At 32.4% G+C, this 143266-nt stretch overlaps 14 protein-coding genes, 3 non-coding genes and 1 pseudogene across 19 annotated transcripts; 8 read left to right on the forward strand and 10 right to left on the reverse strand.

Moving 5' to 3' along the window:
• The first annotated feature begins 1223 nt into the window (after positions 1 to 1223).
• LOC133316662 (D-amino-acid transaminase, chloroplastic-like) lies at positions 1224 to 3148 on the forward strand (annotated as a pseudogene).
• An 8045-nt stretch (positions 3149 to 11193) lies between these two features.
• LOC133316650 (uncharacterized) lies at positions 11194 to 14560 on the forward strand. Its single transcript, XM_061518432.1, has 4 exons — positions 11194 to 12022; positions 12482 to 12722; positions 13571 to 13688; positions 13929 to 14560. The coding sequence occupies exons 1-4, from the start codon at positions 11391 to 11393 to the stop codon at positions 14018 to 14020; spliced, it is 1083 nt and encodes a 360-aa protein (XP_061374416.1). The 5' UTR covers positions 11194 to 11390; the 3' UTR covers positions 14021 to 14560.
• Positions 14561 to 17642: 3082 nt separating this feature from the next.
• Positions 17643 to 23003, forward strand: LOC133316617 (glucose-6-phosphate 1-dehydrogenase, chloroplastic). 2 transcript variants are annotated; one of them, XM_061518392.1, is made up of 11 exons: positions 17643 to 18004; positions 18414 to 18646; positions 18748 to 18842; positions 19121 to 19235; positions 20819 to 21024; positions 21101 to 21250; positions 21336 to 21456; positions 21547 to 21776; positions 21856 to 22056; positions 22339 to 22555; positions 22836 to 23003. In XM_061518392.1, exons 1-11 carry the CDS (start codon positions 17782 to 17784, stop codon positions 22905 to 22907), a joined length of 1863 nt encoding a protein of 620 aa, XP_061374376.1. In that variant the 5' UTR covers positions 17643 to 17781; the 3' UTR covers positions 22908 to 23003. The 2 variants fall into 2 exon arrangements, with proteins under 2 accessions (XP_061374376.1, XP_061374377.1); XM_061518393.1 differs by lacking the exon at positions 22836 to 23003 and having other exon boundaries at positions 22339 to 22802.
• Positions 23004 to 37586: 14583 nt separating this feature from the next.
• On the forward strand, positions 37587 to 40021 carry LOC133316627 (ACT domain-containing protein ACR4-like). Its single transcript, XM_061518406.1, has 7 exons — positions 37587 to 37660; positions 37790 to 37835; positions 37920 to 38034; positions 38137 to 38204; positions 38419 to 39018; positions 39421 to 39525; positions 39607 to 40021. Exons 1-7 carry the CDS (start codon positions 37587 to 37589, stop codon positions 39943 to 39945), a joined length of 1347 nt encoding a protein of 448 aa, XP_061374390.1. The 3' UTR covers positions 39946 to 40021.
• Positions 40022 to 42126: 2105 nt separating this feature from the next.
• LOC133316629 (uncharacterized) lies at positions 42127 to 47308 on the forward strand. Its single transcript, XM_061518408.1, has 10 exons — positions 42127 to 42334; positions 42713 to 42781; positions 43084 to 43163; positions 44770 to 44869; positions 44948 to 45001; positions 45850 to 45927; positions 46005 to 46102; positions 46170 to 46227; positions 46573 to 46694; positions 46810 to 47308. Exons 1-10 carry the CDS (start codon positions 42158 to 42160, stop codon positions 46964 to 46966), a joined length of 993 nt encoding a protein of 330 aa, XP_061374392.1. The 5' UTR covers positions 42127 to 42157; the 3' UTR covers positions 46967 to 47308.
• Positions 47309 to 47453: 145 nt separating this feature from the next.
• Positions 47454 to 48725, reverse strand: LOC133316628 (uncharacterized). Its single transcript, XM_061518407.1, has one exon. The coding sequence runs from the start codon at positions 48635 to 48637 to the stop codon at positions 47594 to 47596; it is 1044 nt and encodes a 347-aa protein (XP_061374391.1). The 5' UTR covers positions 48638 to 48725; the 3' UTR covers positions 47454 to 47593.
• A 4625-nt stretch (positions 48726 to 53350) lies between these two features.
• Positions 53351 to 53731, forward strand: LOC133316656 (glutaredoxin-C1-like). The gene has a single exon (XM_061518439.1). The coding sequence runs from the start codon at positions 53360 to 53362 to the stop codon at positions 53729 to 53731; it is 372 nt and encodes a 123-aa protein (XP_061374423.1). The 5' UTR covers positions 53351 to 53359.
• A 5284-nt stretch (positions 53732 to 59015) lies between these two features.
• Positions 59016 to 60077, forward strand: LOC133316660 (triphosphate tunnel metalloenzyme 3-like). The gene has a single exon (XM_061518444.1). It carries the CDS (start codon positions 59079 to 59081, stop codon positions 59682 to 59684), a length of 606 nt encoding a protein of 201 aa, XP_061374428.1. The 5' UTR covers positions 59016 to 59078; the 3' UTR covers positions 59685 to 60077.
• Positions 60078 to 61482: 1405 nt separating this feature from the next.
• On the reverse strand, positions 61483 to 63211 carry LOC133316654 (small nuclear ribonucleoprotein SmD1b-like). Its single transcript, XM_061518435.1, has 4 exons — positions 63198 to 63211; positions 62997 to 63073; positions 61940 to 61961; positions 61483 to 61759 (listed from the first exon to the last, which is right to left on the reverse strand). The coding sequence occupies exons 1-4, from the start codon at positions 63209 to 63211 to the stop codon at positions 61546 to 61548; spliced, it is 327 nt and encodes a 108-aa protein (XP_061374419.1). The 3' UTR covers positions 61483 to 61545.
• Positions 63212 to 69157: 5946 nt separating this feature from the next.
• LOC133316657 (uncharacterized) lies at positions 69158 to 75451 on the forward strand. The gene is made up of 4 exons (XM_061518440.1): positions 69158 to 69256; positions 70050 to 71919; positions 74336 to 74492; positions 74629 to 75451. Exons 2-4 carry the CDS (start codon positions 70144 to 70146, stop codon positions 75228 to 75230), a joined length of 2535 nt encoding a protein of 844 aa, XP_061374424.1. The 5' UTR covers positions 69158 to 69256; positions 70050 to 70143; the 3' UTR covers positions 75231 to 75451.
• An 8070-nt stretch (positions 75452 to 83521) lies between these two features.
• On the reverse strand, positions 83522 to 85399 carry LOC133316663 (uncharacterized). The gene is made up of 3 exons (XM_061518445.1): positions 85274 to 85399; positions 85058 to 85163; positions 83522 to 83973 (listed from the first exon to the last, which is right to left on the reverse strand). The coding sequence occupies exons 1-3, from the start codon at positions 85310 to 85312 to the stop codon at positions 83825 to 83827; spliced, it is 294 nt and encodes a 97-aa protein (XP_061374429.1). The 5' UTR covers positions 85313 to 85399; the 3' UTR covers positions 83522 to 83824.
• Positions 85400 to 86738: 1339 nt separating this feature from the next.
• LOC133316668 (U12 minor spliceosomal RNA) lies at positions 86739 to 86892 on the reverse strand. The gene has a single exon (XR_009752236.1). It is a non-coding gene; the product is annotated as a U12 minor spliceosomal RNA (small nuclear RNA).
• A 901-nt stretch (positions 86893 to 87793) lies between these two features.
• On the reverse strand, positions 87794 to 94271 carry LOC133316665 (uncharacterized). The gene is made up of 3 exons (XM_061518448.1): positions 94227 to 94271; positions 94049 to 94157; positions 87794 to 87947 (listed from the first exon to the last, which is right to left on the reverse strand). Exons 1-3 carry the CDS (start codon positions 94269 to 94271, stop codon positions 87799 to 87801), a joined length of 303 nt encoding a protein of 100 aa, XP_061374432.1. The 3' UTR covers positions 87794 to 87798.
• A 2334-nt stretch (positions 94272 to 96605) lies between these two features.
• LOC133316666 (U12 minor spliceosomal RNA) lies at positions 96606 to 96760 on the reverse strand. Its single transcript, XR_009752234.1, has one exon. It is a non-coding gene; the product is annotated as a U12 minor spliceosomal RNA (small nuclear RNA).
• A 2456-nt stretch (positions 96761 to 99216) lies between these two features.
• On the reverse strand, positions 99217 to 101555 carry LOC133316664 (uncharacterized). The gene is made up of 3 exons (XM_061518446.1): positions 101438 to 101555; positions 101225 to 101330; positions 99217 to 99876 (listed from the first exon to the last, which is right to left on the reverse strand). Exons 1-3 carry the CDS (start codon positions 101477 to 101479, stop codon positions 99728 to 99730), a joined length of 297 nt encoding a protein of 98 aa, XP_061374430.1. The 5' UTR covers positions 101480 to 101555; the 3' UTR covers positions 99217 to 99727.
• A 2019-nt stretch (positions 101556 to 103574) lies between these two features.
• On the reverse strand, positions 103575 to 103729 carry LOC133316667 (U12 minor spliceosomal RNA). Its single transcript, XR_009752235.1, has one exon. It is a non-coding gene; the product is annotated as a U12 minor spliceosomal RNA (small nuclear RNA).
• An 858-nt stretch (positions 103730 to 104587) lies between these two features.
• Positions 104588 to 115858, reverse strand: LOC133316631 (sulfate transporter 4.1, chloroplastic-like). Of its 2 annotated transcripts, none has more exons than XM_061518410.1 (17): positions 115482 to 115858; positions 115272 to 115320; positions 114544 to 114745; positions 113991 to 114159; positions 111504 to 111569; positions 111340 to 111420; positions 110211 to 110318; positions 110056 to 110121; positions 109689 to 109749; positions 109375 to 109502; positions 108754 to 108795; positions 107951 to 108067; positions 107532 to 107583; positions 106160 to 106298; positions 105996 to 106084; positions 105154 to 105230; positions 104588 to 105049 (listed from the first exon to the last, which is right to left on the reverse strand). In XM_061518410.1, the coding sequence occupies exons 1-17, from the start codon at positions 115809 to 115811 to the stop codon at positions 104723 to 104725; spliced, it is 2103 nt and encodes a 700-aa protein (XP_061374394.1). In that variant the 5' UTR covers positions 115812 to 115858; the 3' UTR covers positions 104588 to 104722. The 2 variants fall into 2 exon arrangements, with proteins under 2 accessions (XP_061374394.1, XP_061374393.1); XM_061518409.1 differs by having other exon boundaries at positions 111313 to 111420.
• A 5714-nt stretch (positions 115859 to 121572) lies between these two features.
• On the reverse strand, positions 121573 to 125503 carry LOC133316615 (metal tolerance protein 11). Its single transcript, XM_061518388.1, has 6 exons — positions 125200 to 125503; positions 123976 to 124085; positions 123640 to 123885; positions 123288 to 123368; positions 122922 to 123155; positions 121573 to 122365 (listed from the first exon to the last, which is right to left on the reverse strand). The coding sequence occupies exons 1-6, from the start codon at positions 125369 to 125371 to the stop codon at positions 122018 to 122020; spliced, it is 1191 nt and encodes a 396-aa protein (XP_061374372.1). The 5' UTR covers positions 125372 to 125503; the 3' UTR covers positions 121573 to 122017.
• Between the last annotated feature and the right edge of the window lie 17763 nt (positions 125504 to 143266).

Raw genomic sequence — 143266 nt, forward strand, 5'->3', positions numbered from 1 at the left:
TGCATTTTCTTTCAAAACGACGTCGTTTTCGAATTGAAAAATTAGAAAATTATAATTATAAAGACTATAATAACCCTGAAATAAATTAAAATTACAAAAATACCATGATTTCTACCCAAAACGACGTCGTATTGGCCTTACTGCAGATAACTTATCTTATCTGCAGTAACTGTAGAAAAAATGAACCCTTATAAAAATGTGAAATTTTTTAATTAGACAATAGTTGTTCACCTTCTCATTATATAAAAGGCTTTAATATTTCTACAGTGAATGTAGATAAATTATCTACATTCACTTTCAAAACGATATCGTATTGAGTTGAAAGATGAAAAAATTATAATGAGAAAGACTATTATAACCCTAAAATAAATTATAATTATAAAAATACCTTAATTTCTTCTCACAACAACATTTTTTGGACTCAATATAAATAATTTATTTATATTAATCACAGAAAAACGAACCCTAGAAAGAGTTGGGTTTTATTTGGACTCACAAAGGCCGGCAAGCGAAGAAAAATACAACACGAAAACCATAACAGAGGAGGGTTATATTAGTTTTTTTTTTTTTGGACATTACAGGGAATCGAACCGCATACCTAATACATCCTAAACACACCCAACACCACTAGGCTATCCCTAGTGGTGCGGGTTATATTAGTTCTTGAAACACTAAAATTATTATATAAATTTTTTAAATTTACATTATATAAGTTAAATTAATTTTTAATTATGTATAAAAAATTAATTTTTAATTTATTTAATAAAATACATATTTTAAATACTTATATTATACTTTTATTTTGTAAATCATAACATGATTGAATATTGATGTCTTGTAAAAACTAATTTAATTATTTAAACCTGTCAATAAAAAAAATCAATAGAGAAGATGTACGTCGAGTAGAAAAAGATGAGGTAAGTGTCCAATTGGAGAAATTCTTTCCCTGAAAGATTCTTTTTCTCTTTACAGAACATTGCTTCCATCCACTTTACGACGATTTATTGTCTCACAAGCCAGATAATCTTGTCCAATTCAGTGAAAGCAGACACAATAAAGTGTTCATTCCAAAACACAAACAAACAAAGGGGTGCATTTTTTTTTAGAATATGGTATTATTTTTTTGAAATTGTAAAGTTTATATTAAATATTATAAACTTATATATATTGAATAATAATAGATAGGGTTTAAAGATAATTTTATTTCCTGCGTACACGTAAAAGTGTATGTTAGTAATTTTGGAGATCACTTGTTCTCTTCATCATCCGAGGTGAGATTTTTAAGCCCCACTTTTGGTATCATCTTGAATTTTTTAAGTAATTGCAGGAATCAATACATTATTATGAAGTTAAATTGTTCATAAGCTCTGTGTGTGTCTGTGAAACCAAAGCCTATTATTTCACAATTGGTGTTGGTCAGATTAGGGAGAGAGAGAGAGAGAGGAGGAGGAGGAAATATTTTACTCAATTTGCTTTTCAATCCCGATTATTTGCATATTGCTTGAACATGCTTTGGATGGTTGAGACTAGAGATATATGCAAACAAAAAATTAGATAAGACCAATTGTTGGGTGAAGGTCGTGTTTATGGTTTTATATTTCTCTAAGATGATGACTTATTTTAAGTAGTTTTAATTGGACTGCAATCCCATTTACTGCCATCATTAATTCCTTGAGGTTTTATATTATCCATTAAACTTTGCAATTTTCATGTGGTTGCATTGTTCAGTTGCTTGAAAAGCTTCATCATAGATGGAGTTCAGTGGAGAAACAACCATACCCGGCAATGTATTCTAGTATATATGGAGGTATAATACATGATCCAGCAATGATGGTAATCCCCATCGATGATAACATGGTACATAGAGGATATGGTGTGTTTGATACGGCTATTATTTTAGATGGGTAATGCTAATTTTTGGTTTACTCTATACAACTCAATACTATATATTTATGAGACAAAGCATTGATTTTTGCATTTGAAACATATTTTTCTCTGATCTTGGTGTTTATGTCTGATACCTCTATGAGTTGGATGTTCACCTTGATCGTTTCTTAAGGTCAGCCTCCAAAGCAAAGATACCCTCTCCCTTTTCTCGGTCAACACTTCACAGCATTCTGATACAACTAGCTGCAGGTCCTGGTTATTTCTTGTTATCATCATCAGGATGTCCAACATCTGCATTCTATGCAGTAGTAATTGACCAAGATGTTTCCCAGCACAAAGAAGGGGTTAAAGTGATTACTTCCAAAATAACAATGAAGCCACCACTATTTGCAACAATGAAAAATGTGAATTATCTTCCTAATGTCCTTTGAAGGTCCAAATGGGAATTTTGCTTTTATAACTCAAGAAAAGGAACTTGTCATGCCTTTGTTTGATAATATTCTACATGGTTGCACTGCAAAAAGGCTTCTTGAACTGGCACCTAAATTGGTTGATCAAGGGCTTCTCAAAGGTGTATCAACTAAAAATCTGACTGTGGATGAAGCTAAAGCTGTTGCTGAAATGATGTACGTAGGAAGCACACTTCCTGTGTTGCCTATCATCATGTGGGATGATCAACCTATTGGCAATGGTAAGTTAGTAACAGTAATTTTCTGCTATCAATCTGTCCTTGAATGGTATGAAGCCTTAACCTTGGATGCTTTCTTCTCATTATTGATGCACATGACATTTATTATATGTAGTTTTGACAAAATTCCCGATTCATACCCGTATAAGAATAACAAGTCTTACATTTTAAATTTTAACATTTAATCTATTTGCATTTAACTGCTCTAATTTATTAGTAACATCATTAGATGCAAATGGAATCAACAACTAAAATTGAGAGTCTAATTTACACGGGTGTAAAATAATCTTGTACTTACACTTTGTCCTTTGTATTTATTCAGTGATGAATTTTTGACAGGAAGGGTTGGAGAACTAACAATGTTACTTTCGGATTTGCTATGGGATGATATGGTAGCTGGCCCTGACACAGAGAATACCTGTTCCTTACGTTTAGTGAACCTACAAAGTCGTCAAATAAAAGGCCTGCAACAGCTTTCTTCTCATTTGAATACGTTGTGTTCCTAGGAATTCTTCTCGTTGCACAGATTTACCGAGAGGTTTCTCTTTGTATTTGCTTTATGTATTTCAATTGTGAACGAGTCCTGAAGTGAAGCAGCTGAAGTTTCATGCAACACAAAATTTATGTTACATTTTGTTGAAATCAAGACTCTGCACTGCAGAGTACAGACTTGTTAAGTGTACGTGAATTGTAAAGAACCAATTCAACCCAAAAGCTTAAGCTATTAGGTGAGGCTAATTAATGGTTTTATATATCTCAACACGCCCCCTCACACGAGAGATCACTGGGCTTAAAGAGTGGACAATGTACAGGCTCACTTACCTGTGCGAACAAAGAAATTCCACTTGAAAGAAAGTGGAGGGCGAGGATCGAATCCGGGACACGAGACTCTGATACCATGTAAAGAACCTTGGGATATGAGGCTAATTAATGGTTTTATATATCTCAAGATGTATAATATATGCATAATAGTAGTGGTACGTGATCTCTCTTATAGTTAACTAAGTATTAAAGAATGTTTATTTTAATGAACCAGCAAAAAAAGTGTTTATTTTGCTTACCAAATAATAAATAAATAAAAAACTGCGTATCAAAGAGAAATTCTAGTCTCGTTTGACTATTAGGATGACAATAGTTGGATTTTATATGGCTCTTACAATGTGGATTTAAGGGTTTCTCAAATGTTAACTTCTTCACTAGCGAGTAATTAGTTATGTTAACTTTGTAATTAAGTTATATTAATATTTAGTTAAAAAGGAAACAAAGTGAAATGAAAACATATTGGTGAGCCAAACTTTAGGTTCATTTTCACATAATTAACAATGCTTCTTTCTGAAAGCACATTTCTATACAAGCATATGCTGGGTTGATGTGCAAAATAATTGTTGGCGTTGGAGTATATTTCCAGATAGCTCATACAATACAATTGAATTCTAATTAAGCTTCTATAAGATTGATAAATTGAAAGCCATCATAAATCTTTCATCAAAGTTGGACTTTCATAAGACAATATTGTTTCTCATTGACTGTCCAAAGGGAACTAGAATGAGCAATGAGATATTTTCTGTAAACTTATTCACATAGCAGCAGCCTAATTATGCATTAAGAAAATTACAAATAATGCGCAAAAGAGATCATTTATGTATTGGCTTATTCTCCCACATTTAAGAGACAACAATTAGAAAATACTAATCAATGTAGTCTGTCAGTGTCAAAATCTGGATTTAACTGAGAAACACCTCTAGTTATACAGCATTGCTGTCACTAAATAAAACTAAGAGAAATAAATAAATAATAATAGCACTAACAGAAAATAGAAAAAACAATTTCTTACAGTGATATATGTACATTTAATCATTATAAATGCAATTGTGCACAGACTGTTGGGAGTTTTCTGGATCATCAAAAGGAAAAGTATTACTATTTATAGATCATCAAGAGAGGGGGAAAGAGGCAGATTTTAGTAAAGGTGATCTCAGTTTGAAAGTAAACAACAAATAAGTATTGGGATAATGGTAGATTCTATTTCTATACAACAAGTACCACAAAGATATAAATCAGACACAAATGAAATTGAAGAACTTCCTTTCAAAACATGTTAAATCAAGATGCAAGGGTGAATAACAAAGAAAAACCTAGAAAGTAAATTAAATATTGTTAATATTAATTTTTAAAATCTGAGTCATTTAAACTGTCTCCCAAGCGTTGTTCCAGAAAACAAATGGATACGAACAACTTGTGAATGGAGGATCCTGTGAAGAGTGAAAACGAACACGTACGTGTGGAGTTGGTTGGCAGAGACAAGACACAGTTTGATTCGATCTCCTCAGCAACAAAGAGAATGAACAAACATTAGCAAACCAATAAGCTGTTCATTCAGTTCCTCCTTCTTCTCTTTGCTTCGTTCTGTTTTATCGATACTGTTAATTTTTTACTGATTTTATTGATTAATTCGATCGAGTTTGGAGAGAAATGCAAACAGACAGAAGAGAGTAACAGAGAGATTTGAAACAAAGGTAGATATAAAAAGCTGTCTAATTGAACCGCTCTTGATACAAAAAGCTAGATACATCAAACAGCAAAAGAGAGAGTAACAGAGAGATTTCATTTTTTTCTTCAAATTTTGTTCCTCTGAAATTCATCACTCTATATTAATAATCAAATATAGAGTAAAGTAATTATTCAACAAATATTGCAGTATCCAATTTAAAATTTTTTTTTTTAAAATCAACTCATATTTCCTTAGAAATTTAATTCTTTTGAGGGACAAGAGGAGTCATTTTTGAATTTTAAAAAAAATATATAATTTCAATTAAATTGATCTATTTTGAATTTCAGAAAAATTACAAATCAATTTTTTATTTTAAAAAATTAAAATGGATCCGATAATTTTTGTTTACTACTCAAAATATATTTTCCTTTGTAATATACACAACCTAGGTGGACATTCTTTACACAAGAATAAGCACCGGACATGGGTTGGTTGAACTTGAAGGGTTGAATACGAGGAACCTGTCTCTTTCCAACAGTTAACTATTAAATGAGGTAGAAGACACGGTTACGTGCCGCTGCATTTAGTTCAAGTTTAATTATTCTACATGAAAAAAATTATGCCTATCATAGTACTAGTAGTGTTTGAACAAGACATTAAATGCACAACATTATATTGTTATTATAATACGAAGAAATTTTTTTAAATTAAAATTGTCTTTAAAGTAAATAAAGGTAATATGTAATCACATTTAAATTTTAGTAAATTAAATTAAATGAAAAATAAATATGTATTTACTATCTCATTTTAATTACAAATTCATTTTGAAAGAGTCTTTGGCCAATCGTTGTTTTTAGATGTTATTGTGTAAAGATCAATGATTTTCCCAAGCAAAAGTAAACAAATTCCATAATATGTTTTTTAGGGGGTATTTGATAGAGGAAAAAAAAAATTTAGTCAAGAATCTCAATTTTTAAAAATATAATTTTTACATTCAGTTTATAATAATATCAGTAAATTTAAAATTTAAAAAATTCAGTTTATCAAAATTCTTGAAGAATCCTACATACTAAACGTCTCCTAAAAAAAAGTCAGTATGACATAATATTGTACGTTTCATAGTACATGCTATCCATTAAAAAAAATGCCCAGTAAGCCTTAGACATACAAGGAAGCACCTACGGGCTAAGGAAGTTTTAATCTGACGTGTAAAACAAATAAAACAAGCTATGTAATAAGAAGTACAATTCCCAAAAAATAAATAAATAAATAAATAAAAAAAGGCTAAAAAAAGCAAATCACATTTATAAGAAAGTATTCAAGTTTAAGGGAATGAGATATCTTTCCATGGTGCATTGGTGCAGCAGCACCCGGTTCTTCTGTTATATAAAGGGGGTAAAATAGATATTTTAATAACAAACAGGGATAAAATAGTCATTTAGTATGAGAGGGACTATGATTTGTTTAGATAGTCCAGAACCATTTTAAAAATTACGCAAGGGAATTAGAGCATACCATGAGAAGACAGGGAGCTAATGTGAGATTATTTATCGGGCACCAACGTTTTTTTTATGGCCTTTTAGTGTAAATGGAAGAGTAAAAGTGAAAAAAAAAATAACAAGAATAAAAAGAGAAAGCAAAAATTAATGTTATGAGAGGGAGCACCAGATTATTAGGTGATCCTGGACCATAATAAATATTTTCCCAATAAAAGGTCGACCGAATTATACACGGCAAGTTACCTGTTACCTGTATTTGCTACTTCGTCAGAAAAAAAAATTCTAATTTTCTTTGTGCATTTCTTTTTATTTTTTTACCCAAGTGAAAATTTATTTACCGAAATGTCTTGTTTTGATAAAAGGAAATGAATAATTACTTTTATGATTTTATTAACTACTTATCACGTGTAATCTTAAATTTAATATATTAGTGAGTTATGAAAAATTATAAATTATTATGTAGGAGTCATTCATTATGAATAATTTACGTTAATCAATCTTAAAAACATATAAGTTGACACCTGCTTTTTAGAGTTAATAAATATTAAAAAAGTATTTAAAACGTACATATATCTTATTTGACAAAGCAATTAATTAAGCCTTATTAGTAAAAACTCGCAATTATTTGTTATAAAAATTTTCTCAGATGATCTTAACATATTAATTTTAAATAAGATTGTTGCGGTTTAAACCTTTGTAATTAGTTGTTCTCCTTTTTTTGGGTACAGAATTAGTTGTTCTTTTTTTTTTTTTTGGGGGGGGGGGGGGGGGTAAAGAATTAGTTGTTCTTTTAGTTTAGTACGTAAAGCATAATTACACTCAAGTCTTAAAGACTAAGGCCAATAAATTGTTAGTTACATAGCAAATTGTTTGTTTTGAATGTTAGTAACTAGTGGTTAAAAGGCACCGGTTAATATTAGTGGTTAGTGGTGTGACTTGGTGTGACCTTACGTAGTCCATGGATATTGTTCACTACTGATAACGGAGAACTGAACTGATATAATCTATTAATGTTGTCCACTTCTTCATCACTCATTGGAGTGGTTCACCTGCTTTTGGTTTTGGTCTGCAATCATCTATAATCATCAACCATTAATTTGGTTCTTGTCTGTCATCAATTGATCTTATCTTCATAGCACTCTTGAATAGACTCTATAATGGAAGAGTCTATAAAAGGGTGCATCTTCAGCTTTATGAGTGACTGAGCTCACTCTACTAAATGTACACCATCTGTGTTGTAAAGAAGAGTTTAAAAGACTCAAGTAAAGATTTTCGTATCAATTACAGAAACTACTCAAAAAAAAAAAATGGCCATAGATATTTATGATCTATTATATTTTGTATTTCAGTAGAGGTTAGGACTTACATTGAATACTAATTTCTCACGTGCCTACTAGTATGCCCACTTTCAGTTTCAGTCTTATGTGTTGCTTCTTCTGCCTGACTCAATTTTTTGTTGTTGTGCATTGCAGACTTAGTTCTAGAGCTCTGAAAGGCAAAGAAATTGAGCTGATTTTAAGCTGTTATCCTCTATTAATAATGGGGAATATTAATCTTATGTTACATGAGAGTATTATCTATGCTATAGAGAGAGTTTAAGTGGGGTCCACCATTAAAAAGTAAAAAAAAAAAAAAAAAAAAGGCTGCGATTTTCGATGTGAGAGAAAATGAGATAATTACCTCATGTAAAATGAGAATAGTATTTCCCATTAATAATAAGTAATGTTGTATTTGTACTATTGGTTTTATTTATCAGTGCTTGTAATTAATACTAAATATTATATGAAAAACAGCTTGGGTTGAAGAAACGAATAATTGAGGTAGTAGTCATATCCAATGTCTACCTCGTAGAGTCATAGTGGTCAGTGTGAAATGTAAGTTCTGTCTAGAAATCATAAAAAATAATACATATTGAGTTGATGACAATCTAAATTATGTATAATCACATCACAGAATCAATCGCCAAATCATCAAGGTATGCAAGTTGAGCCAAGGAAATTTGAGGAGTCCATGTAGATGTAGATCATGTTGTGCATTGCTATCCACGTTTTTTTTTTTTTTTTGGTAAGCTATTGCTATCCACGTTTTAGTAATAACCAAGTGCATCGTGCAAACAAATAAACTGCTACTAATTATAAAAGTCATGATTACCCAGTTCAAATTTTAGTTCCTCTGTTTATTTTTATTATATATCAATTCTTATATATTCACTCATTTAGATTCTGGTCATTATCATTAAAATGTTAATCCTTGTTTTTTCTGCTCTTATAGTTTGTACTCAATAAGGTACTTGATGCCTATTTATCATGAATAATTAATTGGTCCATTTGATTAATTTAAATTATGAAGGTAGAAAATTCAAATAGATAAAATCATAAGAACCAACATAAAAAACATACATAAGTACTAAATTTCTAGCCGAGTGAAAGTATTAGAACTAATTGTTTATTTTAACAATTTTTAAATCATCATTTAGTATAGTTTTAAGCCAAACTGATAAGCAACATGCAAAGTATATTTATAAATAATTTTAAAAACATGAATTATTTTAGTTATTAATTTAAATTTTTTTCCGTTGAAATGTAAACAATTGAGATTTAAAGTAACCTCACGAGTCCCGACAAAGTTGTTAAAATTGGAGATTGATGATAAATTTAAGAGTAAATATTCTCTTTGGTCCTCGGCAAATTTCACGATATTCGTTTCGTTTTAGTCCCTCACAAATAAAAAGGTCCGTCGTGGTCCTAAAAAATTCAAAATAGACCCATTTTAGTGCTTTTAGGAACTAATATGAGTCTTTTTTAAATTTGTAAGGGACCACGATTTCAATTAAATGAGACTATTTTAAATTTTTTAGAGACCATGACTTTTTTATTTGCTAGGGACTAAAACGGACCTCAAAAAATTTGCTGAGGACTAAAAAATGTATTTACTCTAGATTTAATAGTAATGAAAATAGTAATATATTATTTTAAGCAAATACTAAAATAGTGACTCGTCACTTGCGATTGTCAAAACGTGCGAGATGAGTTGTCCGAATCCAATAGGAAGATTCTAGAAAATTGCAAATAATAAATAATCAATAATCAACCTTATTATGGCTTGGCTGATGCATTTTTTGTTGGACCACCACAGTGATGAGCATATTCCCCCTCCTACTTCCTAATCATATTATTGCTCAACCAACAACCACATTTAGTGGCCAATATTAAATTTATTTTTAAATACATCTTAAATTTTTGTAATGAGAGATTCAATTTCAATTCAATTTGGTTAAAAGCAACAATTGACCATCTCATATTAAACTTTCACGTTACTTTTATACATTTTTTTTTACAAAAATTTAATATCTATCAACAAAGAAATAGAAATTAAATTTTCATGTAACAACGTCATGTAAAAAAAAAAAATCATTTGATGATATCCCCAATTCTGAATAGATAAACAAAATAATGTATTTATCTCTCTATTTATCAAAATTTATAACGAGAGAATTAAGATTACAATAATGCTTTGTCATGTGTGTATCGCTATTTTGATAGACATTAAATAAATAAGGTCCTATATTTTTCTTCACATATTTTCACATGGTTGGAAATTAATCTTCTCATGTCAGTTTTTAAAAAATTTTGTCTATAATCTTCTAAACATGAAATACGAAATACGTGAGACATATATATATATATATATATATATATATATATATATTATTCTTAAAATAGGATATCATAAATTTATAATAATATAGTATTGAACTAGTGTATTACTCATTACGCACGAGAGAAAAAATCAATTTGTTTATTTAGTAAAAATGAACGTAAATTTTAAACAAGTTTTCCTAATATATTTTTTTTGAACATAAACACTTAATTATGCCATGTAAGATACAAATAATAATTTTAACGTGTTTTTTCAGTCTCAAATTAAACGAGGAAACAATACTTTAAAATAATGTATCTATTCTCTTTATAGTCAGATAACAAAACAGATATTATTAATGCGACCATAATAAAATAGAAGAGAGCAATTACTAAAGATTTAATTAAAGAGAAAAATATTTCTGAAACAACTTGAGATAAGTTTATCTTCAGCTATCTCAAAATTACGTCATTTTATTTATTTATTTTCTTACATTAATTGATTCACCTTTGAATGATTATCCCTTTTTCTCTTTATTCTTTTATCACCATTAATTCATCTTTATACGGTTATGATTTAATAGTCGGAGATAAGATTATCTTAAGTAGCTTGAGGAATGATAAGGTCTAATTAAAACATAAAAAAGAAAAAAACTATTCTTATGCAATATAAAAGTAGTTTTATTTTCAATAGACACGTCAAAAATCGTGACACTTTTTTTTTAAATGACAGGCCCCGCCGCATATGTGTCTACAACATAAGAGATCTTCTATGATACAACATCAGATTAGATAAACCAAAAAAAAAAAAAAAAAGTAATTTTTAATTTAATATTAAATGATAGTTATAATAAACTCCATATTAAATGATAGTTATAATAAACTCCAAGCATTGTTACATTAACGACTCTACTTCTTCTCTCTTCATTTTTTTTTTGTTAAACACTTCTCGCTTCATTTTATTAAAGTCATATATAACGTTAACGTTCACATTTATCCACGTGTCTAATTCTCCCGCTCCGTCCATCTATCCGTTAACCTACCCTCTCTCTCTCTCTCTCTCTCTCTCTCTCTCTCTCTCTCTCTTCTGCAACTCCTCCGCCATTGAACTACAAGCACAAATCAAATTTCTTCATTTCGAATAAAGAAAAAAAAAAAACACAGTGAATACGCATTCATTTATCGGAATGGGGAAGCTACTCTGTGATTCAACCACCGTCGCCGAACCATTCCAAGGTTCGCCGCCGGCGGCGCTTCCTTGGAGGGATCCGAAATCGCCGCCGCCGATGGAAGCCATCGGAACCGTAGATCTAGTCGTTCCGGCGAACGTGACGGGTAGCACCTTTGCCGGCGGCTGGGAAGACGTTGTCGGCCTGGAGGAGCAGCAGAGGCGCCACCTGCAGAGGCTCCATGCCAAGGGCGTGCTCTGGAAGCCACCACTGGAAGAGGAAGACTCATCCTCCTCGTCGCCGTCCTCCTCCGGTCTCAGATCCGTCGTCTTCAGCCTCTCCCACGGCGGCGAGGTCTCCGCCGACGGGAACTGCCTCTTCACGGCATCTCGGAAGGCGATGGGAAGCGAGGACGTGGACGCGCGGGAGCTGAGAAGGAGGACGGTGGCGAGGTTCTTGGAGGATCTTGGATCTGCGGGTTTTGAGGAGAGAGACGGGATCGACGATGCGATTCGGCACATGTACTCGCCGGATCTGAAAAACGGGTGGGGGATTCATGTTGTTCAGGAGGTGAAGTTGTTGGCTAAGAAGGAGGATCGATTCGCTCTTGATTCGGCCATCGACGAGCTCGTTCACCTCGGCATGCAAAGGTATTGCTTGCTTCCTTGTGCTCCGTCTTTTCTTTTCTTTTGAATCGACGGATTTTGCATAATCTGGATGTTATTTTCTTGAATTAAAAAGAAGAATTTAAAAAATTAGTTGTTCTTTGTTCAAATTTTTCTCTTACTTTTTTGCATTAATTGATTCTGAGTTTTTTTTTCCTTCTTTTATGGGTTTGAGAAGTGTGGAAAAAAATAGGCATAGAAATGTGCATTGTTAGTTAGATTAGAAAATTCACAGGTAAAATTGTGTAAAGAAGAAAGAGAATGAAGAATAAAAAGTTATTGTTTCTGAACTGCATTTCTTTTTTCCTGCTAAAAATGAGATACTTGTAATAGATACATGTTTTGATTTGAGAAGTGTTGAAATGGGGCATGGAAGTTTCATAATGATGTTTGTTTCGTTTGGTTTTGCTTGTTTTCTTTACTATCTACTTTTTTCTATTGAAGAGAAATGGCGGCGGAGTCTATTTACAAAGAGAGATGTATTCCCGTGAATGATGGTCCAAGTTGGGCCAAATACATGTTGATCTCTGGTTCTCCTGATGATGAATATGATATCATCACTTTGCAATATACTGAGGAGGGTTTGTTATCTGTAGATGAGAATAGAGGAGGTCGTGCCGCAGCTTTCGGAGATGATATTGCAATTGAGTGCCTTGCTACAGAGTTCAAACGAGAGATATATGTGGTAAGAAATCCAGAAGCTTTCAATGGAGACCTGGAATTGCTTTTTAGTGTCTGTGTGTATTCCTGTTGCACAATTTGTTGTATGATCTCTCTGGGATCCCTTACTTTCTTTTAATGGATCAAGTTATTTCGTTGATTTAAGAATATTATTTGACAACAATTCTTAAATTCCTATTTGTGTTAGGTGTGCAGTGTGATGTAGAGAAAAGTTTAATTTCTTTGTTCTGCTGCATGTCAGTTCTCGACTATAAAGCAAATTGAAAATTACGTTAATTTTATTGTAGAGAAATTTTCATAATATATTTTATGTCTAGGGTTTTGTTCTATACTTCTACTGCATCCAGGAATTAAATGAATCACTCCATGATACTCAATTAATTATTAATTGAATTGAATAGTATGAAGCTGGAGTCCTGGCCTGCCATTGCAGATATGTTTGACACTTAATTATTTGTTTGTTTCGGTGCATCAATGAAATATGGTACTGTGTGTTGGAGTGATTACCGACTGTTAGGTGAATGTAAATTATTTGTGGCTTGCTCAATTTCATACTTCTATTTGTAGGCTTTATTATGACCTGAAATCATTGCTTACGAGTCCTTGTAAATGGGAGTTCTTTTGGGGTGATCTGAGTTTCCTGTTTTCCCATTTTTGATATGGGTATTCATCATGAGTTCTGATATAATTACACGTGATATAGTGAAGACTGAATGACATGATCAGGAATCTTAAAAAATGAAAAATACTGCAAATGCAAAATTCATCCCTTTGTGCTGTTTAGTTTGTGCTCACATTCACAAGTAATCATCGGTCATAATGCTTCCAACTGAATTTGTTCGTCATTTTTAGGTTCAAGCTCATGGTTCAGATGCCATGGTTGATGAAGAAAATTGCGTTTTCTTCCTTCCGCATCGTCCAAGGAGCCAAATTACAGAACTTCCCTTCTTCCTCTTTATGAAAGGAACAGGTGAATGGAGATCAAATTTCAATACATATGCTATTTCTGTTCAAGCTTTCAGTAGTTATTTATTTTCGGTTAGGTTATGTTTTCTCTATTTATCGCTCGTTTCATTCTGGACAAAGGTTCAATCAGCAGAAGAGAAAAATTTTATTGTCTTTACCATTTTTTTCATGTTCTATTTTTCTTTTTAAAATTTGAAATATTTGAATATTTCTTCCAATTTTCTAAACAAATTTTAACTTACAGGTTGGTGCGGTGCTGGAGCCGACCACTATGAGCCCCTGATTGCTCATCCATCCTATCTTGTTTCCCAAGAAAAGGTTGCTGTGGTACTGTAAGGCTTCTGGGCCTGCAATTTTGTGGAGTAGAGGTTGAGTAGAATTAGAATTTCTTCACCCTATTTATGGCCCCTCTTAAAATGTTAGGCCTGCAATCTGGTTCTGCTGAGTACTGATTTTGGTCCCCAGGAGAATCTCATTCTGTAGCATTTATTTTGTTACTGACATTTAGAATCAAGCATCTTTGACTCCCTTGACATTTGACAAGCAGGTTAGCCTGCAGTTTGAGCAACCCTAGAGTATTGTAATAGTTTCACCGGCTTCTGTTTTTGTTTTTCCTGTTGTTGAGTTGATTAGAGGGTTACACCGTCTAGGTAGTGATGTGTTGTTGTTCAAATTGGAAGAGTTGTATCTCAGTGGATTTCGTCACATTAATGAAGTGGCTTCTTTTCTGGGCTTCTATAGTCATTGCATTTTCATCGCATTGCATTTTATGGGCTTCTTTTTGCCGTCACATTGAAGTGGATAATGTTGCAATTGTAGTTCTCGAAAAAATTCAAGGTGCATATGTTGTTCAGTGCGACGGTAGTACATTTTTACTATCATATGTAGGCGAATTCTGAGATCTTAGAAATTTGCATAGGATCCGTCTAGGGGTGCACCAAAAATTTGTTCATAGTTCTCTATGTCTGGATGTTGGTAAGCTTTGGAAATGTTATATACGAGCAGCTGATTCATTTTGTATCAATGAAATGTGATTCTGTCATTGTTTTAAAATATGAATAATCATTTCTTGCAATGCAATTTCAGTAAGTTTTTATTCGAAATGGGGAAGGAAATTCGTGAATTCACCTTAGCATTCAAGAAGCACGAATGTAAAGGGTGTAAATTTAGTTAATGATAGATTTTTTTTTTTCAATAAACATTAGGCATGACTTCTTAAATCTACTGGTTTTCAAAAATAATATTACATTCTGTAAATTATATGTTATGATTATCTTTAGGGTAATTGTACTTATCATTATTTTAGATTTACCATTCTTATTACTTATTTAATTACTATTAGATTAATGCAAAATTAACGGATAATCTTTATTGATTCATGAGACTTATTTATTAGTTTATCAAAAAATGAAAATACTCAAAAAAATAAATTATTAAGTAAATTTTAATATGAAATTTGTAATTCTAAATCTTACATCTAAACAGTAAAGTTAAAATTGAACTTAGAATTTTAACTCTGTCCTGTAATTTTTTGCGCAACCCTTAGATAGAATTTATAATTGTGAACTGATTCTAATTTTGATGAAATTTGAATTGAAATTAAAATTTTGAAATATAACTTCAATTCCATCTTCTAAACAGACCCTAAGTGAAATTACTGAAAATTTAAATTTTACTAGTCAAAAAAATATTTTTCATTAATGTCAGAATTCAACTTAGTGAATAAAATTAGATATTGTTCTATTATAAAAGGAAAAAAATAATGGAAAAGAATAAAATGCAATACTCATAAGCAGTAATCTACGAACATTTTTTATTATTCATGATATATTAATAAAATTTTATATTATTCTTTACATTACACATTTATTAATCTTATAACTAAATTAAAAATTAACTATACATCTAATTCTCAAAATTTTCATTTTGAAAAAATAATAATAATGACAATTACAACTGCAATTATAATAATAAGTATTGAGTACAAACCAAATAAAACATTATAGATAATCATATAATGAATGTCTTGATCATCTGCTACTATTAATGTAGATCTTTAGTAACAATTACATTTAGTTTTGATATAAAAAAATTAAAAATATATTACACAACACTAATCAATAAAAAAAAAAAATCATTTATAATCTTCACGTATAATCCTTACACCAATACTATAAGCAAAAGACTACAATTGTGAACATTTTGCAAGGAATGGGTGGGGGGTTTGGTGGGAAAAGAAACGGTAGGTAAATTTTGTCTTTTTAAGTAAATATTTTTTAAATTTAAAAATTTATTAAAGTGAATGAAATAATAAATTATTGTAAAATTTTTAATCATCATTTTAATTTTTATAATCATTTTATATTTCTCTTAATTTACAGATAAAATATTTTCATTCTCTTTTTTTCATCTTCAATAATCCATTATCAAGCTTTGACATAAAATTTTATCTTTAACTATCTTAAATTAGTAAATTAATTAAAGTGCGTTCAAATTGACTCAAAAAAATATAAATCCATGAAATAACTAGAACATATGTAACTTTTGTTGTTGAAAAGCTAGAATAATAATGTTGACGCATGTGAGTTACTTTAAATGTGGATGAGTTGATGGCAACAATGTGAGTTAGAAAGAATTTGAAAGGGTTATATTTATCTCATTTTACAGATGAATAATTTTTCTACACACACAAAAAGGGGTGAGTCTCACTACTCTTTTTTTCTCTTTCCTCTTACCTGTGTGTCTTATTTATAATTTTATTTCTATAACATGAGATAACTTCTTTCGTCAAACATAAGCAAAATATTTTCCAATTTGAAATTGTTACATTAAGGACTAATTGGTCATTTTACAACTCTCATAAAAGAGGTAAAGTTGTATCATTTTAAATGATGTAAAGGTGTGTCATTTTATTAGTACGGGAGGAAAAATATTTACAACTCTTGTAATATTAAAAAAAAATAGAAAAAATGTGTGTCATTTTAAAGAATGTAAAGTTATGTCATTTTAAGTGAGAGAAAGAGATAGATAAAGGAGGAGAGAGTGGATAAAAGAAATAAAGATGTGGATCTCATCTCTTTGTGAGAGTAAAAAAATATAAATTATATCATTTAAAAGGACAAACATTTTCCACTAACAAATAATATGTATTGTGCTACATTCACAGTTTTACACCCACTTAAAAATAATGTGTTTCAATTTCTTGAAAACTTAATTATAACACATTTCATCTAAGATAATTGTAACAAATGAGTCCATGCAATATGAGTTTGAAGATAATAATAAAGAAATGGAAATAGTTAAAGGGAGAAGTTATATTTATTATCTCTTTTTCCTACTACCTCTTATTACCAAATTTTAACCGTTGATTTTCGTCAATCTAACGGTTATAATTTATTAAAAATTAATAATTAATTAATAAGTATGACCCAATAAATTATAACAATTAGATTGACGAAAATCAATAGTTAAGATTTAGTAGTAAGAGGTGGTAGAAAAAAGAGGTAATAACTATAACCTCCCCCTAGTTAAATTAAGGATTGAACGAGAAAATATTTAGAACTCCTATATCCTGTAATGTTTAGAAGTACGTGTTATATCCGAAATATTTTAAATACATCCGTCGCATCATTTTTAAAATGAGATATTTTTTATAATATGTGTATGAAAAAGAGAAATTTTTTTTTTAATCCATGTATCAATTTTTAAATGAAAATCGTATATACACCAAATATAATATACCAGAAGTGCTCTATATTATAAGACAAACTTAATTAACTACATAGTGTAATTAATACTACACAGACTAAAATTTATTATTATAGGATTGCTAAAAACAAATGGTTTCTTACTTTCATTGTTAGGATTGGGCCAAGTAAAACAAAAAACCTAATAAATGGGAGGAATCAAACACCGTATTGTTCTCTCAAGGGAAAGGGACAAGCAGCCCTTCGGAGATCTCAAGGGTCTTCTTCACATTTCCTTCGTTATTTCCTAAGTCACTCTTATTAACCTTTGTCTCTCTTACAACCCTTTCACTCAATTCTCAATTCTCATTCAACAATCAATCGCTTTTGCTTCTTGCAAAATAGACATATATGGCTACGCTTTATTCAACGCATTGCCGTTCACTTCCATCACTGCAATCCTCTTCTTCTTCTTCATCTTCTTCGTCATCGTCGTCACAATCATGTCCTTTGTCGTCCAACCTTGCTTATCTTCATCGCTTGAACTTCTCGAAGCGTTTTCTTGCGGCTAAGGTTTCTATCAAATCTCAACCCCTTAAGCATCAGATTCCGGTCCACACCCAGCAACAAGAAGGTTCTTCCCTTTCATTTTGGTGCTGCACTTTCGATTACGTAGTTATATATATATATATATATATATATATATATATATATATATATATATATGCTGCTTCTTCTGTGTGTTTTCTCATACCCTTTTGTTTATTTCATTTAAATTTTGAATCTTTACTGCTTTTGTAGCATATGTTATATGGCCCTGTACATTCATATCCACCCATTTTATGCTCTCTTTTTTTCAATTTTTTTTTTAAACTATATTTATATCTTTATAATAATTTCTGGACATTGAAATTAAGTTTTACAGTGTGAAACTTTTGAATTGTGTTTGGGAGAAATGAAAGGATTGGAAATATTTGTTTATATTAATAATATACGGTTTGGAAAATCCTTAGTCTTAGTATGCAGATGTCATGTGAATGTAGGTGCAGTAGCTGCGGCTGTGACACCTGTTGAAAATGACACTTCTAACAAGCGATTGAAAGCTGAATTGTTGTCAGTTACATCCTCGGAGGAGTCTCAAGGTGAAGCCAATTTTGAAAAGGATGAAAGTGGGTCCAGTGTTAGTATTACTGTTGTTGGAGCCTCTGGAGACCTTGCCAAGAAGAAGATATTTCCGGCCCTCTTTGCACTTTACTATGAGGGTTGTCTCCCTAAGGTTGGATTTTGATAGATGATTTTCTTTTTTCTTTGTATTTTTTAGAAGATTTGGTTCTATATGTGTGGTTGGGATTGAACTAATGCTTTGGTTTGTGGCAGCACTTCACCATCTGTGGTTATGCTCGAAGTAAGATGACTGATGCAGAGCTTAGAAATACGGTTAGCAAGACCCTCACTTGTAGAATCGATAAGAGGTAATTATTATCTCCAACATGTTCTCTTTGGCTTTAATCTTACAGGGTGTAGTGTCCGCTCAGGTAGTTCCCGGATGATAGTGCTCTCTATTTCTATTTTCTGGGGAGGAGGGTGATTTTAACTTTGGACTTCTCATTGTGTGGACGGAGTTGATGCCATTTATGTTGCTAATTACACAATTTGAGTTTCTATGATTATTTAACTTAATTTCCATATTTATTATGCTTAGGAGACATCTTTAATTTAATGTTTGGGAATTTATGTTGTGGAATTTCAGAGAGAACTGTAGTGAAAAGATGGACCAATTTCTCAAAAGATGTTTCTACCATTCTGGTCAATATGATTCTCAGGAAAACTTTGCAGCGCTAGACAAGAAGCTGAAGGAACATGAGGTGATTAGAGAAAGGGATAATCTTAAATGTTTGTTATCTATAAGATGCCTCCTTGATGCTTGTATTTTTATTGAGAAAGTATACTTCCTGTTAGAGAACACAATTTTAACGCAGGTTAGGTGGAGCTTTGCAGATAATCATTCATGGATCATGAAGTGATTTCACTTTCCTGAATGACATAAAAATGTAAAAGAATAGTCTGATCAAGAATTAATTTTCAACAGAAAGACAAATTTTGGTTCTCTAAAAAGTTATTGGTTCAGCTTAAACAGTATTTTTACTGGATAGTGAGATGTCGCTGTAATAAAATCTTCTTGATGTGTTTGTGCTGTTATCGTTACATTCATAAATAAAATTGTAGGTTGTTATTACGATCCCATTTGCAAGGTATGGGATTTGGAGTCCCACATTGGTTGTATGAGCAACTAATGTGGGGTTTATAAGACCTTGGGCACTCCCACCCTTTGAGCTAGCTTTTGGGGTAGTGCACCTTAAGGTTCTTAGCAAATGGTATCAGAGCCTTCCACTATGCCTCCCGATTGCAATCGAGCGGCGCGTGCGGTAACGCGGGCATTGTAGTGTTCGACCGGGGCTAGTAAAAGACTAGCGCAAAGCCAGCCCGCGTGGGCTGCGAAGCGTGGTGGAATGTTACGATCCCATTTGCAAGGTATGGGACTTGGAGTCCCACATTGGTTGTATGGGCAACTAATGTGGGGTTTATAAGGCCTTGGGCACTCCCACCCTTTGAACTAGCTTTTGGGGTGGTGCACTTCAAGGTTCTTATCAGTTGTCTTCTATGGTTGTACCATGCCTTGCATGTGGGGCTGGTCTTTGGAAGGCCGTGTTAGAACTTTGGACATAGAGATAAAACATTAGGTCACCTGGACGGGTTTAGATCCATACCCCAGGAAGATATTAGTTTTCTGCTGCTTGATATTTTCTGCAAAAGGCAAACACTGCCCTCAATCTGGTTTACTGAAATAGAAGTATTTCCCTAATGTAAAAGAAATACAATTTCTCAATTGTAAGCTAGATCACTTACATATATTGAAAACAGATGAACAGGATGAAGAAAAAGAGGGTGAAGAATAAAGAAAACAAGGAAGAAGAGTTAGAACAAATTAGCTATTATATATCTAGTCATTTCTATAGTTGATATCTACTACGTATTGTGGCATTTTCATTTGGGCTCTGTCATCCGTTAGTTGTGATTTCGTTGAAATTCTAACTTTGTTAATGCAATTACTCACGGATTACTAAATGATATTATTAATGAAAAACCTGTTTGTTCATGTTGCAATTAGGATGAATAAGTTTAAATGTTTAATAATTGTATCTACTTAGTACATGCTTATATCCTTTCTTCTTCTGCTCCCCACATTGCACTTTTTTCATGTTGCATGCTGTTTGTGTTATGGCATGCAATTTTAATTTGCATAAAGTGCAAATAAGAAGGATGAAGGAACTTACTCTCTTTTTTCATTGTTTTCTTTTCTTTTTCTTTTTTTAATAATTGAAACTAAACTGAGCATTTTTTAACTTGAATTTAACCATTCTGTTTGAATACAAATTTGCTTTTGTAGGGTGGGAGAACCTCTAATCGCCTGTTTTATCTTTCAATTCCTCCTAATATATTCGTTGATGCTGTAAAATGTGCAAGCTCGTCAGCTTCTTCTGGTAATGGTTGGACCAGGGTCATTGTTGAAAAGCCTTTTGGTCGTGATTCAGAATCTTCAGCTACTTTAACAAAATCTCTCAAGCAGTATCTGACCGAGGATCAAATTTTCAGGTTTTTTACCTAAACTAAATATCTGCAACTTTAAGGAATGTCAACTGCGTTATATAAAATGGAAAGTCTTATACAGGATTGACCACTATCTTGGTAAAGAGCTTGTGGAAAATCTTTCCGTACTCCGATTCTCAAATCTCATTTTTGAACCATTATGGTCGAGGCAGTATATAAGAAATGTACAGTTGATATTCTCAGAAGATTTTGGCACTGAAGGACGTGGCGGGTAACCTTTCTTCCTTAGTGGCATTCACACTTTCTGATCTTATAATGGGGATTCTGATGCATTTCTACATCTGTACCATATGTAGGTACTTCGACCATTATGGTATAATAAGAGATATAATGCAGAATCATTTACTTCAAATACTAGCCCTCTTTGCAATGGAAACCCCTGTTAGTTTGGATGCAGAAGATATTAGAAATGAAAAGGTCTTACATGGTTATATACCTTGAATTCAGTTTCTTTTAAATAATCATGATTTTTTATCTCCAGAATTTCAATTGCTTAATGGATGCCAGGTCAAGGTTCTTCGTTCAATGAGACCCCTAAAACTTGAGGATGTGGTTATAGGCCAGTACAAGAGCCACACAAGAGGAGGTGTTACATATCCAGCCTACATTGATGACAAAACTGTACCAAATGACAGCTTAACTCCAACATTTGCTGCAGCTGCCCTCTTCATAGATAATGCAAGATGGGATGGGGTGCCTTTTCTGATGAAGGCTGGGAAAGCATTACACACCAGGAGGTAAGTGGAAGGAATAAGTTTTGCATATGTACCTTGTGTTGGTTAAACGTATTTAACTGCTATGCTGTTTTGGGTTCAGAGCTGAGATACGGGTACAGTTTAGGCATGTGCCGGGCAATCTGTACAATCGGAATTTTGGGACAGATCTTGATCGGGCTACAAATGAACTTGTCATAAGAGTTCAGCCTGACGAGGCTATTTATTTGAAGATCAACAACAAAGTGCCGGGTTTGGGAATGAAGTTGGACCGCAGTCATCTGAATCTTCACTACGCAGCAAGGTATTTTCTTTTCTCTGAAAATCAACTTGATGAAACCCCTGAAATACATTCCACATTAATTAGTTGCTACAAAAATTTACCTTTATTCTTACTATCTTATACATTGACGTTGGTCTAATGTCCATACAATCATTGATGCATGTTTGCCACTCCATGAGTACAGGTTATTTCTTGCTTCATTAATGGAATTCAGCATTTTGGAAGATAGTAACATTTTCATATGTAACTTGACATTTTCTGTGATCATTTAAGGTAACATTTTCATGTTTTTTTTTCTTCCAGATATTCGAAGGAGATTCCAGATGCTTATGAGAGGCTACTTCTGGATGCCATTGAAGGAGAAAGAAGACTCTTCATACGTAGTGATGAACTGGATGCTGCTTGGTCACTCTTTACACCTGTATTGAGTGAGCTAGAAGAGAAAAAGATAATTCCAGAGAACTATCCTTATGGTAGTAGGGGTCCTGTTGGTGCTCACTATCTTGCAGCCAGATACAACGTACGGTGGGGTGACCTTATAGATGTTGACCAATAACCCTCACTTTTTGTTGATTAGCCTCGTATGTTAGCTAACATGCATGTTGATTTGAGGTTTCTTGTTGGAGTGTATCTTTTATTTTATTTTTTTATTTTTTTCATGTTATTGGAATGGTTACTTCCCTAGTTGAAGACAGGTGCTAGGCATGCATGAAATCATGTAAAGCAATAAAGCATCAAAGTTCAAAGATGAGATTTTTTAATAAAGCAATGAGATTTTTGTTATTTTTGGGTTTTTGTAGTTGATTGGGAGGGGTGAGAATTGGGACAGTTTGGACGGCGATAAAGTTTCATGTAGTTGCCAATCAATCTAGCTAGGTAACCTGTTTTGATTCTAAATTTATATACTTATTGCTTTTTGTGAAGGGATACGATGAATGTTTATTTATTTATTTGGGGAAAGATATTGTAACAATCAATTAGTGTTACTACCAATCAATTTCACTGTTAGATCGATTATGTTGATCGAACGATTATATTTATTTTCATCTTTGTATGGTTATAATTCACAATATGTAGTATTTTATATTTATTTTCACCTTTGTATGGTTATGATTTTTCATATTTAATATGAAAGTATTAAACATAGAAAATCATAACCATATAAAGATGAAAATAAATATAACTGTTGGATTAACATAATTGATCTAACGGTGAAATTGATTGGTAATAACATTGATAGTAACACTAATTGATTGTTATAATATCTTATCCCTATTTATTTTATGCGTACTCTACTTATATTTTTTAATCTCTAGATTAGAATCTCAATTAATTTTTATTATTTCTCTTTGTTTTTGAGATTATAATTCAACGGTGTTGGAAATAAGTAGGTAGAATAAGCATGAAATAAAAATGGGTATACTATTCTCTCTCTTTTGTAAAACATCAAATTATAGGTGGAAAATGAAGAAAATTGGTTTGTATCTCAACTCGTTCATGAGTTCCCACTGATGAACGAATCGTATCATGTGTAGCAGAGTCCTCCAATTGAACCAATCGTATTACAAAGCAATATTATTACTAATTGCACATCCTGCGAACATGGAGAGGGGGAAGACTGAAAATATTATTATTAACAATTAACAAAGTTCGGTTTAATTCAGACACCGTATTCAATTATTGATTATTTGTTATATATTTTTTGGCAGCATTCATATCAATAATGTGGCATACTTTTAAGGGTTACACGAGAAAAAATTTTAATGCATAGGGGGCATTGAAGTCGGTATTTTCTTTTATTAAATAGAAATTTTTTTAGTAGGACTTAAGAGAAATTAAAAAAAAAAATGAAATAAAAAATTTATTCAATAAAAAGAAGCACCAAACTCAATACTATCGGGGGCATTAAAGTTTGGGTAAGTTATGTTGCATAAGAGGATATATATTTTATATTCTGAAACAAAATCAAGTTAGGTGTTATTTTAATTTTTTTAATTTTTTTTAAATATGATCTACTTTTATCTTATGCAAGATAAAATTAGTTTTACCTTAAGTTTTTCTCGTGAAACACATGTTCTTCAAAAATTTCTGTAAGGAAAAAGTATTTGTCTTTTTTTGAATGACATAACTTATATTATTTCATTCTTACAAAGAGGTGGACTCACATCTTTATATTTTTTTGTCCACTTCTCTTCTCTTTTATCTATCTCTTTCTCTCACTTAAAATGACACAACTTTACATTGTTTAAAATGATACACAACTTAAAGTATCTATCTGTACGTGTGGGGGGGCCTCCTGTGTGACTCTTTACCATGATTGGATGGGATAGAGAAAAGGGGAGAGGGACAAAAAGAAAAAAAAATTAATGTGGCAATACACTTACATCGGATGTGTCGGTACTCTGTCTTCCACATTTGCTTTTTATATTATGCTAATATCTTATTATCTTTTATATTCATATTTTTTAAATAGATTTTATAAAAAAAAATTCTCTCATTTTTAAATTTTTTTTTCTATTTATTATTTGGAGTAAGAGGTTTTTTTTTTCTATTTATTGTTTGGAGTAAGAGATAATAATTTTTTTTTCTTTTTTTTGGTGAGAAAATAATACTTTTTTTATACAACATAAAAAAAATATTACCCATATTATTATCTTTCCCTAGAGATAAAATTATGTTATGTAATTCTAAAATAATATGGGGTTTTAGAGAGAAAAAATAAAAGGTATTTTGTAAAAAAAATTATTGTAAGAGAAAAATAAAATTTATAATGCTCCACCACCATTCAATAAATCTTGTTTTCATATATCCTTTTAATAATTTTATATATAAAAAAATATTTTTAAATTTAATATCCAAAACATTATTGTTACAAATATTTTTTTTATTGAATAGGTAATGTTATATATCGATAAAGACAGTGTCACATTGATTTTTAAAATATGGAAAATAACATGATAATAAATAGAAATAGAAAATGTTTATAAAAAAAAATAGAAATAGAAAATAAAAGAAGATTAAACTCTTAAGAAATAAGAGAAGCAAAAGTATATAATCAAATATCAGATTAATTAAACCTTCTTAGCTTGCTGCTTTACTTTCCAATCACAATTTTCTTTGGGCGCAATTAATAAAATACGAACTCTAATCAAGGATTTTATTAAAGAAATTGAAAAAACCTTAGCAAGGAAGGGAACTAAAAGAAAAGGAAGCCATCTTTGTGTAAGTTGCATATGAGTGAATTTACCCACCCAAAATAAAAAATGCTGCACGTGGACGGAAAGAGGAGAGATTATTTGATGTATTCACTCAACACTACACACAACCTAAGGGGGACAGAAATAGTGGCGGAGCCCGAAGAAAAATTCAGTCAATATCAAAAGATTCAATCAAATAGATTTCAGTCGATGTCAATGTTATATTATTTTTTTAAAATCAACCACTGTTAAGTTTGTAACATAATTTTTTTGAAAAATATATATCATTTTTAAGAATTAGCTCATGCTAAGGCACCGGCTTGAGTAGCAAGTGACTTCGCCACCGGAAAGAAACAATAAAAATACCTCTTTACGACAAAGGCAGGATTACTGCAAATAGATGAGAGCTGCAATTATTTTGGTTGCGGAGAGGGATATATATTTGGGCAATATTACTCTTATGTAATAGATTTTTTTTTTTATCTTATGCTTATACATCGATACTTGTGCCAATTATTTTTTATTTTATTTTTTTATTGGGCCCCATTTTAAATTGAGTGTGTAGATGATAACAAAATTTTTACGTGACATGAGACTACAATTACCTTATATATTTAGTAGGGAATTCAACCTATCGTAGGATTGTTATCCTTCATTCTTGTAGAATTGAAGTCATTAATAGTTATTACTTTATGAGGGGTAATATCTTGTATTTATTTTTTAAAAAATAGATTAAGTATTTATTGGTTGTTGAGTTTTCTGATACGACTCTTGCTATCCTAATTATTTTTTTAAATGGCCGTGGTTTATGGGTAATGCTGTATAGCATCAAACTTTCTTAAAAAAGTATTGATCACTTATCTTTCTTTTTTTTTTCAACCAAATTTCTTTTTTTTTTTTTTTGGTAAGCAACCAAATATCAACCTAGGGATGATAAGATGAAAACTTATATTTTATTATTATTTTTAATCAAATATCAACCTAGGGATAATAGTCCACATGATACAAATTATTGACAAGTTTTTAATCATTTAAATAATAATTATTTACATAAAATAATTCTTATGAAATATAATTGAACTTTCAATATACTATTTTTTTATATTCATTTTTTGAATTGATGGATAAGGTTGTGACATGTGTTGATAGTTTTTATCCATTTATGTTTATTTTTGTGAATTTAGAAATTTATTTTAAATTATTAGATAACCTGGAATATCCATGTAAATATAGTTGTCTCCAATGGATAAGAAATGAATATTTGCGATGGATACAGAGAAAGGTACATACACACTAGCGTCAACTCTAGCATCCATATGCATCCACTGTATAGTGCTAACTCATTTTTAATTTTTAAACAATTTATACAAAAGAGACATGTTATAGCCTATAGTACACTCTTAGAATTCAGGCGCTCGAGCTCCAATCACATAATACACTCTTTTTCTTGAGAGAGTGACCATTTTGTCACGCTTCACCAAATTATTTATCAGACTGCCACCGAATAGTAGAAATTCTCGGAATGCCACGCGGCATAATTCGCTCCACGGTGCAGCGAATTATGTTTGCAAATAATTTGCTACCCAGTGTAGCGAAATATGCAGTGTTAGGCTGCACAGTCAGCAAAAATTGTTGGATATATGCTCTTTTGGTCACTAAAGTCCTATTGGGCTTCAGTGACACTTGAGCCCATGAGGCTTAGGGTTGAGTTATGTCTAAGACCTAAGCATATATATTCATAGTTTTCTCCTCTTGTGCCTCCAAGGTGAACAGATCATCAGAAACAAACCAAAGAGACAGACGTTCATCATCTGAACGAGTGCCCACACACTTCCCCTTCCTCCTCGAGAGATAGTTTGGAAGATCTGCCACAGTCCAGCTTCAAGGAGGTTGTTCGTGCTGCGGCGCTGAGGTGAGCTGTTCGTGAAGAGAAATCCTACAAGGGAAGATTCTACACGAGACCTGCGCACCGAGAGGTAATTGTGAAACAAGGATAATTCGGTAAGCATACCAATGTACTAGGTCCTAAACCGCTTCCGCATAAATCTAAGATTTCCTACAATTGGTATCAGAGCCTTGGCTGTACATTGGTATGTGAATCTAGTTTCACTATTCATGTAATTAGTTTTGCTTCTTGAAATATGGCACCTAGGGTTCTAGGATTATGGTATGAATCTAGCATGTGTATTTTATAATTCATTTTCATAAAAGTTTAAATTTTAATCGGTAAAAATGCTTTAATCCATGGTTAGGGTCTCTCGTGTATTTCTCGATTTGTAACAAGGAGGCTAATCTCATATGATTAGGTTTCCTCCTTGCTGTTTTTGTTTATTTTTGGAATTTCTGTGTATTTTTTCAATATTTTGTAAAAGTTCAAGATCGAGAAATCGCAAGGAAGATGCGCAGTCAGCACTGTCGGAGACTTTTCGAGGACTTACTGATCTCGGAATGGGGCGATCTATATATGGTTGGAAAGAGGACGGAAATACAAACGCAACGGTGGGTGGATCGCCGCCATCTAAGACTCCACGCTCCGCCACGCGCCTCCACAAGAGGCTGAGAGTGGCCGCCACTCTCCGGCAAAGAATTGGAGAGTGAGGGAGCGTCCGGCCACCTTTTTAGGTGGTTTCGGCGGCGGTGCACTCGTCTCTATGTGGTGGTCCTTACCTTGGAGTTTCGGCTTGATTTGACTTCGGGTGACGGCGCGGCAGACCTGACGGCTAGGGTTCCTCTTTCGTGTTCTAGGGTTTCTCGCCAAAGGATTGGGTCTTTGGGCTTTTGGGCCCATGAAACCCTAAAGGGGCTTGAGACAGATACTATGGGCTAGGCGAAAGTCGAATTCTAAAGTTGTATTATTTAATTTTATTTTATTTTATTTTCTTTAAAATAGGAAGGCCATGGATTAAAGTAATTATGATTTATTATTTAATGCTTTTATTGATTGGTATAAATTATATGATTGATAATATGCTTTATTGCGATAACAAGCCATATAGAATAGGTAGTGCCATATTGTTGCATAACTTGTATGATTGCATGAGCATGATAGTTATTATGGGATTATTTTGATTTTAAATCATCCTAAGAAATTAATTAATAATTATTATGATTTTTATTAAAAATCTAGATTAATAATTGAATTAATTAATTTTGGATAATTAACATCATTAAAAATCTAGATTAATAATTGAATTAATTAATTTTGGATAATTAACATCAAGACAAATAATCGTTATGGAAATTATTTTGATTTCAAATTATCCTCATAAATGATAATTATTATGATTGTTGCAATCTAGATTAATAATTAAGTCAGCTATTTGGATGATTTAAATCTAGAAAAATAATTAGAGAAAATTTCCTAAGAGAATTCTTTTATTTTGCGAGTAATTTGTGGGTTTTTCTGAAATGGTCATGGAATAACACACGCTGCATACAACCTTCATGTATCATGATTGTTTGGAGCACACGCTGACGTAAAGTGACCGGATTTCAGGACCTTAATGCTTTCAAAATTATGTTAAGCTTAGTGCACGTTTATCGACGTTCTTACTTATATAGTTTTTGAAATCGAACAAAGGATACTCTCAATTAAATAATTCTTGGAAATTAGAAAATGTTGCTTATGTTGAATGGAAGGAGATTTAAATTAAGAGATTAATTTAACCTTCAAGCGCATTATAGGACCATTAATAAAATAATCATGTGAAGTCCCATCGAATAAGCATGATTGGATTTTATTAGATTGGACTTAAATATCTATGGGAGGAGATTTAAATTAAGAAATTAATTTAACCTCCAGGCGCATTGTGGGCCTATCAATAAAATAATCATGTGAGGCCCCAACGGATTAGCATGATTGGATTTTATTGGGTCTTAATAATTTCAAAATTTTAATAAAGTATTGTACAGCCCATCGTCGATAATACTAAGTTATTAAAGATAATTTTGAAATTAAACAATGAATTCGACTGGGCTTATGAAAATTCTCAAACAAAAATGTTGAATGGGTGAAGGTTTTAAAAATTTATTAATTTTAAAACCTGCGGGCTCCATTTGTGGGTTTATTAGTGAAATGGTTATCGCTGAAGCCCCATCGGATAAGGATAATCAGATTTCACTAGATTAAATCTTAATAATTTCAAAATTTTAGTAAAGTATTGTACGGCCCATCGTCGGCAATGCTTAGACACTAAGGATAATTTTGAAATTAAACAATGGTTAATTACGTTCAACTTTGGTAAAATTGTTAACCCTCCCATCGAGGCTCTGGCAATGGCACTGAAGGCCCAAATAACAATTTTGGTTTTTACAAGTGACTTGCCCATCGTAAGCCTTGTAAAGATAAACTGAAGGATTGTTAACAATAAACAAGAGTAGTTATGAGAATCTATTTGCACTTCGTTTGTTTATTGCATTATTTGTTTGTAATTGTGTGCTTTATATGTTTTTCAGAAAATATCTTAGAAATGATTTTGAGTCGAAAACCTCTAGATGGTACCAACTATGAATAAGTGAAAAGCAAATTTTTGATATTATTCTAAAACATGGAAGCTAAAATTTGTCCTGACAATGCGAGGGCCATAGCAACTGCAGAGAATGCGTCTAAGGAAACTAAGATGCATTTCTCATATTGGGAAATGACAGATATGGTAGTTCGCTGCTATATTATTGTCAGTCTTTCCAAATACTTGCAGAAGCAAGTGTACATGATTAAGAGTGGAGTAGAAATGCTTCAGACTCTTAATGACATGTTAGCTGCGTCTAGCAGCTCTGCTAGACAGAATGCAGTCGGTGCAGGTTTTGCTAAGAGTCTTGTTAAATCCAAAGGGAAACCCAAGGGTGGTAACAAGAACAAAATGACTTGGTTATCAGTTGTCAAACCAGTTGCTATGAAGAAGCCGCAAGGCAAGTTCTTCAAGTGCAGACTGAAAGAAAAATTGCCCAGAGGAGATGAAAAGAACCTGACATGGGCATATCAAGGCCTGATCAGTGAATGAATTATTGATTCAGGAATCACTGATTATGTTTGTTACTCTTTGTAGTAGTTCAAACATGGCATGCCTGTCAGCAATGGACATAGATATTTTAAGCTTGAAAATGGGAACTTGTGTCTGCATTTGCAGTAGGACAAGTTATTTATAAGACTATGGTTTTGGGTGAATGTTTATTTGTTCCAGATTTCAAGAGGAATTCAATTTTTGTTAGTTGTTTTGGTTAAAACATAGGTTGACAATGCAATTGATTCCTCAGTTACATTTCGAAGTTCATCTTCGTCTTGTTTGTTCTGGTACATTGTTTAAATAGTCTTTATTACCTATGTCCTATAACCTTTTTAAATTTGTTATGTTGAATGGAAAGGATGATGAACAAGAAATTTCACCAAAGAAATAAAAGTTTCAAATGAAACATAACTTTGGCCTTTGTGATTGAGTCATATTATCTCAAGTAGGAAACGTGTTTTAGTTAAAAGAAGGACTGAAAGTTCAAGAATCTTTTAACTAACAGCTACATGTTAGTCCTATTTGGAAGGTAAAATGGCCAAGCAATCCTACAAGGGCCAAAAAGGTTTGCGCAACTATTCAACTGGAATTGGTACATACTAAAGTATGTGGACCACTTAGCGTTCAGACCAGAAGAGGTGATGAGTACTTCATTATATGAATGTTTACTTTGGATTTGGACAGATGAACCAAGTGCGCCATAAGTCTAAAGCTTTTGGAAATTACCAAGAGGTTTAGTCTGAGGCAGAAAAGCATGTAGGTGTTCAAATCAAAACACTTTGGTCTACTATAGTGTTTGGCTACCTGTCTGGTAATTTCAGGTCTTACATGATTTAAGAGGGGATTGTTTTCGTAACTGTCAACTCTAAGAACGCGTTAGTTGAATGAAGTTGCAGTATGCAAAAATCAAACATTTCTAGACTTGGTGAAGATCATGTTCAGTTATTCATCTTTGCCAATGTTGTTCAAGGGAGATGCCTAAGAGAAGGAAATGTACCTTCTTAACTTGATTCCGTCAAAGTTTGTTGTAAAGACACCTAAAGAATTATGGAAAGGGTGCAAGCCCAGATCAAACCATATTCGGATTTAGGGTGCTATGGCACACGTCCTACAACAGCAGTCAAATGAGATGGAATCTTGTATGGAAGAGTGCATATCTTTTGGCTACCCTAAGAGAACTAGGGATGATTTCTTATTTAGTCTTAAGGACAAGATAATCTAAGTGAGCACTCACATGATTTTCTTAAAGGAGGACTAGATAAGAAATTATAAGCTCTGAAGTTAGGTTATTCTTGATGAGATTTATCTCAGATCAAGAATTTCCAGAATCTCTAGAAGCTTCATCCACTGTTCCCTTGATTGTTCAAGAGGGGATAGATATATCTCTAAGTGAACAAACAAGAGAACCATGATTGAAAATTCAACATGATAATATATAAGTGAAACTAGTAGAAATATTAGTATCACATGTAAAGGAACAATATCAAGGATAACCGGATCCTCAAGAAATTGAAGATCCATCATTTGACCCACTCTTTGTTTTACCTATAAATACACAAGGTCTAGTGCAGTACATTCGTAGTGGGAGAGAACCTTGTTAACTCTCAAGTTGTTTCTTGTTGAGTGACATTGATCTTACTAGTTACGATAATGCACTAGAAGATGTTGTTGATCAAGTGTTGCTCAGGCTATGAACAATGAGATGAAATACTTGTATTTCAACTCCGTTCAGTCCTAGTAAAGACACCAAGAGGGGTAAAACCCACAAGGTACATGTGGACATAAAAGACAAAGAGAGGATGGACAGAAATGTGAAAACCTTCAAAGCTAGCTTGGAGGCATTTTTTGCCAGACGCCATGCTTGAGTCTATCCAGATTCTCTTAATTGCTATAAGTCTCAATTATGAGATTTCATTTTGGGAGTTGGATGTCAGGATATCTACATACAACAACCAAAAGGGTTTGTAGCAAATGGGTAGGAACACACGGTATGCAAGTTGTGAAAGTCTATTTCATAGACTTAAGCAAGCATCCAGGTCTTGAAACATCAGTTTTGATCAGGTTATCAAAATTTTGATTTTGAGAGAACCTTGATGAATGATGTGTATTTGTATGTAAAGGATACAACGGAAGACAGTAGCTTTTCTGGTACTTTATGTAGATGATATGCTCCTTATTAGAAACAATGTGGAGGTAATATCAAGCATAAAGAGTTGGCTAAGTTAGTGTTTTGGTATGGAAGTACTGGGGAAGCCAATTATATTCTTGGTATAAAACTCTTATGAGGCCAGAAGAATAAGTTGTTGGCATCACCTCAGGCTACTTACATTGACAAAACCCAAAATTCAACATGAGAATTCTAAGAGAAGAATTATAATTCTCAGATGTGGAATTCATCTTCCTAAGGAGTGACCAAAGACTTCTAAGAAGGAAGAATGCATGAGCAAGATATCTTATGCTTTGGCAAAGGTAGACTCACGCATATCATGTTGGGCGTTAAACCAGACATCTGTCACGCAGTGGGAGTAGTGAGATAGTACCATTTTGAACCTAGAGGAATACTAGATTATTGTTAAGCATGTACTCAAGTATCTTTGGAGAACGAGAGATTATATGCTGGTATATTCTAGTGGGAGTCTTGAAAAGCTGAGTTTTCAAAAATTCAGTTATTTCAAGTGGATATTGACTCAAGAAAATCAACCTCGAGCTATGAGTTTTTCACTAAACTCAGATAGCATTAGAGGTAGATCTTGCAGACCCAGCTACTAAGAGTTTGCCTGAACTTGTGTTCGAGAGGCATGTTACTTCTTTGGGTCTTAGGAGGATCCCAGACTTGCATTAAGCAAGTGAGAGTTATTGGTTTCGTTGTGCTCTTGGAGTAAGATGATGAAACAATAAAATAATTTTCTTAATTTCATAAATAAGGTTTTATTTATTTATTTTGCGCACTATTTACAGACATAAAGGTCCGGATCAAATTGTGGAGTATATGATCATATGGATACGTTCATGGAGGACATGATCATAGGTTCTCACAATTGATGAATGAAGTCACAGCCGTTAAATAAAGTTGGGCACTTTATTCAGGCTGCAATATTTTATGAAATGATTTTGTCCGAATCATTGTAAAATATTGGTGTGAATTAACATTCACATTGAAAGGATCAAGGAGAGATTTGATTAAGGTTGTTTTTCTGTCATAAGGTATCAAATCTCCAGTTAACTATAGTTATGTGATTGCTCTTAATCCTGAGTTTATTATAAATAGGTAATCACATAGTTTTCATTCTTTGATTTACCAACGGGTGAGGTTCGATCTATTGATGGCCAATAACTCGGTATTTTGGGAGTGAGATTATTTGATTATCGGTATTTATGAGATAAACAACATGGAATTTGTAGGATATGTCCCCTTGATATGTTTTGGTACTTGGATATTAAAGACACTGGCCAGTGCATGTAATCCATTAGAGAAACTATCATAGTCAAGGGAATAAATAATTGATTGAGTTACGGAAAACTTGTCAATCAATTATAGACATTCTACAAAGGGGCGATGCATATTCATGTTATAAAGGTCATTAATCTTGGAGTTCACGTTCGGGCTTTTAGTGGAGTAGCGCCGAATTAGATAATCTTTCAAAGATTATCAGGAGCCTTGATCAATGACAAATGGTAGGTCCCCAGGCTAGCTCGAGACAAGGGATGGGGTATATTATCAGATGATGATAGCTTATGGGCTACATGGCCTTGGGTTTACGAACTCAAGTTTGTATCTTAAAGAGCAAGTGGGAGATTGTTGGATATATGCTCTTTTGGTCACTAAAGTCCTATTGGGCTTCAGTGACACTTGAGCCCATGAGGCTTAGGGTTGAGTTATGTCTAAGACCTAAGCATATATATTCATAGTTTTCTCCTCTTGTGCCTCCAAGGTGAACAGATCATCAGAAACAAACCAAAGAGACAGACGTTCATCATCTGAACGAGTGCCCACACACTTCCCCTTCCTCCTCGAGAGATAGTTTGGAAGATCTGCCACAGTCCAGCTTCAAGGAGGTTGTTCGTGCTGCGGCGCTGAGGTGAGCTGTTCGTGAAGAGAAATCCTACAAGGGAAGATTCTACACGAGACCTGCGCACCGAGAGGTAATTGTGAAACAAGGATGATTCGGTAAGCATACCAATGTACTAGGTCCTAAACCGCTTCCGCATAAATCTAAGATTTCCTACAAAAATGACACGTGTCAAGCTGACAGTAATTCGCTGGGGTGTCTAGCGAATTATGCCTGTTATGCTGCCAGCTTGACACGTGTCATTTTTGCTGATTGTGTAGCCTGACACTGCATATTTCGCTACATTGTGTAGCGAATTATTTGCAAACATAATTCGCTGCACCGTGTAGCGAATTATGCCGCGTGGCATTTCAGGAATTTTTACTGTTCGCGTGACAGTCTATTAAATAATTTGATGAAGCGTGGCAAAATGGTCACTGTTCCCTTTTTCTTTTAATGCTCTTTATTTCATCGTGTATATTTCTTATAATTTTTTATAATCATTTTTATTGTTATTAGATCATAATCAAATCAATCGTTGCTAAATAACATTAAGTGAGAATCAATAATTTAATTTTAATCTAACAACCATAAAAGTGGTTGTATGAAAAATAGGATTGTATATAGAGGCCTAAATAGGTTAGATGGCTTGTTGCCTTTTGCCTTATTTAACTTGCCCTCATTTGAAAAATGGTATAGGCTTGAGGTCATTGAAAGTCTTATTTAAATATCAAGTCATAAGCCTATTTTAGCATACTTGACTTCTAAGTCTTTAAACTCAACTCGTATTTTTTAATAAACAATATTTTTTTAATGAAATAATATCTTGGCGTTTTTTCAATGAAATAGTACCTTGTTATTTATCTTTTTTTTTTCAATGAAATTATATCTTATAATTTTTTAATTTTTTGAAAATTTTTCCTCTCACTTCGTAAACAAATTCTTTTTTAACCCTAAATTTCTTTGCTGCCATGCCACCACCATTTTTTTTCTCCGTCAAATTTTGCTATTTTTCTGCCTTGTTCTCAACTTCTCATCTCTTCTGAATCATCCATTGTTTACCATTGACTTTCAAAAATTTTGCAACCGATAGTAAGTCCTTATTTTTTGTACTCTTTTTGTCTCGTTAACAAAATTGCATCTTTCCAAAAAAATTATTAAAAATAAAAACATATTATTTGACTTATGGGTAGTGCATGCATCTACATATCTTATTCTTGCTTGTTGGGAATGTGTTTATATGTGTGATTTATTTTATTTATTTGTTTCTCTTTATTTATTCAATTATTTTTTGTTCAAAAATTCTTAGATAAATTGGTTGGTGAACATCTTCAGAGCTGAGGTTGTTGTTTTCTTTGCATGATTTGTCTATGTAAAATTTGAGTTGTAATATATTTATCATTTTTATTAGTCTAATTTAATTGACTTTCACTTGTTTGATGATTGCTTTTTTATACATTTAAATATCATGATTGTTTAGTCTCAAGATAAATACTTTTGTGTGTGGAGAAACACAGAGGTCAACTTACATAAGAATCATAATCTTACACCAAATCAGTTATAGTTTATTGAAAATAAATAATTAGTTAATAAATACAATTAAATAAGTTATAATTGTTAGGTGTACAAAAATTATTTGTTAAAATATGATATAAGACTTATTATTTTTACATTGATGTAAATTAATTGTATCTCATATATATATATCTGTGTATAAACTTTTAATTTATTTTAAATAAAATTAACATTTAATTTTTTAATTTAAAATCAATACAATTTGATTCGATTATTTTTTTTTTTTTCAATAACGTAGTTAAATTGTCAATATAACTTTTTTTTCTAACTCATTTATAATCCTAATTATAAATATAACCTCCCTTATTTTAAAATAGTAGATATTTGAGTAGTCTTCAATATGACACAGTAACTAAAATAATGTCTCACATCTTATTAAGTATGTGATGTGACAATAACTTTTATCACTTTTCCCAATTATTAAATAGTATGGATATCCATAAATACTCAATTCCATGTGGAATTGAAAATGAATACTTCTGAATCTTCTGATAGAGACGAGAAGGGCGCGGGAAGCTAGTAAGTAGTCCATCCCATTGACACTATACTCTATAGTCAAAAATACATAAATGTAATTTACAAAAAAATAAATAAATACATACATGTATTTACAGTGGATGCCAACTCATTCTTAAGCAACAACATATGCATCCACTATGGATGCCAACTCATTCCTGACGAGTTTGTAAGAAAGGGACATATAACAATTCCAGCCTGTTTGAATTTTTTTTTTTTAAGTTAGAAATTATTTTTAAGTTAAAATTAAAACAAAAAAACTAAAATTTATTTAGTGATTATATAAAAAATTTAATTTAAAAGTTGCTTATAAACACGTATTTTAAGAAAAATCTTCTCTCTTTTTTTTTTATAATTTTTATTTAAATTTTTTTAATAAGAACTTAAAAAAAAAAACTTTTTCTAGAAATTTTTGGTTTTTAATTTTTTTTATTATAAAAAAAGAACATTTTATCATAAAAGTTTCTTTTTAAAAATTTGTTTGACTTAATCTCTGCTTATAAAAATAAAAATAAAAATAAAAATTTCAAACTCAAACAGTCACTTCATTCCAACATTCAGGATGCTCATGCTTCATCTTCAACCACATAAATTTATTGTTTCATTTTTTTTTCCAATTTCTTCACATATTTCAACAAAACAAAGGTTAAAACACTTTTACGGCAAAACCTTAATGAAAATTGACTGAAGTTACAAGAAATAATTTTATTTTTATTTTATTAGGATATAATGTTGAAAACTTACAGCAATAATTAGTATTATCAGACATCACGGGCTTACTTATTGTAAGGATGTCACTGGTTTAATTTATATAATACTAAAATATAGTTTTTAAAGGAAATAAATTCTTAATTAGTAATTAAACATTTCTTACTTATTAATTCCGGCGATGAATAATTCAATAAATATATAATTCTTAATTCACTTGATTATTCTGATTTGTGATATATATATGTAAATGTAAATTTGTGATACGGTGAGTTAACTTATTACTGTGTTGTATGTGGTTCGGAAAATCTTGGTCCAGCACAGGAGCGAGCCACCAATTCCCATCCCATGGTACAAGGAAAGTGCAATAACCAGACACACAAATCAAATCAAATCAAACACACAAACTCACACCCCAAAACAAAACATACTCACTCTCCTCGTTATCTAATATCACACAAAACAAACACAAAACTACTCTGTTTCTGTTCACACCACATCCCATGGATTGTTGGTCCTCTTCTCAGCCTATGGACGATGAATTCGAGAAGCTTGTCATTCGAATGAATCCTCCCAGGTAACCAACCTACTTTCAAACATGTTGTCGTTTATTCTTTTTTTTTTTCTTGTGTGTTATTCTATAACTGAATTGTCATGTTATTTTTATTTTTTTTTGATACATTGTCATGTTATTTTCTTGCCACAGAGTCACTGTGGATAGCAATTCCAATAGAACAACCACTGTGATTAAGGTGTCAAATTGAACTTTCATGGGCTTGTCTTTTCTGCATTGCTAAATGTTCTTTTTGGTAACCAATTTTTCATGGGAATTGCAGGTTGATAGTGCAAATAAGCGTGGGAGCTTGTTGGAAGTGGTACAGGTTCTTACTGATATGAATCTTATTGTAAGAAGAGCTTACATTTCCTCTGATGGGGAATGGTTCATGGATGGTAGGGTACCCTTCACAATTCACAATTTTCCATCTACTAAACACCATTGCTTTGCTAAATATGTATTCATATAATCTTGTTTGGTTTTTGCCCACTGTCCAGTCTTTTATGTTACGGATCAAAATGGGAGAAAGTCTCTTCCTGATGATGTAGCTGACCGTATTCAACAGGTAGATCTGAAAAACTAATCTGAAATCATTTTTAATTTGACATTCCTTGTGCTTCTATTTGTTCCTACCCAATTTGGGAGTGGAATCAAATAAACAGCCAGATTGAAAAAGAACTAGAAAAACACAAGAAGAACTTGTTTGTTTTCAACCTTGAATCTGCAATTTTGCTCTTTGCATATCATTTTGTACTGATAATTATTTTTGCTTGCCCTAGTCACTGGGTCCAAGAGCCCGTAGTTTCCGGTCATTGAGAAGATCTGTTGGGGTTCAAGCAGCAGCAGAACATACAACCATTGAATTAACTGGAAGAGACAGGCCAGGATTGCTTTCAGAAGTTTTTGCTGTTCTTGCAGATCTCAAATGCAATGTGGTAGCAGCAGAAGTCTGGACACACAATTCAAGAATGGCATCGGTTGTTTACATCACTGATGAGGCAACAGGGTTGTCAATAGACAATCCTGATCGCCTTGCTAACATTAAGCAGCTTCTACTGTATGTGCTGAAAGGAGACATAGATAAGAAGAGTGCCAACACTGCTGTTTCTGTTGGTTCTACTCACAAGGAAAGGAGGCTGCATCAATTGATGTATGCTGATCGTGATTATGACATATATGATGGGGATTATGGATCAACAAGTGAAAGGAACAAGCTCCTTGTAACTGTTGATGATTGCACGGATAAGGGATACACCGTTGTGAACTTAAGGTGTCCAGACCGACCAAAGTTACTATTTGATACTGTGTGCACACTCACAGACATGCAATATGTTGTGTACCATGGAACTGTCATTGCTGAAGGACCAGAGGCATATCAGGTTTGTTATTGATGTTCTTGGAATTCACATTTGGTTAGCACATGCATATCATAGCAACTTAAGCTTGATAATTATCATACCAGATTACATGTATGTTAAAAAAAACCACTCCCTCTTAAACCCGACTAGCTGAGTGTGGAGTGAAGTAAATCTTTGTACGTAGCCTTACCCTTGCATAATTGTCAAGAGACTGTTTCCTGGATTCGAACCCATAACCTTTCAGTCATGAAGGAACAATTTTGCCACTGCTCCGGTTCGCTCCCGGTATTACATGTCATGTTACTTGAGTTAAAAAGCATATTCTCACAACTCCTTTCTATCTGCTTGTTTGTGGTTGCTAGTGAAATTCATCACTTTAAGGTACCATTAAATTTCACTAATTTGTTTTGCCTTGTTTTATAGGAATATTACATAAGGCATGTGGATGGATGTCCTATCAGTTCTGAAGCAGAAAGGCAAAGAGTGATTCACTGCTTGGAGGCTGCTATAAGGAGAAGAACTTCTGAGGTACTAAACATGATTTGGATGCTAATTCACAAGTTCTAGCCAATGTTTATAAGTGATACTATAATTTTGTATTTGATATAGGGCATAAAGCTAGAACTCTGTGGTGAAGATAGGGTTGGCCTTCTGTCCGATGTAACTCGCATTTTTAGAGAAAATGGTCTTTCTGTCAACCGTGCTGAGGTTACAACCCGGGGTTCCCAAGCCATGAATGTTTTTTATGTGACTGATGTAGCTGGAAATCCAGTTAAGAGTGAAACAATTGAGGCAGTTCGAAAAGAAATTGGCTTGACTATACTGCATGTAAAAGATGATGGCTGCTCAAAATCTCCATCCCAGGAGAGTGGAAAATTCTCTCTGTGTAATCTCTTTCGATCAAGCTCTGAGAAGTTTCTTTACAACTTGGGTCTGATGAAGTCTTGAACATAGTGCATTTCCATAATTAGGAGCCATCTATAATGTTCTAATTTGTAAATAGTAGCTTAGTTTTGCCTACAATTGAGCTTCTTTGGAACCTCATTGCAATTCTTGATGGTAGATCATTCTAGATTTGGTGTCAGCATAAGTTGTAATCAAATTGTAGAGTTTGATCTAGCCTTGTTTCTTTCTAAAAGTGTATATTAGTTTGCCTTTGTTACATGCTTTTAGCCTCAAAGCTTTGTCAATATACATGTATATGAGCAGTGGCGGACCCAGGAAAATTTTTCTATGTCCGCATATTTAGTGGCGGGGGTGCTGCCCCCGAATTGTTTTTTGTAAATTTTTTAAAAAAATTAACGCTTAAACCCGCTCATAATCTAGTTGCTTTCATAACAAAGGATGAAGAAATCATGGGAATAGGAAATCATGAGAATAGGTATGTGACAGGAGAGGAAGAATAAGTTTTCTCTCTAATCAATTTGAGTTGCTACGTTATTTTAATCATCTCTGTACGTTGCTACGTTGCTAACTAATATAAGAATAAATATCATTTTTGGTCCCTAACAAAATAATTCGGTCCCCACTTTAGTCCTTATAAAAAAAAAGAGTCACCTGGTCCCTATGAAATTTAAAGTGGACTTATTTTAGTGTTTTTGAGATTAATGTAGGTCTTTTTTGAATTTGCGAGGGATCACGATTTTAATTAAATTGATCTACTTTGAATTTTTTTGGGACCTCCTCGAGACTAATTTTTGGTAAGGGACTAAAATGGGGACCACATTTTTTGTTAGGGACTTAAAATGATATTTACTCCTACTATAAATATTGAACCAAGAGACAAATAATAACCTACCTGACTAAAAAAAAAAATTAAAATCCAAAATCTCATGTCCGCACTTGCGTACATGTGACCCAACCTGGGTCCGCCAGTGTATATGAGCCTACTGTGAGTACTCGAAGCTCCACCACAGGACAATTGTTTGGAACACTGACCAAAATATCACTGTTCACCAAGTTTTTTACCTAAATGCCACGCAAACAGTGTTATTTTTCCGTATGCCACGTGGGCAAGTTCGCTGGACATTGTAGCAAACTCAGTTTGCTGATGTGTCACGTTTCTAGTGGATAACATGTATCAAGTTTTTAAAAAAAAAATACCAAGTTCGCTACATTGGGTAGCGAACTTGGTGTCTACTAAAAATGTGACACGTCAGCAAACGAATTCGCTATAGTGTCCAGCGAACTTGTCCACGTAACATTGAAAAATAACACTGTTCACGTGACATTTAGGTAAAAAACTTGGTGAACAGTGACATTTTGGTCACTGTTCCCAATTGTTTTAAGAAAAAAATAAATCATCAATGAATAGAAAACAAAAATGAACGAAGAATGTCGAGTGCGAGTAATACACGGAGTGCGGTTAATTGTTGCAGTTCAACTCGAGATTATTGATTAAGTTAGAAATAATGTCTTATAAATTGATCTACATGGTTTGTGATATATTATTGTGAAAGTTAACTAATTACTAGATTCATATTTTTTAATATCACGAATATATATATTTATGAAAAAGTTGTTATATTTGGCTAATTGAGTTATTCTGCTTTTTTTTATTTTTTATTCAAGAGCTTAAAATTAATAATGTTGCTCTTTCTTAATCTCGATAAACTATAGGATTATGAAACGGTGTTCTCCATAGAGGAAGTTTAGTTCATAAACATTATAAATTATCATCAATGATACCTTTAACCTAAATTAATTGAGCTCGGCGGTCATAAATATTATAAATATAATTGAAAATTTTACAAGCCACGAGATATAGCAAAATAGAAACAGTAACTAAATTATAAGTATAATTTCATAAACTATATTATACCTCTTATTTAACGTTCATTCATTCAAAAATGCTTGTTTTAATCTAGTGTATTTTTTTTTAAACGAAGTATGAACTTCAGATAAACAGTAACTATTTTGGAGTTCTCACTTTTCACCTTATAGATTCGGATTTGGATTGATGAAAGCAAGATAGAAAAATAGAATTCCACGTTGTGGAATTTAGATGATTTGATTCGTGACACGTGGCAAAATATTAGAAGTGAAGATTAAAAAAAAAAAGTGTTAATAGGTCAAACATGAATATATGTTCGAATAAATAAAAGTAAATCAAAAAATTCCACCAAAAAATGAGGTTATTTATCTCTACTTGAAAGTTGAAATGGTGCTGAGGCTGAGTTCTGTGGTTTCAGTTGTGTGTCCGAGTCATTTGAGGAAACCAAGGTTTGCCTTCGGAACTGGTGCTGGTGCTGCTACAATTAGAATGGCCTTCACTGAAACCCCTTCAACCTCCAAAGTCATGGATTCTCATCTGCACGTGTGGGCTTCTCCTGAAGAGGTAACATAACATACTTACACTTCTTCATATAGGGTTGAGTCTTGTTTATTCCAAATCTCAATGCTTTATTATTATTATTATTATTTGGTTCAAGTTGGATTAATGTTTTTCATCTTCTAAACATAAATAAAAGTGTAGGAGATAACATCATAAACATTAATCCCTATTATATTACTTAAGAAATGACACTTAGAACGTTTTTATTAATTTTATATACAAGACACTATATAATTACAAAAATTGATACACATTTGTTGACTATTAAATTTAATTCATCAAAACTTTTCTGCATAATCCTATGCTGTAATTTATGTGAAAAATAATGATTTTGTACTATGTTCCTGACTTCATACTTCTTCTTTTTTTTGGAAAATGAAGGCTGGTAAATTCCCTTACTCTCCTGGACAAGAGCCCTCTTTACAAGGAAATGTAGACTTTTTGCTCCAGGTAAATTCCCTTAGTTTATTATCTCTCTACCCATGTTCATCCTTGGTCACATTAATTTAGGAATAGTATATATATTTTTGAATATTTTTTTTCTTGATATTCATATTTGCTTAAACAGTTTGTAGACACTTTATTATTGTATTTCCTGCAAATCTTGACTCATTCATGTAGAATGTGATGCAGTCTCCCTATCTGCTATTTGACATAAATCCTAATTGCTTGAGGTTAATTACATGGAAACTGATTGTGATTGGATTTGTGTTTGTGTATATATCATTGATGCTGATACTTGCTTTTTCCAGTGTATGGAGGAAGCAGGAGTAGATGGTGCACTCATCGTGCAGCCAATTAATTATAAATTTGATCATAGTTATGTCACAAGGTATGTTCAATATTTCTTTTTTCCCATTTGATGTAAGAACTCAGTGATTCAGTGCTTTTATAGCCTTTTAGACAATAATGCAATGACAGTTGGTGTGGATGGAATATCTAGTGGTAATATATGATCTCAGATTTGACATGCTTTCCATGCTGGAATTGCTAGGGGAAAAAAGAGAATAGGGTACAGAGAGAAGGATTGGGAGAGATTTGAACACTCAATAATGCTAGTTAGTACTGGACATTCTGTTACAAAGAAGAAAAGTGGAAAAATAGCTCTTTTGTAATAGGAAAATAGAAGAAAAGATCTCCAAAATTCTTGGAAAACAAAATTATATAATGGATCTATTCATTCATAAAATTAAATTATTCTGCCCTACGGAATTCTGTCCACTATTTCATTACCATAGGAGGTTAGAGGTTCATATAATTACGTCTAATTATGAAGGAGGGTGGTGCAATCCATGACTTAACTTGTTAACCTGCGTTAATTCAATGATATAGAGTACTTCAAAGAATACTTGATTGAAAACTTAATTTCTTTCAAATGCAGAGAAACAGTTGATGCTCATTGCATGTATCAAAGCTTTTATTTCTTAATGCAGAAAACTTGACAAGAAATGATGAGTTTATGAACCATCAAAGATAAGAGCACCATGAACTTTCTGGGCTTTGATAACTGCTATGTTGATTCAAGCAGTGTTTCTAGTTTAATCGAAATTGGAAAAATGTTGCATTTTATGCTGCATGGAGAAATAATTTTATTGATAGCAATTTTCTGAAAAGTGATTTTAATAGGAAATACAATACCTGATATTGAAGGAAAGTTTAATCCCAAAGTCCTAAACAATTAGTATTTCTTCTCATTTGATCTCTGATGGAACCCAATTTGATAACACTGAATTTACTTAATCAATTGAGGCATAGCCTCTTTTTACAAACAAGACACCAAAAGACCCCAACTCACCCTTAGAACCAACTACCCTAGGCTCTAAGAGATCCCAATATTCACTCAACACATGCCTACCTCACTCCCCTCATTTCCCCTCCTTTTATCCTATCCACTAAGAATATTCTAGAACTAACTAACTCTCTTCCTTTTCTCTCTCTATAACAACCCCTATACTATTTATCCATCATACTCCAGGCCCATCAATCTCCAAATACTAAACCTATGTATTCAGAATAATGGTTTCATACTAATCATCCTTTTCTATTGTATTTCTTAATTGCTTGAAGAAAGGAGCCCTCCTAGTTTATTTGTGCATGTGTGTGTGGACATGGATGTGCACATATTAAGAAGCTTTCATAGTTAGTAAAATATATTCTCTTTACTTTTTTTCTGGGTATTGGTAATCTCAGATTCTCAGGTGCAGGTAACTAAGATGTGTGATTTATGAATGTTCTGAAGCTATGCATCATTCGATTAGTTGCTATCATAATATTAGTTGCCCAGTGAGTTGGATGGCCATCCACTAGGGGAGGAACTTTTACTTTGACTCAATTGTGCAGTTCACTGTAGTCATTACATCTTCCATGCTATGGCTTCTTTTAATTTTTTATAATGTTAATCGTATGATATCACTCATGTCAATTTGTTCATTGGACAGCGTTTTGAAGAAATACCCGACCAAATTTGTTGGTTGTTGCCTTGCTAATCCAGCTGACGATGGAAGTGGGCTTAAGCAGTTTGAACATCTTGTTTTGAAGGTCTAATTGATAATTTCTTTTTATCAGATATCTGATTTCCGTGGTAAGCATTTAAAGTTTTCTTTTTGTTTGTATTAGGATGGTTATCGTGCTGTTCGATTCAACCCTTATTTGTGGCCAACCGGAGAAAAGGTAGGCAACCCCCTTTCTTTTTCACACGTCTGTCTATTCATGGTATAAGCTGTGGAGATACACTTTAGCCATCATTGTTCCCGCCTAACCCTTCTACATCACTTTGATTAGTCAAGAGGGTTGTAATTAATAAGAAGGGAGACTTCCTTCTCCGGAAATGCATTGACTATTCAGCGATGATTGTATTCATCAGTCAATGTAACATGAACCAACCTGTCTAAATAGGACTTTAGGAGGAAAGTTTATAGGACTGGCTTAACTGTTGGGCTGTATGATTGAAAGTTGTTTGTTACTTTCCTAGGAGCTTTCTTATGAATAAGGGCAGATGGAAGGATAACAAGAAAGTAATGACCTGTTTGTTTTTAGCTGACCTTTTGAACAAAAACATAGATATAGACATGTTAATAAGTAATTAAAACAGGATATCCAGAAACAAAGGATATCAATTTGTTTAACAAGAAACATAAGATGTAAATAATACTAGATTTAGGCAAAACTTTGTTGTAAGGTTGTTTCTTTCTATTGTATTTTCTTTTTTAAAAATTTAAATTTGATTCAAGTGCAACTTTTTATACTGTCAAGAAACAAGTGCCATATCACTGTAGACTTGTAGTACATGCGGTTTTTTCACTTTTAGTTAAAGATTTGAACTGCTTTTTGAATAGGTGGCATCATATGTTTCATTAATAGTATACTTCTTACATTTTATTGGATCAAAATTGAGTTTTCAGACCGAACACAATGCCATCATCTCATCCATGTAACCGACTCACCTAGTGGAAAAAGGCTTTTGTTGTTGTCGTCATGTTATGTTTTGGATCTACAATATTTGAATGATCTCACTGCAGATGACAAATGAAGTCGGAAAGGCAATTTTCCGAAGGGCTGGAGAACTCAGTGTACCAGTGGGCTTCATGTGTATGAAGGTACAGTTGTTGACTTGTTGGAACATTTTTTATATGATGTAGATGAAACTAAAAATTACTGATTTGAATAATTTCAGGGGCTTGATCTGCATATTTCTGAAATTGAAAGATTGTGTACGGAATTTCCATCAACAGTTGTATTGCTTGATCACTTGGCCTTCTGCAAACCACCAATGTAAGTTATATTATAATCATTGTTTCAATGGCCAAGAAATGTACCTTACATGAATATTGTATTGCAGAAATGACGAGGAAGGTCTTGTCTTTTCTCAGCTTTTAAATCTATCCAGATTCCCCCAGGTAGCTACCTGATTATTTCCTCATAGTCATAAGCAGAACTTCAAAGAAGCGAAGCATGCCTAAATTTTCAATTAATTGCACTTTTTCTATATTGCTGAAGACCTTGACAGAAGCAGAAATTTATAACATCCTAGTAGATGCTTATTTTATCCTTTTTGCTAATAATAGACATCAACTATGAGTAAAATAGTAAAATGCACATAAGATTATATCTGAGGTATGGATATGATTCTTTAAGTTCGTATAACTGTCTGAAATGCCTCATCAGAATAATTGTTATTCTTTTTTGTTTTTTGGTAGTGAAACCTCTGGCATTAGGAATACTAAATTTTGAATTTTTGACAGGTATATGTGAAATTTAGTGCCTTTTTCAGATTGTCAAGGGTGCAATTTCCTTTTCTGGATTTGTCTCCTCTCTTGTCCCAAGTTGTCTCTAGCTTTGGTGCTAACCGTGTAATGTGGGGCAGGTGATTTCCAATCATACATGTGTTCAACTACCGAACTTTGTGAGGAAACAGTAGAATGGGATATAATTTTATTTGTAAACAATCATAACGACTTGTTTCAATGATGTTGTGGCAGCGATTTTCCATTTGTTGTTCCTGAATGTGGCTACAAAGGAGCAAAAGAAGCAGCGCATCTTATTGCCAATCAGATCTCTTTGCCTTCGTCTGATTTAGAGTGGATCATGGGGAGGACGGCTACACAACTCTTCCAAAGCCAATTGACTGCCTCTTAGCAAGGTTTTCACTTTTCATTGAGATTGGGAAAGCTGTTTCTCAAGTTGAGCCTTATAAAACATTTGTAGATATTATATCAGACATTGCATGTTGAATGTAATGCATACAATTGTGGCAGCAATGAAGACGTTTGTTTTACTGGGCTCTTCTTGTTTTTAGTAACCCCAAGATACATTACGGACACATTTTGCTGTTTGTCCTCCTAAATCATCTATTAATTTCAGAAAACAAAGTACATTTGCCCTGCTGTAGGGTTCAATGATGCTGGTCTAGCTGAATAACCTGCGCTGAATGAAGGGCAAAGAACACTTTGTAATGATAAATGTAGCATTTAGTGTAACTTTAAATGGATTTGACTCCTACATTTTACATATGATTTGTTTGAAGAGTTGGAAGTTGGGAATGAATAGAAAAACCTCAAATTGTATCGTAAATTTGGATTTCTATCCATATAGAAGAGATATTCAAAACTAAGAAGAGGTAATGGGTTTCCAAAACTCATTGGCAAAACACTCCATTGGAGAACACCAACAAGGCGAAAATGAGTTACATGGATCACAATGAACACCAACTTCAAATACAAAATTAATTACAAAAAAAAAAAAAAGCAGCCAAGATCACACAAGTCAGATGCAACCATTTTTAGGCTTAGGCTCAGTATGTTTGGCATCAGCATTTTTTCTCTTCTTTCTCCTCAATTTCTCACAAGCAAATGCTCTCTCCAACTGCTCCACCCTGTTTGAGAGTGAGTTAAGAAGCTTAGTCTGCATCTCATTCCTCTGAAACAGCTGAGCCAGCATCCCCATCATCTTCTCATTGTCCCCCATCATCCGCTCCAACAGCTCCCTGTTCCTATCACCTTCCTCTCTTCTCCCACCCTTATAATCCTCCTTATCCTCCTCCTCCTCCTCACATCCTACTCCACCCTCCTCTTCTTTCACCAAACAATTCTCCCCACTTTCCTCCTTAACCAATCTTGTTCCTACACTCTCCTCTCCCAGACATTCACCCCCACCATCCTCCTCCTCCTCCTTCTCTTCTACCTTCATCTTCTCCTCATTCCTCAAACCTTCCATTTTTTTACCTTCAACATCCCTCCCCTCCTCCTCTTCCTTCACCAAACAATTCTCTTCAACTTCCTCAACCAATCTTGTTGATTTACCCTCCTCATTCCCTAAAGCTTCAATTTTCTTACCCTCAGAATCCTCAACTTGTGGTTGATCTTGATCAGTGGGACCCACCATATGATCAACCATTTCTTGAAGAGCAATGGCTTTCTTGATTATAGACTTTCTATAATCCCTGACACCAGGGTAGTGAAGGACACTAACGGAGTCCAACTTAAGGAGCAAGTTCATGATGGTCTCGCTCACCCTCAACCTTTCTCTGTGCTCTTTCTTTATTAGCTCAACCGTCTCGGGAGCATAAACCTTGCTCTCAATTTTCTCCACCTCTAACCTTATGGCTGCGATCCTCCTCATACTGTTCCTCACCAAGAACCCTCTCGCCACCTTCTGGATCTTGATGGCCGAGCCGGTTCTATCCCTGGTTCGCTGTGACTCTGACCCAACGAACCGGACCGGGATCGAAACCACCTTCGACGGTGCCTTGTAATTAGCCTGAGGCATTCCACACTTGGTTCTGTACAGAGGTGTGTTGTTCATCTGCATCGTCCCTTTCGATGTTGTGAATGTAAATTACTAATTTTGCTGTGTGGTTTTTGTGAGGGTTTTCTAGTGTTGGCCAAAACATTTATAACGGAGGAGGACGAGGTTGTTCGTTGGAACATTTGAAAGTTCGAGAAGTTTCAGGATTGAGGTATTCTAGAAAATATTAACAACCGCTTGCTTACGTGACATTTTCTCTTTCTTTCTAGATAACTGTCGATGCTTCTCGTGTTTTGCCGCGGATTATGTTGTGACTTTTCTGCCACGTCATTTTTTTTAGTAAATTAGAAGGCAGATATTCTTTTATGCTAATTTTTTTTTTTAAATTTAATTAAATTAAACGCACGTGACTTTCGTTAGCTGGAAGAATTCCATTTTTAGTATTTCTTGTGTGCCTGCCAACACATATAAACTTTATGAGATCAATTCGTCTACATTTTGAATCCGATCCATGTTACTATTTGATGTGTTTGTGTTTCAGGAAATTATTTTTTCTAAACACATTACATATTTTTTATGACAACATTTGTAAGATGAAATATGATAGTAAAAAATGTAATTAATTTAAGAGAAAAACTAAGTAATAGAAACATTATTAAAGTGAAATTTGCAAACAAAAAAGCACATTACTTGAATGGTCATTTTATTTGAAAAATTAGTACTTACTAGATCAACGCTATTTTGAAATCTTTCAAGGTTTTGAACCTGGTAAACTTGTAATCCATTTATATTTATTTTTAAGTACAGTGTAATCCATCATTTAATTGTTATCAAGGCCTCAAGGGTATCAAATCAGGTCATGCTAGCCCATTAAGCGCTCAAATAGATTTGGGCCCAAAAGATGAATCGGACCGGTTCACAGTATGGCCTAAACATAATGTCGGGCCTAGCAATTATGAATCAATGAATTGAATACTTTTAAGCTTGATCTGACCCATCAAAAGATTATAACCCAATCTTTGTTGACTCACACTCTGCAAACAGCGTGCGTGCCTCTAATTTGTAAATAGTAGCTTAGTTTTAACTAGAAGTGGGCTAGATCTTTCTAGATTTGGTTTAAGCATAAGTTGTAATCAGATGTCAGATTGTAGAGTTTGATCTAAGCATGTTTCTTAGTAAAAAAAATGTATGTTAATATGCCTTTGTTACATCCTCGTGATCTAAGCATGGTTGTAAGCACAATACATAATGTATGATACAATGAATGTAATTTCTTAAATACAAGACGTGTCAGATGTAATAAATATTAACCTATAAAGGGTATGTATCACTTTGCTTTTATTGAAATGTTTGTGAGTTAATTTTGAACATGATAAAAAATGTAATCCATCGTTGAATTGTTTTTATGGGTGTCAAATGAAGTTATTCTAACCCATTACATGCTCAGTTGAATTTGGGCCCAAGCGACAAATCGAGTTTGTTTATAAGTATGTCAACTGATTTTATTTTACTTATTAAATAAGTTCTCGTATAATTAATAAATCGGAATTATTAAATATAAATAGAATTAACGGCTCGAGAATATAACTTATACTGATATAAAATAATTTTTTTTCTTTAAAATTATTATGTTTAGTGCTTTTATCACATATATAAAATAGATAAAATTTTATTAAAATTTATGAATATTCATAAAGGGAGATATAAATATAAAAATTTCATATAAGCTTGTCACATGTGAAAGTTTAAGATAGGAAAACTCATGACATTGTGGAAGTTGAACTCGGAAAGTTGTTGTATACAAAAAAGAAGTTCAAGAAATGTCCCAATTTGGCTTCATCGAGCTCATTCACACAGATATCAGAGTAGAGACAGGAAAGTAACATCATGTGTGATTTCCAATGCATAATCCTCAACGACAAGTGTGGGCGCGTGAGTACGGTTCCGCCGCCCGATTCAGGAAAGGAAGAAAGAGGTGAACAGCAACAGCATGCGATTGAAGAAGGCCACACACAACACCCCACGCCATGCTCTCAGAGTTTTCAACACAAACTGCCACTTTGTCACTGCTTTAGGTGAACATCCTCTCTATGCTATATTGCTATTGCTACTTTCATCATATTTCATATTTTGAACCCAATCCCCTTATTTCCCATATGTCATAAATCTTTGTTTTGTTGACTCACACTTTCCTAGTCTACACTTATGTTGTTGTTTTTTTTTTTTTTTTTTTTACCTCTGCAAACAGCTTGCGTTGCGTGCTGTCTGTTTTATTTCCTTTGTCATTCATTGACCATAGGAAACCAGCTGGGTGTCTACTCTACAGCATATCCTATCTTGGTTAAATTCTACACTATACACATTTTTCTTTCTTCACAAAAAAATAAATAAACGCTTGTTTTGTTTATGGAGATAATTTTGATTGGATTATGAGAGATTATATAGCTTTAATTATTTCAAATGACAGCAAATAATAAGCAAGCATATTTTACTTTTGTGATTGAATATGGTTAGTGAATAATGATGGTGATAAAAGAGACAGTCATCTATGGACTTAGATACCACAATTAAACTCAAACCTTAAAATATTAAGTGTATGGATACTTTCATTTATAGAGTGTACTCACCTATTCTATTTTTAACCAATCTGAGACTTCGTTTGCTCCTACTTACTTGGATTCTTGAACAAAAATAAATTAAGTTGGATGAAGATAGCATGTTTGACTATGAAGCTGAAGGTTTGGGATTTTGACAATGCAGATTATGCAAAGGGGGGAAAGCACAAAGATAAACATAAGCGTATGGATGATGAAATGTCAGAAGAGAGAAGAGAGAAGCAAAAAGGAGGTGTGGTTGGTCGACAAGAAGGACGCACACCGCTCGCTGCCTACCTCCTCCTATTTTCACTTTTCCCAGAAAAAGCCTGCTTCTTATGTCTCTAAAACGTTCAATACCTCAATCTTGTTTTTCATGCCTTTTTTTTAAGTTTCATATATGGGTTTCTATTTTTTTATGTCACATGAGATATCATCTCTTATGTCATATACACAATAAGTAGTGGGGTTCACCACTTATTAAAAAATAAAAAAGATAATACGAATTTCGATGTCTCACAACATGAGAAAATTATCTCCTATTACATGAGAAAACGATTTCTCATATAGGATAATGTTTTCCTCCTTTCACATGACACAAGCAATTTTCCTACAGGGACTCGTCAATTCTTTTACTTTTCTTTTATTTTAAAAATAGTGACCCCCACAATTGATTGTCTTTATGATATGACCTAAGAATTTTCTTACAACATAATACTTGTTTTTCTCATATATATATATATATATATATATATATATATATATATATAGAGGGAAAATATCCGTTTACAAATTTATGCAAATTGCACTATGTTCTCCCGGGTGATTAGTGTTCTCCCGGGTAAAAGATAGTGTAGTTTGTAAACAAAAAAGTTTGTAAATATAACATGCCCCATATATATATATATATATAGGTTATCATTTTTCAAATTGCTAGACGTCCAGCTAGGAATCATAACTATACATGCATGAATAAAAGCATTAAATACGGGAAATAAATGAGAATCAACGAGATCATGATTACTAGTTGGACGTCCAGCAACTTGAGAAATACTTTCAATATATATAGAGAGAAAAAAATGTTTGTCCTTTTAAATGACACAATTTATGTCATTTCACTCTCACACTCTCACAAAGGTGTGAAACCCATAACTTTATATTTTTTTGTCCACTCCCTCTACTCCTTTATCTATCTCTTTCTCTCCCTTAAAATGACACAAATTTACATCTTTTAAAATGATACACACTTTTCTCGTATATATACTAAATAAAAACCTTTGGTGCAGTTGTTGTAGGTATATCATACTAAATGAGAAAAAAATTTGGGACTTCAAATGAATTAATTATACAAAAAAGTATAGGTTAAAATGAATTTTTTTTTTTCCATTTTTAGTAAAAAGGGAGCCGTAATACTAAAGAAATTTCCCATTGGTCATATGTATCTTTCAAAAAAAAATTTGCAACAAAAAAATATAATCTCCACTTTTGTCCCTTACAAAAAAAAGTAAATTTTTGATTCATCTACAATACCAGTTCTTTGAAAATACGGTCTCTCAAAAATTCAATAAAGATCTAATTTAGTTTTTAAAAAAAGAATTAATATAAATATTTTTATTTGTAAGGGATAAAAGTGGGAATAATATTTTTTTTTTGTTAGTAATCAAAATATGCTTTACTTGTTTGTTTCTACTTTTACTTTCCTTCCGCCCCTTCATATATCCTCACACTATATTGGACAAACACCCGGCTCATATATAGTACTCTCCAATAGCCACCTTCCAAAGCTCAAAAATCTGAATCTTCTGACTTTGTGCTGCGTAGATTAACCATTTTCTATTGTTCTTTTCTGTTTTGCTTTTTTTCACTGTTTGACAAATATGTATATGTATGCACCTCACCATGCAATTCTCGAGCAACCATAATAGCAGAAACAATAAGCCACGAGACAGTAGAGACAAGAAACAAAAGTCCCTCTGAATCAGAAACAACAACAAGACACACTCTCTGCGACAGCAACAGACAAAGCACCCCCCCGGGGCCCCATTGTTCCAGTTTTATCCTTTCCTTATAAAATGATGCCTTCCCTTCCCCATTTCTTCACCACAAACATTCCTTCAATTCACAAACATCAACACCACCCCTTTTTAACTTTGTTCTCACTTTGTGCTTTTCTATGAGTCAAGAGAAGATAATGCATTATCAAGTGGAGCCATGGGGCTACTACATGCGTTTCCGGAGCATGGAAGATCAAATGGAAAGAGTGTTGAGGCTGGCTTCCCAGAGTGCTGTGGTCATATTCAGTATCAGTAGCTGTTGCATGTGCCATGCTATGAAGACACTCTTCTGTGGCATGGGTGTTAACCCAACGGTGCATGAGCTTGACCATGATCCAAAAGGAAAAGAGATGGAGAGAGCATTGACGAGGCTACTTGGAAATTCAAATGGGGTTCCTATTGTGTTTATTGGAGGCAAGCTAGTTGGATCCATGGACAGGGTTTTGGCTTTCCACATAAATGGTACCCTTGTCCCACTTCTCAAAGAAGCTGGAGCTTTGTGGCTTTGATTCTGAGTCAATAGACTTGGATTCAAAGTCAGATTTGAAGTTGAGTCACATGCTAAAAAGGAAGAGTAAAGCACTGACTTATTTTGTTTTGACAATGTTTGTCTCTCTGATCCAACAATATCCATGTATACATGAGAATTAGCTAGCCAGCAAAGAAACTAAGAAAGGAGTAGAAGAAAAAAAAAGGCCTCTCTAATAACCAAATTTATCTGTTGTAAGGAGGTGACAATCTGATATGGAAAGTAATGAATTCTCTCAATTTTCTTTTGACTTGTAGTTTGTATAGAGATGCACCTGTAATTTGAAATTAATGAGGCCAGATAAATTTGCAGCTAAGGATTAGATGCATCTCAGAAAATTAATATGATTGGAGTCTCAGCTAAGTTTAGAATGTGTTATTACCACTTTAATATCTGATACGTGGGCCAATGGTATGGTACACATGATATATTGAATTAATTTTCGTGAAGTTTCATGCTATTAGAGAATTTGAGAATAATAAGGAAAATTGAACTTGTTCGCTACAATTCTCGCGAGAGTCTAGACACTATTGTCTCGAGCTCAATACCCTTGGCATTTTATTTATGTTGAAGCAAAAAAAAAAAAAAAATTACTCAACATTTTCACCCTTATAAACTTCACATTAATTGCTCGTACAATCAACGTGTAATTTCAAATCTCATACCTTATCAAATGGATCCTAACACATTGAGGCAAAACTCTCCTACCAAATTTTTAAATATAACTCTATATATACTTAGAGCTAGTGATAAACAACCACATCTCACCTAAAAGTTTAAATTGTTTTCACGTAGATGTTGTATAAACCTATTTTTGTTTTAATTCCTTATATGTTTGACTTAATTTCATTAAAAAATGAAGGGCTGTGAGATTCGAATTTGTAATCCCGTGGTCAAAGAAACTCTGATACATCATAAATATCTAATTCACCTAAAAGTTCAAACTATTAAGTGAAATTCGATTAATGTTTTTTTTATTATACTTTTGTAACAGCTCGAACTCCAAATCAGCAGGAACAAACCATGTCAATTGATTCACGGTGGTGGTAACCAACATCGGACAATCAATAGTGCCGCTGGATACACACAAAAGGTATTTACAGTTTCTGATCGTTGAGAAGGTTTGTTGGTGTCCAAGGTGCGGCAGAACATACAACCATTGAATTAAAAGGACAAGCCAGGCCACAATTGCTTTCAGAAGTTTTTACTATTCTTGCAGACCTCAAATGCAATGTGGTAGCAGCAGAAGTCTGGACCCACAATTCAAGAATGGCATCGGTTGTTTACATCACTGGTGAGGCAAGAGGTTTGCCAACACTAGTGTTGTTTGTGTTGGTTCTACTCACAAGGAAAGGAAGTTGCATCAATTGATGTAACCTGGTCGTGATTATTACATATATATATATATATATATATATATATATATGGGCAATGTTAATCTTATGCAACATAAAAATTTTCTTATCTTCTACTCATACATTGATACTTGTGTCATTTCTTTTTTTATTTTTTTCTTTTCTTTTTTATTGGGCCCCACTTCAAGTTAAGTGTGTAGGAGATAAAAAAAAAATTCTGTCACATGAGAGTATATTTACCCTATATATATATATATATATATATATATATATATATATATTTATATGAGTTTTATTAATCTCGTGTTAAAGGAGATAGTTATCTCATGTCATAGAGACAAACTAGTGAGCTCCATCACCTGCAAAAAGAAAAGAAAAAGGTGGATCGAAGGGTGTGTAGGAAAGAAAACTTGTCTCATGTGACATGAGAATAGTTTTTCCATATATATATATATATATATGGTGGGGATTATGGGTCAACTAGTGACCGGAACAAGCTCCTTTGTAATTAAGGGTGCTAAACAGACAAGGGGCCTTTGGCTCGACTCGTGAAGACTTGAGCTTACATGTCTAAAATTTATTGTTTGCAACAGGCTTGAACTTGTATAAAAGCTCGTTTAATAAAAAAGCCACAGGCTCCAATTCAAAAGCTCGACCTCAAAGCCTCAGGCTGACCTAGTATTTTATTTTATATTTTTTATACTACTTGTAATAGTCCTCTCTTTCTCCTCAATCCATTTCACCCCAAAAACTCATTTGTTCCATTGTGCACTGCTGTTTGTGTCAATTTATTTTTTATTTTTTATTTTTGTTGGCACTTTTTTTATAATGGGCAAAGATAATATAACATGTTATCTACCTTCTCTCACTTTAATTTTATTTATTTATTTTAGACTTTGTAAATTATTGCTGCAAATTGGAAGCTAAGGTTTCTATCTAAAAATTTCTTTTTTGTGAAATTCTGTTCTCTTAATTTTATTTTTTAACAGGCTAATAGACTAAGACAAGCTTCACACAGGCTTTTAATTTTTGTAAATAAATCAAGCCACAGGCCAATATTATATTCGTAACAGCTAACAGGCTAAGGCCAGTCTGACATATTTAAATACAGGTTTGGCCCGTTAAGATCAAAGCTCGGCTCGGCTCGACCGTTAATACCCCTACTTGTAATTGTTGATGATTGAACAGATAAGGAATACACGAAGGTATCTAGAGCGACCAAAGTTACTATTTGATATACCGTGTACACACTCACTAACATGCAATATGTTGTGTACAGTGACTTTGGAAATTCAAGTGTGAGTAGTGAACACATTGATTAGAAATAGATTAAATATGTACTACTATATAAGTAGAAAGATACATTATCTTAAAGTTTATATTTATACAAGTGGAAAGATCCAGTTTTACATTCATGATTGAACCTTGGATGAGGTTTTGTGAACTTCTTTTTTAGCCTTGTCTATAGCTATGGATGAATTTGATTTACCAGTCCTTATCAATCCAAGCTCGAATGCGAGCTTCCGTTATACGAATAAGACTTGAACTATTGTAATCTTGACATTATTTTTTAGTATAATTCAGGTGCAATATGAATGCCAAATTTTTTAATTTTACCTTGTCATTTAATGATTCATTGCTATATTATTTAATGAATTTTACAACACATGAGATGTTAAATTTATCAAACTAATGCAATGGCACATAATTGGAAGTAAAACTTATTTATACTAACAATACATTATAGGAAATTGTTATTTTTTTTAATTATGAAATGCATAAGATATAAAAAACTTAGGATATCATGAGAGTCAGAAAAAGATATCACGAGGCAACCAGAATACATTGTGCAAAAGTTTAAAACTTATTGTTTGAAAACTAAAGAAGAAACGTAGGAGGTGAAGCCCCCAAGGAGTTGACCTAAGCTTTGTGCCTGATTGTCATGTTCAAAGCCTTAATCCATATAAGGGTGCGTTTGGTTGGAGCAATGTGATGAGATAGATAGACATTGGAGAAGTGAGATTGTAGGGTGATCTTGTTTGGTTGAACCGTTTTCAATATTTGCCTACTTAAATAATTATCCCATCTTACCAATTTGCATGTCTATTGGATCAAAATAGACGGCCAAATATTTCAACTTGAGATGTGGTATTGCGCGTTATCTACCTAAATGGTCACATTATCATATGACGAGCGTACAAATAATTATCTATCTTATTTTTTACTATGAGAAAGTGTCCCTCATCTCTATGTAGCCAAAAAAATGTACAAATAATTAATATATTATCTTACAGTCTTCATATATTTGGGGGTAAAAGGTTCAGCGAAATTAAAGCTAAAATTAAAAGAAAAAAAAAAAACTTTCTACAAACCATGGATGGCTGCTCAGCCAAATGGTAACTTTTGTAACAAACTTTGATGATCAATATCTGCATGTTAAACCATAGGAGGTTGATGCTGGTCTCCTTCCACAGGAGTGGGTGCAGGTGCAATCTTGGTGCTACAGTTGATTATATAAAGCATACCACAACCAGAAAATATAGCAAAGACAACAAAAGCAAATGCAAATATTATGAATAAAGCTATTCCAAATCCTGCCCACAGTATTTCTTGATGTTTTCGAGCTCTATTCATCACATCTCCCAATTCCATTATGAAATGGATCACTAGGATGAAGCAGAAACATACCATAAGTGCACTAAAGAAAAGTGATAGTGCAAGAATCACCATTTTTTCTCTGCCATTCAACATCTTGTATTTTGTCTCCAAAAGAAGGCAAATAAGAAATGAATTTGAGAGAAAAGGGAAAAGAATTTCTTCCTCACTCTATTGTTTTATTTAGCTTTTGGCAGAAGAAAGGTGAAAATACATAAATATTATATATGTGGCCTTAGCACTTGTTGACGAAGTACTGTTATAAGTCTTTAATATACGTGTATAACTTCTGGTAGAAAGTGAACTAGATCCATTACGACCATTAAATTTATAGTATTATGTTGATAATATATATTTAATTTTATAAAACTCAAATAATATAAATATGTTATAAACGTATTTTACATTCATTTTATGAAATTTTAAGATATTAAGATAAGAATAGCATAAGCTTCTAACATATAGATTTTGCAAATATTGATTCATTTTAAAAGGAATATTTATTATTTAATTTAATACTATTCAGTTTATATAATTAATGTATGTACGTTTGACGTATTGAAATCTTCTTAATATATATATATATATATATATATATATATATATATAACTTTTAGCAACTATTGAAGGGACAACTTGTATTTCACGCCAAAGCCTTAGTGAAAAGTTGCGATGAACGTATTGTGTTGTATCAAATATCTAGTGTGGTCTGATCAAAGATTAAAGAGTTAAGAATGATAAAATATATTTTATGATGGATTGAGCCAACGTTTGAAGAATATTTGTGTTATTTGTGAATGGAAGCCTATTCGTTCTTAAGTTTGATATGATCATATTATGAGTTTCTCACGTGCCATGATTTGAAGGGGTAAAAAAATAAAAAATAAAAGAAACGTAAAATTGTAACCAATCACCTCAAACATTATGTGAGTCAAATGTCTATGATGCAGCAAGAGGCCAAGAAAGACATGCATTTTAAAGTTTCTTCCTAGATTTTTTTTTTATAACTATTTAATGTTAGGAAGCTTTCTTGACTCTTCAAAATGCGGGATTTTAACTTGCAGTAGTATATACTTAGGGAAGTTTGACATTACTTATCTTAATCATAATTATATATATCTCTCATCATGAAAATAAAAAAAAAAAATTAGTCAAGGTTAGAAGAGTTAAAACTTAAAACAGGAAATAATTCAATTACAATGTAGAATAAAATATGAATCATTTAGAATATCCTTATCTATTTCTAGTGGCAGAAAAAACATGCAAGTTAAAACCACTAGTATTCCACCCTGATTCCTTGTTGTTCTCAGGTTGCCAATGGAAGTAGAGATCAAGCTTAGTCTACCAGACTCAACCACTCACCAGAAGCTCTCCAACTTGCTCGCTCCTTTCCACACAAAAACTTTAATCCAAGAAAACATCTTCTTTGATGGCACAAATGAAGAGCTCACATCCAACCTTGCAGTTCTCAGAATTCGGTTCTACAACTTGGAAAACTGTGTCCTCTCCTTGAAGGCTAAACCAGTAATCTCAGGTGGAATCAGCCGCATGGAGGAGCATGAAGAGCCATTTGACCCTGCACTTGGTCGTGCATGCATTGCTGAGCCATGGAGACTCTTATCTGTGGATTCATCAGAGATACTGAAGAGGGTGAGAGATGAATACCATGTTGGAGAAAATGGGGTCGTGTGCTTAGGTGGGTTTAGGAATGTGAGGGCTGTGCATGAGTGGAAAGGGTTGAAACTGGAACTTGATGAGACCAACTATGATTTTGGGACATGCTATGAGTTAGAATGTGAAAGTGCTGACCCAGAGAGACACAAGAAACTGCTTGAAGAGTTTCTTAAAGGGAATGGAATCAATTATTCATATTCTAAAGTTTCTAAATTTGCTGTTTTTCAGTCAAGGAAGTTGCCTGAGTAAGGAAAAGTCTCCTCAGTTGTTCTCCCTGAAGCAGATATGTCCGACAGAAGGTCGGGTCTTTGATGTTGGATCTAGAACTTTTTCTCTAGATACCTATGAATTAGGTATCTTGGAGACAGCTGATCACTACACACTATATGATGGCTTTAGCCAGAAGGGGTGTGTGTGTGCACTGTCGTGTCTTCAATCAAATAGGGTTAGAGAGATCAGTCATACATGTGGTCTTTACTCCTATTTATAGAACTTACTTCTGGGCTGACGTTGGTTGGGCTTCATATCGCTGTGGGTCTTTCTCTGGTGCATAACATCAGTAATTAGTATTGTTGAATGCATGATGTTATGCTTTTTTTCTTAGTATATATAATATTATTCTTTTAAATACTCTGTGTATTAATCAGCTGTCTAAATAATGCTAATAAGTGTTTCTGTGACAGTTTTAAACACATCATTGCAGAACTATCATGATAGTGTAGTTAATTCTTTGGTTATGTTTGGTTGATGAAAAGATATGTAATAGAAGAGAATTGAATAAAATGATATCAGTTGAAATTATTTTAACTGTTTAAAATAAAATGGAATGAAAAAGAATCTATTCCATCTTATTTCATTTTTTTTAGTATCTCCTTTAATCCATTTCATCTAATGCTTCTATTTTTCTTTCCCCTACCTGAGGATATGCAATGAAACCAACTTATCATGTATTAATTTTCTTACCATTATGGTTATTTCCTAAACAATAGAATGGATACTTTCCTTCATTTAATAATAAATGCCCAAAAAGTGGTATGGCAATTTTATTCCAATTCATCCCATTTCATTTCACCCATTACTAGATATTCAAACATAGCCTTAAATATTTGGTGCATAAAAAGTTTAGGAGGAAAAGAGGCCATCCTATACAATCATTACGTATAACTAAGTTTTAACATATTTGGCAGTAAAGTTAAATCTAAGTTTAACAGGTAAAGTCACATGAATACACATAATTCCGCTTGCCATGCGACGTCGTAAATGCTAAGTTGCTGGAAGTACTAACTAGCTTCATAAATTCACAAATTTTGGCGGCACGTCTTATATGATAAGTTTAACTGATCATTTACAGCTTTTATGCTAATGATTTTATGATATGTGCAAATATGATGGGAAAGTGGTGCAGAAAGAAAAATTAATGAACATAGTTTAAGTTGTCATGTCCAACCTTGCTTGGGAACTAATGCATTGTATAGACTTTTGTTGGTAAAAATGAACATTATTAAAGAACAAAAAAAAAATCCCTTGGAAGCTCCAGAATCCCGAACTAGAGCAATGTAGTTCCTCAGTTCTACAACTCATACTAAGTACGGCACCATAGATTCGGACCATTGCACATGAAAAAGGCAAAGTCTTGTCCATCTTCAATTCAATCAATTAAAGCACCCCCATATTGTTGATCCTACCCATGCATAAAAGAATTGAACGCATGAAGAAGAGTAAACTTAACAGCTCAAATTCCATCAAAGATCAGCAATGACATCCTTGTATATTAACAGAAAATATTCTTACGGCCAAATAAATATCAGTAGACAGATCATGATCTGTAGAATAAATACAAAAAAAGGACAAACATTCGTATTACTAATTCCAACTGAATGAAGTTGATTTAATAAATCATAAGCAACAGGATGTTCCTATACGGCAATTTAGATTAATGTGAATCACAATTTCACAACCTCAAACACATGGAAGTTGCGATCTAGGTTCTTATTGAAAATGAAGGCAGATATCTCTTTTAAAGCTTATAGGTATACACACACACACACAAAACAAAAAGAAAAAAGAAAAAGAAAATAAGCGGTATAATGATCAGAGTCGCAGCATTGATTTAGCACTTAAAAGAAAATAATGCAGTCAGACTATATACAGCACCAGCAGTTGGCTTCTTGGGCTTGACCCTAGGTGTCTCTTCAACTAGCAAAGTCTCAAGATTCAAGCTATCAGGAAGAATATAGTAACGGATGTTGTTACCCCTCACACTGAGATGATCCAGAATCGCTGGATTTTTCACTTTAAGAGTTAGTTTAACTGTTTTCAAATGTGTGTTCATACACCAAATTATGGTAGCTCAGATGGCGCATGGGAGCTAAGCAGGTGGGATGAGAGCATGTGTTCGATCATTTCCAATACTATCTTTAAGAGAGGTTTAAAGCCTTAATCCTAGACCCGCTCCGAACAGGATTGTCTTCGGTAGAGAATACCTGTGGTTTATTAAAAAAAATGTGTTCATACTGATATCAACACCTGTGGCAAAAGTCCCAATATCAGTATGCTATGACTTCCTGATTCAAATTTCAAAGTAGTATTTTTGAGCAAGAGGCAACAATTATTTACCAATTAATGGGATAGTTTAACTAGGAAGTAGGAACATATGCCTAATTTTAGTACAAGGACTCACTACACTCAAAATTCATAAACTATGTTTACTTCATGTTCACTAATTATCTACGAAGCTAAATATACAGAACTAGAACTTTAATAAAAAGACAATATTAATGCCATACCAGTATCAGATCCATGTGACCGGATCAAACTCAAATCCGATGGATGTTTAATAGGAAATTTAATGGAAAGAGTTGCATTAGATTTAATAAGACAATGGTGAAGATTGTTTACTTAAAATTTTCTTTATGGTCTCTTCTACCTTTATTGTGTAAGCCAATCCCACCAGAATCTGAGAAAGGAAAAGGCAGTGCAGTGGAATGTTGGAAAAACAAGTTTGAATAAATAAAACCTTATCAACTAAAGAGTAGAGAGCACCCCTGCAAATAATTAAATGCCTAGCGACCTTCCAACTGCCTTTCACTCATGTTTCAACTAACATAAATCTTACTACTTTTTCAAGTCTAATATTTTAGTTGTAACTGGCTCTGCTTTACTGAAAGCATTATTGATATCCACCAAAATAAAATAGGGCAGTGGATGGGTTAGGAATATGATATTTTAGGGTTTTAATGGATTATTATTGATCGCCATCCCAACACACACATGCTTTTTACGAATGATATATACTCTGTTGATGATTAAATTCTAAACTTGCATTGTGGAGAGAAGCTTTAGAGTCAAAGGGTATTCCATTAGGTAGGAGCAATACAACAATAGAATATATGGAATGCAAATTCAATTAAGATGTAAGTGATATATTTTTGAAAAGTGTATAGAGGCATTTATCATAAACATAAAGAGTAAAGCCAAAATTTTAGTAACAGCATCAAGAAAATAACAAATTCAAGAACAAAAAAAATGGGGAAAAAAATGAGGAAGAGGAAGAAAAGAAACCTGTAATGGAGCCATGAACAACAGTACCATTCTTGAGCTCAATTGATACAGTTTCATTGTTCAGCTTCATTAAAAACCTGCTCAAATAATATTAAGATTTGGACCCAGAAATTAAAAAATAAAAACATGGCAGTACAAAAAACGAAAACATTACTAACACAAACCCCAAAAAAAAAATCAAAGAGAAAGATAGAGGAAAACCGGACGAGCTTCATGGTGAGTTGGGGATAAGGACTTTGTTGCCTTCTCTATTCTCTTTATAGCTTTGTCTCTGTGGACCAATATAAAGAAAATGAGGGGTTATATTTACAAACTTTTTTCTTACAAACTTGCAAACTACACTAAGTATGACTAGTCAGACTTCAATCAAGAGTGTATGACGACTAGTCAGAATTAGTGTAGTTCGTAAATTTGTAAGAAAAAATAAAAAAAGTTGTCGATATAACCTTCCCCACCAAGAAAAGCTCAAAAGATATATATGTGAACCATGTGAATTCTGATAATGCTCTTGAGTATCAAGTATCAACTCAATCATTTAACAATAAGTAGATTCACGTATTACAGATACGAGTGAACAGAAATGCTTAAACTTTCTAAGTAAATCGCAACCTTTGTTTGGTTTTACAACGAGGGAAGGAAAATAGAGATTATTATGTGACCCCAAAAACAAAACTCTCGCTTATTAAATTTTATGAATATTTCCTTTTTATTCATTCCCCTTCCTTTTTATGAAGCATTAGTGGATCAACCCACTTAAATACTAAATAAAAAAAAAAAAAAAAACTGAAATATATAATTTTTGCTCATCTCACAGAATACCGCACCCTTTTGGTACAAAATTCAAACATGCAAGTATAATGTATTATTCTAGAGAAGTAGCCACATTAATGCTTCGATTCTGACTCTGTAATCTATTGCTAAACTAATTTATGACTTGTATTACATGCATTCTGATGGCCCAAAAAAATATGCATGCATTTATTTTTCTTTAATTAGCATATCTATAAATAAAAAGCATAGGGGGGAAGTCCCAATTGAATGCATTGACTGCTTTTCATTGTTACTCTTTAATGTGAGCCAAGCATAATTAATTTCTTCGGTTTTAAGAAAAAGGAAAAGGAAAGAAAGAAAGCATGAACTTTTATGGTACCTGGCAAAGTTAGATGTGAAAGAAGGGCCGGCGGCCACAGGCGGTGGATGTCGGCGGTGACACCGGCATTGTGGCTGCTGTGTTTGTGTCGGGTGTGAGCGCGTAGCAGTCCCTAACATAGGGAAAGGGGAAATGAAAGTATTTGGCGGGGATTGAAAAAGAAATGAAAAAAATAAAAATAAAAATCCTAACCTAACTCCAGAGCCCATGATTTGTGACCCAAACCAAATCTATCTTGATACGATATTAAAAAAAAGGTGCATATTTTCTTATGTTGTAGGATAGTAGGAGAGAAAAAAAGTAGACATAAATTAAATGTGGGTCCCACATTTTAAATTAAAAAAGAAAAGAAAAATTAATTGGCACGAAAAACGAATTTGTGTAGGAAAAAGTTCTTATCTCATGTAGAAGGAGATAATGATTTCCCTAAAAAAAAACACACACATATATATGGGCTTAACATTTCTGCAGCAGCCGTAGATAGTTTTATCTACAGCTGACACAGAAAAGTGGGACCCACGGCTTTTTTTTAAAAAAAAAAAAAAAAAACTCAGGATCCGTTGCCGTATCATAGGATTCGGACGTGTATCCTTGTTTGCTGTAGGTACAACAGCTGCATAAATCATTTTGCCTATATATATATATATATATATATATATATATGAGGTAGGATCATTTGAAATCAGTGTCAAATTTCAATTTTGAGACACCTCATCTGAGAGTCGTTAGATCAAAAAAAATTAACGACTCTGATTTGCAAGCATGTCACACCATTGATCTTTTTTGATCTAACGGCTCTCAGATGAGATGTCAAAATTGAAATTTGACACCAGTGTCAAAGGGTCTTACCTCTATATATATATATATATGGGTCAAGATCATTTTACATCAGTGTAAGTTACACTCTCAATCTTGACCATTGATCTAAGGGCTCTAATTTTTTAGTAATGTGAGTCATTGGATACAAGTGGATCAATGATCAAGATTGAGTGTAAGACTTTTAACTCTTACACTGGTGTAAGAATATCCTGCCCCTATATATATATATATATATGAGGTAGGATCCTTTGACACGAGTGTCAAATTTGAAGTTTGACACTTCATTTAAGAGCTGTTAGATTAAAAAAGATCAATGGTGTCACATGCTTACAAATCAGAGTCGTTGATCTTTTTTGATCTAATGGCTCTCAGATGAGGTGTCAAGGATCCTGCCTCTCTCTCTCTCTCTCTCTATATATATATATATATATATATATATATATATATATATATATATATATATATAGGGAAGGTTATACTTACAACCTATTTTCCTTTATAACCTCTAACAACCAATATTTTAACCGTTGATTTCCGCCAATTAACAGTTATCAATTATTGTGAATTAATAATTAATTAATAAATTTTATTTGCGAAAATCTTAACTGTTGATTGACGAAAATCAACAATTAAGATATTGGTTGTAAAAGGTTGTAAAGAAAAATAGGTTGTAAGTATAACTAGACCCTATATATATATATAGAGACAGGATCCTTTGACACCGGTGTCAAAAAAAAAGTTTGACACCTCATCTGAGAGCTATTAGATTAAAAAAAATCAACGATTCTGATTTGTAAGCATGTGACACCATTGATTTTTTTTAATCTAACGGCTCTCAGATGAGGTGTCAAACTTTTCCTTTGACACTGGTGTCAAAGGATCCTGCCTCATATATATATATATATATATATATATATATATATATATATATATATATATATATATATATAGAGAGAGAGAGAGAGAGGTAGAATCTTTTGACACCAGTGTCAAATTTGAAATTTGACACCTCATCTGAGAGCCATTAGATTGAAAAAGATCAACGACTCTGATTTGTAAGCATGTGACACCATTGATCTTTTTTGATCTAACAGCTCTTAAATGAAGTGTCAAACTTCAAATTTGACACTGGTGTCATAGACACCAATATCAAATTTGAAATTTGACACCTCATCTGAGAGTCATTAGATCAAAAAAATCAACGACTCTGATTTGTAAGCATGTGACACCATTGATCTTTTTTGATCTAACAGCTCTTAAATGAAGTGTCAAATTTCAAATTTGACACTGGTGTCAAATTTCAAATTTGACACTGGTGTCAAATGATCCTATATATATATATATATAAAACAATTCAATGTATCAATCTATTTATTACAACCTATAATTTATGAGTTTTATAAGAGTTATGTTGTAGAAAAAATGATTGTGTTATGTTATAGAGATTCGTTTTGCGTGCCGTAGTTTTTTTTTTCTTTAAAACATACGGGTCCCACAAAATGTTGTGTGTAGGAAATTTTTTATGATCGTATTAAACGATGGATGCAAACCCCATAATTTATAACACATGTTTGATGGGAGGCAAGTTATGTATGGATTGATAGATTAATTTGTATTAGCTAATTTGTCTAAAGTAATGAGTTTAGATTAGACCAGTCCAACCCACCAACAATAAAAAAATTTATATGAAATGATGAAAAACTATTAATTCAAGTGTTAATTAATTTTTCTTGTTAATTGAGGTTTTCACCTCTTGGAATAAAGAAAATTTTAGAAAAATTGTCTCTATATCCGTTATTTAAATCGGAGTTATCAGATAGTCGATGAACGGTTAAACAAAATACATGACGAGCAATTTGTTTGTTGTTTGGGTTTAATGAATGTTTTGAGATTTTGGATTTTTAACTATAGAGTATTCATGGAAGCATGTTGTTATCCCCTTTCAAAATGAAGATATTGTATTCTGTTTTTTTTTTTTTTTTTTTTTTTTGAGTGTACTCAAGGGTATCCCCACCTTCTTTGGGGTGAGACTAATCCCAACCGTGCATTGTCGGTCCCTTGCGGGGGTAGCACTACCCAATCCGTTTTTTCCATACCCAGGGCTCGAACTCGAGACCACTGGTTAAAGGAACTCAGACACCTTCCATACCCAGGGTTTGGGTTATTCTGTTTTATTTAATTACACATTTTATGTCAAATATTATTAACGGTTTAAGAAAAGTATAAAACCTACAAATCAAAATTTTATTATTTAGTCTGTAATTTTCATTACTCAATTCATGATTTGAAAATGATAAAGGTACCTTGACTTCTGCCTGTAAATAAATTATCTACATTAAAAAGTGAACCCATAGAAATGTATTGATTATTTTCATTTATTCACGTGCAAAAATTTTCAAACCACAATGTGACCATGTTGGTAGAGTCGTCAGTTTTTTTTTTTAAATAATCTCAAAAGTATCCTCCAGTTATCTCCAAAGACAACTGAAGAATATCCTTGAGATTATTTAAAAAAAGGGTCATACGACTAGAGAATACCCTTGAAATTATTTATAAAAAAAAGATAAAGACTCAACCAACATGGTCACAATGTGGTTTGAAAAATTTTGCATCTGAATAAGTAAAAATAATTATTTAGGCGACTCAGGTCAACCCAGTAAATTAGGCAAAAAATTTAAATATTATTATTTAAATAAGAAATTACGAAAACGTATCATTTTAAATTTATTTACAAATTTATTATACTCAGTCACGCTCAAAATGGGCATGACTACTCACGCTTAATTTAGACGCATTAGGGTGTTTGGTCGTGTCCAATCTAGGCTCAACTTATCCAGTGTTGACATATAACACAAAAAAGTCAATGTTTTGATTGTAAAACTTCGAAAGACCATGGCTTTTGACTCGGGTGTCCGAATCAGGTAATTTTTCACATAACTATTTGAAATCTAAGCCATGACATCTCATTGAAAGGGATTTGGTCAAAAAAATTTCTAAAATTTGGGATATTAAAACTTAAGAATGCTGTAACTTTTGACTTGGTGTCTGAATCGGGTGCTTTTTATTATTTTACGTAACTTTTCTAGATCTACGCGTTGGCCCACTCGTAGCTCTCAAAAAGTTACGTGAAATAAAAAAAAGCACATAAATTTGATCAGCAGTAAAAAATTATGGCCTTACGAAGTTTTACAGAAAAAATACCCCAAAATTCAAAAAAAATTTGTTGCCTGAATCCCCTTCAATGAGACGTCCTTGGAAAGATATCAAAAAATTATGTGGAATTAAAAAATAAACTACCTCATTCGGATACCCGAGTCAAAAAGTTATAGACTTTTAAAGTTTTACCGTCAAACTGTTGATTTTTTCTATACTACGTGTCATCATTGGATGAGTCGTGCTCCATTTGGGCATGACACAAGAGGGGAAAACACCTAAAGCAGGTGTGGGTGGACAGGTGGTCATGCCCTTTGTAGATCTAACTGAGTGCAATAAATTTATAAATTAATTTTAAATTACTATGTTTTTGCAATTTTTTATTTAAATAATAATATTTTAATTTTTCCCCCCAAAATATATATGATATACATTTTGTGCGTAGAATGGACCAAAAACAATATGCGGTCAAAGCAACAATTCCCATTAATTAATTAATAATTTAATATCTTTATGGCGCCAAATACGCGAACAGGACAATTATTGTTGGCGCATAGATCGCTATACGACGAAACGGACTAAAATAATAAAATAAAATAAAAAGCAAGACCCCACTTCATCGTCATCATTTCCATGATTATTGTCCCAATCATTCCAATGTTCAACGCATGAATTAAATACCAAAACCAAACACATTTTGTACCGTATTCTTTTAATAAAAATCAATGTTATGATAAATTTTTCTTTTACATATTTTTCATAATTGTGCCATTTTTTTTCAAGTGATGTAACTCACAAGTTTATCTCTATGATATGAGATAATTTATCTTCTTTAACATGAAATTAATAAAACCCATTTTTATTTAAAAAAAAAAAAACCCATTTTTTTAGAAGAAATAATTACGTATCCCCCTAAGTGAAAATCTATAATTGATGATCATGTCGGTTGTGTCCTTTTCCTTAATAATATAAAAAAAAAATGGGGTTGCAAATATTCATGTATTTATTACCCAAGTTGCTTTCTTGCAAAAGGAAACGACTTTGATTGGTTTTGTTGCATGCAATGGAGATTTTGGATTATGGGCACCCAGCATAATCCAAGAAAGTCATATTTTTTTGCAGAGAATTGTCAGAGAAGGTATTTTCTGCCACCCCTTCTTTCTTTTTTGCATGTAGTTTCTGAGTTTCTTCCTTTTCTTCTTGATTGATGATGTTGATCTATGAGTATTTTGTTGTGGGTCGAGTTTAGAAAGTCATGATTTTGTAGAGATCTTGATTATGCTTGTGTTTATGTCAAAGCAGGTTTCTATTTCTTTTCTTTTTTAATTTGTTTCTAGTGGGATCAAAATGATTTTGTCTCCTTGTGTTTGTACGAAATCGAGGAATCTCATTGTTTTTACCCCATTCATCATATCGAGTTTCGGTTACCTAAACACTTTACTACACTGTTTCTTTGCTGCCAGTTGGATTGCACACAGTTGAATCAGATTCATTGACATGTTGGTCTCTCAATCCTTTATGCTTTTGTATTACTATTATTATTAGTATTCTTAATTTATGTTTATTTTTGCTAATCGGGAAGGTTAGCTACTAGGTTTCAACTTATGGGATGCTTCAATTTAGACGAATCTCCTAATTGACTTCAGTTTGTTTCTTTTTTCCTGTTTTCCAATATGCACTTTGTTAAACTGTTATAACGATGAACATGATTCAGGGTATGATGTCTCCTAGATGATTTTTTCTTTTTATTTTATTTTTTGCTTAAATTGAATTTGTTTTCATTCCCTATCCCCTTTCTTTCTTCAATCCATTTCTTGCTTTGAGTTCACTGGTTTGATAAATTATTTACTATGATAGCTGAAAAGGGAAGAAATGGTTGAATAGATTGTGGTTATCAGCGTGTATTCATTGCCTTTATTTCCTTGTAACAGTCGTTGTCATTTGTTGAAGACAGTTTCATCCATTTTTTAGGGAGTGCTTGAGGTCCAGTGTATCAACTTAATCTTGTGGAATAATAATTGCAAAATGGAGTCCAAACACCAAAGACCAAGTGTGATTTTAGAATTGATGGGTCTTGATAAAGTGCCTCCCCAACATCCTGTTAGAGCTAAACAGAAAGTGCTTTCTGAGAATTACCTGCAGAAAGTTGCCTCTATTGGTGTCAGAAAGAAGCGTTCATCCGATCAGCATCATTCCTTGGAAATGAGTACTGATGATATGGAAGAATCAGAGGATGTTTTAAAAGTGGTCAAAGCACTCAGGAGAGACAAGCACCATAATCCATCAAAGGAAAATGGGAAAGAGATCCCATATTTGTCTGGGGCAAAGGTAAAAGGTGTGCCACAACAGCTTTTGGATGCTTCAGTCAATTGGAAGCCTGAAAGTTTGGTTGATACCACTAGTTCATTCAATTTTGAAACAAGTGTGAATTCATGGAGGATAGCTGAGAAGGGAAATCTCCGACTGCGACAGAAAACAAATGATGGATTGCAAAAAGATATGAATGGAGAAGCTGGACTTTATGAAACATCTAGTCTTTCAAAATCTCAACTGGATCTGAAGGATGAAACTTTCACCTCAAGAGTTTCTCTTTTGAAACCAAATCCTGGAAAGGGAAGAAATGGTTTAAAATATTTTTCATTACCTAGTGCTTGCAAAAATTCTCGTTTGGCTGATGGGCCTCTCAAAGAGATATTTTGTCCTAGAAGCATAAAAGTATATCCTGAAATGAGAGGTAGAAAGAAAATATCCTATCACATGAATTTTGGTAAGAAGAATTCTAGATCTTTTAGTAAAATTTCAGAGGAAGTTTCTACACAAACAGGAAATGTTGCAAACAGAGTTTTAGAAAGTTCATTTTTCAGAGGGAATGAAGCATTTGTCAAAAGTTCTGATATGCTGAAGCCTGTTTCAAATATTACAGTTAATGAGATCCCACAAAAGTCCCAGTTCTTCTGTTCTGATGGTTCATATGTAGGCTTTGAAGCCATGAACAAAACTTTGGAGCAGAGGGATGTGACTGAAAAATTGCTAGAAGTCGGACAGCATGGTCACGGCAGTACCCATCACCAGTCACCTATGATTTCTGAACATGGAAATAGAGCAAGAAATTTGAGTTATCTAAATGGTTTTGGCAATGATAAAATTAAAAGGAACAATAGATGTAAGGTTGGTGTGAGTTATAGCTTTGCCAGAAAAGTGCAGATGGCCAGACCTCTTAGTGCAGCTTCTGTTATTGGTAATAATTGCGGAACTATGACTAAGGATGACTTGTTTCAGAAATATTGGGGTGTGAGGAAGAATGCATCTGCAAACTGGTCAATCCGGAAGCCAAAGAATCAAAGTATTAACCAGAAATATTGTTCTGAAGATGTGAACCTCAGGTCCAGCCATGAGAAATCCTCTTCTTTTTCCTCTTATTTCAATAGCAATCATACTGAAGAAAATTATATTGACCTCAGTAAGTTGAAGAAGAGATGTAATGGGAATGATTTGTCTGATAAGAAACCCATGCTTCCTCAATTGTCAAGATCAGGTCCTTCACACAGTCAGATCTTGCAAGAGACATGTTTAATGAACAATGACGTGAAGAATAATATGCATGAAGACAGTACTATGTTATTGCAAAATGTTGTGTCTCCTGATTTATCAATTGATTGCTTGGTGTCTGATGCAAAGACTGAGGTTGTTGGCTGGTCACATAATAATCCAACCATGCAGCAATCTGAATCAACAGCCTCCGTTGTGTCACATGCAGACAGTGATTCTTTGAGTCATACTTCACATGTTTCAACGCAACAGGTATGGTTTTTCTTTCTTAGAACTGTTTGGGTTGTTCTTATTTTTTCCAATAAGTTGTTATGATCATAACTGACAGTTGATGGTCAATCAATTTTTAAGGGTAAAGGTGGGGACAAGACAGATATCCAACTTTTCTTTATTGGTATGCTTGTCAGAGTTTGCATTTTTTATGATAACATACATGAATTATCCATAATAGAGTAGTATTATTGTAATATTATGTTAAGGTTAATCCAGTCAAGTGAATTAAAATGTAGTTAACGACAATTTCTGTAAAAGAAATACCAATTATACTGGAATATTCATCAACTCTCCATGTTCTCCTTACAATACGAAAGCTTACAGGAAGATGGAAATAAGAAATAAACTCTCAACAACAATACAATAATAAAAGATAATGTGAAGCACATAGAGAGGCTTCACTCTCTCCCAATTCCCACAAGGGACCTAACAACCTAATGCTCCAGATATCTCACCCCTGCCTTCCCCCTTGCATATATCCTGCTCCCAACTAACTAGCTCGCTTACACGCTACACGCTCCCATCCACGTTGGCATTCTGTTGAGGGCCAATATGGGTATTAGACACAGCATAACCTCCATCCATAAGTGGACTCCCATTCAGCATGTTCACCAATGGGCCATTCTTCTGAGCATTGGGGGCCCAAGTCCTCCTATCCTTGCTTCTTTGGTACACTTGCAAAGGTACTGCATCATATTATTTCACTCGTGCTTTACATTTATTTTCAGATCATCCACTGATGAAAACATTTGGTTTGTTGAAATTTAGATACTTAAAGACATTAAGTGCTAAAAGTTTTATTCTCTCATTGATTATATGCGAAAGTGTCCTGTTGAAGATAATTGAGGTGTATAAAGATCTGATGAAATCATCAAGTTTAATTGAGCATTTGGATATTAAAAGTTCTTATGGGACATTCCTTTTAGCTATGTGCACTGTGTTTTGGAATAAGCTTAACGTATCCAGAAACGCTTAATATAATCAATTGTCAACTGTGTCAAGTTTCTCGCAATAAAATGCCATTTATACAGCAATTTAAGTTCTTGATTTAATATTCTTGGGAAGCATAATAATGTTTATTTTTCTTCCTGTTTTCTTTTTCTTTTCTTTTCTTTTTCCTGCCTTAGTGCAGCAATAAGGCTTTCTCCTTGTGACCTAGTGATCATAGGTTCTAGTCATGTAAACTCCCTCTTTGCTTATGGCTAGTATTATGCTGCACATCTAATCTCCCTAGACCCCACAATGGTGAGGGTCTTGGGCGCTGAGCCACCCTGTTCATGTGTTCTTTTTTCTCCCTCTTGTAATTTATACACTCAAGGGTTACCAATTGTTCTGAGACCTTCTGCTCAAAGTCCAACTACCTACCACCTTATCCCTAAACCCTAAACGAAAGTAGCAAAATTAAAAAATTGTTTCAGGAATGCTTGCTTGGTACTGAATTGCTTATTTTTCCTTCTTCTTTGAAGTCTGACTTCTGATATTTTATCTTGGGTATATTGAAGTCAAATATAGAGCGTGAGCTTTGATGCAACAATAAGATTGCTGATTTGTGACCTTGTGGTCACTTGTTCTAGTCGTGGAAATAGCCTCTCCAATCATGCTATTAGGTTGCATACATCTAATGCTCCCCAAATGCCACAATGGTGTGAGCCTTGTGGCTTGTGCACAGGACTGACCTTTTTTATATTGAAGTTAGATATGTTGAACTAGGCTTTTATTTTATTATATCCATGATCCATCCTTTACATGATAATTAGTGCAAAATCACAATTATATGAAAAAGGCAATTATATAGAATTTCATTGTGCTTTCCAATATTTTATGAGTTTTTCTTTGAAAATAATAATAATTAAGCAAACCCTATAGGATAATGTTATCCTTTGCAATTCAATATAAAGAAGTTATGTTTTGGATGGATTGAATGAATGAGCATGTAAGGTTTCTAGCTTTTGCTGTTCAGAAATGGTCCAAATCATTAATATCGGGTAATAGGCGTAAGCTATACTTTCTGTTTGGTGCATTTTGATGCAAGGCTGTCCTGTATCAGAGGTATTAAGCATAAAATCGGATTGCTCGAGTTCGATAGACCATGTTGATTTTGATTTAATTTTTTATTTTTAAGTTAATTATGTATTATTGTTTTCCTTAAGTAACATCTTGTAATGTCCTCAATTACACGAAATAATTTTTGTTTTTCTTGATTGGATATCAAATAGTCATAGACACTTCATATTTAACTTTTGTGAGTGGACTTTAATCTGTATATGATTATATAGAATGCAAATGATCTTTTGGCTTTTGCTCGTGATTGCTGTTAATTCAATGATATCAAGTTCCCTCCTCACGTATGATTGCTGAAGTCATGCTCTTGCTTTGTATTGTTCTTAAATTACAGGATACATCAGAATTTCAAGAACATTCTGTTTATTCACTTTGTTTTGGGGCTGGCCCAGATTCCCTTGTTAGCTTCGAGCCAAGTCCAATTTCAGTTTTGGATCCCTCATTCAGGGAAGGCATTTCATTTAGCTCTGAATGTGGCTCTGGTGTATATGGTAAGTGATGATCATGTTGAAGCACTGTGTAACTCACTACATGTCATCCAATTTGTTTGAAATTACTGTTTCATTTCACTCTCCCTCCTTATGTTTTCGTATTAATTACAAATGTGTTATCATTTCTTGATTTCAGATTCCTCTGAAGTGGATGATGAAGGATTTGGTTTGAATGTTTCAAGTGATGAAGATTGTGGGAATGAATCTGTAGTGGGTGACATTGAAAAGAAGAAAGAGATAGTAGGATTATTTGGAGCTGAAGAAAGCAGGGATTTCTCCTATGTTGTTGAGGTCTTAACTGAGGCTGGTATATCTAATAGGAGCTTGTTTACAGACTTTTCCACATGGCACTCAGCAGAATGTCCTATTAGCCCTTCTGTCTTTGAAATCCTGGAAAAGAAATTTGGTGGCGCGCAGCAACTTTGGAAGAGATCCGAAAGGCGGCTTCTATTTGATCGCATTAATCTAGGGTTGTTAGAGATTTTTCAGCCATATTTGTACATTCCATTGTGGGAAAAGCCTGTTTCAAGAAGGTTGAGTGCTGAACCAAGCCAAGACTTGATTGAGGAGGAGATGTGGGGGTTGCTTGTTTCCCAAGAAAAGAAAGCTAGTAAGGAGAATGAAAACAATATGCTTGGTGGGGAAATTAGGTGGATAGAACTAGCTGATGATGTTGAAGATATTGTTAGAGAGATAGTTATATTGTTAATAGAGGAGCTTGCAAACGAGATAGTTTAGCTTGGAGAATTTTTTAATACTCTAGTTTTTGTGTGCGGCTATAGCATTTTATATATACAAGCAATTCATGTATAGGTTGATTTTGATTTTTGAGAGGTTGAAGAGTTTGAATTAGGATATAGGTATAGGTTCATTATTCATTCATATGGAGCAATGTTGTATTTCATTTGTGTCCAAAAAAGAAAAAGGAAAGTGCTTGTTGATTTGTTGAACTCGTTGTGATTATCTTCTTATGCATCTCATTCCATTGAATCAACTTTCAATTGTATTTTGAAATGCAAATGTCATATAGTTTATTATCTTTCTCTAATTGTGTGGTACACAAATCCTGAACAGCCAACAGTAGCAAATAAGAGTTGTTAGAATTCTAATATCGGAAGTGGACAGAGAAAATGAGAATGTACACTAGTTATTTTAAGATAATTCCTTTTATTTTCTTTTCTTTTCTTTTCTCCTTGGGATATTTTTCATACGTTTTCAAAAAATATTTGAATTAAAAAACAATTAAAACATTTGGTATTAATAATAGTGAATATTGAATTAAAAAAATCCACTATTTAAACACTATACAAATGCATGAGTGACTGAGAAACATTCACGATGGAGAAGCAAATAATTAACCCAAGTTATTGGTTGGGGACTCATCTAGATATCAGGATTTGACCTTTCAAAAAATAATGAGTTTGATTGCCGCAATTCTTAAAAAGAATGGAGAAACACAAACTCAAAATCTGATTAGTTGGATCTGTTAAGATTTTTTTTTTTGGAGGAGCTATTAGAATTAGTTTAGTGGTGATGAGTTTAGATACTTTGCATAAAGTCAAAGGTTCAAACCTAAGTACCATTATTGTATAAAAAAAATAAAAAGTATAGAATTACACTCCGTTCATGTTTCCCCAAAGAGAAACCTAAGATCGGATATCCCTAAGGTTGTGATCCTAATTTTTGCTGGCACTAGGTTTATCTATAAGAGCAAAGTTTTGTCAAACGGATCTAAAGTGCTAAAAGGATAATTTGGCCCAATCCGGCTGGGTTGCCTCGAAATCCAGCGAATCCAGTGTTTTAAAACTCCGCTCGAATCGACAAGGTCAACCCGAAAACCGGTGAACCGATCCTTTGTCCGGTTCGAGTTACACATCGGATCCGGATTTAACCGGCCGGTTTTGTAAAATCCAGGACTCAAAATCTGATTAGTTGGATCTGTTAAGATTTTTTTTTTTGGAGGGGGGAACCTATTAGAATTAGTTTAGTGGTGATGAGTTTAGATACTTTGCATAAAGTTAAAGGTTCAAACCTAAGTACCATTATTGTATAAAAAAAATAAAAGGTATAGAATTACACTCCGTTCATGTTTCCCCAAAGAGAAACCTAAGATCGGATATCCCTAAGGTTGTGATCCTAATTTTGGCTGGCACTAGGTTTATCTATAAGAGCAAAGTTTTGTCGAACGGATCTAAAGTGCTAAAAGGATAATTTGGCCCAATCTGGCTGGGTTGCCTCGAAATCCAGCGAATCCAGTGTTTTAAAACTCTGCTCGAATCGACAAGGTCAACCCGAAAACCGGTGAACCGGTCCTTTGTCTGGTTCGAGTTACACATCGATCCGGATTTAACCGGCCGGTTGTGTAAAATCCAGGACTCAAAATGTGATTAGTTGGATCTGTTAAGATTTTTTTTTTGGAGGGGGGGAACCTATTAGAATTAGTTTAGTGGTGATGAGTTTAGATACTTTGCATAAAGTTAAAGGTTCGAACCTAAGTACCATTATTGTATAAAAAAAATAAAAGGTATAGAATTACACTCCGTTCATGTTTCCCCAAAGAGAAACCTAAGATCGGATATCCCTAAGGTTGTGATCCTAATTTTGGCTGGCACTAGGTTTATCTATAAGAGCAAAGTTTTGTCGGACGGATCTAAAGTGCTAAAAGGATAATTTGGCCCAATCCGGCTGGGTTGACTCGAAATCCGGCGAATCCAGTGTTTTAAAACTCCGCTCGAATCGACAAGGTCAACCTGAAAACCGGTGAACCGATCCTTTGTCCGGTTCAAGTTACACATCGGATCTGGATTCAACCGGCCGGTTTTTTAAAATACAGGACTCAAAATCTGATTAGTTGGATTTGTTAAGATTTTTTTTTTGGAGGGGGGAACCTAATAGGATTAGTTTAGTGGTGATGAGCTTAGATACTTTGCATAAAGTCAAAGGTTCGAACCTAAGTACCATTATTGTATAAAAGAAATAAAAAGTATAGAATTACACTCCGTTCATGTTTCCCCAAAGAGAAACCTAAGATCAGATATCCCTAAGGTTGTGATCCTAATTTTGGCTGGCACTAGGTTTATCTATAAGAGCAAAGTTTTGTCGGACGGATCTAAAGTGCTAAAAGGATAATTTGGCCCAATCCGGCTGGGTTGACTCGAAATCTAGCGAATCCAGTGTTTTAAAACTCCGCTCGAATTGACAAGGTCAACCCGAGAACCGGTGAACCGGTCCTTTGTCCGGTTCAAGTTACACATCGGATCCGGATTCAACCGGCCGGTTTTGTAAAATCCAGGACTCAAAATCTGATTAGTTGGATCTGTTGAGATTTTTTTTTTTTTTTTGGAGGGGGGAACCTATTAGAATTAGTTTAGTGGTGATGAGCTTAGATACTTTGCATAAAGTCAAAGGTTCGAACCTAAGTACCATTATTGTATAAAAAAAAAAGTATAGAATTACACTCCGTTCATGTTTCCCCAAAGAGAAACCTAAGATCGGATATCCCTAAGGTTGTGATCCTAATTTTGGCTGGCACTAGGTTTATCTATAAGAGCAAAGTTTTGTCGGATGGATCTAAAGTGCTAAAAGGATAATTTGGCGCAATCCGGCTGGGTTGACTCGAAATCCGGCGAATCCAGTGTTTTAAAACTCCGCTCGAATCGACAAGGTCAACCCGAAAACCGGTCCTTTGTTCGGTTCAAGTTACACATCGGATCCGGATTCAACCGGTCGATTTTTTAAAATCCAGGACTCAAAATCTGATTAGTTGGATCTGTTAAGATTTTTTTTTTTGGAAGGGGGAACCTATTAGAATTAGTTTAGTGGTGATGAGTTTAGATACTTTGCATAAAGTCAAAGGTTCGAACCTAAGTACCATTATTGTATAAAAAAAGTATAAAATATAAAATTACACTTCGTTCATGTTTTCCCAAAGAGAAACCTAAGATCGGATATCCCTAAGATTGTGATCCTAAATTTGGTTGGCACTAGGTTTATCTATAAGAGCAAAGTTTTGTCGATAATTTGGCCCAATCAGGCCAGGTTGACTCGAAATCTAACGAATCCAGTATTTTAAAAACTCCGCTCGAATCGACGAAAAGATCAACCCAAAAATCAATGAACTGATCTTTTGTACAGTTCAAGTTACAAATCGGATCCGGATTCAACCGACCAGTTTTTGGTCAATCCATGACCTGGTGGGGCTCCTTTGAAACCCATTCATGTGAAGGACGAGCAACACAATTTATCTGTCACTCATCCGAAAAGTTTATAAACTAAGTTCTTTTTCATCTTTTCGTCGATGTGGGACCTTTCCACCTCGCCTCCAGGAAGCACCGATAGCGTTTTTTTCTTTTTCATTTTTTGACTTTTTTATTTTGTGAGGAAGAGGGTGAGAGTGGAAAATTTCTTCAGTGCTACGGATGCGTTGAGTTTTCGGTGCATCTTTCACTTATCTTGTGACACGTGTTTTATTTTTGTCAAATCATTAATAAATACTTTATTTTAAAATAAGGTGAGAGAGTGATTTGACTAAAAGTAAAATACGGGTCACATTGTGAGTAGAAGATGCACTGAAAACTGAATGCCGTAGCACTGAAGATATTCTCGTGAGAGTGAGATGGGGGAGAATGTTGAAGAAGAAAGTTAGTGGTAACAGTGTAACACCATGATGCTCAAGGATTTCCATGGTGGTTTTATACCCTCTGAAATCCTTCTCCCTTATGCTCCTGGCATGTAAGTAATACCCCTTTATTGCTTTTTCCCTTGTTTTAATCCCATGATTTAAATTTCTAATCTTTTCGTTTTAGTTTAATTTATCTTCGATTATTCGCAAATGGGTACCCCTGTTAATGTTGCGGTTGTGAAAAAATAAACAAATAAATTATGTATTAGAGAAAGAAAGTAGATCTCTGGCTTCTAGTTGTGCACGATTTTTTTTCCTTTTTGCTGTGATGATTTTCTTTTTCATTGATAGATCTGTTTATGAAATCTCTTATAATATTTTTTTACCTGATTTATTTTTGGTTTTTCCATAGAACTGTGAGGACCTTAGATCGTTCTAGTTATGATCGACCTTCTTCATCGGGGGCGATCTGATCATTGGTCTCGGCCACACACATCGCCGACAACCATATTACCCGTGGAATGTTGTGTTTGCTTCACTCAATCATGGATTAGTTTATTGTAACTAGTTAATGATTATATCACAAGGAACTGCCAGTTAATGATGATTAGTGTGTAAAACTTTCGGATGTTTGATTTTCTGTAAAAATTGATATACTTGGATGATTTTTTTAATTTCAAATTAATTTTATTCAAAGTATTCAAATTTCTTGTACATGACCTGTTTGAGGAAATGTCAAGACCAACATGAGTTGTTAATATGCGTAATATATTTATTAATATTTATTATATTATTGTGAAATTCGGTTCAACCCGGTTGAACCACTAACCCAATGACCCAGTACTTCGACCGAGTCGATGACCGGTCCGATTTTAAAACACTGGGTGAATCGGTCATCGGATCAATTCGGGTCAAGCATTGGATCGATAATGTATCAACCCGATCAAACCCAGTCAAAACTCGGACAAAATCGACCAAACCCGGTCATAATCGGTGACCAGTGACCTTGTCGGGTCATGCATTTAAAAAAAAAACCAAAAAATAAAAATTGTTTCATCTTGTAAAAAGAAAATGTAGAACTCATTTTAAATTTTTTTTGTAATTTTATTTGCTAGTATACTATTCTACAATTACCTCAAATTTCAGCTTCTAATACTGAAGCAATTTGCAGAATAATAAATTAAGAGAACATGGCATGTCATTTTTAATGTCGTTGAATTTGAAAAATATGAGTTCAATATTATGGAGAGATATGTTTATGAGGATTCTGAGTTGCAATTTAAATTGACATAGTAATTACATGCATTTTTATTTATTTATGCTTCTTATTTTTGAGTTTATTTAATGAACCTTGTTTAATTCATTTTAGATATAGAGAATATAATTGAATTTTTATATTCATATCTATATATATTTTTATATATTATATATATCCAGGTCAACCGGTCTGATCAGTGACCCATCGATCTGACCAATGACTCAATAACCCAATGTCCCGACCAGGTCAATGCTCGGATTAGATTTAATAATGGCTAAAAGTCATAGTTTCCCTTGCCCTCGTATAAAATAAGAATTCAGCATCGTTTACCAAAAAAAAAAAAGAATTCAGCATAATTAGGAATAAGCTCTATCGTTCAATCAATATGACAAATTCAGTTTTTATTCTGAATTCATACCCTGTTTTTCATTAAAATAAAAAGTAATAATTCTTATTTACATACAATAAAAATAAAAAAATCGATTTGAATTGTAGCTCACAAATAATTACATTTTTGTAAGGCCCGAATCATGAAGGAAGCTGCAGAGTTCTTTGCAAGTTTCAAGGTAGATTTTTCATCCCCTAACATTTGGAATTTGCCATCTACTAGATGTTGCTATCTGAACAGAGTGGACATATTTCTTTTCATCATCTTTCTCAATGCTGTGAACCATTGCAGCGAAGGAGCAACAAGTTAGTTCATAAGGAGTATAATTAAAAGCTTTGACATATGTAACTAAAATGAAATTAACTTGGAAGATTCATTAGCTAGTAAAAAATTTGCATCAGTAGCATATACTAAAAATCCAATCCCTAATACATCAACCAAATGCTCGCAATTTTTTAAGGATTTAGACAAGATTATTTTAACCTGATTTTAAATTGTGTAAAACACAAGCAAAAGTAATGACTTGTTAAAAATATGAATAAAATATGTATGTTGAAAACAGTCAGCAGATCAAATGACAATAATTCAGTTGATGCATGAGAGCTGAGCAATAAAGGATGGGAACATGTATTCAATCCTTTCCAGTTTCACCTTTAGAAGGGATTTAAAACTTCAATCATGAAATCATTCTAAATCAGACTAATTACGAAACAATGAACCGATTGAAATATTTAAAAAAAAAAAAAAAAACAGTCAATAGAGAAAAGCAGAAGACAAGAGAATGCAGTTTTACATGAATAAATGAGGAACATAGATAAATGTTGGATTATATTTATCTCATTTTAGATTACATAACTAAATTTTCTACACATATAAAAGATGAGTGGATATCACTCTTACTTACGAGTTTCACTTACAATCTTGTTTTTATAATTATTTTTCAACAACATAAAAAAATTATTTTTCATATATGTCATATTCCAAAATGCTCAAAAGTTACTATTAATGCCAGCACAAAAGTCGAGCATCTTAGTACAAAAAGGCACTACACTTGTTAGTTTATGCAAGTTGCAATGTCAGAGAAATAATTGCAACTGGACAGTAAAATTTTATAATATTTTAAGAGATAAACTAATCTCGTGTTAAAGAAATTAACTTCTCTTAACTGGTGACACAAAATTAATATGAGTCTCATTTTATTTTATTTTTTATTTTTATTTAATGGAACCCACGTCAAGTTTATCAAAACATGAGACATATTTTTGTATGTAAAATGAGATTAGTTTATCCCATATTTTAATAATTGAAATTAAGACAGAGTCATTTATCTTTTCTCTGTTTAATCTACCTCATACTCTATGTAGCATTGATACTGACACGGGACACGTGACACGATATAATACGACACGACACTCTGACACATTAATTTTAAAAAATGTTAGATTTTGACACGTTAAAATTGAACACGTTTTGATATTAAATAATATTTTTAATTTATATAATATATATTATATTTAATTTTTAATAATTTAACAAAAATATATATCTAAACTTATAATATTCATAAATTTTGCAAAGAAATATAAGATATTCTAAATATTTATATTAAACTCAATAAAATAGTAATCATAATCCAACGAATCTAATAGTTAGAACTAAAAACTCAACGCAACTTAATCTTTGAAACTTTTTTTGAATTTTTATAACTCGTGTTGAAATGTCGAGAAATGTCAAAATGTTCGAAGGTATCGAAAAATGACACACATAACACATCAGAATTTTTAAAATATGGATGCTTTATAGATCATACGTTTTCGGCCTCAGAAAAATTTCTGCTTAAAAGACAAATCGATGTCTCTATTTTCGAAAGAATATATCCATGTGTTGGCAGCAAAAGCTTGAATTATCAGTGGCTCTTCATTCTGTCTCATCCATCATTTTCATCTCTTATTTATAAAGCACACCTTCTCTTTAATTATTTCATCCTTAATGAAGAACAAAGTCGTATTTGAGTTTAAAAGCTTAAACGACAAGGCATCTTAATTTTCTCGTATTGTCAAAAACTCTTTAAATCTTCGATGATATCATAGATTCATAGTTAATTGGAGAATTAACATAATTAAAGAAACAAATATTATTATTTTCACTTAAATATAATTTTCGAAAATTAATGATACTATTATTAGTTGTGTAGTTTAGATTAATTTTTCCTTAAATATTAAATTTTAAGCCACTAGAAGTGAACTAATTAATGGTGAGGGACTTTAATAGTTTTAATAGGGATATAGGTAAAAAGCTCAATGTCATTATTATATAAAATAAAAATTGTAAATATGTTTTAATATTATTAAAAGCACTTGTTTATCTAATGTTAGTTTTTTTAGGTTTTAATAGTTTGTTTCATACTTTCATGTAAAGGGGTTTTGTGCTTGACATGAAATTCAGCCAGGACATCATTAACTCTTAAAATTTTAAACCGTAAGGTCTAAAAAGCTAATATATAACCCAGTTGAAAGGTGTTACAAACAATTTACCTTTTTCTTTCTTTTCTTTTTTTGTAACTTTTTTTTACTTTAACTCTATACCCTTCCATTTTCAATGCTTTTGACGCATGTCAGTGATGGTCTTAAATTATACATGTCGACGACACAGTGATGAGTTCTTTGATTTTATTATTGTTCATGTCAATATATTACATATTAACACTATGTAACATTATCTGATATCAAATAATTACAACACGGATCCTTCATGCTGCTGATATGGCATTCAGTTATTTGCTAATTCATGGATCACATAGCTTTTACATAAGATAGGGATCTTTAATTTATTGGTCATGAGAACCAGACAATCTCCGTACTAGATCCCTCAGTATGAGAACTTTATATTACATATTATTATAAAATATTAAAATAATAACAACCGTCCATGCATTGAATAGGGACCACTTACAATATATAGTAATGTAGCTAGAGACACTAAAAAGTAGAGTAAAGAGAGAGGAACACTTAGAGGAACTGATGAAGCGAAACATAGAGGTAAGATCGTTTTCAATGGCTGATCGATCAATCGTTGCATGAACCTTTAGACGAATCAGAGATCATCTTCTGTATCATTTGGTTTGTCTCTTCTTCGGACATTCGGTCATCTTTACTCTTGGATTGAGCATAAGCCTTAAAAAATTCCTTGTTTTCTTTCTCCAGCTCATTCCACACTGCATATCATATATATTATAAGTGTTTATTCATTAATTGAACATACGGTGTTATACATAGTTAATATATGTGACTGCAATTAATATATGTCACATGCATGGTTGTGTTTATTTGGATTGTTTGGTGGTGCAAGGTATCGGATATGAAACACACACACGTACACACACGTGTCTAAAGATTCATTTTTACCTGTAATTGAATCTAAGACACGTGTTATATAAACATATATAATAATACTCTTCATCTTTCAATCTTAATTAAATATCTCACAACTCTCTTAAAATTTCACATTAAGAAGGGTTCAAAATAATATCAACAACAGTCTATTTTGATCCCTTTATCCCTTACAAATTAATTAATATGCTTGTTTTTAGTTTAATTAGGTATCACAAATAAATTTTTGTAATTAATGTAATCTTTCATTCACCAAAGTTTAGTCATTTGATTAAATTAGCATGAGATTTATCTCACAAAGGACTGAATTCATGCAACTTTTAATCCGTAAGCTAGAGACTGTTATATAAAAAGTAATCTATGGTGAATCAAATTGAAAAAAAAAAAAATTGGTTAAAATTAAAATATAAAGTTTTTTTTTTTCTAATTTAATTTGATACCTAACATGTTTCTCACTCAAGAATCTTTTCAACTTGAAGCATGAATAAATTATAGACCCAAAAGTTTAAAAAGTTTGTTGGAATGGTCAAGAGTGAATTACATCTAACATATTGACCTTGTTTTGGGCTTGCAAATTTTCCAAGGTTGAGTACTAGCAAAGAAGCTTCCAGGTTAGTAGGTCTGGTAAACTCTCAATGCATTCTCATTGATCAAGCCAAAGAATTATAATATTGAGGGTTTTGATTAGTTTATCAACCAATTTAACTAGCTAGTATACAAAGGTCAGGGACATATAACTAGGTATATAATCAATTATTTTAAAATAATCTTATCTCATATCTCTTCAATTCTGCACGCCATGAAATGGTATATGATTTTGCATGTGTGTACATCATGTTCCTTGTTTGTAGGGGTATATATGTTATTTTTTAAACTGGATGACTTGGAGTGAAAGAGTGAAGAACGCACCAGTTGATGTTATCACAGGTTTGATATTTGCATGCTTAGAGAGAGCTTCCATGCATTCTTCCTTTGTCATGTGAAAGATTAAACACTTTTCAATCAGGTGCTGCACCTAATTTTTATACAAACATGCATGTCACCATGAATATGACTGCTTATGATCAACACAAAGAATGAAAAATCAAAGATAGAGTTAATTGTAGCTAGCTATAACTCTCTTACCATATGAATGTATGAAGCAGAAGAAGAAGACTCTCCCATGATCCAAAAACTAGCTATGCTAGCTCTTATAGAGTGAACTTCAACAACTATATATATAAATATATAAAAACAGTGTAAAAGGAGGATGAGTAAAGAAGAGTGCAAATGCGATATATATAGAAGATCAAATGCATACTCAAGACAATAAAATAGAGTAAAATATAAAAGGGAGAGGGATGAAGAGGTAGGACCAGGAGTCCCACGTGAGAGATAAATGATAAGTGGCTGAGAGGGGATTAGAGGATATTGTAAATGACTATTCCTTTGTCTTGATGAGGAGCCACCTCCACGTGATTTGTGGTACATCCCTACATAGAATCCCTCCAAATAGACAAATTCATATCATCAATCAATGGTACAATCTTTCAACATTAGCTTGCACTAACATTAACCTAGCTTTCTAGTTAACATATATACCTATGCTTTCTCTTGCCAGCATCCAAAATTGCCCATGCCTTGGCATGGCATTCAGCGATCCGTCTATGTCAATTCTTTCGTTTATAGTTAATCATCAAATAATTAAGATAATATGAACACATGAGTGTGTGTTCATGATGTGAGGGCATAGTTTTCAATTTAAAACTCGCATTAATGTGTGAACTATTTTTTGAGCTTGAGTTTAGTTTATTTTATTAAAACTTTTATATTCATTAAACGTTGTGCTGAATTCTGTCATAAATTTAAAGTTGGAAGTTGAAGTTGATTAAATTAGATTGTAAAAGATTTTATTATAAAAAATGATTTTTAAAGGGTAATTTTAAGAATTTTAATTTTTAGATACTATAAAAGTATAATTTCATGGGCATTTTTTTAAATTACTGAGTCTTACTTGCTAAAATTAGTTTTGCAATACAAAATAATGATTTTTTAAAGATAAATGTCGAGTTTCATCTCAAAATCATTTTTTTTTCACTATAGCACATTCCTTAGTCGCCTTTATTAAAATCAATTCATATTATATAATTAAGTCAATCATAAAGATTTTTATAATGTTTTAGGATTTTATTGAAATAATGTTATAGGCGCACATGTTAATTTTTTTTCAAAAATCTATTAAACAAAAATAAAAGTATTTAATATTTTGAAAATTAAACAGAATTTTATGAAATGTGAACCTCACATTTCATGGATAACTTACCAAAGTTTCTGACACACACAAAAAAAAATCTTTGTTTTCTTTTAGGATTTTATTTAAATACCGTTTGAGCTCATGTTAAATTTTTTGAAAAAAAAAAAATTAATTATATAATATTAATAATTTTAGGTAAATATTTATAGAATAACATTATGCTTCCTATTTTTATTTTTACCTAATGATTCACATAATCTATTTCCTTTCATTCAACCAAAATGAATGCAAGACCACCTGGTAAACAGTAACATATAACGAATACTTCTGAAAACAAAAAAATTTGCTGGGTTTTTTAGGGTTGGGAGGCCCGCACAAGTGAGTTCTACAAAGTAAGCAGCGTCAACACTTGGCCAGCCTATTACCCCTTCATAAATTCATGCACCTCATGGGGATGCTGCGAGTGGCTCTCACCCCTCGCCTTGTTTCCTTACTCATTAGTTTAAGGCAAATTTTAATGTTGCTGGAATCCTCATATTTATTGACTTGGGTGTTTGGTCAAGTTCTCTCCACCCATCAATGTGGAACTCATAACTTTTAAAATATGAGGTGAACTAATAAATGCCTTAACAACCAGTTGAATAACACAATAGATTATTGAAATGTTGAATTTTTAATTAGGTATAAATTCATTAATTAATATATATTACATAATGCATCATTAACTCTTAAAATTTTAAACCGTAAGGTCTAAAAAGCTAATATATAACCCAGTAGAAAGTTGTTACAAACAATTCACCCTTCCATTTCCATACATTCACGTAGGACAAGGCATACCCCAAAACAGATAGAGCCAGACCTAGCTTCAATGCTTTTGAGGCATGTCAGTGATTGTCTTAAGTTATATATGTTGACGAATGACGATACAGTGAGTTCTTTGATTTTATTATATTATTGTTTGTGTCAATATGTGTAGATCGCATATCAACAACATATACAAATATATAGGAATTAGCTAGCCACATCAACATCTATTACATATTTACATTATGTAACAATATTATGTGATATCAAATAATTACAACATGGAAATCCTCATACTGCTGATATGGCATGCAGTTATTTGCTAATTCATGGATCACATAGCTTTTACAAAAGATAGGGATATTTATTGGTCATGACTCATGAGAACCAGACAATGTCCGTACTAGCTAGACCCCTCTGTATGATTATTTTAAAATATTAAAATAATAGCAACCGTCCATACATTGAATGGGGACCAGTAATGTAGCTAGAGACACTACAAAGTAGTGTAAAGAGAGAGAGAGAGAGAGAGAGAGAGAGAGGGAGAAAAAAACACTTAGAGGAACTGAAGCGAAACATAGAGGTAAGATCGTTTTCAATATTGGCTGATCGATCAATCGTTGCATGAACCTTTAGAGGAATCAGAGATCATCTTCTGTATCATTTGGTTTGTCTCTTCTTCGGACATTCGGTCCTCTTTACTCTTGGATTGAGCATAAGCCTCAAAAAATTCCTTGTTTTCTTTCTCCAGCTCATTCCACACTGCATATCATATATATTATAAGTGTTTAATATTCATTAATAGAACATACGGATGTTAATTATATATTTAATATATGTGACTGCAATTAATATATGTCACGTGCATGGTTGTGTTTGTGTTTGGATTGTTTGGAGGTGCAAGGTGTTGTATATACATGTACTAGAAATATTGTAGGCTTAGTCTCACATAATGTATTTCAAGTTGTATGTACTCAATAATTCTATATATAACATAACTTCCGCTGTGCTATTATACACACGGATTTATTTCAATGTTTTCCTTCCTCTCTTATTACTCTACATGGTATCTAGAGCTTAACGCACGAGAGGAATCTTGATCCACTTATTTTCTTCAGTGAACTCACGGTTCATTATCGCCTTTTCAAAAAGAAAAAAAAATCGAATATTGTATCTTTGTCAGTTTCTAGACGTCTCTTTTATTCTTGGGTCGTCTCTACATATTATCAGCCCTTTCTCCTCGCAAACAACAATCGAAAATCCATTGACCGCTGCTCCTCCATTGTTGACCACCGTTGTCCAGTGGTTTTTCCCGACAAACTACCTATCGTTGTGCTTGCCTCGGCAGCGCAGTTCTCTATGTCCAGGTCGTAGTCTCATTCAATTATACACGTTCACGTGGAAGTTTCACCTCTCCCTTCGGTTGGCTAGCGCGTGGTGTCTCTTTTCCGGCAGCGACCAGTTAGGTTTTTCTCCCCACTACGAGATGGTTTTGGATCTAGTCTCTTTTGGTGATTATGGATACTACTCCTATCTCTTATGAGTCTCCAACTAGTCATGGACGTAAACCCTCTAAGGGTCGATTACTTTGCTCTCATTGTCATCGGACCAATCATACTATTGACTGCTATTGGAAGCTCCATGGCAAGCAACATCAACCTCCTCGGATTGCTCATGTTGCTCAAGCTCCTTTTATTGCTTCTGATCCAGGGTTGCCTTCTGCACCACAACCTCCTGCATATCTTTTTAATGAATTTATGACTTTGTGGTCTGAGAAGCAAGCATCTGGTTATACTGCCTCCATTACTCCATCTGGTATCTCTAGGCCCTTGGACTCTTGATTCTGGGACTTTTTATCACATTTCTGGTAATAAGTCTTTATTCATCTCTCTTTGTACTACTAGTTTATTTCCTATTATTACTATGACTAATGGGTCTTTGGTTCAATACCGTGGGATTGGTCTGGTTCTTCTCTTCCTCACTTTATCTCTGGATCATGTTCTGTATGGTCTCTGTTCCCCTTTTAACTTACTTTCCATTAATCATTTCCCCAAATCCCTTGATTGTGTGGTTTTCTTTACAAAAACTTAAGTCATTTTGCAGGATCAAAGTTCGGGGAAGGTGATTACCAGAAGATGTGAATCTCACGGTCTCTATCAAATTTTCCTTTCTTCTTCAGCTTGCTTTATTGTGCACTCTTCCCTCACTATCCATACTTGTTTGGGTCATCCAAATCTTGTCAAGCTTCAGGAAACGGTACCTCATTTATCATCTCTTTCTAGTTTACATTGTGAGTCATGTCAGTTTGGGAAACATACTTGTAGCACGTTCCCGAGTCGTCTTAGTCGTCGAGCTTTATCTCCTTTTTCTTTGGTCCATTCTGATATTTAGGGGCCAAGTCACCATCCTTCTTCTTTGGGTTTTATGTATTTTGTTACATTTATTGATGATTATTCCATGTGTACTTGGTTATTTTTAATGAAAAATCGTTATGAGTTATTCTTTATTTTTTAGTTATTGTTTAACGAAATCAAAACTCAGTCTCGTATTCTTATTCGTACTTTTCAAAGTGATAATGCCTATGAGATTTATCTCATCAATTTAAACAATTCTTTTTTCTCATGGCATTCTTCATCAAACATTTTGTCCTCATAAGCCTAAAAAACTTGGTGTAGCCGAGCGCAAAAACTGTCACCTTCTTTAGACTACTCGAGCATTGTTAATTGATGGCAATGTTCCCTACGAGTTTATGGTGATGTTGTTCCCATCACATGTTATCTCATTATTTGCATGCCCTCTTATGTTCTTCATCACAAGGTACCTCACTCTGTTCTGTTCCATCATCAACCTTTATATCCTTTGACCCAACATGTCTTTGGTTCACTATTAGAAAAGTCTCCATTTTTGACGAAAAATATTCCGTCGAAGTTTTCGATGGAAAAAATATTACATAAAATTTTTTCGACGCAAATCAGATTCCCTCAAAAATTTCGACAAAAAATGAATTCCATCGAAAATATAAAAAAAATAAAAGAGATTATATTTATGAATTTTTTGACAGAAATAAGATTCCATTGAATTTTTTTGAAAACTTATAAAAAAATAAATATAAAAACAAATATATTTAAGAACTTTTCAACGAAAATCAACTTCCGTAAAAAAATTTCGACGAAAAATGAATTCTATAGAAAATTCTTATAAAAAAAGTTATATTTATCAATTTTTCAACTGAAATCAGATTCCGTTGAAAAATTTTGACGAAAAATGAATTCCGACGAAAACTTATAAAAAAATAAATCAGAAAAAAATATTTAAGAATTTTTCGACGAAAATCAGATTTCGTCAAAAAAATTGACGGAAAACGAATTTCGTCGAAAACTTACAAAAGAGTAAATAAAAAAAAGGAAAAAGTGTATGTAATTTTAAAGGATGTAAAGTTGTGTCATTTTAAGAGAGAGAAAGAGATAGACAAAGGAGGAAAGAGAGTTGACAAAAAAATAAAAGTGAGGGTCTCACCTCTTTGTGAGAGTAAAAGGATATAAGTTGTGTTATTTAAAAGGATAAACACTTTTGGCATAAAAATAATATTTAAGAACTTTTCGACGAAAATCAGATTCCGTTGAAAATTTTCGACGCTAAACAAATTCCGTCGAAAATTCTTTTTATAAAATAAATAAAAAAATTATACTTATGAAATTTTCTATGAAAATCAGATTCTGTCGAAAATTTTGGACAGAAAATGAATTCCGTCAAAAATCTTGTAAAAAATTAAAATAATTAAGAATTTTTCGACGGAAATCAGATTTCAACGAAATTTTTTAACTGAAAACGAATTCTATCAAAAATGTTTTACAAAAAAATAAAATTCATAAAAGATATTATATTGATGATTTTTTCTACAGAATTCATTTTCCGTCGAAAACTCTTACAAAGAAAATCAAATAAGAAATTATATTTATGAATCTTTCGACAAAATTCGTTTCGCGTCAGAAAATTTTTGACGAAAAATGAATTTCTTCGAAAATTCTTATAAATAAATAAAATTATATTTATAAAAATTAATCATAAAAGATATTGTATTTATGATCATACTTAAATTTTATTATATTCATGTTGATAATGTATATTCGTAATGTATATATTAATCGTTTAGATTTTAAGTTTTTTAATTTATAATATATATCATATTCATAATTTTACTTAAATTTAAATAAAATATTAATAATTTAAATATATCGATTATGTATGTTTATTCACTGTTATACACATTCTTAATGTATATCGTATTCATTTAAATTATTATTTTTTTCCTTGTTTTGCCTTTTTTTTCTTTGATATCTATCACTATTATATTTATTTTTTCTAATGAAATGCTTTTTAGCATAAAATTCGATTTGTAAAAGAAATTTAATCATAATTTTTGAAAATTATTGAATATAAATTTCAAACTAAAATAAAATATTAAATATATGTTGCGATCAGGGCAACTATACCGATCGTACAAGTAATAAAGTAATAAAAAAGATATCGTTCCGACGAGAATTAATGATACCAAGTATTATTTTCAATATTCTCTCTAATTTGGACAAATCAAATTGATGTAATCATGTTTGAATTAAAATAAAAATAATTGAAAGCAATTGCAATGAAAATAAAGAATATGCAAGAACACAAAGAATTAAAAATTGAGTTTTAAGTATCATAGAAGAAAGCTGTAGCTAGGAATTATTTCATCCTATCCACAAACAATTCATCTGCTAGTTGTCTTATGGACACTCATTTGAGACAACCAAGTAACATTACATATTTCTTCTAATCCAGTATTTCATGAAAAAACCAAGCATATATCAAGATCGATTGTCATCTTGTTCGAGAGAAGGTCCTTGCTGGTGAAATTATGACCAGTTTTATATCCTTTAAATGATCAATTAGTAGATGTATTTATAAAGTCTTTGAATGGTCTTTGAATAGAATATATATATAACAAGCTTGGTGCTTATGATTTATACGCTCCAGTTTGAAAATGTTATATATACATACAGTAGAAATAATATAAGCTTAGTCTCACATCATGTATTTTAGGTTGTACCTATGAATTTATTCCAATGTTACTTTTGTCTCTAGTTATAGACTTGAATCATAGCAATTTGAATCCATAGCTACTTTTTTATAGACTTGAATTATAGCAATTTGAATCCATAGCTACTTTTTTGTTTTCCATTAATTTTATTATAGCATCCTCCAGATTTAATAATAATGTTTGGAGATACATGTATTATAAGAAGAAATTGTTTCGTTGATTTATGAAGTCAATTTTGTATTGCGTATTGATATGTTAATTTTATTTGTTAATTTTTTAAGGTTACAATATATATTTATTGTACTTCGCTCGCTAATTGTACAAGCCTTTTTAAATACTTTAGAGGGGCTTTTGTGCATTTAATGTAATGATTAAGGAGATTTGATTTTGATATGTTGTTTATTTTCATTATATTTTTTATCAAGTGCATTATAGAAAATTGATATTAATTTTGTAGAGAGAAATTTTTAAAAAAAATCTAAAAAAATTTGACGAAATTTGTTTTCCGTCAAAAAATTTTACATCTGTTTTCGACAAAAATTCATTGATTTTCCGTTGGAAATTTTCGACGGAATCCATTTTCCGTCGAAAACCATCCTAACAAATTTTAACGAAATTCCATTGATTTTTTGTTGCAATTTTTGGGCGCAATTTGTTTTCCGTCAAAAAATTTCACATCAATTTTCGACGAAATTTCATTGATTTTCTGTCAAAAAATTTCAACGAAATCTGTTTTTCCGTCGAAAACCACCACAATAATTTTCGACGGAATTCCATTGATTTTCCGTCGAAAATTTTCCACGAAAATAAATTCCGTCAAAAATTTTTCACAGAAATAAATTCAGTCGAAAATTTTTCACAGAAACAAATTTTGTCAAAAAATTTCGTCGAAAATTTTCCGACGGAATCTTGAATTTTGTCGAAAAATGGGTTATCAATGGAGGAAAATTCGACGACTTGAATTCTGTCGAAAACTTCATTTTCGACGAAATTTATACCATTTTCGACATAATTTTTCCGTTAAAAAAATGACTTTTTTAGTAGTACAAGCTACATCGGATATGAAACAGACATATGTACTTATATTCATTTTTACTTGTAATTGAATCTTAGACGCGTGTTATATAAACATATATAATAATAGTCCTCATCTTTCAATCTTAATTAAACATCTCACAACCCTCTTAAAATTAATCCGTAAGAGACTATATCATATAAAAATTAATCTACGGTGAATCAAATTGAAAAAAATGGTTAAAACTAAAATATAAAGTTTTTTTTTCTAATTTAATTAGATTTCTAACATGTTTTCAAAAATCTTTTCAGCTTGCAGCATGAATAAATTATAGACCCAAAAGTTTAAAAAGTTTGTTGGAATGGTCAAGAGTTAATTATATCTAATTAACAAATATATTGACCTTGTTTTGGGCTTGCAAACTTTCCAAGGTTGAGTACTAGCAAAGAAGCTTCCAGGTTAGTAGGTCTGGTAAACTCTCAATGCATTCTCATTGATCAAGCCAAAAGAATTATAATATTGAGGGTTTTGATTAGTTTATCAACAAATTTAACTAGCTAGTATAAAAAGGTCAGGGACATATAACTAGGTATATATATATATATAATCAATTATTTTCAAATAATCTTATCTCATATCTCTTCAATTCTGCACGCCATGAAATGGTAAGTGATTTTGCATGTGTGTACATGCATGTTCCTTGTTTCTAGGGGTATATAAGTTATTTCTTAAACTGGATGAATTGGAGTAAAATAGTGTAGAACGTACCAGCTGATGTAATTATGACAGGTTTGATATTTGCATGCTTAGAGAGAGCTTCCATGTATTCTTCCTTTGTCATGTGAAAGATCAAGCACTTCTCAATCAGGTGCTGCGCCTAATTTTTATACAAACATGCATGTTTATGATCTACACAAAGAATTAAAATCAAAGATAGCTCTCTTACCATATGAATGTAAGAAGCAGAAGAAGAAGAAGAAGACTCTCCCATGATCCTAAAACTAGCTATGCAAGCTCTTGTAGAGTGAACTTCAACAACTATATATATAAGTGTATTATGCAACTGTATGTAATTAAGTAAAAACAGCGTAAAAGGAGGATGAGCAAAGAAGAGGTGCAAATGTGATATGTTGAAGATCTAATGCATACTCAAGACAACAAAATAGAGTAAAATATAAAAGGGATCGAGAGGGATGAAGAGGTAGGAGTACCAGGAGTCCCACGTGAGAGATAAATGATAACTGGCTGAGAGGGGATTGGAGGATATTGTAAATGACTATTCCTTTGTCTTGAGGAGCCCCCTCCCACGTGATTTGCATGTGGGACATCCCTACATAGAATACCTCCATATAGACAAATTCATATCATCAATCAATGGCACAATCTTTCAACATTACTTTGCACTAACATTAGCCTTTTCTAGTTAACATATATATATCTGGGGAAAAGAATTCTCATGTTATAGGAGAATTCTTTTTCTTACTAGTGATACATCGAAGTATGTGCAACGACTTTTTTTATTTTTATTTTTTAATAGGAGATAGGACTCGTCATATTTTTTAATGGGAGGTGGGACCTTATATGTGTGTGTGTAGCAACAACTTTAACCATTCTATATACCTATGCTTTCTCTTGCCAGCATCCAAAAATTGCCCATGCCTTGGCATGTCATTTAGCGATCGGTCTATATCAGCTTCTTTCATTTATAGTTAATCATCAAATAATAAAGATAATATGAATACACGAGTGTACGTTCATGATGGGATGAGGGCATTTTAAAATTGAAACGTGCATTAATATGTGGGGAAATGTTATACTTAGTATCTTTTTTTCTTACTACCTCTTACAACTAAATCTTAACCGTTGATTTTCATCAATTTAACGGTTATAATTTATTGACACTTATTAATTAATTATTAAATTTCAATAAATTATAACCGTTAGATTGACAGAAATCAACAATTAAGATTTGGTAATAAGAAAAAAAGATAGTAAATATAACCTCTATGTGTGAACTATTTTTGAGCTTGAGTTTTGTTATTTTATCTAAAGCTTTTTATATCATTAAAGTTGTATTGTTTATGTTACAATTCATATATTGGGCATTCAATTGAAAAAAAAAAAAATTGCCACACGTATCTATAAATTTAAAGTTGGAAGTTGAAGTTGTTTAAATTAGATTGTAAAAGAGTTTATTATGAAAAATGATTTTGAAAGGATAATTTCAAGAATTTTAATTTTTGTATATTATAAAAGTATAATTGCGTGAACATTTTTGAAAATTACTGACTCTTACTTTCTAAAATTAGTTTTGCAATATAAAATAATGATTTTTTTTTAAGAGAAATGTCGAGTTTCATCTCAAAATCTATTTTTTTTTTCACTATAGCACATTCCTTATAAGTCAATCATAAAGACTTTTATAAAATAACTACAGATAGTAGTAGAATTGATGATTTTGAGAAGTTCAAAATCTAAAATAAACTGCGTATTTGCTATAACTAAAGAAATGCAGCTTAGATTAATAAAACTATAAAAGTTCAATATATGGTATTATCTCCTTCTTTTTTCCCTTTTTAATTGTCGTAGTTATGGATTCTGGGTCATATTGAAAAATATTCAATCCATGCCAGTTATATGAGCTTTACTCTTTATATAGGTTGGTTAAATGACGAAGGATTAACCCCCAAGGTAGCTCAGTTGGCAGCTGAGCTCCCAAGGGATTGCTTTGTGCAGGGATCAAACTCTGCCGGGATTAGTCTCGTCCGGAGAAGGTTGAATGGGAATGGGGATACCTCCTGGCAATGTACCCAAAAAAAAAATGACAAAGGATTTTAAGCGGGAGTTGGTTCAAGTACATGTTTTTTATTCCGCTTACTTAAGGTTTTATTTTAGGTTTTTATTGAAATAATATTTATAGCATATGTTAAAATTTTAAAAAAATCTATTAAACAAAAATAAAATTATTTAATATTTTGAAATTTAAACAGGATTTTATGAAATGTGAGCCTCAACATTTCATGAATAACTTTGCCAGGGTTTCTGACACACAAAATTCTTTGTTTTCTTTCTAGGATTTTATTGAAATACCGTTTGAGCACATGTTAAATTTTTATTTTTTTAAGAAATTTAATTATACAATGTTAATATTTTTTAGGTAATATGATATTTATAGAATTATATTATGCTGCCTATTTACATTTTTAATTAATGATTCACATATTCTATTTCCGAAAATTCAACCAAAATGAATGCAAGACCACCTGCTGAACAGTAACATATATAACGAATACTTCTCAAAACAAAACAATTTGTTGTGTTTTTTAGGGTTGGGAGGCCGGCACAAGGGAGTTCTACAAAGTAAGCAGCGTCAACACTTGGCCAGCCTATTACCCCTTCATAAATTCATGCACCTCATGGGGATGCTGCGAGTGGCTCTCACCCCTCGCCTTGTTTTCCTTACTCATTAGTTTAAGGCAAGTTTTAATGTTGCTGTATTCCTCATATTTATTGACTTGGGAGTTTGGTCAAGTTATCTCCACTCATCAATGTGGAACTCATCATAACTTTTAAAATATGAGGTGAACTAATAAATGCCTTAACAACCAATTGTTTGTTGATGGAAATTATTATACTCGCGCCAGTTATACAAATTTTACTGGGTTACCTTTTTTTCCATGGGCCATTGAAGTGTCAATCTGATAGACTGGCCTATTGAAGTGGATAATGGAAACACTACCTGACTGTCAGGTTCAGAAAATGTTGAAGAAGGGAACAGACATCTCTAAAATTTGTTTATATTGATGAAAAACATGTTCTATTTTTTATTTCCTAGCGAATGAAACTCTTTCAGACATCTTAAATGCTAATCAGGCTCCCATACTTTTATTTTCCATATGCATGGTTTTGTTAGCAGCTCAATTTTTACGCACAAATGCTCATATATATGGAGTTTTCTTTGGAATCTTCAGGTCTTCTCATAGCGGTGCAAAAGAAATAATATTTTACAGTTCTTAATTATAAGGAGTTGCATTTCAATGATTGTGGTGATCGAGTAGCTCAATTGTTACATGTTGAGTTAGCTTTTCCATTTTCACAATGCCAAAATAGTGATATTCCGCAGGAAATTCGTCAACACTCATCTGCTATTTCCATGAAAAAAGATAGGTTATTCTGTTTATTTTTTTATGTCTATCTTATCTATTATTTTCTAACGTCGTTAGATCAAAATCTTAACTAACTCTTATCATTTATCTCTCCTCTTAAGATTCTGATTTAACTTTGTTGGAGAATAGTAGGTAAAATAGACATGAAACAAATGTAGGTAAAATAACCTATCGCATATCTCTATTATATAAAATAAAAAGTGTAAATATGTTTTAATATATTATATTAAATGCACGTGTTTATTTAATTGTAGTTTTTTTAGGTTTTAATATTTGTTTCATACTTCCATATGTAAAAGGGTTTTGTGCATGGCATATGAAATTCAGATAGGACATCATTTTAAAAAAAATTAACTGTAAGGTGCCTAAAATGCTAATAACGCAGTTGAAAGGTGTTACAATATGCTTGATTCCACTTAAACAAAATAAATTGGGTTCAAGTTCTTGTGTGAATGCAAAAAAATCTCAAAGAGCTAGTCTCACTCTGATGTAGATGAGACTGCCTCGAACAGGATTATTTTCTGTGGAGAATACTTGTGATTTATCCACACACACAAAATGATTTTCCTTTTTTTCCTTTTTTTAAACTTAATTCAAGTAGGGGCAACAGAATATCACAAAGATATCATTGCTATTAGGGTATTACTCAACTATTCTGATTCGGGCCGGATACGATTATATGGGTGACAAAGTTTTTCCTATCAAGTTTTAACACATTTAAATTCCTAGAAACTCGAACTTAAAACTACTAATTAAGTTGGAATAATTACCCATTTCCAGTTTATCCACGTGGTTGAAAAATCTATTTTGAAAACAAAAATCGACGGTCTATTTTGTTGAAAATCAACACACAAATCGTGAAAATAGAAAAGAGAAAGGAATGAGAAATTAAACACAACGATTTCTCCAAGTTCACTCAATGTGTAGGCTACATTCATTTGTTTGTACTATATTCGCCTCAACGATATTCGGTACAAGTCACTCAATTTACCGGGAAAAAAAATAACTCAATTTACGAACAGAAATATAGAATCCCAATCCCAATAAACTTTTTGCTAACCCCACGAACAAAGGTCATTATCGTATACCCTTCCATTTGCATATATATTCACGGGATACGACAAGGCATATCCCAATATCAGTACTCTATACGACACAAATCCAGCCAGACCTAGCTTCAATGCTTTTGACGCCTGTCAGTGATGGTCTTAAATTATATAATCTATGGTTGGAATCACTTGGATATGTTTGTAAGGTAATTTTTTCTTTACTTTTTTTAAATTAACTCAACTCTAATGATTTCTTTGAGTTGATTTGGCTCTCCCATTATCCTTACAAGGACGGTTCAGAGATGAACCGGTGTATGTAATGTTGATGTTACAGTGAGTTCTTTGATCTTATTATTATGGGAAATACTACTCTCATTTTACATGAGGTAGTTATCTCCTTTTTTCTCACATCGAAAATCGTGTCTCTTTTTTTTTTTTCTTTTTTTTACTTTTAAATAGCGAGCCCTACTTGGATTCTCACTACTCTCATGTTACATGAGAGTAATATTACCCTATTATTATTCATGACAATATGTGTAGATTGCAAATCAAGTATCAACAACACAGACAAATAGGAATTGGCCACATCAACATCTATTATATCATATAACATTATGTGATATCAAATAATTACAACATGGAAATCCTCATGCTGCTGATATGGCATGCAGTTATTTGCTAATTCATGGATCACATAGCTTTTACATATAAGATAGGTGTTGAGATATATTAGTCCCACATTGATTGGATGGGTAACTAATATGGTCTTTATAAGGCCTTGGGCACTCCCACCCCTTGAGCTAGCTTTTGGGGTGGTGACCTCAAGGTTCTTAACATGGTATCAGAGCCTCACCGTCCCCCGCTTTAAAAAGTGGAATTAAAATAAAAAAAAGCACAAAAGGGTAAACCAAAAATGGGCCTGTGCAATTTCCACGCTCTAGCCTAAAGGGCTCTTGCGTGAGGGGGCGTGTTGAGATATATTAGTCCCACATTGATTGGATGGGTAACTAATATGGCCTTTATAAGGCCTTGGGCACTCCCACCCCTTGAGCTAGCTTTTGGGGTGGTGACCTCAAGGTTCTTAACAACAGGGATCTTTATTGGTCATGAGAACCAGACAAAAGTCTCCGTACTAGCTAGCTAGATCCCTCTGTATGATTATTTTAGAATATTAAAATAATAACAACCGTCCACGCACTGAATACGTAAGATCGTTTTCAATGGCTGATCGATCAATCGTTGCATGAACCTTTAGAGGAATCAGAGATCATCTTCTGTATCATTTGGTTTGTCTCTTCTTCGGACATTCGGTCCTCTTTGCTCTTGGATTGAGCATAAGCCTCAAAAAATTCCTTGTTTTCTTTCTCCAGCTCATTCCACACTGCATATCATGTATATTATACGTGTTTATTGATAAGTGTCAAAGATACTATATTTTTAATGCTAAATACAGTTCAAATAATAATTAATATAATTACAAATATAATGTTAATTAATAAATTATTAAAAGTTAGTAAAATGTCAATAATTAGATAAGATCTTAATCTTTTTTATTGTTTCAAGTTGTTCTATACTAGAAATAACAAATGACTAACCTGATGAGAATGAGAAGGCAGTTGGCATCGGCTGAATATCAAGGAAAAATACGAAAATAAATATTTATTAAAGATTCAGCCTTCCTCGCTCTGTTGCTCGATTCAGCGAGCAAGTCAGCGAGATGTATAAGTGAGCCTGTTTTGTTGCTCGCTCCAGCGAGCACAACAGTGAGAAGGAGAAAAAAACTCAGTGAGCTGGTCCAGAAATTAAAGCCCATTTTAATTTTTTAAATACAACGTGACGAAGCCTTGGAAAGCAATTCGGAAGACGAGACAGAGGAGCGCATCCAGAAGGCAGAGGAGCAGAGGAACGGTCAAAGCTTCATCGTGGAGACCGGGTTTTATTTTCCTTTTATGAATTTTAGTTTCTTTTCATCTATTGTTCTTGTTTTTCTGATTATGTCTGGCTAATTTTCTTTAAGTAGTTAGGACAAGACGGAACCAATGGGTTCTTAAACGCTGTTTACCTTTCTTATTTCTTATGATTTATATTCTTGATTTAAAGTTATGCAATTAATCTATTTTAAATTCCTAGTCTCTTTTATGATCTGGCCAATCTTGAATGGACATTAGAATCTTGCATGACAATAGGGATGTTGGTGTTTTTATTCTGATTGATTAATTGCTATAGTTTGTATGATCTAGGGATAGACTTATGAATTCTTTTTTTTTTTTTGGTGAGGGACTTATGAATTCTATAATTGTAGATTCTTGCGTTAATGCTTATTTTATGAAAAAAGTACTAAGGGATTAGGCTTTTGAGTGAAATAAAGGATCAGATTACCAAGGGATTGGTGTCTAATCAAATATAAAAAGAACTATTAATAACTTGATCTTGAATATAATTATAAGAATAAGTAGACTCGTTAGGAAAATATTGGAGAAGTCGAGTTCTAGCTACTTCTTTTAGTAAAACTTAAAACAAATTCTCTTGCAATATTATTAATTCTGAATTTAATTTCTTAAATATATTCAATTCTTTTTCAATAATCTTATCTCGTATCTCTTCAATTCTGCATGCCATGATATGGTATGTGATTTTGCATGTGTGTACATGATGTTCTTTATTTCTAGGGGTATATTTGCTATTTTTTAAACTGGATGGCTAGGAGTAAAAGAGTGTAGAGTACGTACCAGTTGATGTTATGACAGGTTTGATATTTGCATGCTTAGATAGAGCTTCCATGCATTCTTCCTTTGTCATGTGAAAGATCAAGCACTTCTCAATCAGGTGCTGCACCTAATTTTTAAACAAACATGCATGTCACCATGAATATATGATTGCTTATGATCTACACAAAGAATTAAAATCAAAGATAGAGTTGTAGCTAGCTAGAACTCTCTTACCATATGAATGTATGAAGCAGAAGAAGAAGAAGAATCTCCCATGATTCAAAAACTAGCTATGCTAGCTCTTAGAGTGAACTTCAACAACTATATATATAAGTGTATTAGGCAACTGTATATATATAAGTAAAAACAGTGTAAAAGGAGGATGAGTAAAGAAGAGGTGCAAATGCCATATATATATATAGAAGATCAAATGCATACTCAAGACAATAAAATAGAGTAAAATATAAAAAGGGAGAGGGATGAAGAGTAGGACCAGGAGTCCCACGTGAGAGATAAATGATAACTGGCTGAGAGGGGATTAGAGGATATTGTAAATGACTATTCCTTTGTCTTAAGGAGCCCCCTCCACGTGATTTGCATGTGGGACATCCCTACATATATAGAATACCTCCATATAGACAAATTCATATCATCAATCAATGGCACAATCTTTCAACATTAGCTTGCACTAACATTAGCCCTTTCTAGTTAACATATATGCAGGTGTAGCAACAACTTTGATCATTCTATACCTATGCTTTCTCTTGCCAGCATCCAAAAATTGCGCATGGCTTGGCATGTCATTTAGTGATCGGTCTATATCAGCTTCTTTCATTCATAGTTAATCATTAAATAATAAAGATAATATATGAATACATGAGTGTACGTTCATGATGTGATGAGGGCATTTTAAAATTGAAACTTGCATTAATATGTGTGAACTATTTTTTGAGCTTGAGTTTAGTTATTTTATTTAAAGCTTTTATATCATTAAAGTTGTATTATTTATGCTATAATTGATATATTGGGCATTCAATTGAAAAAATAAATAAAATTGCCACACGTATCTATAATTTAAAGTTGGAAGTTGAAGTTGTTTAAATCAGATTGTAAAAGAGTTTATCATGAAAAATGATTTTGAAAGGATAATTTCAAGAATTTTAATATTTGTATATTATGAAAGTATAATTGCATGGACATTTTAAAAAATGACTGAGTGTTAAAACTAGTTGAAATACAAAATAATGATTCTTTGAAGAAAAAATGTCGAGTTTCATCTCCATCATTTTGTTTTTCTCACTATTACACATTCCGGAGTCGCCTTTATTAATAGGGAAAATTACTCTTATGCAACATAAGAGTAGTTTTATCTCCAATAAATCCATCGAAATCATGTCATTCTTTTTTCTTTTTTTCTTTTTCTTGTAAATGACAGACCCTACAACATAAGAAATCTTCTCTCATGCAACATAAAATTAGATGAACCCTTATTAATATTACATAAATCAATCAAAGATTTTTATAAAATAACAACAGATACTAGTAGAATCGATGATTTTGAGAAGTTCAAAATCTTAAAGAAACTGCGTATATGCCGTAACCAAAGAAATGCACCTTAGTTTAAAAAAATTACTATATACGGTCCTTTTAGTAAGCAATTTAGAATCCCATTTTTAAAAAAAAAAAAAAAAGTCATGACTTTTGTTATTTTATTTAATAATGTCAAGTTTTCTTTCTCTATTTGGTTTTTTTTTCCAATATAATCTGTCTCTTGAAGTAAATTCTAGAATCTCTAATCTTTCACAGAACAAATCTCAATTAGCGCGGGTAGCAATATATTTACGATCTAGAAAAATATTTATCATCTTGTACGAAGTGGAAATTGCACCTATTAGGTAAAAAAATCTGCGACATTTCTATACCACCGAATGCGGTAGCTTCTTGATGATGCTGATAACATGGCTAAATTTTAATGTGGAGGGGGGGTTTCACCATTTTTCCTAATCTGCCACCCAATCTAGTCAAATAATAAGCGTGAATGAACACGTTCCCATTTTTATGTGGAGGGATATTCTTACTACCAAAATCTTCTACTACCAACTCACTATCTATCTAATAACCGTTGAATCAACATTTTATCTTTTTTCAAAAACTTTTTAGCATTCTCATGTAAAATTATCTTTCCTCAATTTTAATACCTTTCTAAGTATCATGTTTTTCTCCTTTTCGTCCTAGTCAGGATTCTGGGCCTTGATCGTGTATGGGCCATATAGGTTGGTTTGAAGTATGAAGGATTTTATGAAATTTATTTTTTCTGTGATTTGTGAAATTTTAAATACTATCTAATTAAAACAATTTGCTGGGTTTTGTTAGGGTTGGGAGGCCCACACAAGCGAGTTCTGCAAAGTAAGCAGCGTCAACACTTGGCCAGCCTATAACCCCTCCATAAATTCATGCACCTCATGGGGATGCCGCGAGTGGCTCTCACCCCTCGCTTTGTTTTCCTTACTCATTAGTTTAAGGCAAATTTTGATGTTTCCGGGATCCTCTTATTTATTGACTAGGAGTTTGGTCAAGTTGTCTTCCCTCATCTATGTGGGACATGAGGTGAACTAATAAATGCCTTGGCAACAAATTGTTTGTTGATGTGCCCTCCTCTTCTTCCAGAAGCTTGAGGTTCAAACCTTGAACAACTCCAATTTATTCCACGTGCATGAGATCTTCTGTCATTAGTTATTCAAGCTGAGGTTCAAACCTATTCCTGATGTGATGTATTAGGGCGCACTTGTTCGATTCAGATGCTTAGCTTAAACCAGCTGTCATAGGCACTTCTAACACCACTGTTTAGGGTGATTCTAGAATATCAAGGCATGTTGGGAAATCATCACCAAATTAATTTATAATATTTGACATTGATTTTTAAAAAGTATCGATATAAACCCCGCAAAAATCATTTAAATTTGGGATTGTTCTCCTATCAAGTTGCTTGGTTGGCCATAAAATTTATTAATTTTGCTTTGATTCGATTTTTCGTACTGAAAGTGTCTATTAAATTATTGAAGACACTACTTTCACGTACTTTTTTAAGGAATATAATTATATTAGTTTTACAAAGAGAAAATTGCAAATCTTTAAATGAACGTATTATATCTTGTGGATGCAGGAATCCTATTAGCCCCTGAATGAGAAAGATCTGAATTTTTATTTTTATTTTGAATGAAGGAAAGATGAAATGAGTTTGAATCGAGTAAAGTACTTTAATTATTTAGGACTTTGAATATGGGCAATATAGTTTTTGAGAATAACGAGATTTTGGTCAAATCAAACCAAGATTTTTAAAATAGCAGATAATAAAAAAGAAAAAATTTAAAATTTTACTCGGTACATTTCACAACCATTGGCCAATCAAATACTACACTGATCATTTTTAGACACGTAAGCTTGATTATACCGGTTTTCACCAATTCATTAGAAAACTATCTGAAAGAATGGGTAAATACAATTTTTTTACAGCAAACTTCAATGTTCTTTTGACAACAATGGCTCCAGTTGAGAATCTCTATCCCTGGAGAGTGGAGACCTGCCAATACCAGACTCCAAGTCTGTAATTGATAGGTTCTCCCCTCTCTCTTTCAATAATCGGGCTAAGAAACTTGATTTGTCTTCAGATAAAGAGAGTGGTGTTTGTGAAATGTTAGATCCCCCTTTCAAGCTTTGAACACGCTGCAAGCAAACTTGAACAGCATCATGTACTCTCACAAAGTACCATTCTTTGCCTATCAACTCCACCAGACCGGATCTAGACAAGGTTAGCAGAACTTCGGGGCTTGGATTGGATATTGCAATCTGTAATAAGAAAAAACCCAAGTTGTTTGGTGGAAACATTGTAGACTGGTAATGATAATTTCAAGAATACAAACAATAGTTAAAAGTCCAAAATCTCATTCTACCTGAATGTCCCGTAATTTGTACTCCTGATACAAGTCTTTCAAAGCCTGAACAGCACTAGAGTCTATGTAGGTCACAGCTGCAGTAATCATAACCATATGCTTAGAACAGAAAAGGCTGAAATTTCATCATTATCACATTCATTGTTGAGTTTATGAGCAAATATAGTGGAAAACAACATTTAAGAACCTCAGTAAATTGTTGTTCATGTAATTCAGAAGTCTGAGGAAAATAAAAAGCAACAATACAAAATACCACACAACTTCATAGTTCATATGCATAGGATCCCAAAAACGAAAAATTAAGAATAATTGTATTATTAATCAACTAGTAAACTATTTTGAGCATAACTGTGCAGAAACTTGCTCTATGATGTAATTTATCTGGAACTGTATTCCTGGGGTATCAATATTATCATGGAAATTTACAAATGACATGATTAAATGAGGTTGTGACCATTGTTTAAGTCAGTGAGCTATTAGAAATATCAACACCCACAAAGATAATGAACACCATTCCTTACCACATAGCCAGTACCAACTTCAAAATATTTATGAAAGGTTGATAAGGAATAAAAGATAGTATCAACGTGGAGTACAATGATTGCTTCTAAAGACGGCTTGAGATCATTTTAGAAAATACAAAAATTTCTAGTTGTTCTTTAACTAGGAAAATACTTTTAATAACTATAACATTAAAGACATAATACAAAGAAAAAAAATAAAAGAAAAAGCTTCAAGGAACAAATTCCCAGCTAGCTCAGAAATATGTTAGCTTCATGATAGTGCTCAAACATGAACAATACAGCATATGCTTCTTTGTACACAGGGCAAGCAAGACTTACGCGCCATCTCTAGAATCACAAAATTAATTCTTTCGGCCTCAGGTCCACGTCTTGTAGAACTATCAACATCAACTTCAAATTCCCGTAACCTGATAGAGAACTCTAAATGAATTAAACAAAGCTCTTGATTGGAAAAATGTCAATTACAACTCATTTCTTGTTACCTGTCCTTTATGTAACTTGTGTTTGCAAAATAAATAGGAGCATCAACACGAACAATTACAATTCCATTGTATGTATATGCTTCAGGATATTGTTTAACATTTCTATAAACTGTTGTCCCTGGCAAACGACCCAAAACAGCTGCAGAGCAAACCAAAAATAATATCAGCATACTAATGTATTTTCCACCACACACACACACGGGGAGAGAGAGAGAGAGATTATATCCTCAAATCCTGTCTAGAAAAATATAAAAGGACTAATGTTGTATTTAGATGCAAGACTAAGTTGTCATAAATTTAGGTATATTAAACTTGAAAAATATGCATTTTTATATCTTAAAAAAACTATGGGCATGCACGGATACTTATTTAAAAATTGGAATTTCAAATAACTTCTGGAATTCTGTACTTTAATAAACTCCTCATGGCATCCGATTAAATTGAGCCAATGAATTAACATAACAAGTGATGTAATTCAAACACTTTACCAAATCCAAACATCTTAACTCGGTGGAATAATCCATTGCAACCTAAAACAAATGGTCCGATTACATTCTCTAGCTTTTTTCTGTATTGAGCCGTTAGCATTCCTTTATATGTTATAGGTTTCCATTGCAGTTTCTTATATTGATATTGAAGATTCTAGTGTGATTTCTTTGAGGTAGAATTCAGTACTCCATATGCACTTGCCTTGAATCATAAAGGTTTCTTACTTTCATTCTTTTAAGGTACACCTAATGGGTTCTATAATAGGGAAGTTTTCTCTTCATCAGAAAATTGTTCTTTTCAAAGTTTATAAATGTACTTTTCTTATATCCTGATACATAGATACCCAAGATTGTTCTTACTACTTTAGGTTCAAGGTAGTCATCAGTAAGGTAGGTTTCTAAGTTTACTTTCAAATTAACACTTACATGAATGACATGATTCTTCGTTACTCACGTGAGGAAGATAGTGTCTCTAACGTGATAGCTTAAATAGTGTCTCTAACGTGATAGCTTAAAGCTTAGTAAGCTTTACCTTGAGGGGGTTGATAGAATATATGAAAAATATTTCATAATATATATTGATTGAATCTTATAATAGTTTATTGTTTCTTATACAATCTCTTAGGAATGGTTTCCTTATTTTTTATATTTTATGATTTATTTCCTTATTTGAATAGGATTTGGAGCCTAATAATAATATCAATAGGGATTAGTGTTTTTTAGCTTGTAGCACATCCTTCACAACAATATCAATAGTTTTCTTATTCTGAGCATTCATTTTCCTCCCTCTATACATATATTCCTATAATTTCAACAAACTCCATACATAGATATGGAATTGGAATGAACAATGCCATACTCTGAACCCAGATATATCAACTTACCAATATGTGGATTTGCTGACTCATGAATGACAAAAGCAAGTGAAACCCCAACCTAAAATTTCAAAACCCTTAGAAAGTCAGAGTAGTTATAATCTTAGCATATGGAAAATGCAACAATTTTTGCAAGTCAAATATAGGGAAATAAATTTACATTATTTATATTTGAATAAGACCAATATCCTAAGAAATGATTTTATAAATTATAACCATTTCTTCTTATTTGAATGAAATAACAGACAGTGAAGGACTAAAGTTTTAGCTAGGAAACATGATTCCACAATGAATATGCATGACCCAGATAAAGACTTCGGCCTCAGTAAGTAGATTCATCAAGATATGAAGAGTTTCTAATTAAAAAAAAAAGGCAAGTATCATGCATCCATTACTTATTAGCATAACAAATTTCACCTTGTACTCACCCCAACAATTACACCAATCTCAATCCCAAGAAAGAGTGTTGTAGCACTAGTAATGGTCCAAAGAAGAAAATCTTTCTTATCTACACGCCACAAAAAAATGGCCTCATCATAATCTACCTGAAAAAATCATGTCAAAAATTAAGAGTAAATGCTTAGATGTGTAAAAAGTGGTAACCAGCAAAACTTTCTTGGTCGATTTAGACAAACAAGATAAGCATCTAAAATGATGTAGAAGCTAAACTAAAATTTTCTACGATAGACCATTACTTGAATTAATAAATTATAAGATTAGTTGGGTTGGTCAATAATATATTGCATGCAAACTAGATAGTTATTAATGAAACAGAGTTGTAGCCATATTAAAATAACATGAATTAACATTAAAAACTAAGAGGAGGGTTATATTTACAAACTCTTACAAACTATACTATGTACTCCCGGAAGTACACTAGGTTACACTATGTACTTCCGGGAGTACATAGTGTAATTTGCAAAAAAAATTGTAAAAAAAGTTTGTAAACGGATCCTTCCCCAAAAACTAAATAAATGCATCTATGCAGTGGATTGGATTTCATAATAAAACCAAACTAAATTAACGTATGTTATCAATATCAAAGAATATCTCATAACAGTCTGAACAATGATAGAAACAAACCCTACTTTTTATATTTTCCATTTTCCACCGCATAAAACTAGTAATGTTACTTCTTCCTCTTTTTCTTTATTGAACAAAAATATCACTTCTAACTACCCATGGATGTTGAATATGAAATTAATCCGTCAGCAGAAAGGGGAATTCTTACCAGACCTATCACAGCAGAGATCACAATGGCAGCAAGAGTACACTGGATTATGTAAACATAAAATTCATTATCAGCATTCCAGAAAAGAAAATGTATCTCTTAAATTTGAGTAACAAAGTACGAATAAAGTAAACAAAATTAAAAATTAAAAAAAAGGGAAAGGAAAAAAAATTAAATAATTTAAGTCTTAATGCCATATCCTATTGAATATCATTGAGTGAATACATCAAACTAGTCCTCATGGGACATCAAGTTGTCCTCTAAAGATTATGGACATCGGTTTGGTCCTTCAATGTTTAAAATGGACATCAATATAGTCCTCTGATGTATATTAGGACATTGATTTGGTCCTTAAATTGATTATTATTTACACCATGAAGGATCAAATAGATGTCCCAAATCTTTGGAGGACCAACTTGATTTCCCATGTATCTTTCCAGGACAAATTTAAGCATTTGCTCAAATATCATTCTAGCTGTTTTGGATTGAATCCCAGCAGATGTCACCTGTAAAATGTGACAGATAGAAGTGGAACTTCCGTTTGAACCAGTTTAAAACAGATCACACAAGGAAAAACAATTTTAAACATGGACTATGGCCTATAATCACTTGAAAACAAACCTGAGGTATGTACTCAAATAAAGGCGTTAGAAACAAAAGAGCACAGGTCATTATAATTCCTGAAACAATCCCAGATACTCCAGATTTTGCACCACTTTCATGATTAACAGCTGACCTTGAAAAGGATCCTGCATTACTCATCCAAAAGAAATGAAAAATATTTTAATATATTTTTTTTACAATAAAAAATAAGGTTCATCTTGAGTAAAATCATAATCTTGAAATCAATTGATGCTTTGGCATCAAAAGCCAAGTACGCAACTACAAAACATTGACTCCTTATTGAAGTTTTCAGAGTACCATAGAAGTAATACCTGTAGTGGGGTATGCTGAAAAGAATGAACCAAGAACATTGGAAACACCAAGACCGAATAACTGTCCAAAAATATCCAGAAGAATAGTTGTGAAAGATTTCTTCTTAACAAAACAGAAACCAGTCTTTCTTTTCTCCTATAACTACAACCAAACCTTCTAACCACTTAACAAAGTGAACTAGCTCCCAACTAGATTCTTGCATTTTTTTTTTTTTTTTGGAAAGGGGTGGGGGGGCAGACATGTCCAATAATAGGCAGGAGCCGTACAAGTCAGATTTTCAGGGTGTATAACATTATTATTTATTACAGATACTTCTATACAACAGAAACCAACAGGGAGTCATGAATATTTAGGAAAGAAATATACCTCTTGATTTGAATCCAACTCATACCCATTCTTCGCTGCTAATGCCTTGGCAATTCCCACTGATTCCTGTAGTTTGAAAATTTATGTAATTGGAGAACAAAGTTGGCAAGCTACTATTTTAGTTAAACTCAAATAGGAGAAAAATGACATCTTACCAGTATAGCCACACCAGTTATGAGAAAAGCGGTTGGAATTAAGGACTCTGCATACTCAAAAGCTTTTGGAACAGAAAATTTTGGTAGGCCCTGAGGTATATCTCCCACCTAATTTTAAACCATTGATATTTGTCAATTTGTATCAGCTTGATCAACATGTTAACGATTTGTTGACCTTAACCATAAATAGTTCTCATTTACAAAAGATAAGAATATTCATATATGACAACAAAAAGAGAAGTAAATTAAGAACATTTAAACAGTTATGACAGCTCTAACACTCCTAGAATATCAAAAACTCAATAATCAGACCAGATAACAATGCACATCTTTTCACTTGGGACATTGTCAATTTCAGGAGGTAATTAGAGCACACGAATGGCTACAAAAATTTTCTCAGAGCATAGAATAACCATAGATTCAAATGATTATATAATTAGGGTTTGTAGTTGAATCAAAACACTAGATATTAACATATTGACAGGTTAAATTAATGTCTATAATAATGTTCAATGAAGCCGAATTCAAAAAGTTAGATACTGATTTTATTGGTTTAGTGCATCGGAAATAGTCACATTTAGCAGATAATTTCATGCTTTTCTATCTGCGCTATGGCTTCAAAATCAATCTCAATTTCAACCAAATACATGCTTACATAGCAAATTGGAAGCAAGAAGGTTTTTGAAAAATATTAAGTTTAAATTAGTACTAAATCAGCAAAATTAAAATTAAAAATGCAGAAAAGCATTATATTTGATAATTGGAAGCACTCTAGAAGAATTAAACAAAACACAAATTAACATGATTACTATGTATCTGATTACATTCATAACCAAGAGTGGTTAGTTAAGTCAATATGATCAACCACTTTTTTGGTTAATTTTTCTCAGATAAGCAAATTGTCAGAAATTCAGAATATCCTTTTTAGCAATTCTCTCAAAATTTTATGAATGGGCAATTATAGGAGTATAAGAACAAACAGTTTCAATATTAGTAGATAATTGCTAAATCTAGTCAATGGTATCAGCAAGTAATCATTCCTGGTTCGTTACTTTTATAGCTTTATCCAGATTAAAGCTCATCTCATATATTTGATTCTCACCAAAGAAATTGATGATGGATGAAATACTTTTGCAAAAACTGTTCCCAGAACTACTGCTGTAAGAGGACCTGAAGCTCTCAAGAATCGCAAGTGCTTCCTCGATTTTCCCTGTATGTATAACATCAATATAATGAGTAGGATGTTGACAAGAACGATAAGTATGATAGCAAACATCATAGATAGGTTCATACCAGGTGCTTCATGACAAGTAGTATTGCAAGCGTAACTGATCCCATCACAAAAGGGGGCCATGAAAACTACAAAAGGGAAAACCTCCTCTGTTAAAGAAAGGGGTTTGATAAGTGAAAACACCAGAACGACTTAGGAAAGAAAATAAATAAATACGCAAATGAACATAAATGGTGCTTAAAAAGTATTAATAAATAACAGGACCATCACAGGCTGAAGTTCAAAATGGGAATCTCAAATGAAAAGAAAATATTATGCATATTAAAGCGCACATTAATTTGATAAATTGAAATTAAACATATGTCAACATGCACCGTGACCTAGTACATTAACAGTAATTATTGCCGTAATGCCTACTAGAAGAGGATGATGACATCGGAACTACTGAAAGTTAAATTTCAAACCATAAAGACATGTTTATTTTACTACTTAGTATTTACTATGCAAATTTTCCTTTTAACTTGTATTTCATGAATACGGTTCCACTTTTCAACCAACATCTACAACTTCACAACTTGAAATGAAGCAACAAATATCTGACTCGGTGAAAGATTTTAAACAGAGAAACCATAAACATATCAAAAGCTTCATTTGTAAACTCATTCTTCAGAAACCTTCAAACAAACAGAGCTTTAAGGGTTTCATATCAAACTGCATATTCTTCTTGAACAATTTATGCCAAATATTTATAACGCACGATACACTAGCTTCAAGAAATCCTAGGTTATGAATAACAAATTCTCTTAAATTCCGAGTATACTTATGATTATACAGGTGTTTATAATATCCCATAGATATTACTTCAGCATACCTGTTTAGTATTATTAGCATCAGTACTTTGCTACTAGAATGACATATGATGCTCAAGTCTCAAGAAAGCTAGTGATAAGGACATGGCATAAAGTAAAAAGTTTAGGCGGGTGTACTCAAGGAAGAGGCGTAGAGGATTGCAAGCTCCTAATACTAATGCTGAGTCAGCAGTTAGTTAGAATGGAATATCAGGGAATTGAGTCACACAATCAGCACCCCACGGTTACATACAGCAGAGAATAATTCAGTTGTGGATCATCTTGGAATTTTGGGTCATTGGCTGGAACCTTAGGAGAGAACCAGGGCCTCTCGAATGCTCTGGGTAGTGGTGTCTTTGTGGGTTATTTCGTTATTGTTTCCAGCTCTGTCTCTCTTTACTTGTAGTTTCCATTTCAGCATCCGTTATTTCCTTCGGACCTCACATTGTAATCTTGTGACTGAACCTGAGATAGGATTCAGTTTTATTAATACAAGTTTTTATTTCCATTTTTTTCCTTATCGTGATCTGAATCCTATCAGCTAGCTTTAATGTCAAACAGTCTTGATATTTTGGTTTACCAATAATTATGAAGCAAATTGTGATATCCCACGGAATTATTAGTACTAGTGAGCTGTTATTTTAGTTAAGTTTACAAATTCAATCCAAGGAATTCTAGTATTTTTTGTATTTTCTGCTCATGCCATACTTGAATTTAGTCTATAGCTTAAATTAATCTGATAATCTCTAGGTCCCATACTTTTTGGAAATTTTCAGATAGGTCCCAATAATTCCAATTATGGAATTAGAGAATTATTTGAAACAATAAGGACCCAATTAACAATTTTAAACTATAGGAACTTATTTGAAAATTTTCAGAAATTATAGGGACCTACAGATTAATTTAATTTAGTTTATATTATTTAGATGTTACTGGCTATTGTTTTAGAGTCCATGTTTTCTTTGTGGGTTTAATGATACCAAGCCTCAATCCTAATCCTCTAAGGATGAGTTACATGAGGTCAATTTGAATGTTCATAATGCATTCAGTCAGATTCAATGCTGAATTCTGAGTTTTTCAGCAAATTGCCAACTTCTTGGTTGTGTGGGCCAACCAATTCTAGGTGTGAGCATGATGCAAAAGGAACCATAAATGTTGAGTTTAAATTATTTTTCTTCTTCTCAAATATTCTCTTTTATTTAATTTTCTGACCCTCCGAGACCTAATTTACTTTGACAGAGTTAGCATCCGTTCCAAAAAAGCCCTCATTGTCCCTTGTATAAATTGACCCAAGAACCTATCAAAACCGTAATCCTAATTTGGCAGGTGCTGTTCACCACACCCAAGCAGTCACTGAATTGTCCCTAAAACTCCATTTTCTTGTATGTAAAATTGTTATTTCCTTAATAAAATAAATCTTAAAGATACAATCTACCCATTTCCACCTATAATTCACCCTACAAAATCAAACTATTATCAAGCTTATTCCTAATTTCTTGGGTTTCCTATACCATTTGGTTATCAGAAGCATCTATAAGTGTATGTACTAAAGGTTAAAAATTAAATAGATGCAAAAGGATTAATTTTCTGTGATAGTTATATAAAGTGCAATTTAAGTTTTACCAGAATATTTGCTAGATAGTTATACCACCTAGCAAAAGAAATCCGTTGAATATTTCAAATTTCACATGTAATGCATACCTTATCTGCTCCAGCTATTATACTCTTAGCCAGTGGTATGATCTTGCTACTTCTGTCAATATCATACCCCAAGAAGTATTTCGCTTGAGATAAACCAATCACAATAGCTGAAGCAGTTGTAAAGCCGGAGATCACCGAATGGCTAATAAAACGAATCAGCCATCCAAGCCTGAAATAACCAAAAGACAAGCACATACATAGGTTATCCTCAAAATCCCTTTCATAAGAAAAGTCAGGCTTGATGCTGATTGGTTAGTCTGCAGAATCATATAACTGCTACAACTAAGAGTCCAATCACTCGTCTCAGCATTAAGTAGTCATGTTGCAATTTAAGCCATTACAATTACCATGACATTACTACAGCCATGTTCATTGGCTTGTCAAAATAATGATTTGATCACTTGTACATGTACAGATGCATGAACACTGAAGAGAAAGTACAATTCTATATTTAGTTAGAGTATTAGATGCCTGAAAGAGAAAGCAAAATGAAGGAAAATTTCATGCATGGATTCATAGCCAAATTGATAAAAATAAGGAATGGCAAAAATACCTCAAGAGTCCCATTATGCACTCCAGTATCCCAACCATAAGAGACAGCAATATTGCCAGCTCTGTGTATAATTCACTGGATGGATCAGCTATGCTACTTAACACATTAGAAACCAAGAGAGAAACCAATGCTACTGGGCCAACTGCAAGCTGGCGAGAAGACCCAAATATGGCATACACAAATAAGGGCACAAAACCAGCGTCTACCTTGCAAAGAGAATAACATTAATAACCAAGTGTTACAGAGAATTTCAGGATGTAAAAGAGGAACAACTAGAAATGTAGGAAAAATAATATGAAACTGACAAACAACTGGTGAGAGAAAAGGCTAGAATTTCATCAATATGAACATAACATGAACATCACAGTTGTTTAGATCAATAATAGATAAGATTCATAAGGATAAAACTTTGGGACATGCTATGTCATACATGGTGTACTGTATATTCAGTCCGTGTATATTTAGTTGGTTTGACAAAAACTATCTGGTGGGATACAAAATCTAAAAATGTCAAAAACCAATTAAGACTTTCTGTTGCACAAACTCCTTTGGTACAACATGGTACCAATCTTCTTATCCCCCGGTCCTAATCTGTTCTCCCATTTCTTATTACAAAAATGTTGTTCTTGGCCTCTAGGAACCTTTTTCCCACTTATCAGAAAAATCAAAAGTTAATTCAAATTATATCAGGAAAATTCATCAACAGCATAGTAGTTGAGCAATCTTACAGAGTCCATATATTGGTTGAAGCCCAGCTAACTTTGCATATGACATAGACTGCATGAACAAATAACAAGGTTAACTCAAAACTAAATAAATAAAAAAATTAAAAAAAAAAAAGAGCAAGCAATTCAAAAGCTCAGAAAGAAAAAGAAAAAATCATTTTCCTCTGTTTTCTCAGCAACCAAACAGAACACAAGCATCCATGGATGTATTACCTGAGGAACAAGCATGACACCGACGGTGATGCCAGCCATGAGATCGACCTGAAAATACTCGCGCCATTTGTAGATGCGAATCCAACGGCAGCAAGGGAGGAAGAATTCGATCCATTCAAGCCACGTCATTCGCCGGAGCCTCGTGGCGAACCGCGAGAACGCGACATTCGGCAACGACGAAGACGAAGACGACGTGGTAATGGTCGGGTGCTGCAAAGGGATGACCCTTACGGGGCGGGAGGTGGAGGTCGCCGGCGATGACATGGAAGCGGAAGCGGAAGCAACGGTGGCGAGGTCGGAGAAACTTGGTGAGGCGTAGGTTATCTCCATGCGCACCACCGGCGCATTGGTTGGTCAGAGCATGCAAGTGTGCACTAGTGGCGCATTGTGTTTTAAAATTGAAAGATGGTGTTTGTTGAAGATTCGAAGACGAAAACCAAAAAAGAAAAAGAAAAAATGAGAATAAGGCCCCACATAGAAATCTCAATATGATAATTGAAGAATAGAAGGAAAGAAGAAACGTGGGGAAAGTGGGAAACCCAATTTTTATTATTTTATTTAAATTGCTAAGTAACCACTAACCATGTTTTTTCCTGCGAAAATTCAACTTCCATCTTTCTTTTCTGGCAACACAAGTCATTGACAGAAACAGTGTGTTTAAGAAGTACATTGTTTTAATTTAAGGGATAAATATCAACGGCTTTATTTCTCTCCAGTTATGGAAGAGATGTTATCTTATGTTATGAGATAAATTAAGCAGGGTCCACCAATTTTTTTAAAAAGAAAAAGAAAAAAAAAGAGGGGCACATCTTTTTATGTGAGTGTGACATAAGAGATATATCTTATATAACATAAGAGTATAATTTTCCAAATATGAATCATGTTGAAAGGTACAAAATTAGTGTCTTGCAACTATTACAAACAAGATAAAGTCATTGAATATTATGCGATAAAGTCATATTAAAGTCATGTATGTGATAAAATCATAACTTAAGTTTGTATAAAATGAAAGGGTTTGGTGTTTCTCCATCAAAAGTACAAATTTTTTGCATAACTAAAGAGTTTAATATTTATCAAGATATAGAATTGTGTCATTTTAAATAAAAATTATTAATTTTAATTAAAATGGTTATTCTTTAAAAAAATAAACATTTTTTTCTAACGAAAAGTTTGGTGTTTATCCTTTTGAAAAATATAAAATTATATTATTTTAAATAAAAAAAATACATGATAAAAATTATGGTAGAAGAAAATGAGAGATTTTTTTATTTATATTTTAAATAAAAAATATTAATTTTAATTAAAATGATCTCTATAACGAGATGAGACTAAATGAAAGTGTGTAAATATAAAGCCTTGTGGGTGAATATACTTCTCATGGAAAAACGTTTGATATTTTAAGATAGTATTAAATATTTGTATTTTGTATTTAATAAATTTAGTTTTTGTTCCTTTTGACAAAATATTTAGGGGATTTCATTTTTGGAAATCATTTTGATGCAGAATGCTCCTAGGAAAGATCGAAGTGCGCGACTAGGTGTTTGTCTTTATTATCGAATTCAGGGTTTATTTCCTTCTTCTTCTTTTTAAATTACATATCAGATAATAAAATTTCATATATATAATTATCTGATTTATAACTTTTAATATAAAACTTGTAATTAAAAAGTTAATACATTAAGTCTCTAATTACACACGATTTACTTGCCAATTATCATAAAATATGCATTTAGTTGAATCTCATGATGCAGGAATGCGATGTAGTTGTCGTACAGGACAAAAATAATATTTATTTGTTGTGGAAATTTGCTAATAATAGTGGTATTGAATTATTGACATGAACCTGGACGTCTTTTCAAGGACGTTCGAACTGCCAGGTTAAGATTTAGGGAAAATGCATTATACCTGCACCAAGATTTTTTAGTAATCATCATTAATTTGTTTTCATAAATAACAATTTTAAGAGTACACGGGTTGTCTTATTGTAAAGTTAAAATATGTTACAAATCTTAACTAAGACTTATATATAACTTGATGCCATTGTAACTTTTTCTAACTAATGCATATATTATGCATGTATTAAATAGATTCTCTCATATTAAAATTTTATATGATCTGTTCATGTAAAAAAATTTGTATCTATTTCTTTTTTTATTAATGATATTTAGACTATACCTATTTAATACATGTAAAAAAAATTACAAAAATTTTACTTGACCAAAATTCACTCAACGTCAGTGTAGCAAGTACTGTACCTTCTCAAACAACTTCATCTCTTTTTTCGCAAGTATCCTCAATTTTAAAGTATTTGGCTATTTGCAGTCGTGTCAATGATCAAAAGTATGGGTGTTAACGAGCCGAGCCGAGCTTTGGTCTTAACAGGCCGAGCTTGTGATCAAATGTGTCAGACTGGCCTTAGCCTGTTACCTGTTACGAATATAATATCAGCCTGTGGCCTGGCTCATTTACAAAAAATAAAAGTCTTGTTTAGCCTGTTTAAAAAAAAATAAGACAACAATAATTATCCAAACAAAATATACAATTAACAGCACTAGTAATTCCATAAATATTCGTAAATTTAATATATATCCAAATAGCATAATATAAAATAAAATCATTTAAAAAGTCTGTTTAATTAATAAAATGGGATGAAATAAATTGAGAAGAGAGAGAGCTATCACAAGTAGTATAAAAAATTAAAAAAAAAAATATATTTGGCAAGCCTGAGAGGCTCTAAGACCGAGCTTTTGAATTGGAGCATGAGGTCTTTTTATTAAACGAGCTTTTATGCAAGTCCAAGCTTGGGTCCGACAATCAATTTTAGACATGTAAGCTCAGGCCTTCACGAGCCGAGCCAAAGGTCCCTGTTAGGCCCCTGGCTTGTTTAGCACCCCTAATCAAAAGCAATGATATGTAAGCAATTTGCAATTATTGATCTCATTAAAGTTTACTATTTGATTTTTATAATTAAAAGTCTATTGCAGCCCTCAAATTTATTAAGGATATTAATGTAAAATTATTAAAGTGATCTCACTTATCAGCTTAATTTAAATTTTTAGGTGGAAAGTGTTGTTCATAAAATTATTGATCTGATAACGATTAACGATATCTGATGGTAATATGATTATATTGTTTATAATGTCAAGTCCTTGTCCTGTAACAAAAAAAATAATAATAAAGATTTTACCTTTTTGTATAAAGAATCCGATCCCGATATCTCTTTAGTAATCTTGGTATAGACTAGTTGCAATACATTGAGAATATCTTGTAACTAATAACGAATAAAGTTAACAAGAATACAATTGTTACAGACTGTTGAGATATATAGTCTCACATTGGTTGTATGTGCAACTAATGTGGAGTTTGTAAGGTCTTGATCACTCTCACCCTTAGAGTTAGCTTTTGGGGTGGTGTATCTCAAAGTTCTTTACATGGTATCAGAGTCTCGCCGCCCTCTACTTTCTCTTGTGGCGTTTCTTAGCACAGGTAGGCTGGGCCTGTTGCATTGTCCACTCTTCAAGCCCAATGGGCTCTCGTGTGAGGGAGCGTGTTAAGATATATAGTCTCACATTGGTTGTATGTGCAACTAATGTGGAGTTTATAAGTTCTTGGTCACTCCCAGATGTTTTTTACACATACCTCTACTACTTTCAACAGTTGTTCCTCCTATAATTATGATGTCTAATCTCAACCCAGTTGTTATTGACACAATTGTTGAAAGCTACTTCGCTTGATGTCAGTCTAGACTGTTAAGCCAGTAAATAAGTCCACCAAGTTGTGTTCAACATTCCAACCCGTTATTACACTCGATTTACTTGTGGAAGCCTAGAAGGATATAAAGATATGATCATGTTAGGGTTGAATTTTTTCCATTTCCAACATTTTCAAAGATTATGGGCAAATCTCACTCTAGGATGAAGAGTCTGATCCAATATTAGTCTAAACGACAAAGACTTAATTAATAATAAAATATGTATATCACGAGTACATATAATTTGGCAAATATATAATTGGACTTATAACAACTCAAGATTTATAAATTTCTTTGATGGTTAATGAACATGTACGAGATTCGAGCCAAGCCTACGTATGCCCCCATTTTAAGATGGAATATATAGGTCATATACTAAAAAAAAAAAAAAAAAACTCAAAGCCCCTATATAACCATATTCTTCTAGTTTACTTAATCTCATTATTCAAATACTAACATCTCTAGCATCATAATCATCATCCCACATATATTATCTTGCGTAGTAGAACAACAAATTATATTGCAATCATCCTTCAATTATCACTTGGACCAGACTGAATTGTACGTGGTTATATCCAATTTCTCTTGGACTAATCAATTGCATTATTATGCAGCCAAGAGAAGTATAATAAACTCCCAACTCAAAATTTTCATAAATTAAATTTATTGGCCTTTTTTATTTATATATTGCTTGCTTACTTCATTTATAACCAATGCAATATTTTATCATTATTTAAATTATGGAGGAATATGACATGTTAATAAACAGTGAAATGTTAGAGCATATATTCTCTCATATGTTAGTTAAAATTATTATGTCATTTGAGAGAATCCTAGCTGTTTATGTGCAAGCCAATAGTAATAGAGAGAAAAAAGTTATTAGAATAAGGAGTGACAGCATCATCACCATTAATTTATCCATAAATGATTTAAGACTCTTTCACGTGATATGATCATGTTAATTAATGCATAAGAGGATTCAATCCCCAGATGATAACATCTTCTTCAAGCACACCTTCCTCTTAGAAGCATGCTTATCACGACGTGGAGATGAAATAGAAAATTTATATTCTCAACAAGCACCATGAAGATAGGGATATCAAGATCCGTTCATTAATGATCAAGTTGGACCTAAATAATCAAACCAAGTATAGTCAAAAGTTTGATTATCCACCAGGTTTCGCTTTTACCCCACCAAAGGATGCTCTTGTTGAGGCCTTGAGGGATATAGGGAACAAATAAGAGCTAAAATTCAACTATGAATTCCATTTTACCTCTACTGACTCATTATCTGTTCGACAACTCTAATTCTCTAAAGACATGATATTATTGAATATTGTCGAGCCTAATATGTAGGCCCATCACCGAAATCTTTCATGAAGATGCCCAAAAGAAAGCAGCCTAATTCAATCAATTTGATGGTGATGGAAATCCAAAGGACACTCGGAGATAACCCCACACACACACACAAAAAGGTGATACCCAAAAGATATCATCCTATAGTTCAATCAATTTGATAGTGATGAAAATTACCGGGAGAGTTGGTAGATTGAATTAAATTAATTTAAAAATTACTCAATCCAATTTTATTAATTTTTTATTTTACTATTTAATCGATTTAGTTTTAAATTTAAATTAGATTTTTTTTTTATTTTTAAAAAAGCAGTAAATAAACCATGAAATATACAATAAATATGATAAAAACTAACTCGGAGGATCAAATATCTCATCAGATCACATCTCATAAGCCATAATATAATACTGATAAAGTTTATGGTCTAATAAGTTAACGGGACTATCTACGTTCACTTGAAATCTATCTCACCCAAATGTATTTTTTTTCATAAAAAGCATGACTTGCATAGCAATTTTATAAATATATAAATATAGGTAGTATGACAAGTTTATAAATAAAACTATATATGTGTAAGTTCGGTTCAGTTTGGATTGAATCAATTCTAAAAATTGAACCAAAATCAATTCAATCTAAACCAAAAATTCAGCTTTTAATATACTTTTTATTTGATTTCTCAATTTTCAATCAATTAAATGGGTTTATGATAATCCTACTCAGAGGACGTATTGCCAATTTTATTTATAAGGTTTGAGACATATCTGTATACGACATCTCAATTTTCTTGAAAGGCAATTAAATTATAAGATAACCTGAAGAGGTATATAATAGATGCCTCGATTTTCTAAATACCAATTTTAGATTACTTGTTCTAAACTCTTGGGGGTTTTATTCCCTTGGAATGTAAATGTACATCTACCCTAGACAATTATAATTATCAAGTTGTTTGGGACGCATGGTTGAGTTTCAAGGGATGAAAGCCATTTTTAAAATCTTATTTATTGTTAAATCTCTTATATTAAGGTTTTTGACATGTATTCACTAGACAAATAATGAGAACATGAATTTTGGAGAGTTTTGATAAAATGTTTGAGCTTGACTTCTACCAGGCGGATGGAACTCTTCTTTGTGGGTCAAAATCCTAGAAACATGGGCTATTCTGAATGGAGGGTCTTATGTACTAAACTTGAGCTTGACTGGATGACATTTCTTAGATTCTCTCTCCATTGACGTCCGTATATAAATTGGGATTGAGAGCTCAGGGTACATTATAGGCTTCAGGACATGTCCCTAATTCAATTCTACAGCTCTCAGTGCAGGAATAGAACCTTTTCAGTAGCTTACACTGATGTTCAGGTTCTGATCTACCTGAAATGGTTTACATATACAAAAACGAAATAAACAAGAAGGCATTTCTTTTCCTTATTGCAGCTAAGAATGTGCTTGGGCATGCTCAGGTTTGTGACTGAATTCATAATCAAGATGAACAAAAGCACGCTCGATCTCAGGCAAAAGCTCAAGCTTCTCTTGCAATGATTCCCCAATATCATGAGCCTCTTGCAAGGGCATATCTGCAGGCAGGACAATATCAACCTCGACAAAGTAGTGAGATCCAAATGTGTAAGCCCGGACGGTATCAATGTGCCTGACAGCCTTGTGGTGGTTCCAGCAGAGGTATGTAAGTTTCTGAAGATACTCTGGTGCAGCTGATCTTCCAACCAGGGAATTAACATTTTCCAACACGGTCAATGACCATGTGCGGATAGTGTACAAAGCCAGCTGCAGTAGAAGAATCACACATAAGTAAAGCAAGTGCAAGTTATATGTGACCAGCTATAGAAAGGTGGCAAGTTACGTATACAAATAGTAATAAGAAATTGTTTCCAGCAAAATATACTGCTCAAAAGAACCAAAGGCGGTTCACTAAAATCATAGCAGTCCACAATATGGAATAAAAGATATGTAACAAACCATCGTAACATGCACAAAATTCATGGACAGGGAGCAGAAATTATGATAAGATAATTAGATAGTCATAAGTCATCTGACATTGATCTCTTGCAATGATGGATTTCATTTTAAGGAATCTGAGATCTCGCATTTTTAAGATAGGAGCATAGTAGGGGCTTAAACACACAGATGGTTCCGGTTGTTGATGGATGAGATTACTAGGAATACTATTTGCATACTTTGGTTCATTACCTTCTATCCCTAGGAATGAATCAGACTTGTCAAAAATTAACTCACGGAAAATTTGATAGCAGACATATACATCCTTTCCTGGGGCAATAAATAGCAACTCAAAACCATTAACATAATGAAAGTATTCACTTACAATGATAGCACCAACTGGATCCATCCAACCATAAACATAATTTGCCAAAAGTGCAGCAATGAGGCCAATGACATTAGTGATCACATCAAAAAAGTGATCCTGGGCATAGGCTTTAATAATCTCATTATTAAAAGAGCGGCAATAAATCATCAGTAGGAATTTCACCAAAGTCACTGAAAGCATAATACCAATAACCCAGCGCTCTTGTTCCCTGGTCAATTTAAATGCATTATCCTGTAAATATCATTACGAGATACATTAGAGCTACCTAGAAAATTATGAGATCCAGCAACTAAAAGAAAAATTACTGTCTCATCTGTTTGCGTGTCAGCTTTGCCTCTAGAAAAGTATCAAAAAACTACTCACACTGGATATCAACGTGCGGACAGACTCCAAAATTATTTGCAGTCCCAGTGTCGCCATGACAGAGGCAAAAACAAGAATTCCCTGTAACCAATTTTGAATTTAAAATTTCAGCACCAAGATGAAGTCATAATTACTCATTAGGCCATTAACTATTTGATAATGAACTTTCATTGTGTACTTTATCCAAGGAACATATGCATACACAATAAAACCGTATGCTAAGATTTTTTTCTTGATATTAAATTAGATTACAAAGCAAATCCTAAGAATCAGTTATATAGGGCAACAATGGAAAGAACACAAGATGATGATTAAGAAAATCTCAAACAGAACATTAATTAGGAGGACTGACCAATGGTTGCATTCGTTTCTTTCCTATAGGATACTGATATGGGTTTGGTGTTTGCATGGAAAATGCAGTGAACCATAAGATGAATCCAGAAAGGAGGTCAAGAAGCGAGTCTAAAGTGGATGCAATGATGGCTAGGGAACCACTTCTGATTGATGCATAAACTTTGGCAGCAAAAAGAACCATGTTAGCTATGTTCGATATTCTGATGGCAAAAGTCTCACTTCTTGCCAACTTGTCTCGCTCCTCCTGCACACAACAGTGGATATTCAGCCAAGGCATTTGACTATATATCAATCTTAAATCTACAGAGCATAAAGGAGGAAATGAAATAGAAACCTTTGACATTCCAGGAATAAAACCACGCTCTGCTAAGGCATCCATTTCATTAAAGCCCTCAAGCACTTCAACCTGCTGCTGATAGTACTCAGCAATATTATCTTCTTGACCTGAAGAAATATAACAGAAAAGAAAAATAATATTAAGACATGATCCATGAAATCCACCATCCATTTAAGTAGCAAAGTTACCATCACTCAAATAATAACCTTTAGAAAAGAAACATAGCTAATCTCCCTAGAAAAAGAAAACTGGACAGACATTCAACAGATGAAGAAAATGACATTTAAAGTCACAGACAGTGATGCTTTAAATTTCCATGGTTTTCGGATACACCAGCTTCTAACAGTTTTAGGACAAAAGAACCTCAATATATGGACCACAAAAAATTTACAAAAAGCTCCAGAAAACATACGAAGGAAGTCACAGCAAAACAGGCAGACCGATAAGAAAACTTGTAAAGCAGAGGTTTTAGCAAGAGCAAAGACCAAACAACAAACAACTCCATTACAAGAAAAGAAGCAAAAGCCCAAATTCATTCAATTCAAATGTAAAACCTAATGCCCCAAATTTGTGCAACTTCTTCCAATAAAAAACACGGAACCTCAAAAAAAGTAAAAGCCAATCACCAAAAACTACTAGTTCGTTATCGAAAAGTTTTGCCTCTAGAGCGTGCAAAAGCAAAACCCAATAAATTCAGCTTCCAATTGCTCAGGAAAGCATGAAATTCCCAATACATAAAAAAATACCCACCTCAACTACAGTATGCATAATAACCAAGCTACAAATCATCATCCCCAAAAAAACCCAAATCTTCAAAAAGACCCATATTTTAAACCTACCCTACTTCCAAATTTCAATACATACTACTAAATCTGGCCAAAAAAGGAGATAAAAACATGGCATACTCACCTTGAATGAAATCCAGCATCTTTAAGAAAACTAAAGCACTACTTAGACTTATTGCAAAGGGAACACAGAAAAGGGGTCACATATAAAGAAGAACACAAAATCACACCAAAACAGAAAAATTCTAGCAGCACATAATTCACAGTTAACCACAATCACTGATGTAAAGCAAAATTCAGATTCCACTCCACAAAGAATAAACAATGAAAATAATTGTCAACTTCAAAAAAAGAAAAAGAAAAGAAGAAGCAGATTCCAAAAATAAAAAATAAAAAATAATAATAATGGAAAATAGAATTAAAAATAAATGGTTACCTAGAACACCATAGCAATCGTGAAGGCCGCGAGAGGGTTTAACTTGCTTATCTGTGTGCTCCGAAGACAACTGAAACCCGTCGAAGTTCAACCGCCAAGACCGGTCACCATTGTTGGAATCTGACAGTAACGATCGCTGCTCGTCGCTCGGTAGCTCCACCGAGTCCACCATTTTCCAGTCACCGGCGAGCTTGACTGAACGGCGTCGTTTTCGGCTGACTAAAGGAGAAAAAACGTGGACAGCAAGAACTACTATTACAGTTGGGGTTGGTGCCCGTGCTTGTTATAATATAACAGCCGTAGCAGATTTTCGAACCGGGAAATTGGGAATTCAATTCATTTTCGTAATTGAAAAATCCAAAACGCGAGTGATATTTCATGGCGCGTGTAACGAAAGCGAGTGTGCCACCGGAAAACATCTTGAGGAGAAAAGTTATCATAGATCTGGTGCACCATAATTTAGTGTTCCATTTTCCAAAATAAAAAAAAAATTATGACACTTTTATCCCTATCATTTTAGGTATTTTCTTCCATGTCCTAGTTTTTTTCTATTTTTAGAAAAAAGTGCGTTGCACCGGGTGCATAGTAACTTTTCTCCATCTTGAGTATTACGATTTCAAAATGAAATTATAAATTATATATTTTAGAGAAAAATATGATTTTAATATTAAATTTTTTTTTTAAATATGTCAGCTGATATACTATTATGCTATTTGTACCGTAACTGTCTATAAGTCCAATATGTTTTCTTGAATGACAGAATCTCTATATGGATTATATGTCTAGTACAGGTACTTACCAAGTTAGGAAGTATTGTCCCAAATATGAATGACACTAGCAGATTAAATGGGGAGGGGTATGTGTGTGTGACTCTAAGCTTACAAACTAATAGAATAACGATACATAAGATATCCCATCATTATCTTGAGGGGGTATTTATAGGAGAATCATGCATCCTCCTGGTGTGGGTAGGTGTAGTGGGTCAACCCTCCTCGAAGAGTGCCACGGGTGGCTGACACTGTATTGATAACAGTGGACAACTTATGCATCAGGGGTGTGAGCATCTGATGCTACACTGTGCAGAAAGAGGTTACTATTTATGTTATCTGGGGGCGGTCTCTTGCAGGATTGATATCCCAAGGTGAGAGACACTATGGTGTATAGTGTCTCACCTGGGTGGGCATAACCACCCAGGGAACAGAAAGGGAAGTGGGTTGGTAGCGACTGGTCAGCAGGACTGACGTGGAAAGGATATGGGGGGTTTGGACCTAGTCATTGAGCCTCAAGATATGGGTTATCTGGAACACTATTGATGCATGTTACAAAATCGAGTGGCCACTTAAGAACATTTTGCGTACTACGATTGTTTAAGGAAAATATTTTTCTTATGTTACATGAGATAAATTGTCTGATGTAAAATATAAAAAAGTGAGTGGAACCAACTAAGAAGAAGAAGAGAGAAAAAAAAAAATGGATCTCATCTACTTTTTGTGTGTTGCATGAAATTATTTATCTCATGCAACATGAATAAAATATTTTTCATTGTTTAATAGTTAAAAATGAAGTTATAAATTATGTATTATTGTGAAAAATGTTTTTTTATTTTTTTTTTCCGCATGTTTATGTTGCTATTCATGCAATATGCATACAATCGGTAGTATTGGGATTTTAGTGGTTGGTGTTGGAGCGTGAGGAAAGCGAGCGTGAGATGAGAATGGGTGAATTTACACGTGGACGGGTGAGATTCTTGACCGAAAGACGTCCACATGAATCTGGTCCTGAGTTGGTGGACCCCGGGTTGCTTAAAGCCCGGTTTAGTGATCGGGTTAGGTCTGGGAGATGCTAAAGTGTGGTCACGTGCATGGAGTTGAATACAGTTCGCAATGGTAAAGTTTGCGAGTTTTTGTGTTGGTTTGCTTCAACAAATGGCCGTTTGACACGTTGTTGTTGGTTCCGTGACCGTAATAACAGCTTTGAATCCCCAATTTTAAATTGTATATTCTAATGAAAAAGGTCATAACTGTTTATGAAAAAAATCAAAGGAATAAATTTTAATAATTTTATAAGGTTATAAATATTATTACTGAACTATCAATTTTTTATTTAATAATTATAATTATAGAGAGATGGTAAGTCAGAATATACAATTATATATTGATATTATTATGGAAAGACACTGTGTGATGAGTGGGATTCTTGGGCCCACTGTGACTCATAATGAAGTAGCTGAAATGGTATATTGATATGACATATCCGTCTCTTTAATTAATGCTATTGACCAGTGGTTTATTCAGAAGGGGTGAGTAGAGAGTATCTTCTTTCTGAATAAATTATCCTATTACTTTTTAAAAAAAAATATAAATTAAGCAATAAAATTACATAATTTTTATTATTCAATATATAATTGTTATTAAATGACTTATAATATGTTACATAAGATTTAAAAAAAAATATCTAAATAAACACTGAAAAATCATTTAGATATGTATTTGTTCTCCAATCAAGGTGCCTCTGGGCTGTGGCCATAACCTTTCATAATTTGCTTTGATTCGATATCTTTGTACAGAAAGTGTCTATTATTTAATGAAGATATTATTGTTACATACTTTTTAGGGAATATAATTCCATTGGTTTTAGAAAGATAAAAATGCAAATCTTAAGTATGTTTGATATTGTGATTTGTTTTTTTATTCTTCAAAATTGTTTTATAATACAAATTTTGAAAACTAATTTTAAAAAAAGAGAACAATAATTTTTTATTTTTTTGTTGACAAACGAAAAATAGTTTTTTAATATAAATAGATTTAAAATTAAAAAAATAAATTTATTTTTGAAAATTTCAGTAATAAACTGTCGTAATTATAAAATTGCTATCGTGAAATTATTTATAAAGTCCCATTAATAAATCCTTATAACTATAAAATTATCATTGTAAAAATAATAAATTCAAAAAATAAATTTTAAGAACATCTCTAAAAGTCTAAAGTGTTACTTAATTTTTGTTTTAAAAACTATAATACATTTACTGTTGAGACTTGAGAGCCCTTTTCATAAAACAACCTTTATCAAATAAGTTTTATATTTTAAAGATTAAAAGTTTATTTTTGAAAATAAAAATCATACGGACTTTTCACATCAACCTATCATTTCTTGTGGGGTGCGGGAATCATATTGGCCCCTGAATGGAAAGATCTGATCTATTTCTTTTTTCTTTTTCTTTTTTAATGAAGGAGTGAGTTTGAATTGAGGAAAGTATTTTAAGTAAGAATGATTTTTTATATGAAACTATTTAGGACTTTAATGTTTCAATAATGTCATACTCGGGCTCAAGTTTGGACTGTATTATTCTCATCCTTTCATTTATTTCTCTACCTAACATGTAGCAATCTCGCCCCACAATTTTTATTTTTAAAAAAAAAAAAAATGGGAATTCAGAGATATTTTGATGTAATGGTGTTGATCTTTGACTTCTACGAGTGGATGTTAGTTTGGGATAAGGACGTGGTGGAATCATGGAGCCATACTTATAGAGGTGTGTTAATGAAATGTAAGGGTTAATGGCAGGGCGGACCCAATAGGGGAGTAGGATGGGCTCTCGCTCCCTTCTAAAATTTGATAATTTTTTTATATAATACATGTAGAAAAATGTGATGATAGAATTATCATATTGTACATGTTTTTTTCTTCAATTCTTTATGTTTCTGCCCACACTCTTACCCATATTTTTTCTTGAGAACATCATATCATCCTCTCTCTCCTTTTCGTGTTTCGTTCATCCTTTCGATTTTGGCTGTGTAAATTCTAGAGCCAGGTAGAATCAACTTCCTCCTTCCTAAGATCATTGCGTGTATGTATAGTCATAGACTATCTGTGATTACATACATTGAAAAAGAAATTATTTTGAGTTTTAGCACGGATTCAATTCTATGAGTTTGACAATATGAAAACACGTAGAGCAAGAGTAAGTGAAGTGATGTTAATTTCTGTAATAGATTTTTTTTCAATTTTTTGTATATTAAGTTTGTATTGTATTTCAAGTACTTTTATTTATGATATAGTATTTTTTATTTTCGCCCCCTCTTATTAAAATTTCTGCGTCCGCCACTGGTTAATGGAGATTTATGAAGTGTTTTGCAGAGGATAAATTTTTTTTATTTATAAATTCAGAAAAATATTTCTGCAGTTAATGCAGATAGATTATCTATATTTATTTCTAAAATGACGTCGTTTTGGGATTGAAATATTAGAAAATTATAATTACTATAATAACTCTGAAATAAATTAAAATTACAAAAATACTATGATTTCCGCTCCAAAACGACGTCGTATTGGGCTTACTGCAAATAACTTATCTGTAGTAACTAGGGGTGTAAATGGGCTAGGCCGGCCTATGGCCTAGTCTATATTAGGCCAGACTTGACATATTATAAGTAGTAAAATAGAATAGGCCTAGGCTTTTAAAAAAACTTATTTAGAAAACAGGCCATAGACTTTTTTTGTACATGTCGGGCTATAAACCTACAGTCCGGCCTATATCATATTATTTTTTTAATATATAATAAATAAAATTATTATTTCATAATTTTGAATAATAAAATAATATTATTTTAGTTATTCATTTAATTGTTAAATGTTTAATAAGTTTAAACAGGCTAACAGACTTAGGCTAAGGTTTTTTTTCTTGAATATAAATCAGGCCAGACTTGTTATTTGAAAAATACACAGGCCAATAGGTCAGGCCATACCCAATATTTTTTACACAGACTTGACTATTTAAGCAAAGTCTAGCTCAGCTCAGCCCATTTACACCTCTAGTAGTAACTGGAGAAAAAGTGAATTCTTATAAATTATAATTTTTAGGAATATATTAGGAAAATAAAATTTTCAAAAATATTATTAAAAAATTATTTGATAAGCTAAAATATTACCGATATGATTGGCTAGTTTTTTTAATGCTATGTTTGATTAATTGTAAAATATTATTCATAATATGGACCAAATTTACAAAATTAACATTAATACCAAAATTTTCTACTTTTTTTATATAAAAGGAAAAGATAATTGGCAAGTGTGGGATAAAAATACTCCCCGTTAAACTTACTTAACTAGTGTGAGGTGGAAAAAATTCTTGTGATTTTTTTTATGTCAAAGGAAAGGATAAAAACAAAACAAAAACAATAAAACCAAACTGAGGTCAAAGCGCAATGTTGTATAATCTCTGTGACGAACAAAACAAAACAAAGCGCAATGTAATATAGGGAACAAAATTGGGGTCTCTGTGAGGAACAAAAACAATATTTCAAAGCACAATGTAATCTCTCTCGCTGGTGAAGTTGAAGTTGTGGAAATATTTGGAACAAAACTAGAGGAACAAGAATGGGGTTTGCTGGAACTTTAGAATGGGGAAAATCAAACAAGGGAAAATTGGTTTGTAAAGATGTGTGGTCGGAGCAAGTAAAAAATTCAGATGGAATCGTCGTAGGAAGTTTGATGTTGATGACCCAGGAATATTCAATGTAATCACTACAAAAGGTAAGTAGGTTCATTTTGTATGTGAAGGTGGGATTGAAATGCCTGAGAGAAGAAGGTATTTTGGTCCAAAAATATTTAAGATATTTTCTGAATTTAAGAATATTATCCTTGGTATTTTTTTATGGTATTTTGGTTTACATTTTACACATAAAACTTAATCCCATTAGGATAACTTTCTCTGCAAAATTTTTTTTAGAGTGCTATCAAATATGATATTTTTATATACTCATCCTCACTTTTTGAGGTATTTCAAAAAAATCATCCTACCAACCACACCCAAAAAGTTTTTTAGTGTTTGTAGAGATTTATATTTTGATTTTTGTTTATCTACGATATAACGAATAGAGTGAGCAATCAAAATGCTTTCATTATATTGTTCGTTGAGAAGTAATAATAAAGAGATGTAAAGAAGCAATAATGAACAAGTGGAAACAAGTGAGTACATTATTTATTTATTTTCATTTTGTTAAGATATCTCTACAAATATTATCATTAGACAAATTTTAAAAAAATGGCCCGTTGGAATATTGATGCTCCCACATCCATAGCATGAGTAGTTAAAGCAAGTGAATGATTTTAAATTCGAGTTATTTCACGGAATAACACTCGTATATATTGAGCTCGTAATGGTACCTCGCAATTCAAAAGTCTCTCTACGGCTGAAGAATGAGCGTGTTCTAATTCCTCCTAATTTTATGGTGATAACCATCACCAACAAACCAAGATTCATCACACTAAATTGTAAAGGAATATTTACATAAAGGTAGAGACATATTTGTCTCCATAACAACGGAATAACTTCGATATTCTTCTTTAGGGTGTGTTTGGTACAAGAGAAATTTTTTGGTGACCGGGAATCATGATTAATGAGAATACAGTAGAAATTGAGTTTACTTGGAATCTTACGAAAGAGGTGTTTGGTTCGCCAAAATATTACCGGGAATATTGGATAAAAATTATTGATTCCATATTTGGTTTAGAACGAAATATGACTTGGAATATGAGGTTATTTTACAAAAATAACCCCAAACTATTTTTACTTTTGTAATTGATAGATTGGATCTAGATTTTTATGTGTATTGGGGTATTTTTGTCTCAAAATTTATTGTTGTGTTTTCTCTTTACTTGGTATTCTGATTGGTATTCCGAATTACCATATTATTTTTGGTAATCTGAATAGTGACTTTTCTTTATAAATCAAATTACCGGTAATCCTTGGATATCCGGGAATCGTAATTTATTCCTTCTACCAAACGTGGTAATTACATTTACCAAAGAAGGATTACCGGTAATCCTCTTCAAAAACTTGAAACAAACACCCCCGTATACGATCTTCCTTTGACAAGTAGCCCTAGTCCTTATTTTTTAGTATGATCTTCTCCTTCGAGATATGCGATCTTTATCAATCAAATAGCCCTAATCCTTATTTTTTTAGTGTGTTATCTCTCTATTGATAGAGAAAAGAAACTAGGATTGTTATTTGACATATTGATGACCATAACCCTTTATAATATTTTTCTTTATTATTGGGTCAGAAAGTTCTCATTATACCTAGTTGGCGCAACACTGATATTGACTCATTTGTCCCACACTTACTTAGGAAATTATTTGAACATTTTTATTTGATCACTTTAATTTACCAAATATATATTAAACAAAATGATATAATTATTAATACAACATGTAGCCCACAAACACATTCGAAAATATAATTTCCTAACACAAGGGTGTATTGAATTGGAATTTTCAAGTATTTTAATGGGTTATTTTTGGATAAAAAAATACATTGGTATTCAATTAAGAGTTTAAAGGATTAAAAAAATCATGTGGTATTCGATTAGATTTTAAAAGATTATTATTTTACAGTCCATCCAAATCCGTTGGTATTCAATAAGGATTTTAAACAAAAGAAAAATAATCTTGTAGTATTCAAAAATCTGATGATTTTAATGGATTTTTTCTTGGTGTGAATTTTGTGAGACTTTTTAGTTAGAAATATAAATAGGATGTATCTCTAACAATCTCACCCTAACCCCTAAGCTCAAAAAAAGCATACTCTTAAGCCATTTTATACAAAACAACCATGAAACAACAACCCAACAGGATTTTAATCTAATCCGTCTAAAAAAATAGATTTTTTAGTGATTTTTGAGAGTTTTTGAAAGTTTTAAAAATAATTTTTTAAACTATTAATCGCGATTTTTCTTGGTACAAAAATATGTGATTTTTGTGTTAAAAACAACATAAAATAATGAAAAAGCCCCTAAACCAAATTTTGTTTTACTACAATGAAACAAGATCAATTTAAAGAAAGATTGGAACTTTCATCATATGAACCTCGTAACAATACATTCATGAAAAATTCATTCACTATAGGAAACAATTTCAAACAATTTTTGTGTCAATAGATCACTAAAATTTTATTTTTCAAAAGCCCGAAAGAAATTTAAAGTTTCAATGTATCGATTGAAAATAACTTGAGAAATTTTTTAAACTTTCAACATCAACAGCACCTTTAACCTAAGTTAATTGGGGTCGGTGGTAAATGAACCCAATGATAGATAAGAGAAGATTAAAAAATAAAAAATAACAGTAGAATAAAATAAATAAAATAAAGATCGAGGAGAGATAAAATAAGATAAAAGACAAGAAGGGGGAAACAGAGGGAGGATTGAAAAGGAAAATAATTAAAAAAAGATCATCTGAAATATAGGAATAACAATGGATTTTAACCTTCTACTATGTTTATAGTTTTTCTCCATTCCGTCCTCAGACACATTGTCCGTCAATCTATATCTCACTCCATTAAGTCTTGTTTAACTACCTTTTCTCAGGTAAGTTTTGGTCTACCTCTACCTCTCTTTGTGTCGAGCTATTGGTAACAAACTTTTGTTCTTACAGGAGCATCTAGGGGTTGTCTCACTATGTGCCTAAACCACCTCAATCTATGCTCCCTCATATTATCAGTTATCGGTACTACTCCTACCTTTCGTCGAATATCTTCATTTCTTATCTTATCCATCATCGTATAACCACAATCCACCTTAACATTCTCATTTCTGCTACTCTTATTTTATGCTCGTGTTGCTTATGTGTTGACCAACATTCAACTCCATATAACATTGCAGGCCTTACTGCTGTTATATAGAATTTCCCTTTTAACTTAAAGGGATTTTTGTGGTTACACAAAAATCCAGATGCATTCTGCCATTGCATCCATCATGCTCTGATTCTATGATTTACTTTTTTTGCAAAATTGATCCCAGGTACCTAAAAGCATCTTTCTTGGGTACCTATTGACCAAGTAGATGCACTGGGTCTTGATCTCCATTTCTTACTAGAGAAAACTCACACTTCGTATACTCAGTTTTGCTCCGGCTTAGCGTGAAACCTTTAGACTCCAAAGTGCTTCTCCACAATTCAAGTTTCCTATTAACACCGTATTTGGTCTCATCAATAAGCACAATATCATCAGCAAAAAACATACACCACGACACTTTACCTTGAATGTCTTTTGTTAGTTCATTCATCACTAAGGCAAAGAGATAAGGACTCAGAGCAGAACCTTGGTGTACACCTACTGTAATAGAGAAATAACTTGATGTTCCATTACAATCTTTCACACCAGTAGTAGCCCTATCGTACATATCCTTGATTGCATTCATATACTTTAAGGGTACTTTTTTCTTCTCAAGAACTCACCATAAGACTTTTCTTGGGACCCTATCATATGCTTTCTCAAGATTTATGAACACCATATGTAAATCCTTCTTTTTTTCTCGATATCTTTTTGACACATCAAGAAAATAGCTTCTGTGGTACTTCTTCCTGGCATAAATCCAAATTGATTTGCAGAAGCCTTGGTCCCTCTCCTCAAACGATGTTCAATAACCCTCTCTCACAACTTCATAGTATGGCTCATAAGCTTAATGCCTCCATAGTTAGAATAATTCTGGATATCTCCCTTGTTTTTGTAAATAGGCACAAGCACATTCTTCCTCCAAGCATCAGTCATCTTATTTGTTTGAAGAATCTTATTGAAAAGATTGGTCAGCCAATTTATTGCCACGCCCCTAAGCCTCTCCACACTTCAATAGGTACGCCATCGGGTCCCAAAGCTTTATTAGTCTTCATTCTCTTTAAAGCCTCATTGACTTCATGTGTATTGATTCTGCGGACAAATCTTCTATTTCGATCATCACAAGCATCCTTCAAGCCCACTTCGCTTTTATCGCCATCCCCATTATAAAGCTTATTAAAGTAGTTCATCCATCTTTCATTTACATCTTCATCTCTTATCAAAAGTTTTTGGTTTTCGTCCTTGATGCATCTAACTTGCGTGGGGTCTTTACTTTTCTTATCCCTCATTTTTGCAAGGACGTATATACCTTTTCCACCACCCTTACTCCCAAGATTTTTATACAAATCGGTGAAAACCTTACCTCTAGCTTCTCGCACTGCTTTCTTTTCATTTTTTCTCGTCAATCTAAACTTTTGCAAATTATTATCATAGGGACTTTTATGCAAAGATCTAAAGCATTTTTTTTTTTAATTGCCTCTTGCACCTCTTCATTCCACCACCATGTTTCCTTTGTATGGAATCCAATTCATTTGTTTTCTCCTAGCACCCTTTTTCCCACATTTTGGATACAGATAGCCATCTCATTCCATATTTCATTAGCTCCTCTAACAAACTCCTATGGTCCTTCATGCAACATTCTTTCTTTGAACTCTAATTGTTTTTTCTCCTTTAGCTTCCACCATCTTATCCTTGGTTTTTGATCCCTCTTCCTCATTTTAAGTAATTTGTTGGACCAAACCTCTAGAACTATCAGCTTATGTTGCGTAGCAACACACTCTCCAGGGTAGACCTTGCAGTCGACACAAAAATTTCTATCTTCTCTTCTAGCCATGAAGAAATCAATTTGACTACGATTTTGGCTACTATGATAAGTGATAAAATGCGACTCCCTTTTATGAAAAAAGGTGTTCAATAGCATCAAATCGTAGGTTAGTGCAACGTTTAAGATATCTTCTCCATAAATTTTGTAAACTTTAATGTAATAAAATCTAGAAATTAAGATTCAAAATTTTCTTTAAATACTCAATGAAAAAATGCATATGATTTTTTAAAATATTATAAATTCATATTGTCTTTTCAAATTTTATAAATTCCATTAAAATGTTTAAAATTCAATTTTTGAAATATTAATTGTAAAAAAATATATTTTAAACAAATATTTAAAGTCGCTCCAATTCTAAATAATCTTTTAAAATTTATAAAAAAATTTATCTCAATTTTTTTTAAATTCTAATAGAATACAGTCCTAATAAATGCTTTCAACATATTCGGAGAAGGATATGCGATGGTACTACAGTGGTTGAAGCAAAAATGGTGCGTACAAAGGTATACAAAATGAAACTTACTGCTTTCAAAATTTTGAATGCATTTATATAATATATTTATTTAAAGAAATATTTTAAAATTTTGAAAAAGGGGATAAAATGATTTGTTATCAAGGAAAAGGGTAAAATTTATAAACATAAGTTTAAAATTTGAAAAATAGATTTGAAAAATTGAAAAATATTGACATATATCTTTAAAAATATTCTCTTGGGAGCTTTTAACTTTTTATTTTTTATTATTATAAAAAATAATTTTTTTATAAAAGCTTTTGTGAAAAAATGTTCGGCTAAGCTTCTCCTTATAAATATTATAAATAACATAACAAAACACATTGATATTCTGTTATTAATAAATTTTATATTATTGTTTTGCCTATAATGTTTTTTAAAATTATATTCTAACAAATTTTCACTCAAAGTTTTGTAATCAATAAATAATTTTTAAAGTACGTTTTTAATAACTTCAAAAATAAGTTTTTTCCTAATTATCTCATGCATTCCAACGGAACTAATTAAATGCTAGTATAATATTTATTTAATGTATGTGTTTGTTGCGATGACATTGTTGTTTGAAATAAAAAATATAAACTAATTTAAGCTAAAGTTGTTTGTTTCAAAGTATGAAATCCTAAGTTAAATGAATAGTTATTGCCAATAAATTGAAAATGATGAATAGTACACGAATCTATATACTTTGCGTGTTACGTTTTTTTTTTTTTTTTTTGGTAATCTACGTTCTTTTTTTTGAAATTGTTTATATTTTTATAACAATGAAATTGTTTATATTTTGATATTATTTTGTATTTTATATTAGGAAAAAGTATTTCTCCACTAGAGATAAAGTTATCTCTAGTGAGCTCAAAATGAAGTCGTTTTGGGTTATAAGATTAAAAAATTATAATGATAAAGACTAATATAACCCTGCAATATATTATAATTACAAAAACACCTTGATTTTCGCTTCAAAACGACGTCGTTTTGAGTTCACCGAAAATAAATTATCCTTATTGAGTGGAGAAATCCTTTATCCTTTATATTAACTATTTAATGTTATTAATATTTGTAATTTATTATAAATTATAAATGACAAGTGAAGGAGTACCTTCACATGAATAAAACACGTATTTGGTATGATTATCATACCACTTATGTGTTTTTTTATTATATATATGCTCTCTAGGAGTAAAGTGAGAGAAATCAAATAAACAACAAATTTATAACTTCATTCAAGCTTTAATGCAAAATATATAATGGACTTAAAAGAAATAAATTTTTTTTTTTTTGAAAAAAAAATAACTGTTTTCTTTTATCTTTCTATCCATAAACATCATTGCATCTCTATTTTCATCCTTTTATGCTACTACATTGTTTTGTTTCCATCTACTTTTACCAGTCTTCAAAAATCGGGTTGACTTGGGTCTTGGTTAGTGGATTCCCAACAATCATTTGGATTGGTTACGCAATCAATCGGGTTTGGATCGGTCGGGTTTGGTGACCCCACGATTTACACATAATTTAGTTTGGACCGGTTGACTATTTATTAAAAAAAAAAAATTAAGTTATAAAATAAACGCTTTGTTATGTAAGGGGCAGGGAGGAGAGTGGTGGCCAAGAAGAGATCACGTCGAGTAGACATCTTTGATGGCTTTATCAACAAAGTAAGGAAGCTTTAGAGGCGCAAAATCAGCTCCAATCATCATCGTGGCTTCAGCCTCACCAAAGCTCAAGAAAGGTTTTGCAACATCTGATTGCAGGATGTTTATTTTATAATTTTCGTTCTAACATTGATCATATGATAGTGTCTATTTATCAAGGTGTTAATTTTTTGGAACTAAGTGTCTAAGTTTCAGCCACCACCACCCTTAGGTGGATCCATCGTTTGGCTTCGACTTCCCTTCGTGATTCTCTTGAATAATCCTAACCCTAGCTAGCAAATTCAGAAAAGAAAGGATTTGTGAATGCTATAAACCCTAATCCTAATCCATGAATGCTTCTCTAATCCTAATCCATGAATGCTTCTTGTTGAAAAGAATCTTCAAATTTGATTTATTCTTATTCTAATAAGATCAAAGTTGTTAAGGATGATTGAATTTAAACGTTGTTGTGTACAGAGTATAGATAGTTGATAGTTTAACTGATAGGTTGTTTTCTATTCTTTTGTTAGGATATTTTGTGTATTGTTTAAATTAGTTTGTTAGTCTCTTTTGTATAAATATCTCTCATTCAGAGCCATAAATTAATAGAGTATTATTTTATACCTAGTATTGAATACACTTCGCTAACAATAGAAGTGCTCTGTTGTCCTCGTTACTTACTCAAGAAGAATGCATACAACGTTGCCAGCAACGACAAAATCTGCAATTGCTTTATGGTATCAATGATCATGTGGTAGAACTAATGACGGATTGACGATTCCTCTACAAATTTGTTGCTTCTTAGCTCAGTCGCGATAAAAGAAAGATCCTATATGTTTAAAATTTCAAAATTAATAATAACACATTTAAAATTAGTTGTTGATATTAAATGTTGCAAAGTAAAAAACATATTTTGAGTCTCATTTATATTTATATCATATACTAAAGTAGATTGAAGTTAATACATTTAGTTTCAGTGTTTCACCATCAAAAAGCGTAATTTTTTAAAAGATTTAAGTGTTTTTCATATTATATTTGCTAATTTTATTTCCTCTCATCACATCATATTTAGGTTGGAATAAAAAATTTGTCATTAAAAATGCTAATGTTACTACTACCCCTACTCTAAATCCTAACGTTTAATGAAAATATTAGTATTTTGACATTTTCACGTATCTTGTTTTACGTCATATCATATGACATACATAATTTAAATTAAATTTTAGAAAACAATTCTATTGAATATTAAAAATATTCTATCATTTCATATAAATTAAAGAGTATTTTAAAATGGAAATAACATCTATCCTTTTAAAGGATATAAACTTATATTCTTTTAGATCTTAGCCGTTGATTTTCGTCCATCAACGACTATAATTTATTAGATTAAAATTATTAATTAATTAATAATAAATTTGACCCAATAAATTATAATCGTTGATAGACGAAAATCAACGGTTAGGATCTAAAAGGATATAAGTTTATATCCTTTAAAATAATAGATGTTTTTTCCTTTTAAAATAAATGTTAAATTAATGGAAATCTATTAATACAATAGAACTTAATATTTTTAAATGAACCATGTGGATAAGTATGGGTGAATTGAATGTAAACCTACACTTAATTGTAAATCTGGCCTCGTCATGAAGGTGAGAGTCGTGAGACAGCTTAGGTAGTCGTGAGTCGGAACTAAATATCAAGCTTATGGAAGAGTATTATTAATTTGATTTATTAAAGAAAGTTGCTTTTTATAATTTATCCCCTTAACTTTAATCTTGTTTTAAATTATTACCTTATACTTTTAATTGTTTTAATTAGTCCCTTATTTTGTGATGGTAACAAATTAACTTATTGGTTAAAATTTTAACTAACGGTACTAACCTAAATCCCCAAAAAAAATTCTCCTTCCCAATCTTGGTTCACTCATAATGCATGTTAACATCATATAAATACCGTGCACAAATAAATGTTTCAGATAATACGAATGTTACACATATAAATATTGAGAAAAACAAGTATCATATTGTAGGAAAATCTATCACTTTCCTACAGATACATAAAAGCACATGAGTCCCGTTTGTTTTGTTTTCTCTCACCACTCTTTTCTTTTTTCTCTCTATGTTTGTGTGTAGGAAAAAGATATTATTTTCTTACAACATGAAAAAAATAAACCCCATAAATGTTTAACAAAATATGAATGCAACACACAATTCTTTTCCCTCACAAATTTGCTTCACACATAATACATGTTAACATTATATAAATGCCATAACTACAAAAATTCAAATGTTTTGTGGGATTTGTATTTACAAATTGTGACGGTCTTTGACTCCCACAAAAAACATTTGTGGCGTTCACAACAGTTGCTAGTATTACATGCACCACAACATATTTTTTTGGCATATTTATGTGCCATACCACAATTTGTTGAAATATCACTGCAACAAAAACAGAATTTTAAGGCGGTTATTTTAAGATAGTTGTGACGGTTTCAAAATTTACATTGATAATGGCGTCACACTACTGAACAAAAAATATAATCCAAAAAAATCAAATAACACCTCGTCAAATGAAATTAAAAAACTCTATAAACATAAAATTCTTAAATAAAAACAATTAAGCATTAAAAAAATATCGACAAACAGACGATGAATCAAGAAATCACATATATTGAAAACCGTGTTACCTCCACAAAGAATCACGGAAAATTTGGTGACGTTTCGAAATGGAGATAAAACTCAAGCACATGCAAAAGAATGAAGAAATGTGGAGTGATATAATATCTTACTCTAAAACATAAAGGAGCAAAACACCGAAATGAGATATTGGGGAAAAGAACTTGGAAAGGAAAACGTGGAACAAATATGAACTAAATTAGGAAACTCTACTGCAACTAAATTCGACAAAATACATGCTAAGCTTTGGATTAAGGGTGATGATCTAGTTTCAAGTCTTGCTGAGTGCAAAATTTGTATATTTTGATTTATTTTATCAGTTATATCCTTGTGATCATTACGCAGCTCTGCAAAGAAAATGAAAATTAAGTTAGAAAAAAATGACAACACGTTGACGTAATAATGATATTACACGATGAGAAAAATTTTAGTGCTCTTGTTAACGCTACATCCACTTAAATTATAACACGTGATGCCATGTAATACAGAGGATGTTGAAAAATAATCCATATGTTATAATTTATACGTGTCTAGGATTTCAAAATACTTTTTTTGAGATAATTTTTTTTATAGATTTTAAAAGACTATTTATAATTGTAGAGATTTTAAAGACTATTTTAAAATATATTTTTTACAATCAAGATTTCATAAGATTTGATTTTAAAGGATTTTAATAGAATTTATAAGATTTAAAAGTATAATATGAATTTATAATATTTTAAAAAATAAACATTCAAAATAACAAGAATCAATAAAAAAATAACAAATAAATGCAATGATGTTAATAAAAAAAGTAAAAGCTAATATAATTTTCTCAATCAGTAAAATTCACGATAAATTTTCGTTTGAAATTTTTTACAATTGATCTTGTAAACTTTTGAGTTTTTGTTTTACGGGATAAGAGTTTTCTAATCATATATCATATACATGTTTTCGTTGAGTATTCCAAGAAAATTTTGAATTTTAACTTATGGGTTTTATCACATGAAAGTTTAAAAAAATTCTCAAGTTATTTTCAATCAATACATTGAAACCTTAAATTGCTTTGGGGCTTTGAAAATAAGTTTTTAGTGATCTATTGACATAAAAATTGTTTGAAATCGTTTTCTATAGTGAAGGAATTTCATTTATGAATGTATTGTTATGAAACATAGAGTTCATATTATGAAAGTTTCAATCTTTCTTTAAATCGATATTGTTTCATTGATGTAAAACAAAAATACAAAAATTGGTTTGAGGGTTTTTGTTCCCTGTTATTTTTTCATAATTTTATGTTTTTTTAATACTAAAATCACATATTTTTGTGTCAAGAAAAATCGCGACCAATAGCTTGAAAAATTATTGTTTATAAGTTATTTGATGATGAAAATAACTAAAAAATCTGTTGTTTTTGAGTTTTGACGAAGTTGTCATGGCGGAACCTCGTTTCGAGATGGTTGATCCACCAAAGGAAGAAGAAGACACTACAATAGAAAAATCTCAAGAAATCATAGAGGTTAGGGTGAGATTGTGAGAAAGACATCCTATTTATATTTTTCACTAAAATGTCTCCCGAAATTCACATAAAAAAAAATCCATTAAAATTGTCAAGTTTTTGAATACCGGAGATTGTTTTTCCTTTGTTTAAATTCCTGACTGAATACCAACGGATTTGGACGGACTCTAAAATAATCTTTTAAAATTCTAATCGAATATCACATGACATTTTTTCAGTCCTTTAAAATCTTAATTGAATACAAATAAATTTTTTTATCTAAAAATAATTCATTAAAATTCTTTGCAATCCTAATCCAAAACATCCCTTAAAATATAACAATTTCATTTAAAAAATTAATCAGCTCTGAACACTCATGTGGAATATATGGATCACGGATGAATGTATTTGGGCCATTATATAGTGGTCCAATACTACGTCCTATTACTAATATAAATATCAGAACCGACCCAAGGGCAAAACTTTGTTCTTGTTAATTGATCTACTCTGTGCCTACCAGCAATTTGTGCTGGAAGCCCATAAACATTGGGGTTGCGCGGACTTCCTTTTTGTAGCACAACTAAACATGTATAGTTTAAAATTTTATTTTATTTCTAAAATTTCGAAATTAATAACAATATATTTAAATTACTTGTTCATGACATTAAAGATATTCTTATGAGTCTCATATTCATTCATATTAAAATAGATTAAGGTTATTTATAAAAAAAATAAAAATAGATTAAAGTTAATACATTTTGTTTCACTATCAAAAAATGTAATTTTTTAAAAAAATATTAAGTACTTTTACGTAAAATAATTTTATTTACTATACCCACACCGTTCTCCAGGTTGGGACAAAAAATTTGTCATTAAAAATACCAATATTACCTCTACCCCCACTCTAAATCCTAATGTGATATGAAAATATTAATATTTTAAGATATCTTGCTTACGTCTTATCATATGATATACATAGTTTAAATTAAATTTAGAAAACTATTCTACTACAATATTAAAATTAATATATCATTTTAAAGAATATTTTAAAATAAGTCATTAGATTTGATAATTTATATTAGGTTATATATCCAATTCTTATTATTGTATATATAAAAAGAATCTTTTAAAATAAATGCTAAATTAATGGAAATCTATTAATAGAATTTAACTTATTAATAATCAAATAAAAATGAACGATGTGGATAAGTATGTGTGAATTGAATGCAAACCTACTGACATAATCGTAAATCTGGCCTCTTAATGAAGGTGAACAGCTTAAGTACTCGTGACTCGGAATTAAATGTCAAGCTTAAAGAAGAGTATTTTTAATTTGATTTATTAAA

Source organism: Gastrolobium bilobum, unplaced genomic scaffold, assembly GCF_033153095.1.
Source record: "Gastrolobium bilobum isolate Gb01-03AN ecotype WA unplaced genomic scaffold, APGP_CSIRO_Gbil_v1 utg1827, whole genome shotgun sequence".
Classification (NCBI taxonomy): Eukaryota; Viridiplantae; Streptophyta; class Magnoliopsida; order Fabales; family Fabaceae; genus Gastrolobium; species Gastrolobium bilobum.

Coding starts and splice junctions, on each gene's coding strand:
- LOC133316629 (XM_061518408.1), top strand. CDS start 42,158: ATGGTGCTGAGGCTGAGTTCTGTGGTTTCAGTTGTGTGTCCGAGTCAT. Junction 45,928..46,004: donor TGGGCTTCATGTGTATGAAG/GTACAGTTGTTG, acceptor GAATAATTTCAG/GGGCTTGATCTGCATATTTC. Junction 46,228..46,572: donor ATCTATCCAGATTCCCCCAG/GTAGCTACCTGA, acceptor AATTTTTGACAG/GTATATGTGAAATTTAGTGC.
- LOC133316617 (XM_061518392.1), top strand. CDS start 17,782: ATGGCTACGCTTTATTCAACGCATTGCCGTTCACTTCCATCACTGCAA. Junction 21,025..21,100: donor ACCGAGGATCAAATTTTCAG/GTTTTTTACCTA, acceptor AGTCTTATACAG/GATTGACCACTATCTTGGTA. Junction 22,556..22,835: donor ATCTTGCAGCCAGATACAAC/GTACGGTGGGGT, acceptor GGGTTTTTGTAG/TTGATTGGGAGGGGTGAGAA.
- LOC133316663 (XM_061518445.1), bottom strand. CDS start 85,312: ATGGGAGAGTCTTCTTCTTCTGCTTCATACATTCATATG. Junction 85,164..85,273: donor CTGCTTCATACATTCATATG/GTAAGAGAGTTA, acceptor TATAAAAATTAG/GTGCAGCACCTGATTGAAAA. Junction 83,974..85,057: donor ACCTGTGATAACATCAACTG/GTGCGTTCTTCA, acceptor TATGATATGCAG/TGTGGAATGAGCTGGAGAAA.
- LOC133316657 (XM_061518440.1), top strand. CDS start 70,144: ATGGAGTCCAAACACCAAAGACCAAGTGTGATTTTAGAATTGATGGGT. Junction 71,920..74,335: donor CACATGTTTCAACGCAACAG/GTATGGTTTTTC, acceptor CTTAAATTACAG/GATACATCAGAATTTCAAGA. Junction 74,493..74,628: donor ATGTGGCTCTGGTGTATATG/GTAAGTGATGAT, acceptor TCTTGATTTCAG/ATTCCTCTGAAGTGGATGAT.
- LOC133316650 (XM_061518432.1), top strand. CDS start 11,391: ATGGGGAAGCTACTCTGTGATTCAACCACCGTCGCCGAACCATTCCAA. Junction 12,723..13,570: donor TCAAACGAGAGATATATGTG/GTAAGAAATCCA, acceptor CGTCATTTTTAG/GTTCAAGCTCATGGTTCAGA. Junction 13,689..13,928: donor CCTCTTTATGAAAGGAACAG/GTGAATGGAGAT, acceptor TTTAACTTACAG/GTTGGTGCGGTGCTGGAGCC.
- LOC133316627 (XM_061518406.1), top strand. CDS start 37,587: ATGGATTGTTGGTCCTCTTCTCAGCCTATGGACGATGAATTCGAGAAG. Junction 37,661..37,789: donor ATTCGAATGAATCCTCCCAG/GTAACCAACCTA, acceptor TTCTTGCCACAG/AGTCACTGTGGATAGCAATT. Junction 39,019..39,420: donor AAGGACCAGAGGCATATCAG/GTTTGTTATTGA, acceptor CTTGTTTTATAG/GAATATTACATAAGGCATGT.
- LOC133316665 (XM_061518448.1), bottom strand. CDS start 94,271: ATGGGAGAGTCTTCTTCTTCTTCTTCTGCTTCTTACATTCATATG. Junction 94,158..94,226: donor CTGCTTCTTACATTCATATG/GTAAGAGAGCTA, acceptor TATAAAAATTAG/GCGCAGCACCTGATTGAGAA. Junction 87,948..94,048: donor TGTCATAATTACATCAGCTG/GTACGTTCTACA, acceptor TATGATATGCAG/TGTGGAATGAGCTGGAGAAA.
- LOC133316660 (XM_061518444.1), top strand. CDS start 59,079: ATGGAAGTAGAGATCAAGCTTAGTCTACCAGACTCAACCACTCACCAG.
- LOC133316615 (XM_061518388.1), bottom strand. CDS start 125,371: ATGGTGGACTCGGTGGAGCTACCGAGCGACGAGCAGCGATCGTTACTG. Junction 124,086..125,199: donor CGATTGCTATGGTGTTCTAG/GTAACCATTTAT, acceptor ATATTTCTTCAG/GTCAAGAAGATAATATTGCT. Junction 123,156..123,287: donor TCCGCACGTTGATATCCAGT/GTGAGTAGTTTT, acceptor TGATATTTACAG/GATAATGCATTTAAATTGAC.
- LOC133316631 (XM_061518409.1), bottom strand. CDS start 115,811: ATGGAGATAACCTACGCCTCACCAAGTTTCTCCGACCTCGCCACCGTT. Junction 109,503..109,688: donor TTCAGCATACCCCACTACAG/GTATTACTTCTA, acceptor TGAGTAATGCAG/GATCCTTTTCAAGGTCAGCT. Junction 107,584..107,950: donor AGATTGGTGTAATTGTTGGG/GTGAGTACAAGG, acceptor TTGAAATTTTAG/GTTGGGGTTTCACTTGCTTT.
- LOC133316654 (XM_061518435.1), bottom strand. Junction 61,962..62,996: donor TGTTCATGGCTCCATTACAG/GTTTCTTTTCTT, acceptor CTTTTGCCACAG/GTGTTGATATCAGTATGAAC. Junction 61,760..61,939: donor GTTGATATCAGTATGAACAC/ATTTTTTTTAAT, acceptor GTGTATGAACAC/ACATTTGAAAACAGTTAAAC.
- LOC133316628 (XM_061518407.1), bottom strand. CDS start 48,637: ATGCAGATGAACAACACACCTCTGTACAGAACCAAGTGTGGAATGCCT.
- LOC133316656 (XM_061518439.1), top strand. CDS start 53,360: ATGCATTATCAAGTGGAGCCATGGGGCTACTACATGCGTTTCCGGAGC.
- LOC133316664 (XM_061518446.1), bottom strand. CDS start 101,479: ATGGGAGATTCTTCTTCTTCTTCTGCTTCATACATTCATATG. Junction 101,331..101,437: donor CTGCTTCATACATTCATATG/GTAAGAGAGTTC, acceptor TTTAAAAATTAG/GTGCAGCACCTGATTGAGAA. Junction 99,877..101,224: donor ACCTGTCATAACATCAACTG/GTACGTACTCTA, acceptor CATGATATGCAG/TGTGGAATGAGCTGGAGAAA.